Source organism: Sylvia atricapilla, chromosome 15 (assembly GCF_009819655.1).
Source record: "Sylvia atricapilla isolate bSylAtr1 chromosome 15, bSylAtr1.pri, whole genome shotgun sequence".
NCBI lineage: Eukaryota > Metazoa > Chordata > Aves > Passeriformes > Sylviidae > Sylvia > Sylvia atricapilla.
Window position 1 is genome coordinate 3,143,854 of NC_089154.1, and position 121,896 is coordinate 3,265,749.

General features: G+C 50.1%; 1 protein-coding gene across 2 annotated transcripts; it reads left to right on the top strand.

Annotated features, from left to right (window-relative positions):
• Positions 1-16,659: 16,659 nt before the first annotated feature.
• ELFN1 (extracellular leucine rich repeat and fibronectin type III domain containing 1) lies at positions 16,660-118,477 on the top strand. 2 transcript variants are annotated; one of them, XM_066329739.1, is made up of 4 exons: positions 16,660-16,750; positions 38,833-38,945; positions 73,644-73,772; positions 115,525-118,477. In XM_066329739.1, the coding sequence occupies exon 4, from the start codon at positions 115,965-115,967 to the stop codon at positions 118,353-118,355; it is 2,391 nt and encodes a 796-aa protein (XP_066185836.1). In that variant the 5' UTR covers positions 16,660-16,750; positions 38,833-38,945; positions 73,644-73,772; positions 115,525-115,964; the 3' UTR covers positions 118,356-118,477. The 2 variants fall into 2 exon arrangements, with proteins under 2 accessions (XP_066185836.1, XP_066185835.1); XM_066329738.1 differs by lacking the exon at positions 16,660-16,750 and adding an exon at positions 19,721-19,808.
• Positions 118,478-121,896: the final 3,419 nt, after the last annotated feature.

A 121,896-nucleotide genomic window follows, 5' to 3' on the forward strand; every position in this document is an offset into this window, starting at 1 on the left:
CTGCAGCAGGGGAAGTGCTGGGCAGTGGAGGAAGAATTTCAGTCCTGCTTATCTTGGGCAAATTGAGCATGTTTTGAAACGGTTTTCAATAACTGATGTCCTGATAGTGCAATGCTTCACCTTCTGCAGCCCCTGGAGCAGATGGAGCTGTGGGATGGGGGTCCCACATCCAGCCCCATCCCAGCAGTGGGGGAATGCTGGTCCCACCTTCAGCCAGGGAAAGACCTCCTGTGCTGGGAGGTGTTGAGCTGATGGAAGGATTTCCAGTTGTAGAGATGGCAGGAAATGTCACTCGGTTCTCCCTTGGCCCATGGGAGTGCCTGTGTGCATTGGTACAACCTTGCATTTGCATGGCCCAGAGAGTGCATCATGCTGGACCTAATCCAGCTCAACAAAACCATCCTTGTCCCACTCGGTGTTGTGGCTTCTGGTTTGACATCCCTGAGCTATGGAGATGGCAGAGCCTTGTAGTCTTTTAATTTACTTCTGTCTCATCAAATGGCTGTGATACTAAGACCCAAGTTTTGGAGAGGAGGGAGATGAAAATCCAGAGGAAATTGCTGGCTTCCTGCAGCGCTGACTCTGAGCTGTTTGATATTCTCTCTTTTTTAAGGTTTGCTTGTTTTAAAGCAACATTAATTGGAAAGATGCTGGAGTGTCAAATACAAACCACTCCCTGAATAACCTTGCTAATGAGCATGTTATTAAAGCAGGGTTAGGAGCTCCCTAGAGGGCTCTCTCTGGATAGGATTAAATTAAAAAAAAATCATCTAAACTAGAGAGAAAATCTCTGTTAGTCTGCAGTGATGAATATAGAAAAGTCCAATGAAAAATGGCTTTGAAAGATTTAAGTGTATGTCTTCCTATCTAGGACTAGACTTCTCCATCCCTCAGGGCTCAGTCAGGCAGGGAAGGAGTTTGTAATGAAGCAGAGGGTGGAGGAGTTGCAGCTGAGAGCCTGACGAGCCCACTTTCCATGTGGCCATTTCCCCATGGCCCTGGCACTTGCCCTTATGGTTCAACAAGGGCAGTCCCTGCAGGCCACCAGGGTGGACAGTGCTGCCTAAACAATGTGGCTGGTGGGAAAGGGCCAGCAGAGATGGGGATGCTGAGAGCCTGTGCCAGGAGAGGAGAGAGTGCCTGTCCTCTCTGCAAAGCGTAGCTTTTATCTGACTCCACTGGAGCGGTTTCCCAATGAGGCCTCGTGGTGCTGACCACTGTGATCCTTTGAAGTCTCCGACCCCCTCTGCCTCTCCCGTGGGTCTGGAGCCATCTCTGGGAGTAAGGACACTGCAGGAGCTCTGGAGCAGACGGGGCTGTGGATGGGGTACCACATCCCCCCTCTGACAGCAGCGTGGGCATGCTGGTCCCACCTTCAGGCAGGAGCACTGGTCCCTGGAGCAGTGACCTCCCTTTGGGCACGGATAGTGAAGGAGTGGCTTTGTGGTTCCCAGTCCCTTCCCTCCTGCCGGAAAGGATGTGGGAGGATTTAGGGCAGGAAAACTGTTCTCATACCGTCTGAAGACAGGCATGAAATGCTTTAGCAAAGCTTCCCTGCAGGCAACAGCCACTTCCAGAGCAATTCCAGCTTTTTTGTGGCTTGCCCTTGCCGTGAACGGTGGGCAGCCAGCCCTGCCCCAGCCGCAGTGGGGGGCTGCCTGGGGATTTACTGACTTACTGCACCTGCACACAAGGAGCTTCACAGCTTAAGGCCATCCTTGGCCTGCATTACCATGGAGCATTTTCAGGGAAGCTTTGGTGCCTGGGCTGCTCCTGCCCAGATGTTTGGGCCTTGCAGGCAGGAGCATCCCTTCGGAGAGGGTTTTGTCCGCGTGCAGAAGGAAATGTATTGCCTTTGCAAAGCACCGTCTGACAGGCTAATGCAAAACATGCCAGCACCAAGCTGTGACTCGAAACAAAGAGAGGGAAAACACAGTATTTTTATTTTCTCTGGTGCTGCACTCAGTTGGAGTTTTTTCTTTCTTCTTGTTCTTGGTTTTTTTTTTTTTTTTTTTTTGGGTTTTGTTGGTTTTTTTTTTTTTTTCCTGAGACAGGTATTTGGATTCTCTGTGCTCCCCAAACTCTTCCCCGGGCTGTCTCCAGCAATCAGACAGAGTGACAGCTCTGAAACTCTCCAAGTTAACAAGTTCAAGTGCTGATGATTAACTAGATTCACAAAGTTGATTGGAAAAAAATAGGGATATAAATAAATATTCCTGGAGATATTCCACCCCCTGTAGTCATGAACTTTGAATAATTGGAGGGAATTATGCTGAGTACTAATCAAAAGGGTTGTTTTTTTTTTTAATTTGCTAATTACTGCTGGGTTTCATCAGTGTCAGACTCTAATCATCTCAAGACATGTTAATTGACCCTTGGGAGTTGTTTATCTGATGCAGAAAGTTTTAGATGGGGTCATACAAAGAAATGCAATCACTGAGGTTACTTCTTGCCTGCCACTCAGCTGGAGAGGAGTTAAAAAGTCTTTGGGCCATGAGGACGTGTGCACTGACCTTCCCATCAGCTGAACTCTGGAATGGCTCCTTGTGGACACTGTGGCATCCTCCCTCCACATTCTCTGTCTTGTCCCTTGCACTTCAGTGTCCTCTCTGCAGGCCTCCTGGTTTTTCACTCACACACACAGAGTAACTTGGGTGATCCACATGCAGTGAGTGCTAACAGTGACGTCCTTCTGGGATGTGGGGATGCTGTAAGGCTGTTCTTTCCATGGCAAGTTCTGCTGGGACAGGTCTGTGGTGCTCCAGGGGTGGGCTGAGGTTCCTGCCAAGGAGTGCAGGCATCCCTGGGCAAGGATGTGTGCAATGAGGAAAGTTTTGGGGTGTTTCTGACTGAACTGAGATACAGACCTTTAAATCCCCACATTGCTTCCAGCTCCTGAGAAGGCAGTGACCAGCAGCAGGCTGTCACTGTGACTGCAGAGGGCCTCAGTCTGTCCCCCAGAGCACCTGTGTGGTCCCCTCCTCCCTCAGGGACAAGGCTGCTGAGGTGCACACTTCAGGGCTGGGTCACCTTTGCAAGCTGTATGAGTGCAGACCTGTCTCCTCCCTGTGCTGTGCCCTTTATTCCATCATTACCCCAAAACTGACTTCCTGGGCAGTTCCACAGCCTGGCTGCCTCACCTATCTCATGTCCTATTAATTAAACCAGAGGAGGTGGGAATTAGTGGGATAAAAGGTGGGGGCAGTGAGGAGCAGGGAAGCACTGCTGCAAAGGGCTGACCAAGTTTCTCAAGGGCAGGTTTCAGGAATGCCAATGTTTTCATCATTTAATGTTTTAATTAATGACCTTGGTATAAAAATTAGTCTTATGCTAATGAAATGCTCTAGAGATGCAATGCTGAGAAATATCCTCAATACAGAGGCACATAATGTCATACCAGCAGACCTGGGTGATCTTGACATGAGTAGAAGTGATTAAATCTAAGAGTGCCAGCAGTGCAAGGTCGCTCACATAAGGGCAGATGAGGAGAACTCCTGCTACCAGCTGGGAACTGAGCAGCAGCTCAGGAAAAATGCCTGAGTCACGTAGTTAATGGTGGGTGACCACACTGCAGAGATGCAACCCAGCCCCAGGACGGGCCTGGTGTGTCCATCTCAGCACCACAGCAAGATGTTGATGTAAGTCAAATGAAGGAGGACTATTCCCAGGTGGTGTGTGACCCCCCTGGCACACAGGGGCACCACCAGGAGCTGGACCAGGCTCTGTGCATCCACTGGCATCACAATTGATGGTGACAGTGATGGAAGGACCTGTGTTCCCATTACTGACTGATAATATTTCACCACCTCTTTTGTACCCATTTTCATTTTGATTCCAGGATAATTGGTATCAGTTTATGAAATGTGGTCTTTCTTTCATTGCAGAAGAACACAAACACAACTGCAATATCTAGATATTATTGACTTAAGGCATATATAGGCGTGTGTTTTTATTTGATCACCTTCATTTTTCTAATTTTCCCCTTCCTATATTCTTTTTCCTTTTTATTACATTGCTGGCTGTTGGAGGCCCTTAAATAGAAATAAAATTTCTAGGTAATATTTCTTCATAAAAAACATCATTTATTATTGTTATTCCCTACCAGTAAATACTCAGCTCCTTCTCTCATTTGTTATAAGTCCAGATTAACATCTTTTGTGGCAAGGCTGGAACAGATACCTGAATGTGACTGCAGCTGTACCCAGTTGTAGGTGTGCTAACAGAGGTCAGGTCTGAACCCCTGGCAGTGTGTCACCTGTGGCAGTTCCTTGCTGCCACAGCTGGACACTGAGTGTGGAAGAGATTCTGTTTCAGGCTCCTGCATTTACCCTGTAGTGCTGAGAGGTGAGAGGCTCCTGACACCAGTGCCTGATCCTGCATCACTGCTTGTCCTCAAGTCAAGGTGCTCATTGACTCTCAGCTCAGGCCCTTCCCCTCCTGTTTGCTTCAACAGTTCATCAGGAAGTAGGGGCAGAGATGTCTCTGGAAGACACCTGAGCTGTTGTTTACTGTATTGCCATTTCGAGGAAAAGCCTGTTGTGTAAAAGACACAAAAATAACTAATGGCATTAATATAAACATATACTTTAACTACCATTTAAGGCTGTCACTGGGTTAAAATAATCCCTGGTGCTGCATCCCAAGTGCACAATAATTATGTGGTGAATCTCTTTATTACAGGGTGTCAATCAAGCCACGACGTAGCTGCGAGTGAAATCTCTTTGTGTCTCCACTGATATTCCCAGCACGGAGCTGCTTGCTCCACGATGCTTCTGGAGCTCTGCGTGCCTCTGCCCAGGATGTCTCATTAAAACGAGGCTGTTTGAAGGAGAACTGGGCACAGCAATTGTGCTTGGCTTTCGGAGAAGGAAATGCTTCTGCAAAGTATCTGTCCAGCAGAAATCTGTTCCTGTGTCAAAGCAAAGCACACAGAAATACTTGTTCTAATGGTGTGCGTGGCCAGGTGATGCTCACAGGCCACTGCACTGCAGTTTCCAGCCTGGATGGCCAGAAGCTGGTCCTGCCTTTGCTGTCCTGTCCTGTACATGCAGCCCCCCTCAGCACAGCCCTGGGCAGAGCCTTGGTGGTGCTCCCAGGACGCTGCTGTGCCTTGGGCTGTGGTGTGCAGCCTCCTCCGTGCTTGCACAGGGGGTTCTGGGGCCATCTTTTGCCATTCCTCCTGCTGGGACAAATGCACAGTGGCTGGGGACAGTGGCATGGAACTGGAGGTCCACCAGACCTTTAGTGCAGCTGGCCAGTGGCATCTCCACACAAAGAGCAGGGCAGAGGTCAGGTCAGCCAGGTCAATCCTGCATCCAGGATCTCTGGACCCCAGTGGGTGTGGTGGATTTTTTGGTTTTGGCCTGGAGGATGTTCTCAGCTGCTGGGATCTCATCTGCAGCTTCTGCAGAGACCAAAGTCCTTGGGGAGAGACATGGCATGCTTGCTGTGGGCCTGCACAGCACCAGGGACTGTGTGGCTGCAACGAGTCTCTCCCTCTCCCACCTTTCCTGGCTTTTGCTCGTCAAGGATAGATCTTCCTTTTGCTTTTCCACTTCCAGTGGCATTCCTTATCTCCTCCCATTCCCCTGCCCCTCCACCTTTCATCTCTCCACCTTTCCTTCTAATGCTGCCTTCCCCTTGTCCATGCTCTAATCTTGGTAAGTTGGACAGTTTTTGAGCAGAGGTGACAGAAATAACCCCAGGTTTTGCTCTGTGAAGATCTATCCAAAAGGAGGGCAGGAGAAATGCCTTTCCATGTGTTTTGACTGAGGAGCAGGGCTGGTGGCTCAGGCCTGGCAGGTGAGGTGAGCACATAGGCTGTGTTCCCTGAGGGGAACTTGTGTCCAGTGTGGAGCAGCAAGGCTTGAGTTGGGTTGGGCTTGAGGCTGGAGCCACTGCTTTTCCCAGGAGCAGTGTCCCAGCCTGGCCAAGGTCAGAGGTGGCTCTGCCATCCCTGTCAATCCTCACATAGACAGAGTGGACTGTCTAGTACGCAGATCTTTTGGGTAGGATCAAAAATCCCACATCCTTGCTGGTTTGTGAGGGTCTGAGGAACCAAGGATGTGAAACCAAGGATGAAAACCAAGGTTTTTTTGGCCCAAATTCCTCCTTCCTCTCCCCTATAAGCGGAGTGGTGGCTGCTCTTGCTGCTGCTGCTTCCCACCACAGCCTGTGTTTCAGCAGCTCTCAGAGGACATGATAGAAAATCACTTTGGGGACTGTTTATGATAAAAAGTGCAATACAAACAGATAATATCATCATACTCCACTATTAACAGGCTTAAATCCCAAGGATGGGGAGAAGCTCCTGTGGAGAGCAGAGCTATCTGTCAAACACTTCTGCTGCAATTTTAAAGCACTCTCTAGCCTGGCAAGGCTAATTTCACATCTTTTTTCTCCAGGGAGTATATTTGGGGCTCTTCTCTGCTTGAGGCAGGAGCCCTCCATGCTGATTAGATTCAGACAGGGGTTTTGGTGATTGCTGTGCTTGAGTTCTGATGGAACATGATGGAGAAGAACATGTTAGATGGTTGTGTCACCCCCACTGAGGCCAAATCAGCTGTGAGCTGGGCAGGACGTGCTTACTCTGAGTTGTGTCCTGGTGAATGTGCCACCTGGGGTGGGCAGTGGGGACAGCTGGGCAAAACTCCCTTTTTTTATTGCTGCCACTCTGATCCTTGGCTGGTCTGTGTGGGAGAGTCTCAGAGGTGAGGCAGGAGAGTCAGTAAAAATAAAATAGAAAAAGAGAAGAGCATGAAAGGCAGAAATCCTTTTCATAATTAGGGCAGATGTCCCACCCTTTCAGTTTATACTGAGGGATGGAAATTGTTTTTTCAGATTATTTCTCTGTCTGGAAAGATATTTGTGTCCAAATGTTGCTGGCATGGTTGTTGTCTTGACTGGGCCTTTTCATTTCAATGGCCCTTCTGGAAGAGCCACGTTTTCATGCATTAGGTTTGGGGTCTGCTTTGAACAGTGACACTCTGAGCCTTAACCTGAGTCATCCCTGGTGATGCACACGAAGGCAGTGGGGATGCCAGGGATGAAGAGTGGGGATGCCAGGGATGAAGAGTGGGTGAAGGGATGTCCTCAGCAGGAGGAAAAGGGTTAGTAAAGATTGAGTTGTGCTACAGCTACAGCTCCACAGAGCCTTCAGGAGAGCATCTTCAGTTCCTGCAGCTCACCCTCCTGCCAACACCTGCTCAACGCATGACTGGCCCGCAGCTCAGTTCACCTCTTAGTTCTGACTGGTTTTAAATCACTGCGTTTCCCTTCTCGACTCCTTTTGCAGTGGGGGCTTTACCCCACTCAGCATCATTTCCCTGCTCATCTCCGGCTCAGACAAGGCAGGAAACGTATTTTCAATGTATTAATTAAAATGTCTTTGCAGCAGAACATCTGCATGGAGAGCGATAGATCACCGAAGTGTGCGTGTGCCTGTGCGTTGCAGCCTTCCAGATAACGCATTGCTTTGCATAATTTATTCCAGCCAGCACAGCAATAATTTTCATAGCCTGTGATCTTCAAGTGTGCGATTATCAATCTGCATCCCGGCTCCCTGTGACCCAGTGGTTAGATTATCCCCAGATAAAGGAGATGCAGGATGTTTGGTGCTCCATCACCTCTGGCCAAATGGTTGTATGGGATAAGATCAAGCGTTGTGTTGTTAGATCCCACCACGCTGAAGCGATGGATCTTCTCAGGTATTCATCACTGTCAGCTATTTTGGGAGAGGATGGTCTTTGCCAATGATGCTATTCAATTTCCTGATTGTTCAGCTCATATCAGTTTAGCTTGAAAGATAATAAGATAGAAACCAGAGACTTCCCAGTCAATAAAAGGAAACCTCAGAGGCTTTTTCAGTCTTGCATCTGTCATACTTTGTTGATATTTTAGCTGCCGAGCATTTGACAGCTGGTTGTAAAACTCTTATTTCCTCCTTTGAGAGAATTAAATGAAGAACATTTAATTTATTCCATGGAGGTTTCCCCAAGTGACCCATGGAACAGGTCTCTTTCTGGCAGCCGGACCAAATCTAGAGGGATTTGGAGCTTTCTTCACCTATGGGAGAAAAAAAGTGATTTCATTACCTTTTCCCTTCCTTTTTTATCATCAAACCAATTCTGTGTTTTCCAGCATTGGACCTACTTTCCATGAGTACCACAAACCATCACTGGCATCTGTGGTGCCAAGCTGGGCCAGCCAGTGGCAACCAGCATCTCCTGAGTGGAGATCTTGATGCAGGATTGCACTGGGGTCCAACCTCCAGGCACTGGTGCAACTGGGAATGGCAACTGGGAGCATTTCTCCTGCAAACAGGCACAGGGTGCCCCTGCATCAGCGTGGGCAGACACACAGGTGAGCACCCAGCCCCATGACTGGGACATCCCAGCCCCTTCAGCAGGTCAGCACTTTAATGGCTCATGGTTAATGTCACTAATCAGTGTCAGGGGAAAGCTCCCTTAACTGTGCCAAGGGCAGGCAGCTGCTCAAAGCAGCACAATAATTATGTATAGCCCAAGTAATTATTTTTGTCACATCTTCCTGGCAGGAGAAGACCATTTGTGGGCTGGGTTTAGCTACCTTCCACAACACGCCTGTGTCTTATTTATCCAGAACAATACGCTCAGTGTGATTTTTCTGCCGTCTTTTTCCTTTTAACGTCGTTTCCAACCCACACTGCTTTTAATTTGGTGAGGTAAATTGAGACTGGGAGGGGAAGCTGCAGAAAACCTCCAAACTCCCATTCTCTGAGCAAAACATTCCCCTGGGATCTGACAGCGCTGCCGAATAGCTGGTCCTTCCCTTCCCAAGGGGCTTGTGAGTCTCAGTGGAGACAAATGCTGTTTTTTTGGATGGCTGTAGTCACTGCACGGCCAGAGCTTGTCGTGGGATCTGCTCACAGCTTTGGAGCCTTCCCAGCAGCTCCTTCCTTACCTGGGGACCTCTGAGTCAGCAGCCCCAGCTGCCCCGTTTTGAATGTCATGTCAATAAAAGGGATGTTACCAGAGAGTTTGCCTTTAGAGTCGTGGCGCTGGGTTGGTGTGGATGGAGGGGAATTGCTCCCCACACTCTTATTTTCAAGGATGCACTCAGCCTGCCTGGGCCCAGCGAAAGAAAGTGATGGATTTGTAGGTCTCAGCTCCTGGAATCCTGGGGAAAGGAGATGCATCACATGACTCGTTCTCAGCCCGTTTTCATTCCCTTCCTGAAAGCTCATGTTCTCCTGGAGCTCCAGTCAGCCTTAAAATAGGAGAAGAAACTGAGATGGTGTCATTAATCCCAGATTTGGTGGATTGAATAGCTGGATTCCCATCTGAATTTCTAATTTGTCCACTGCTTTCAGCCATCTTAATTTTTTCTGCTTTTTGCAGCCAAAGAGTTTAAATGTCCACAGCTGAACCATAACTAGTCCTGTCTCGTCGCTTCACCTGCACATCTCAGCTGTTCTCTCTTTTCTCCCTGTCTCACTTTGGCCCAAAATACAAATGACCCTTAAATAACCTTAAATAGTGCAGGAACCAGTAGCCAGACTCCACATAGTCAGACATGGTACTGCCATTTCCCCTTGTGATGGACATCTTGAAAATGCAGCTTGAAGGTCCTGATGAGGTTTTCTTGTCTGGACTTTGCATCCCTCACTGTTGTATCCGCTGTGGAGTCACACAGCTTTGAAAGGTACATTCTGCTTTGCATGGGGACAACCTCCAAGTCTGCTTAATACATGAGTGCTCACTCAGAGGTGTCCTTTCATTTACTGCTTTCACCATCAGCAATCTGTAGAAGTTTAGGGTGCCTTAGGGAATTCCTGGCTTTAACATCTTTTCCTTGGTAACAGTGCAGCTGCTCCTGAAAATGAGCTTCTCCTGGCCCCCTCCCCACCACGTTGCAGCATCACCCATTCTCTCTTTCTTGGCTTTCTCCCTCCTCCTCCTTCTTCCTCTGGGTGTACTTGCAAAGTGTTTGCTATTACTATTGAAATGGATATAGTGGCAATTTGGGGAGAAGATGCTGTTTAAAGCTCTTTAATTTAAAGGATGCTAATTCACTCCACTCCATCCTCGGGTGAGTTATCCAGCTACGTGCAAACCTCCTTTTCTCCAGGTGTCAAATAGGAGGATGATTTTCTTCAGTCTATATTTAGTGACTTTGTTGAGCCCGTGGCCCACAGGGCATCCCACAAGGACAGCTGGGGGAGCAGGGAGCTCGCAGAAGACAGAGATGCTTTGGGATCCCATCCCCATGGAGCTGGGATGCTGCTGGGATGCTGTAGCCTCTGCTGGGGCTCCTGGGGCCGGCCCCTTCTGAAACTCTGCTTTGTCCCTCCTGCTTGGGACCACAGAAAGGGGGGAGCCTGAGGCAGGCTGTGTTTGGCAGCCAGGGATCAAGGGTGAAGGCAGTTTCTGGGAATAATAATAAGAAACTTGGCTACAGATCTCCATCCCAGGTCAGGTGCTCCAAGGGCTGTAGTTAACCCATGTGAAAAATTGGCTGGAGATCTCCTTGCAAACCAGGTTCTGCCTGCAAGGCAAGCTGGATAAATAACTCTTCAAGCCACGAGGGCAGGTCTAGAGAGAAACCACGGGGCAATTCCGTGTGTTTAAAAGATCCCTGCAGCTGCCATCCCAAAGGATTCCTGTCCTGGGCCCGTGTGTGCTCCATTATCTCCCAGGCTGATCCACGTGTCCCCACACAAGTGCTCTGCAATCTCCCCCCCGTGTGATATTGCGGGATATTCCACTGCATTAGCAAGTGGAACATGTTTTTACTGCCCACTGTCTCTCCATGCAATATTTCACTGTCTCCCTGGCTATTATCCTGGCGGCACAAAGTCCCATTGAAATTCATGGTGCAAGTCGCCCATTTGTTTCCTTTGAGCTTTGCAGGGTTGTTCTATGCAGCTTTATGCATATCATTTTTTGCTATGCAAAGTGAGGGTAATGACTTTACCTGCTCTCTTTCAAAGCACTGAACAAAGCCTGTCCCCATGCCGTGGACCGATTTTGGAATATTTGTTCTAGGGTTTGAGAGGGATGAATCAGAGCTCTTAGGGAATGTGCAATCTGATGCTCTGTAAATAAAAAGAAAGTCATGCTGCATCTACATGTCTCCAAGGCAGGCGTGTGCTCCCTGTCAACCTTTCTTGCTGGAATCAGCTTCGGGGATGGCTTTGGCAAAACTGAATAGCTTCATTTTAATGACAGCTCTGGAATAGCATCACTTGCTTTGGCCAATGCCACTGACAGGCCTTGAGCTGGCTCTGCCTTTTGAGGAACAGATGATGCCCCTCATGCATGACAAGGTGAGACTCCTCGAGCAAAGGGTCACTGGAGATATCCTCACGGACATCAGGAGTGTGGGAGAACCAAATGCACAGCCACAAAGGAAAGGTTTTGCTGTGAAGATCCTCAGACTCAGGCTGACTTTCCTCCACCGCCACCCCAAAGGAGACTGAACCTCGGGTACCCACGGCATGGTCTTGAATGCAGCCCCCAAATCAGTGACCACTCGTAAAACTGGGGTTCACAATATCTCTGTTTGGATCTGTGCAGTGCCAGGAGGGCAGAGACCAGACTTCCCTCTCCATACACTGGTGTTTGGACATGGAGCAGGCAGGGTGGATTTTGGACATTGCCCTGGCATTCATGGTTTGAAGGGTGTGTTTTGCTGGGCCATGACCCAGGCTGCAACTTGAAGATTTGGTGACAGACTCCCTGGCTTGAAAGCACCCACAAGTTGACAGTTCTTCTCTGAGTGAGCACTCATGTATTAAGCAGACTTGGAGGTGGTCCCCATGCAAAGCAGAATGTGCCTTTCAAAGCTGTGTAACTCCACTGTGGATACAACAGTGAGGGGTGCAAAATCCAGACAGGGAAACCTCATCAGGACCTTGTGAGTGGCACCTAAGAAGTGCACTGGACAATTTCTCATTTTCTTCATGGACAATGTGTGTATGACAGAGAAAACAAACAAACAGACAAAACCCCACGAACAACAACAACAACAAAAACCCCAAAAGACAAAATATCTTTAAAGATTTTCCTCATTTTGAATTATTTAGTCTGTCTACTTTCTTGGAGTCCCCAAGAGGAAGATGCTGTGCAATCTGCATTACAATAGCATGTCAGAATATCCAAAACAAACCATTAACAGTGGGATGAGTCCCCTGGGGCCTTGGTGAAGGACATCCAACCGTGCTGCACTGAATCCAGAGTTGCAGATGTAGGCTCCACAGGGATGCAAGGGAGACAGTGACCAGCATCGACAAGGATGAAGAGGACCAAATGAAACCCATTTTCAGACTTAGTGGTCAACAGAAGCAGCACACAGGATAGGGAAATGTCTCTGCTTTGGGAGGGGGGTGAGAAGAAATGTCTACACAGGAGCTGCACTGTCTTCATGGACATCCCCTCAGCTGCCAGACCCACCAAGTAAAGGCAGAACTAGAGACCAAGCCAGTCCTGGATGTCCCCACCAGCTCCAGGTGGTGAGCAGAGCAGCTCCTGATGCACAATCACTCTGCATCTGGGCTGTGGGCTGGCAGGAGTCCCCTGTTCCTACCGCTGTCACCTCTCACTGACTTTCACTGACTTCTGGAGAGTTTCAAAGTCAAAACTGAGAGAGAAACTCAGGACAAATGGGGACCTATAAAAACACATCCAAGCTGCCAAGTCTACAGCAGATGTGATTTGCAATGGATGAGGTATTAATGCCCTGAAAAATTGGAGTAATGATGTGCAGTAATATTTGTCATCACCAAGGCTGAGTATGTTAAACAGAAATGTTTTGAAATGCAGCTTCTGCCTGGGCCTGGTAACTTTCCCAGATGTAAATATTGCAGTTGTTTTCCAAACAATCTCTAAATACCATAAGGCCTTAGTCCACTTACAGCACTAACAGCCCATAAAATGTCATTTTTTGTTTTCTAATTAATCTGATGATTTTTAGATAGGATTTGACAACAACAGTGAAAAAGCATTCCAGGCTGACAAGAAATTATCCCTTGGATGTCAAGTCACCCACAGCCAAGCTGGTGCATCGCTGGGAACTGCAGATCAGCATCCCCTCATCCTACTGGATGGTGACTCATGGTTGGGCAGATCTACTCACCCTCCAAGCCAGGGGACAGCAGCCAGTCTTGTAGGGATGCAGAGGGGAAGATCACACCCTCCCTGCAAGCATCACCCTCCCTTTTTTCTGGTAAGAGCTCCCCGTTGTGGTGCATTTTTCAGATGCCCACGGCAGAGCCCCTGTAGGGGTCCCAGGTGGAGCGAGGGTGGTGGGGTTTTCACCCTCTGTGTAAGGTGGGTCATTGCTGTTAAGGGTCTCCCTGTGGGGCTTCAGGTGCTTGGGATTTTTAAGACACTTGAAGCCACTGTTTTTGGGGGGAGATGAACAGTATAACCAAGCAAAGTGCACCAGACCTCCATCCCTTGCCCACATGGGGCCCCGTGGAGGTGTGGGGGGCACTTGTGACTCTCCCCCAGGCTCTGCACAGAAGCCGTCCCACAGCTGTCATATCACCACCTTTCCCTCCAGAGCCTCGCTTTGGTGAGCACTCCCCTCTCTACAAGGACACCAGGTTGTCACACTCACTGTGACACAAGGAGAATCCAGAGTCAGGCCCTGCTGCTGTGGGCATTGCAGGGGAACAGCTCCGTCCCTGCCCTGAGCAAGGACAGAAGAGATATCTCCTACCCAAGGTCACACTTTGTTTCCTTATCTTACTCAACACCTCCCCGTTCTGCATGGGCAAATGGAGCAGTGCCCAGCCAACGCTCTGTCCCTTAGCCAGCGTTTCTTTCCAGGTGATTCTCAAAAAGGCAGCAGAAGAGCTCTCCTTCCCACATCCCCCCACATCATCGTGGGAAGCAGCCAGTGTTTTATTAACCACCTCTCCCTCCTGTACTGCTTGTTAAACTGGGTTAGGACTGCTTGAGCCTGCTGTGTTAGACATCTTCTGCTGGTGGAGGGGAAGGGCTCACAGGAGCTCTCCTGACCCCAGACACCTTTCTCACAGCACTCCTCCCGCCATCTCGCATAAATAGATCAGTCATCCCAGCACGGCTACGTCTTCTTTTACTCCTTCCTGTCTTTAATAATATTATCAATGTCTGGTTTAGATTTTTACTAAATATAGGGGCCAGAGTCTGCACTGGCGTCACTTCCTCCCAGAAGAACTGGAACAGCTTGCTCAGAAGTACTTACTCCTTTTATTAATTTATCTTGGTTTGCAAAGTTGTTTGATTGCCGCGAAGTCTTTCCACCCCCTGTTGACTTGGCAGCTGGAAGAAATGATGCTGCTTAAAGCCTGTCCTTGGTTGAGGCTTGAGGTTTTTGGGGCTGCCTCTCCCAAAGCAACCCTGAGGAGCAGGGACAATGTGTACCAGCAGGCAGCAAATTTGCAAAGAGCCTTTGGCAAACCTTTGCTCTCCCCACTGCAGATCTCCTTGGGTGAAGATCTCTAATGGAGTGCCAGTGGCATCCATGTCCCCCTGCCAGCTGCCAGGTGCCAGGTGTAGCTCCAGGGCTGGCAGGACCCCTCAGTGTTTGTGGCTGGCCCAGGGTTTTTGTGGCACAGATGTGGGGGCTGAACCCTAGAACACCATGCTCCTGGCATGGAGGGACCTGGCAGTGTCCATTCCCTGACCAGGGAAATCAGTCTGTTCAAAGGCAGAGGAGGGATGGGACCTCTTATCTGTCATCTCCCCAGGAAGACATCTGACCCCAGAGCCACCCTCATGGTGGGTCCTGCTATTTCATGTCATTGCCTGTGGATTTATTAGTCCAAAGCAATTCCAATGGGAATTCCTTGCCTTTAGGGCATCCCACGGGACATGGGAGATTGGGATATCCCTGCTCCAGGGAGGAAGGGGTCTTCCATGCTTCAAGGGCATGAGCACAGGTGGTGATGGTGAAGGGGAATGGAACAACCTGAGATCAACCTACTCACCCAGAGACCAGGATCCTGGGGACTGGGTCACAGCTGTGGAGGAGAGAATGCTGGATCCATTCTCCATGCCCATCCTCTCCATCGTGCAGGGTATCTCCTGCATTCCCATGGGCACTTTTCCTGGGACGTGTGTCTAATGCAGCTGAGTGCTGTGCCAGGTTGCCAGCTGCCACTTGGAGAGGGGCCATTGCTTGCCTGTTCCCAGGCTGTCTCCCAGCTCTATTACTCCACGCTTCAGGTTTTTTTGGCTGTGGTGCTTGTTGGTGTTGTTGCTATTAAATTGAAAGGAGTAAAATGTCTCTCTTGCACCCATCCTTTTCTCTCCCCCCTGCCACCTTCTTGCAGGGCTGCAAAAGGAAATCACTGGCTAGGAGGTGTTTTGTTTTTGGAGATGGTTTGAGAAATCTCAAACCATCACAAAAAAATACACGGGCCAGTCCTTACCTCAAATGACAGTGCCTGGGGAGAGAGAAGAGCACTTCTGTTCCAAGGGCCGGCTCAGTGCCAGCCACACTTTAATCATCCTGATTAAAGGTGTGTTGTGTTGCTAAAACAGCATAAAAAAACCTGCCCAGAATGGGGCGGCAGGATGGCAGTTCTCTGGGACAGGTGAAGGGAGCTCTGAGGCAGGAGGATGCCTGGGAAGGGCTGAGCACAGGGGCTGGGGGTTCCTGGGAGCTGTGGGCGGGGGTCGTGGTCCAGCCCCACCAGTGTCACCGCTAGTGCCAGTCCTTGTGCTCCCAGCAGCACCTGGCGCTGCCCAGCTGGGGTCAGTTTGGCCCACGGAGGTTCACATTTGGCGTGAGGGGTGGGGTGGCTGTCATGCACATATGGGGACACGCAGAGATGGTCACACAGGCTCACAGAGACACAGCCCCGTGTGTGTAAATACAGACACACAGACACAGCCCGGACTCTGCACCCTCCTGCTGCACAGACACACCCCAACACCCAGACCCCAACACCATCATCCCTGCACCCCCTCAGGGTGTCACCACACACATACAACAGACACAGCGGCACACACACACAAAGGCAGATGTCCCCGACACGGACACTCACACCTTCGCGAGCCCTGCACACTCACAACCCCACTCTGCCAAGGTGTCACACACACAGGCAGTGTCACACACATGCAAGTGTCACAAATACAGTGCGGTGTACACACGGTGCCGCGCGGTGTCATACACCCAGTGCCCCAGTGTCACACACCCTGTGTCCCACCGAGTGTCACCCACACACAGCCCCCCGGTGCCAGCTCCACTCTGCTGGCCGAGCCGTTCATCGCTCGGGGCTGTCACCGAGCCCCGGAGAGCTCTACCGAACCGTGCCGTGCCGAGCCGAGCCGAGCCGGTGCCGAGCCGAGGCGGCCGTGCCGGACCGTGCTAGGCCGTACCGAGCCGAACCGTGCCGTGCCCCATGGCACCCTCCAGCCGGCCCGCGGCGAGCAGAACCGCGCCGTGCCCATCCCGTGCCGGCCGAGCCGCGTCGAGCCGAGCCGTGCCGAGCCGTGCCGGTGGAGCCCCCCGGGCCTGGCAGCGCTGCCCGGCGCCGCCTGCACGGGCAGGGCTCTCCGCCTGACGCAGTGAGGAGCTGCAGCCCTTCTCTTCTCGGAGGCCGGGCTCCAGCGCTGGGATTTGCTCGGCTCCGGCTGCGTTTCCCTGCCCGCCTCCTGCCCCCGGCCCGCCCGCTCGGAAGGGCGCGGGGAGCCGCAGCCGCGGGTGCGTCCGCCGCCCATCACCGCGCTTCGGGGCCGGGCGCGCCGCCGAGCGCCGGGAGCCGCCTCCGGAGCAGGTAGGTGCGCCCGCATCCCCCGCTGCAGCCTGCCCGGGTCCCCCCCCCGCCGCCCCCGACCCCGAGCGGAGCCCCCCGCTCCGGCCCCGCGCCCGCTGTCGCCCCGCCGCGGCGCCCCGCGCTGCCCGCCAGCCCCGCGCAGCCCCCGGCGGCCGTTCCGTGCGGCCAAACTTTTGGCGGCTGCAGCCCAGGATGGGGCTCCGGCGGGAGGGGACCGCGGGGCCGGCGGCGCGGGGAGAGGGGCGCCCTGTCCTCCGCGGGCGGGGAGTCCCCGGACTCGGCCGGGGCTGCTCTCGCTGCCCTCAGCCCCCGTGCGAGCGGGAGGTCGGGACCGGAGCGGCTCCCCACGGCCGGGCCGGGGCCACGGAGCCGGGAACCCCTCCGGCCGCTCGGGCCGTGTTCCCTCCCCCGCCCATGGGGGATCCCCACTTGGGGGTCTCCCTCCGCCGGCGGGGCGCGCCCGAGCCGGAGCATCCCCCGCGGGAGCCCCTGCAACTGTTGCCTGCGGGAAGCTCCGGTGCTCCGGGGGAAGAGCCGGAGCCGCGGGCAGAAGCATCGCCCCGGGGGCAGGGGTCTTCCGTCCGGGTCGGAGCGCTCGGACAGGGGAGACCGTCGCCCTCACCCCAAATAACCCTGGAGGCTGCGAGCCTTGGGGTGGGTGCTGTGGCAGAGCCGCTCTCCGGCTCTGCTCCCCCCGCCCCCCAATCCCTTCTGCATTCCCACGCCGGCAGTTGGGACCTGCCTCCCCCCACACGCGCTCCTTCAGCGGCTATTTCTGTCCTCGCCAAACGCGCCGCACATTGAGCTTTAATTAAAGAAAATTAGTGGAGGAGGGCGGGGGGGTGGTGTCCGTGCTCCGGGGAGGGGGACGGTGCCCGGGACCTCGCCGGGTGCTGTCAGTGATGGCTCGGGGGAGGCGGGGGGCAGGTGCCCGCCCGAGAGTTTGAGCCTCTTGCGCTTGGTAGGTTTGATTTTTGGTTGGTTTTTGTTTTGGGTTTGTTTTTTATAGAAAAGGGCGGCGGTGAGGGGGGTGGAGTGGTGGTGGTACGGACACACGACGACGCGGGAACGTGTTCCTTCCCGGAGGGTGTGTTGCAGTTTTAATTATGACAGATGTTGCCGTAAAGTTCCGCCTCGGTTCCTGAATACAGGCAGAGCACGAAGCACCGGCAAACTCGCCCGTCGGACTGGGGTACCGCCGGGCGGAGCGGGCACTCGCCCGTCGGCGCGGCGGAGTTGCCAAAGAATTTTCTTGGTTGCGTTTGAAATGAGGCTCGGCCGGGTCTGGGGGTCCTCGGGGCGGTGCGTGGAACCCGGGGATGCCAGGGAGGTGGAGGCTGAAACCAGCCCAAAGCCCCGGCGGTTCCCAGTGCTCGTCCCGCTCCGTGTGGAGCGTGGCGGCTCGTCCCGTGCCCGGCGGGACCCGACGGGAGCCGCGCCCGGTGCTGGGGAGATGCCCGGTGGTCCCCCCGCAGCCTTTCCTCCTCCAGCTCTCCCTGGACAGAATCCTCCGCACCTCCGCTCATCCCTGGCTCGGGCAGCCCGGGGGACCGGCGGACCTGCCCACGTCTGGGCTGTGATTTGCAGCCCCGGGGAAGCCCCACGGAGGCGGGGGACGGGGGGACTGCCATCACCAGGCTCTCCCCCGGGGCACAGCCGCCGCTCCCGCCTCCCCGGCCGGGGATTCGCCTCCTCCCGTCAGCTTCGCGCGTTCCGCCGCCGGTTCGCGCTGGATTAAATATTTAGAAGTTTGCAGCGGTGAATAAAGCGATCGTTAATAGAAATTGATGGCACCGATGAAAAAGGGGTGGCACCGGCGGCGGGGACGGCGCGGCTCAACGGGAGCGGGCGGGGCGCTCCTGGGAGGGTTTTTAAGGGGTTTCGCCCCAAGTGAAGGGTTTATCGCTCCGAATGCTGTGGCAAGTGCCAGAGCCCCGGAGCTGCTCTTCGTATTTCCGACGGTGTCTTTAAAAAGCATGTCTTTTCCGCCCTGCCTGCCTGGAAAGAATAACCCCATGCCTTCGCAGAGACGAGGCAATCCGCTCGAATATAGCACCTAAAATCCCCCGCCAGCCCCTCCCGCCGTGCTGCCTCGACACCGTGCAGGGCCCCCACACTGCCCCAGCCCCTCCGGCTTTGCCACGGCAGCGGGGGGCAGTGGCCAGCGGGGTCTGTCTGTCGGTAGGGACCGGGAGCGTGTCCCCAGCGCCCCGGGATGGGGACCCCCGTCCTGGGGAAGGCTGGAGCAGAGATGAAGTTTGCCCGATGACCTGGAGGAGCGAGCGGCCCTCGGGGTGGGGAAGGTGGGGTGGGAAGCCCACAGGAGCGGCCGGGTGGCCGGGGAGCCCTGGCGCCTCACGGAGCCCCGCTCCGAGCTTGAGTCAGCGCTTTTGTCAGCGGCGGGGACGGGGCAGCGCTCGGCGGAGCGGGATGCGCTCCTGGCGCGGGTGCGGAGGCAGCGGGAGAGGGGGAGGAAAGACGAGCTGGAATAGGATGGAGAGGCGAGCAGAGAGGGGAAAATAAAAGGGCGAGGGTTGCCCGGGGAGCGGCCGGGGGTGCGGGCCCAGCCGTGCCCTCTCCGCAGAGGCGCTGCTCGGTGCGAGGCAGCGGCGCTGGGCAGCGGCTCGGCGTGTGCGGATGGGGAAAGCGGAGGGCAGAGCGGAAAGCCCCGGGGCCGAGCCGCCGCCCCTGTGCGGGTGCCAGAGGCGTTCTGTAGCCCCAGGGCGGGTCGGTGCCGTGCCCACGCCCGCCCACGCCCCTCGCCCCGCGCTGGGGGACGCTCCCCCGGCCCGGCGCTGCCCACGCGTGTCCCAGCCCGGCCGCCGCTCCGGGCTGGGGCAGCGCCGCTCTGTGACAACAGAAAGTGGCTGGAAAGGGGCGAGGCGTCACACGCTCTGCCTCCGGGAGGCAGGGAAAGGCTGAGGGACCGATGGGAAGGCATGAATGAATGAATCTCCATAAAGAGCCCCAAGCAGCAGGGAGAGGGAGAGAGGAGGAGGAAGGAGAGGAGGAGGAAGAGCCGGAGCAGGGCAGGCAGCAGCAGACGTGACGCCGGCAGGTAAGGGGGTGCCCTGCCGCACGGCCCCGCGGTGCCCGGGATGGCAGGTTGGGGGGCACAGCCAAAGGGGGACAGGAGCTACCGGGACCCTGCATGGGCTTGGGGGATTTTTTTAAGGGAGCCTGTTTTCCTCCTGACTCCTTGCAAAATGTGGAGTCCCTAAACTTCCCAGGACTCCTTTCCTCCCCCGGTACTGCCGGCCCGAGTCCGCCGGCTGAGCCCGGCGGCAGCTCCCGGCGGGGACCGGCCCCGGCGGCTGGACCTGCTCCGCACCGGGCAGCCCCGAGCCGGGCCAGCCTGCCCGGGGACAACGCCGCTCGGCCGGGCGTCTGGAGTTACATTGCCGGGGGGATCCAGCCTCTGCCGCGGCCCCTTTGCTTTCGGGGCTCAGTGGGGAGCTCCTCTCCCCACTCTCTCCATCCCCCTTCGGCGCTCCGTCCCTGCCGTGGTTACATAAGGCAGAGGAGCCCTGACGCGGGCCGGCTCACTGGGATCGCACTCGGGGGTGCCCAGGGCTGAGCTCAGCCTTGTCCGGCTGCTCCCCATCCTCGGTCTCCTCTGCCCCGCTGTCCGCCCTGAGCCTCCCGCTGCTTGTCCGTGCTTGCTGCGGGCGCTGTGCGGCACAGTGCCCCTACACACACGGCCCCCTGCCCTGCCCTGCCCTTGGCTCTCCTCCCGCGGAGCTGCCCCGCACTAACAGCTGCCGCTGGAATGCGCGTAGCCACGGAGCGCACAGCTCCCGTCCCGTGGAGCAGCCTGGGTTCCCGCAGACGGGCCCACGCCGAGGCGGTGCACACTGGAAATGTTTGCACACAAACACAGCGCTGCAGGCAGCACACGGGTCACGCTCGCACACACACGGGCTGGTGCTGTCCATGGGCTGGTGCTGTCCAGGGGCTGGTGCTGTCCATGGGCTGGTGCTGGCCGTGGGCTGGTGCTGGCCAGGGGCAGCACGGGGGTGCTGGATGCTCTCCCCGGGCCGGACGGGGCCGGCTCTGAGCCCGGACGGGCTCTGGGAGCTGTGCTGGGGACGCTGCAGGCCTGGCAGGGCAGCCCTGGCTGGCTGCGGTGGGCAGCTCTGCGGCTGCCCGCGGCTTCCCCCTCCCTGACCGAGGTGCTCCGAGCAGGGATCAATAATGCCTTTCTGATTGGCTTCGGTTCCCCATTCAAAGTAGTCACTGCATTAGGACTTGATTTTTCTCCTCTTTGACTCCTGGCCAGATTAGATTGTGAATTTGGCTGATTTCGAGCTACTGGGGGAGGGAAGAATCATACAGCGAGCGAGAGAAAACTGAAATATCCTACAGGATCCCCTGGAGGGGAGAGAAATCAGGTCTAGATAAGAGCTTGTTCTCCCTGTCTGGCTAACGCTTCCCTGTTTGATGATCAGAAAACACAAGATCTAACCTCTCACCAGGATGCTTAACTCTGAAAGGTCAGCCTTTTGGCTTGTTTTAGGTGCAAGGCTTGTTACTGGGAGCTGCGGATTACGTATTCCAGTTCTCCCGTTGGATGCTAAACACAGGAGTGCTCGATGCATGCAAACAGAAGGACGTGGTCAGTGCTTCTGAGGTTTATGAGCTGAGCACTGGATGTAACGCTGAGGTTGGAGGAACTGTGATGGGGACAGGACACGAGGTCTATGCCCTGGAGAGCCCAGAGCTGTCCCATCTGTTTGTCAAGTCTCAGCCCCATCCTTGGGCAATTTTTTCCAACACTTATTTCCCCACATATGTGCTGGGGGTAAGTGAGTGGGTTATGTCAGTGAAGCCTTGTGTTCCAGAAGGACACAGCAACACCAGGAGCATTCCCAGCCATGCTGGTCAGGGTGTTCCTCGCTGCTGGCTGCTCCAGGGCCAGGATTTCATGCTGAGAAAAGCCACAGCAGCACAGCATTGCCTGCAGCATCCTAGCTGCCAGCACTTGCTGTGAATTGGTGTTAGCTCCAGGTGAAGCAAAAGCCTGGGCTTAGGTGGTTTTTTCAGCAAAGGGCACTGGGAAGTCTGGTGGAGCAGAGGGACTTGTGAAGAAGCTGCTGCAGGGCAGTGAGGAGCCTGAGGAGGAGAGGATGTGGGGCTGGGGGCTTGCTGCAGGTAAGCTGTGCTGCTCTGGGCAGTGGGGAGGCAGCTGTGGGGTCACCAGCAAGGCTGTGAGGTGCAGGGTTGAGGAGATGGGAAGCTGCTGTGGAGGCTGTAAAGGAGCTTTGAGAAAGGAACACAGCCTGAAGTGGTGCTTGGCATGATTTTTGTGCAGCTGCTGGATTTTCTTGGTGTTGCAAACCTAGGGCTTGGGGAGGGTTGGAGTGAGCCCGATGTCAGGACAGTACTGGGGGTAGTATCTGGGGGTGAGGAGATGGAGATCTGATGGCCAGCAATGAACTGGGCCCAGATGAGGCTGGTGGGGAGGGGAGGAGCTGTGTGGAGCTCGATGGGACAGCTATGGGGTCATACAGTGCCCAAACTGTGGATAAGGAGGGAGGCAGTAGGTCTGTGAGGACCTTGGGGTGAAGGGACTGTAGACCCTGAGCCTTGGTCCCATGTCTACTGAGTGGGGAAAAAGAGGACAAAGAGCATGAAATGATTTGTATAGTGATATTTGGCTGCTGTTGTGGGGAGTGTATGTACCCAGCACAAGGCTTATCTCGGTCCCTGAGACATCCCTGTAATAGGAGCAAATAACAATAAATCCCAAAAAAGGAGTTGTGAGAGTTAGCTCCGGGTGAGGGGGACCTGGAGCCTCCGTGCAGCATGAGGAGCTGGGGCAGGAGGGTCTGGGGGAGGTGGACTGAGGGTGCAGGGCGTTTATGAGCCTGGGTAAGGAAGCTGGGGGAACAGAGCAGGGAGCTGGGGAGGTGGAGATGGGAGTTGATGAGGTTACAGCAGCAGCCCCTGAGAAAGCTGCGTGTGTTTAAAAAAAAACACCTCAAGAAACAACCTCAAAACACCTATCAGTCAGGGCAGGCTTAAATCTGCTGTTTGGGCTTGGTCTCTGCACTGCCTGGTGTGGTCCCCTGTGCAGTGTGAGGTTCGAGGTACAGTTAAAGATGGCCCAGTGGCTGTAGGACAACTGCTTATGAGGAAAGCCCTCTGCTAATGGAAGTGTGGACAGCTCCCTCAGGGAGCAGAGCATCCCACATCTGTGCCCTGAGAGCTCCTTGTCCTCTCTGGGGACTGATGAGGGAGAAGTGGGGTCCCAGAGCTGTGACCTCTGCCTGCTGGGTGGGGTCCTGCCTCTTTAGGGACCAAGCCATCAGGGGTTTGTTCTAACACACACATCATATGTGTTCAGGGCTCTCAGAAAAGCCAAATGACCACAACTCTGCTGGCTTCCCCTACCCCTCTCTCCTTTGTGCTTAAAGGGAATCATTGGGAAAATCTCCAAGATCTGGGTTTTTTTTTCTTTCCTATTTCAGCATTTCTTTATGAGCTGGACAAGGGCAATCTCTGAAGCTCATTCGTATTTTTAAATCTGCAGGAATAAGTGTATGGAAATGTATGTGTTCTACTGTATCAGCTCCTATCAGCTTTTAACTTTATTACAGTAAGTGCAGAGTTTTCGTGGGCCAAACTCATTCATTGGATTTAATGGAGTTAAACTGCAGGCAGATTTGGCTACTTGTTTGTGTATATCTTTGTGAAATGGACAGGCAGAGATCATAAAATTTTATACTCCCTATGGCATCTTTTAGGGAAAAGTCTTCCAATACGTTTTATAAACAGCATGCATGTTTTGCTACAGTGTATGCTCATACCTAACACAAGGCACTTTAGTGCTGCTTCTTTCCCTTTCCCAGAGCTAGATGTACGTATGTGAACTTGGATTTACCTGCATTGTTTTGTCCTGCTGCTTTCCTGAAAAGTGTCTTTAACAGTTCTAAACAATTTCACTGGATTTCTTTTTGTTGTATTTGTATCTCTTCCTAGAAATGGTAGTAAGAACCCTAAGCCTTGCAGTGGAGGGCTCAAAATGAGGGAAGAATAATACTTGTAAAGCTTCTTGCTAAATACCCAAAGCACTCCTAAACCATCCCAGCTGCCAATGCACGATCTCAGGACCTTTCACAGGTACAAACATCTGCTGTGATACCTTTGAGGGGCTGGCTTTCCCTCCTCCTTTTTCCTGAGATACTGTTTTTTTCTGTTTTCACGACGTGATGATATCGGTTTCTTGACCTGTTCTGGGCTGGGTTTAGATCCTGCTTGTGCAGGGCCTTTCCCAGGGTAACATGGAGCAAACCGACACTTGAAGCTGTAGAAAAAAAAGTATTTCTAGGAGACGGATTTAATTTCTAATGAGGTATTTGATGTTTTTCTAGGCTCTAAACAAATTAGACCCAGATCTGTGGCTGCAGGGCATTGGGAGGCGAAGTGGTTGATGAGCTGAGCTAATTAATTACACTTACTTATGACTTATCAAATGGTCATCACCACCCCATATGGAGCACTTGAGTGTGTGGAATTGAGGGGAGAGGATATTGATATGTGGGATCAATGTAAAGCAGTGGTCAATGGCAAGGGCATAAATAAATCTGGAGATTCTGGTGACATTAAGATAAATTGCAGGTCGTGAGGTATGAGAGAGACTTGATGTCAAAAGAACCCTCTAATGTATTTATATTCCCACTCAGGATTTGCTGGGGTTTCTAAATAATGCATTAATTCAATTACTCATTCTTAATTAGTGTTTTCTCAAATTGGAGCAACATCATTAATTTACTGCGTCATATTTTTATTTTGCTGGTGTGGTGAGTTTCATTTTTGACTCTTTCCCCTCTCTGCTTTGTGAGACTCGTAACACTCAGCTGCGATGCTCATGCCACAAGCTGCAGCTTCTTTGGGAATACCAGTTTTCTGTATTATGTTTTTTTCAATATTTTTTTTTATGCTGACAGGCTGCACAGCACTGACCTGACCCCGTAATAGGAGGAAGAGCGAGAAAAAGAGCCCAGATCTGAAGCTGCTCCTTTTGAATGCTGAGCAGCATCTGTTCTCCGTAGAGCAGGGCGATCTGCAGCATGCTGAGGCAGGATTAGGCCCTTTAGGCTCCCCCAGACGGGGTTATTTGATTTTTTTCCTCTCTGGAAACTCATGGTACTTGCAGGGATGGGTGCTCCCTGTCCCTCCGGGGCGAGTGCGACACACGGGGCTGCTGCTCCCAGCACCTGGCTCTGCACAGGGATGGCGAGGCACAGGGAGCTGTGTGTCACCCCGTGGGGCTTGTCTGCCTGCTTCTGCACGAGGAGGGTTGAGGGCCAACACCTCTGCTCCTGTGCCCTTCACTGCTCTGTCCGCAGGGAAGATGTGCTCCCAGAGCTGCTCTCGGGCATTTGTTCTTTGGCAGCTCCTGGAAAGCAGAGCTGGGTCACTGGCACATGTGGCTGCCGGTGCCAGGGCCACAAGCCAGGCTTGGGGTTAGCACTCTCTCGACACAAATGTGTTACCTGGTTCATTCAAGTTATAGGATGGTAACTGATCAGGGACACCAAGACACTCCAAAACTGCTCCCTCCAGGCGCCGCCTTCCAGACCGACACTTGTCCCAACTTCGCAGAGAGCAGTTTGGGCTTTTCTACCCCTCGCCCCAATTCTTCCTTTTGATTTTTTGTTCCTGGCTTTGGTTCTGTTCCCCACCCTCTGCCCACGCTCTGCTGTCGCTCGGAGGCGAGCGGTGCAGCCTCCAAAGCCCCATTCATCACCGCCTGCTCGCCAGGCTCCGGCAGCCGCCGCCGCTCCATTGATTGACTGCGGCACGGAGTGAATTTAAAATCATTACGCTCCCGAGACAGCTTTTAAATATGAGGGAAATCAAGTCTGTTAAGAAGCCTTGTGGAAAGGGTGTGGAATTCCAGCCAGGGAATTCCGTGTGGCACCGGGTGCTGTTTGGATCCGGAGGAGACTCCGCTGCTCTGGCCCTGTGTGAGCCTGGCCCGCTCCAGGCTGGTGTGATGAGAGTGGGCAGGCAGCTGCTGGTGGAGAATTAAGTAGAAATATTTCACTGTAGAAAACACTATTGTGCAAAGCCATCCATCTGCTGCCTGTCTAATGCTTTGCATGAATTAATGAGCTGATTGATTGGGAGAACCTTGCAGCAGCCGGGTGAGGGAAATGATTCTTGTCCTCATGTTACAGGTGGGGGGAACTCAGAGGAGCACAGGTTAAGGTTTCCAAGTTGGGTTGGGACATTTGTCTGTCATGTTTTACTGATCGGTCAGTCCGATTTTTTGGATGTGTTTTGCCTTCAAGAGCAGTTGTGAGAACTTGCTGTGGCTGTGACTTAGCCCCAGAGAGTTTCTCTCAGGATCTGATCTTCCAGCGTGTTTGTGGCAAAACAGCAAAGTCTGCTGCTGCTCTTGGCTGTGGTGTTTGCAACCAACAATCTCTTTTCTTTCTACTGAGAAAGACAGACTCACCATTTCTTGCCGTGCTGGCTGTTTAACACACCCTTCTCTCACCCCACAGCCTTTACCAGTCAAGGCTTTCTGTAGGCACCCCCAGTTCCTCACAGGGTCTCTCCTGGCCACCTGCAGCTGGCACAGGCAGGTTACTGATGGCTGGTGCATGGAGCAGCCCTCTCCTCCACGCTACGACGAGTGCAGCTTTTCAGGAATGGTGCATTGAGCAAATGTCACTCCACGGCCCCAAAAATCTATCAAAGGAAATGACAGTGGCTGTGAGCATTAATCATCCCCTATCATCAAAATAAAGTTGTTGCAAGGGAGTATTGTCAAAGGATAAATGTCTTAACTTCAGCTCAGTGCTGGTTCCTATAGTGCTGGTGGTTCACCAAGCAGGAGATGGGGGTTATGTGGCCCAGGGGCTCATCTTGTGACATTGTTAATTAACCCTTGCCTCTCCAGGCTAAACACTTGGTCAGTCTGGTTACCAGGAAAAGGCCTGGGACACTGGAGAAGTTGAAGTAGGTGTTTTTTCATCCATGTGCTGAAAAAATTGTGCCTGGCCTGGAGTAAAAGCAGGGGTGTGTGGAGCAGCACTGTGGGGGCACTTCCTACTCACCCTTCTGAGCTCTCACTGCCCACCCTCCCCCCGCCCCAAATAAAAGGGGTAGATTTGTTAAAGCAATGCAAAAAAGGCAATGATTAGAAAAAGGCATGGAGCATCTGCTTTGCAGTGTAAAAATACCTGTTTCTGCTTTACTCCTGCCAAAGGATGGGGCTGGAAAGCAAACCCTGTAACCCTCGTGGTGGTCTGCTCAGGGTGAAGCAGGTACAAAGGCTGATGTGGGCAGACCTCAGGAGTGTGACAGACACGGCATCCATCGGGAGCAGTGGGATGAGGGGTGGGACTGCTGGTGGCGCCGAGCTGATTGACTCCTGGGCTGGGCAAGGCACTGCTGCAATGACACTTCCAGCCGCCGTCTCCTGGGGAAGGTGGTGCTGAGCAGTGAATCGCAAAGTCTGGTGTGCGGCCCCGGGGGGATGGAGAGCTGCTGGAAATCTCTTGGTGTTTAAAATCTGGGTGTTCATGTCAGTCTCTTGTGTTTTCTGGCACCACTGAACTTCCACACTGCCCGGGTTTGAGCCTTGGTCCGTAGGGGCTGCAGGGACGTGGCCCGTGCTGGGGACAGGCTGTGCTTTGGCAGGAGAGCAGGACACTGAGGGGGGATGGAGAGCAGCTCTGCCTCTGCCCAGCCCTCCTGGCAGGCAGTGGGGCTGGAAGTGAGGGGTGCACACGGGCTGGATGGGGATTCACACCTCGCTGAGCCCCTCTGGTGTTGCTCACCTGTCCTGGCTCCTTTTTTACATCGTCCGTGGAAATGCTGAAGGCTGGCCTCAGGAATAATGGAACTGCTTCTGGAGAACATCTGCCACAGAGGAGTAAGGGGAAAACTCCAAAAAGTCAACACGTTTCACTGTCCCAGTTCACAAAGGAGCAGAAATCAGGCTGTGGGCTTTGTGTAACTGCTTCATGTATAAAATAAATAGGGGAGATAAATCTATGGGATGAGATTTTTAAAGCTTCGTTAGAAAATATAGTCATTTAGGTTGGAAAGTACCCTAAAAGACAAAGTCCAGCCATAATACTTCCAAGCAAAGTGAACATCATGGCTCCATCCAAGTTCAGAGAACTTTGTCTCATGGTTTTCTGTGTGGGTCAGTTTGTTAATCTTGAGCTTCACTAATGGCCTTGATGATCTTGGAGGTATTTTCCAATATAAATGATTCTATGATTCTCCAGCAGTTTTGCAGGAAAGTCCTCTTCTATATTAAAATCCTTTCCAGTTGTGAACTAGCTTGTAGGTTCTCTAATACCACATTGGTTTTCAGAAAAAGCCCCAAACTTTCTGCATGGCTTTTCTCCCTCTCTGTCAATAAGGAGTGGATGATTTGTGTTATGATTTTTTGTCCATTCCAGGCCCAGTCTTAACAAAACAGCCATAAAACAGCATCAGCTTGTACAGCCCTTAGGACAGCACACTCTTTTGCACTGGAACTCTTATTTGGAGGGGTGAACAGAATAACACACTTCGTTTTAATGAGACTGGCTTGAGATTTAAGTGTGTGTCACTTATTGATCTTGCTTTTTCTCCCTATTTATTTTGAAATGCTGTTGTCTTTATTTTCAGCAGGTGAAATCTGAAGTGTTGTTGCAAATGCTGGCTTACTTCTGTGGTTTAGATTGCAAGCAGCTCCTCGGAGCCGGGGCTGGTGGGGTCCTTGGAGGTGCTGAATTACAGGTAACCTGTCCTGCACACAGCCAGACCTGGGGATCAGATGGGAAATAATCTCCTGAGCTGGTCAGGTTTTCTGTGACCGTCTGAGGGCCCCTGATCTGTCCTCAGAATGATATCCAGAGAGCTGGCAGCTGCATTCAGGGGGTAAACCTGGAAGTGAAGTGACATGCCCAGGGTTATCTGAGGTGGCAGTACCAGAGCCTTGCTGGGACCAGGTCCTTCAACACCTGCTTCTGCACCACCCACAAGACTTCCTTGCTTTCTTTGTCCTTAGTCTTGCAGTGCAAGGAAATTTTCGTTTAATTTTAAATGTTCTCCTAAATCTTGGTGACGGCAGATTGACGTAAGCGTGTGCTGGATCAGGGCCTGCTCTCTTATGCATATGGATGCAGACACAGCTGTAAGCATCCTCCATCTCGAGGCTTCTGCAGGGAAGGCAGAGATCTTCCCTCCCTGCCCATGGGTGTGTCCCCTCTCTCCTTGCAGCACGGCTGAGTGGTGCCCTGGCCTCCAGCCTGAGGACATGGGATGAATTTGGGTAGAATCACTGGTTGCTTGGCTCAGTCACTGTCCATCAGGGTTCGTGGTGACGCCTGTGTGTGTGTGCAGCCTCCTGGGACACTTGGGAGCTGGGAGGAAAAGCCTCTGTGTTGTGGTTACATCCTCCTTGGACCACACAAGCTGGGAAGTTCCTTTAAGCCTGAAGCTCTTGAAGGTTTTGGGTGGTGTGTCAGCACACCAGCGGCAGCATTACATGTTGGCTGTGTCTTGTCTGCCAGCTTGCCCAGGGTTCTGCTTTTGCTCGTGTCACCAGCAGCCAAAATGCAGCTGCTGCCTTGGGGTGGGAGCAGCAGCTCCTGGAAAGGGTAGCACAAACAGGCTGGGTCAGATGGCAGGGCAGGTTGTGTTCATCCCAGCTGGTCAAACACAGGCTGCAGAGTCCAGGCTCTGCATCTCTCTTCATGTGTGACATCCCCTCAGTCATGCCATAGCCCATGTGCTTGCTCAAGAGAGCACAAACTGCTTCCTCATCCCTCTGCAATATCTGCGACATCCCAGGCATCTCCATCCATTTACCAGCAAGGATTGTGCCCATGAAGCTCCTCAATCAGCCTGATGAAACTGCAGGGAGGGAATATTAGAAGAGAAAAAAGGTGGTGGAGAGAGCAAATCAGCCCAAGTCTGTTTATGGTGATTCCGTCTTATTTAAACAGGATAGCAAAGTATAAACCATTTAAATATTTCATCTGCAGAAGAGCCCTGAAAGAGTTTGTACTGCATGTGCATGTGTGAGGAGTGAGTGGGGATGGCAGCAGGAGCAGCAGTGAGCACCAGCCCTGCTCAGGCCCATGTGCATGTGGGAGAAGTGGTTGTCTTGGTTCAAGTGTTTTATTTAAAAAGGGAATTCATATTTTATTCTTTTGTTGGTGAAAGTTATCGCTGTCTTAACAGGTTGGCTCTGAGTATCTGGAGACAAGGGCCTTATCCTGCTCCTCGGTGCTTTCTGCCTGCTGGGTGCCTGGTGACTCTGGAGGATGCTCAAAATAGCCCCAAATCAGAGCTGTGCCTGCCCAACCTTGTGGAGAGTCACGAGGTCACTGGTGTAACTGGGAGGAGGATTTGTCCTTCTGGCTTTAAAAATAGCTGTATTTTCTTTAATGGCATTTTCCTTGGGGCAGCCAGGAGCTTGCAGGAGTGCACAGCCCAGTTGAGGTGCTGCTGAGCAGGAAGGGCTGCCAGGATGCCCCAGTTAATCCCATTTCTAAACCACATTTGTCTCTAAAAATGATCCAAACTAAGCTGGATTTCTTCTTCCTTCCAAAATTTTTAATGTCACTGGCTTCCTAGAGCCAGGTTGATGATGTTTCCTCTGTGGAAAATGCTTTCTGGTAGAACTAAATAGGATTCTGTAATCTCCAGCAGTTGAAGTGTTTTGTTAGGGTCTAAGGGTGGGGGGTTTTTATCCCAACTCTGTCTGTCCTTACCAAATTTCGGGGTTTTTAGCGATGAGCGATTTGGGGCTTATCTCTGGGGAGTGCTGTGAATGCCAGACCCATGCTTACACAAGGAGAGAAATGCATGAATTTTTCCACATCAGTAGGAGCTGGAGATTTTGCTAAAGGTGTCTCCAGCTGCAAGGAGCGAGATACAGCTCTGCTGGAGAGCTCTGAAGAGGCAGAACTGAGTAGAAAATTTAAATGTGGATTTAATGCTTCAGACAGCCATCTGTAAGAAAAGGTACAAGTGCTGGCTGACTCTTGGCCATGCAACAGGTCACTCGGGCTGGCTGATTGTGAGGCTGCTGAAGCACAGGCGTGGTGTTTAATCTGACTTGGGAGATGTTCATTAGGGAGCCCTGGGCTGTGGCACAGGCCAGTGATGTCCCTACGAGTGCTCTCCATGCACAGGGTCCAGCTGGATCAGCTGCTCGTGTCCCCATTCTCAAGTGGAAAAGCTGCGCTGAAGGTTGTCAGGGCCTGGGATGCAGATGGACAGACTGACCACAGCCAGGGCAGGGTGGTTGGGATGCAGTTGCCTTCCAAATTCCAGCCTGTCCGTGCTGAAGGAAAAGGAAAAGCAGTAGGTAAAATCTGTTTGTTGCCCTGTTAGATGGTGAGGCAATGGCTGAACCTCTTAGATGATACCACACAGCACTTTTGTAGTTAGAGCTGGTTAAACCCCAGCTCTGTATGGACATGAGGGCTGAGAACTGCTCTCCTCCTGCTGCTCATTCCATTTGGGCACAGAGGCTGTGGCATCCTGGTGTCCAGGCAGCTCTGTGCTTCAGAGAGCTGTGCAGAGCAAACTCTGGGAGGGAGCATCACCTCTGCCCTGCTCAGTCTCTCAGTGCTGAGAGCCATCTGTGCTCACCCCAGCACAGCAGTGGTTGTGGTCAAACCTCTGCCGTGCCCCTCAGTGCAGCAGTGCCCTGTCTGTGGGTCCCTGCAGCCCCCTGTGTCCCCAGCCTTGCTGCTGCTGGCTGCTCCCCTGGGCATCTCATCAGCCCTGCCCCTGGTCGTGCCCCCTCCTCACACCCCACCCTGGGGCTTTGTTGCCCAGCACGTAGCTGATGTCAATTTGTAAAACAATACTTCAGCATTACCCAGTGAAAACACAGACGGCATTGTACAGCTGGGAGCAACATTGATTGAAGTGATATTTAATCCAAGGAAAATACATGATACATAGTCTAGGATTCCTCGCTTATCCATCATATAATGCAGTTCATGGGGATTAAATATCCCTCCTGTAAAGTTGGTGGAGATCGGTGCTGTTATTTGTTTTGCAAATGATCCTGACAGTGATGCTGAGAGCTATTGATTACCAATGGTTCTTTAAAAATTACTATTATACTGCAAATTACAAACCTTGGGGGTATCCAGTTATATGATAATGGAAAGGCATTGGTGTGTAATGACACATGCATCATAACAAATTTGCTCTGGCTACATAATGGAGATTGAAAGGGACATGATTTATGACCAACAGGATTAGCTGCCTGCCATGAGACATCTAAGGTAACATGACAACTGCCTAGTTGTTCATTGTGCCAAGAAGTTCTGATGATTTCAACAATTTAGAAATAAATGAAAGGGGGGAAAAAAAAGCAAAATCTCCTCTACCTTTTCATTTAGAATACGTAAACCACTCTTCTAATTATTAAATAGCAAAAATCCCTCTGTCTCTCTCCCAGGAGCCTCCACCAAGCACTGCACAGGTGCAAACCAAAGCTGCCAGTCCCAGTGGAACTCCTGGGTTTGCCTGGAAAGCCTTCAGAGCTTCTGGCCGTGGCTGTGATGGAAGTGCAAACAAGAGCCCTGAATCTGCTGGGAATTTCAATGCATGTGTGCCCTTGAAGCCAGTGGAGGACACTCGTGTTGAGTTGTGTGCTCTCATTCCCGATGATGAATGCCTGATAACACAACTGCTTGTCTTCCAGGCTCTCCTGGTGTTTCCCAGCTCCGTAGCTGAGGACTGAATACTTGATGTGTTGGAGTGGAGCCTGAGGGCTGCTTCAGCCTGTGGTGGCTTTTAGCAGTGTGACACTCTCACTGGGTGCTGTGACCTTGCCCTGCCATCCCGGGATGGCACAGAGGGCAGGTAGGAGGATTTTGCATTCAGGAATGTGTGCGGTGTGAAGGTCAACTCCTGTGGCCATCCTGTGCTCTGGGCATGCTGCAAACACCAAATGCCAGCAGTGCAAACAAACCTTTTCCTCGTCATCCAGCTGATCCACAGTGGAGCCCACAGACAGCAGTGCCTGGGTCTGGGCTTCTGTGTTAACATGCTCAGCTGGGCATGGGGAAATGCATGTCGAGGAGCCAGTGCCAGCAGAAGCACTTATAAAACAAAAGGGAAGGAAAACCAGTTTCCCTTCTTCACCAGCATCTTTTGTCCTGAAGTTGTGTATTGCACTGAGAGTCACCAGGCTGCCAGTGTGGAGAAACACCCAAATCCCCACGGACAGGGGTTCACCTCCACAGACACTGACTTACTTTTGCTCTGTGCTCATTTATTCTATAGTAGGGACTTTTGTCCAGTGATTTCTTTAAAGAATTTTAGCATTTGATTGCATGGCACTTCAGATGGGGGAAGAAAGAGGTGTGTGCTTGTTTAGGTGTTATTATGTACAACAACTGAACCTCCCATGAATCCCACTAGGTCACTTGGAAGTAGGATGGAGGAAGTTTGAAATAATAAATGGTAACTTGGGGCCTACATGCACTAGTGGTTGGTGGGAGGTGAGTGCATCCCTGATCATGAGCAGCACTGTGCTGTCACCCACCTTATCCAGAGGAATTATTCCCTCTGCCTGGAGTGTAAGCAGTGTCCTGGGATGAGGCTGCCAGGCTTCCTCCCAGCGTGAGGAGAAGCAAGGGCTCCTTGAGACCACACCATAGAAGCAGTTTGTGATATAAAAATCAGTGCAGAGTAAAATTCCCCTCCTTGTGGAAGTGCTGGCCCTTGACTTGCAGTAAAGCATTCATTGTGCTGTTTTCTCAGCCCAAGTCCTCTGCAGGTCACCATGTGCTGTGTACCCTGTCTCATGGCCTGTTCCTGTGTGTGCTGTGTTTCGGGGGTAATCAACAGCCGCAGAGATGCTCTTTGTTGTCAGCGAAGGGGCATGTGCAGAGGGGGCTTTGTTTTTCCAATACAAATGAAATCCCAGCATTTTGTCAGTGCTTCAGATAGGAGAGTTTCTGCTTGTGGAGGCAGAGAGATTTCCAGAGGAGCTGCAGTTTCAAGATTGTGGAGGAGGGTGAACCAGGAGGGGAGGTCACAAGGTGGGGCTCAGAAATGCTGGCACAAGGGACCTCTGGGACTCTGCAGCTCAGTTTCTTTTTTGAAGCAGGACTTTTACCACTGGTGATTCAGGTTGGAGCTGACTTTGCCTAGACAAGTCTTAGAACTCCTCCCAGGGTGGATATAGGTGGTGGGTTGACTGCTCAAGTTCCTGCCTTCCAGCCGGAGCAGAGCAGAGGTATGTGTGGGTACAGGTCATGGGTTTCATCCTGCGATTGTGCAGACCTCATGTGAGATCCTTTGGCAGTTCAGAAAGACAGGGGAGGACCTGAGCTGGAGAAGTTGTAGAGGGTGGAGGAAAAGGCTGGGTTTGGCTGTTTGTTCATCTTCTTTATCACTCCCAGCTGAAGCTGGGTCAGGGTACAGAACTGGACAGGACATGCCCTTACCCAGAGCACGCCTGACCTCTGCACAGATATGCACAGACATGAATATGCTTGGGAATGATGTTTTTCCCACCATTACCTTTGTAGATGACCTGACCTGATGTCTCTGATCCAGGCCCTCCCAGGTGAGAGAGCTCTCTTGCAGGAACTCTTTGACTAGCAAACACTTCACAGTGGCTCAGGGGAGGCTGGAGTGGGAGGAAGAGAGCCCTTGTTCCTCTCAGCTGCTCTGGGCTGGGTGGACCTAAAAGTAGCAGGTATGAATGCAACTGTCATTACCTTAATGCTTTGTATCACAGCTGGAGTGGGGCATTGTCACATGTAAAGATTCTGGGAGGTCTTTTGATCCGGCATTGTATCACATTTTATGACAAAAATCAGTGTAAAATGGTCGTGGTTGGAGCTGTGTCCCTCAGCCCATTATGGCACATCAGTGATAAATCAGTGTGCACAGCAGCCAAGCCAGGCATAACTCAGGAGGGACCTCGGGGTGACACAGGGGACAGAGGGGCCACACGGCTGTCGCTGCACTGTGGGAATCAAGCTGGTTTGGGTGCAGGTGGGGAGTCCTCCCTGTCCCCAGAACCCTCTGGGCAGAACCTGCTGTCCTCAGACCAGCATCCCCGGGGTTGTGTTGTGTGAGACACACACTGAGGCAGGATTTGCTTTTCCTTAGAAGAGTTCATCTGGAAAATGTGGGTGGAGAAGCATTTCTAGGTCCCCACCCTGTGCCATTGCCTGTCCTTATCTGTGTGTCAAGCAGCCCCTTCCTGCTCTGACAGCACCTCCCTTGCTGGGACAGAGTGGGGCAAAGGGGCCTCAGGGACTATGTGGCCATGGTTTAGGGAAGTTTGTGAGGGATTTGATCACAGCTTAGAAAAACTTCCTACCTCTCCCGTGTGCTAGTGATGACCTCCCATTTATTTCTCTGCCATTGTAATGGAGGTCCAAGTGCTACACAAGTGCAGAGATCCTGACACTGGAGCAACCAGCATGCACCATTTCTCTGGAAAAAAGGATCCATCCAAATGGTTCCTTTATGTCATGCTCTAATTTTGCTGCTGTTGGTTTATTTTTGTTTTTTTGGCTTCTTTTATTCACGGTATTCTTAAAACTTCCCTTTCAGGGCTTAACAGCTTAACCATTTCAAAATCATGCCAAGCGGAAATGTAGCATACGATTTTCTCACTAAACATTGTGCTGATCGCTCAAATGTATTCTGGATTTGTGGAAAAGCTGCAAAAAAAGGGGATGAAAGAGAGTGAGAATTAGTGCTCAAATGAAGAGCCAGGTCTTTGCATAATTGGGAAAGGTCTGTGGAAGCAAACAGAGTGCTCTTTGTCACCTTCTTGCTCTGCAGCATCCCACACTGGCGTGGCTCACAGTGGGACTGGTGGGCAGGCAGGTGGTGAAGCACAGGTCTCAGTCCTGAGGCTGCTGCAGTCTTTAAATGTGGATCTTAGTCCTGGGTGTTGGTCCCTGATATTTGAATTATGCCCTGGGCTCTGCTACCAGATTCCTCTATGGGTTTCAGCAGCTCCTTCAGTCTCTTGGGCCTCCCTCTCTTCTTCACAGGAAAGGGATTATAGTGCCAAAAATAGCCTATTTTCCTAGGTGGGCCTCTTTGTGACTCTCTTCTGTGAAATACGTCTTTCTCCCTGTTCCTCCGAGTGAAATACAAAGGAGATGTGATTCACCACCAGTGCTGATGTGCCAAGGCAGCAGGAAAGCTTCTGGTGTGCAAAGGATGCTTTGTACCTGCACATGTGCCCTTCTGACACACGGATTCCTTGCTGGGGCTGGTGGCTTCCTGCTCTGCCTGTCCTACTGAGTAGCTGGAGGATCCGGGGCAGAAGTGGCCCTGCTCCTGGTGCTGATGGAGCACCTCTGATGGGACCAAATGCCACTTTTGGGAGGTGGGGTGGGTGTTATGTGATCATAAGGACAGTCCTGTCCCGTGAGAACTGATTTGGGATGGGTCTGTTGTGACTTTTTTTGGCACTTGCTCCTACAAGGAGCTGCGTATTCCCAAGGAGGAGGAGGGCAAGGAACACATTTGGGAAATGCAGACTTTCTCCTGGAACTAAAATGGGTTTAGCATCTAATGACTGCTGCAACTGCTCCTGAGCAAACCTGGGCTCCTGGGATGATCACAGGGGTGCAGACTGGCACAAGAGAAGTCAGATTAGTGTTGCAGAGCTGGGAGGCTTGTTTTACTCCTGACTTTCAAAGATGAGGATAACAGAGTGACTTTTTTGCCATTTCTGGCTTTTTATGGTTGCTCACATTAGAAGATCTTTGAGGGCCCTCACTACTTGCAGAAAATGCCTGTGGGACCTTCAGCTGCAGAGCTGGGCTGCAGATCACAGCTTACAGATGCTCTGAGCTGGAATTTGCTCTTTCGTTACAGCTCTCAGGCTTGTGAGGTGAAGTGAGGGACAGCCGATGATTATTAGTAGCTTTTAAATTAATATTGCTCTTTAGAACATTTAATCTTTCATTAACAGTGAATACAATACACGCTGGGGTGGATGTAGCCTGAGAAATGGTCAGGTTCCTGCAGAGCTACAGCTCAGGCTGCTGTGAGTTCTGTGAGCCAGGGATTCTCCCATTCAGCAGAGGATGTGGGGAAGGGCTCAGTTTGATTTCCAGAAGTCTCATCTGTGTCAATCCTGGACAGGGGACAGGCAAGACCCTGTGCCCTGCCAGTGCCATGTGTCTCTGAAGCAGTTCCACATCCCTGCTTGCATCCCAGACCAAGAGCTGAACGCGGCCCCTGATTTATTTATAATATTCCTGGGAGAAGAGGGAGCACGTGGAGGTCTCTGGGCTGCAAGCAGAGGTGAAGAGCATGGCCTAGGCACAAATCACACTGAGGGTGCAGACTGTGGACATGAAGTGAGGAGGCTGAGTGAGCAAACGTGCCGTTTGAAAAACGTCAGGATGCAGGAGAAGGGAGCAGAGGGATTCCTCAATTTGTCTCCTTGCCTCTCCCAAGTAAATCCTTTCTGGCTGATGTGGTTGGCACGTGCAGAGCATTTGGCTTGGTGCTTCAGCAGATGGATGGTCTCCAGTTGGGGTGATAGCTCAGAGCTGGGAGCGGGGAAGCATTAGGGAGCCCAGGGGGCAAAATGTCTTGCCATGATCTTCAAAGAATGGGAAGGAAGAGCATTTTTTTCAGTTATTGTTCATATTACAGGAAATTTCCCCACTCTCTTTTCAGTTAATAACCACTGGGGCAAGAGACTTTCTTAGCTCATAGGGGAGCAAATCTGAATAAACCAGTAACAGTCATGTTGTTGGAGAGTGGCTCCACTTGAGTTGTTTTTCCACTGTTTGGATAAATAAGACAAGAAGAAGAGCTGCTGAGATATTTGGCAGAGAAATGAATCCCCCAGGAGATCGGGGCAATGTTGTTTATTTGTGGGAGCTGCCTTTGCATGAGGGGTCAGTCCTGCAGTTCTGTAGAGAGAAGGGAAACAAGCGTCCTCTGTTTTAGCACCGGATTCACTGCAAGGAGGTATGCCAGGGATCATTAGTGCCACAGCCACCATGATCTTTTGCTCAGATTAGTTTTCTCTTTTTAAAGGAAAAAAAAAATAATGGCAGGTTCCTGTTAGATCAGATATGGACAAAGTAATAGTGGTATCAGAGAGATTGAGGTCTGCAAGATTAAAATGTGAAAGGGAGGAGAAATGATAGCTTTGGCCCTGCTTGCTGTTACAGCAGCCGTGTGAATAAATGACTCTATGCAGATAAGCAGGGCAAAAATAAAAGGGATACTTAGGACGAGATGGCAAAAAAAAAAAAAGGGAACTAATCAGCAGATTCAACCACTGTAATAATGCAGTAAACATGGAAAATTACATTATATTAACTCCTCTGCTTCCCCTTGTGTACATTAGCCACAAAGTCATGGATAGGTGATTCCCTGTGAAGGTGGAGTGCTGCAGAATCCAGAGCTCCCTGCTCCTGGGGCAAGGCCTGAGTGGTGCTGAAGGGGAAAGTTGACTTTTGAACTGCCTGAGGAAGCAGTGGCTGGAGCAGAGCTGCGGAAAAGCTCGCAGCTCACCGAGTTAAAAATCTGCTCCCAGGAAAAGGACGGCCGGTCTGCTTGTCCTCAGTGCTCAGGCAGCAGTAGTGTTCGTGCTGAACCACAGCTTAATTGCAGTCCTGGGATGTTCCCCTGATGCGGGAGAAATTGGTCTGCTGCAGCTTTTTATTATATATATATATATATCTATATATATCTTTTTTAACTAGTGAACTGATTTCCATTCTGTTCAATTTCTCACAAAGAATGACAAGTAGCCACTGCAGCTTTTCCCTGAGTTCAAGCAAAACCAGCATGTAACATTATTTGCAAATTAGCTTCATCCCTCTGGCTCCCAGTTAAAGCAGGAACTGCTTGGTCCAGAGTTGCTCCCAAAATATCCATTTAAACCATGTAATGATTCTGACTCTCTCATGCATAGTAGATGAAAGACGATCCACGATTTATTTTTAAAGCTTTGAACCCCAAACATGGTCAATCATAGAAAAAAAGATTAAAAAAGGAGGAAGTCATGATAATGCAAAGCTGTGAGAAAAGCAGCCCTACACTTCACAGTAAAATCCGTTTTCTTTGCACTTTTTTATTAACAGCTTCAACTATGATCAGTGCATAAATCTACCTGCAACACAGGATGTTGGAAAATTACCGAGAGACAGCAACGTCCTCCCTGCTGCTTGGTGAGAAAAAAAGGATGCACCTTCAGGTATGGGCTGGAAAATTGTTTCATCCTCTGTTCTCTATTTGTGTTGCACTGAGCTTGCTCCTTGCATTGATTAGAGGGGGGAAATAAGGTGTTTGCAAGAGGGAAACTTCAGAAGGGATTCTTTAAACTTGTCTCGAGCCACAGATAAGTGTCAGCCTGGGACCTGCTGTGGCCCCAAGCAGTGCAAGGCTCTTTGGGCTGTCCTGGGGGTTAATGGTGCATTTTGTCTTGTGTTTGCTGTTCTTTCGCTGCTGGAGGTTTTTGATCCTGCTCCTCTTGGTGAGCACCAGATCAGCTCCGCTCTCGGTGCTCCTGCAGCATCGGGAAGCAGAGCACGGGCCCTGCCATTCCCTGCTCCCTGTTCAGGGAGCATCAGCTCCCCTCTGGGTGCTCCTGCAGCCTTGGGAAGCTGAGCACATTCCCTGCCATCCCCTGCTCCTGGATCACGTCGAACCGCGCATACGAAATCGCCACTTGCCCGGCCCTTGGAAGGGATCACACGAAGGGCTGAGCAGGATGAAGCTGCGTTGGCTGCTGCTGCTGAGCAGCCTTTTTAGAGCAGGAGCAGAGCTAAGCACTCCTCCTGGGTTTTCTTAATCCAGCCTCAATCCATGCACTTCAAACAGGAGCCTTGTTTTAGGGCTGTGCAGAGTCTCCCGGCAAGCTGCTCTCGTGCCTGGAAGGGGCACCAGAAGCCAAAAAGCCGGTTTTACTCTCTTTTGAAGAGGATGGAAATTGCTCCCCCTGAGCAGGGGAGTACAGAGGGGAGTCGTGCTTCCCAGGACAAGAAAAGGGAGGGTGTTGGTGACTTCCTGAACGTGGATTTTTCTGACAGTTGTCTGATGCTTTGGGCTCAACATGGACAAGCCACTGTCCCTGAAATCCAGCATAGCAACTGGATTATAGCTGTCACATCCATCTCCCTAGGGAGAAAAAAGGGGTTTCCAGCCACAGAGGCCAGTTTTAAACATGCCAGCCTTCTCCAGCACACTTTCCTAAATATGTGTTTTGTAGCAAACGAGGACCTAAGGGCTACTTTAATCTTGGCAGCTGGTCAGCACTGCCATGTTGCAGGTTGGGGTTTCTCATTTATCTGAGTGGGTTGGTTGCTTGTTTTGCCACCTGTGCAAGTGGTTTGGGGAAGTAATGGGCATTAGCTCATCTGTCATCTCAGTGTTTATAGATGCCTGCCCAGTGGGAGCCGTTGCTTCTAGTAAAGCTCTTTCTCTTCATGGTGTCCATCACTCCTGTTTGCATTTCCCTTACTGCCATGTTTACTCCCTGCAGGGACCACGGGGGACTTGAAGTGGACAAATTGCTGTTGCTGGGGCTGGCTTTCACCTAGGGCCTCTTGGGAGGTGGCAGTATTGTGAGCATTGGGGTCCCCAGCATGTGACATGCCCGTGGCGGGACCTGATGTCCTGACATTTCTGTTGGAGTGTGTCTGTGCTGGTGGGTCCATGGGGGTGGAGAGAGATGTGTCAGAAAGGAGCTGCAGATTTCGAGACTTGAGTACATCTTTGTTTTACTGATGGTTTCATGGATGTCTTGGCCAGCACCAAGGCTTCCTCATCTCTGGGAAATACCGGCACTCTTAGAGTGGGAGCTTAGATTGAGTGGTGACTGCTGAGGGCTCTTGGAATGTTGCTCCAAGCTGGATCTGGATTAGTTAAACAGGTAGTTCTGTATGTATTTTCCAAAGATGAGGAGACAAGAAAGGGGATAGGTGTTAGAAGGGGATGAGAGCTGCCCTCCTGGTGCAGGGTGACCACTGTGCTGAGTTTTCAGCTGGATTTCCAGCTTTCTGCCACTTCTGCCTTGGCTGTGGTGCTCCGTCAGTACATGGTACCGCACTGATCTTTCCCCAGTTCTTCCTTTAGCCTCCCCTGTGTGCCCACAATGCACAAAGGCCTGACACCATGTGCCAGGAGACACCATGAAGGTTGGGTTTGCTCCCTGCAATCCTCTGTTCCCACCCTGCATTTCTTGGGAGAACTCTGGCATGCTGTCAGGCCGTGAGGGAGATGTTTCCCATCCCTTCCCACATCCATACATGCCTTCCTCCCTGCAGGGAAACCCACGTTGGCACAGGACAATGTTGGATGATGCTGCACATTCAATATAAGGATGCTCCTCTAAAGCAGGATGGAGGCTGAGAGTAACGCCTTTTAATGTTCCTTCTCATAATTATCCTCTTAATTACTCAATGAAATGCCCAATAAAACAAATCACTATAATTTCTATTTTATTCCCTGCCTTTTGCGGGTTATTTAAGAGCTCAGGATACATTAAGGAGGCGCTTTGTCACGAGGGAATGCTTCCCAATAGATGATACTTGCAAAATGGTTTTATGTCCCTATCCTGTGTGTTTCATCCTCATTTTCCATGCCAGTTTGCTAATTACCAGAGGCACTGGTGGCTGGGAAGCACTGCCTCCCTTGCTGCCCATCTCTGCTGCGATGAAGTCACAGCTCTGAGTTTGTGACATCCCCATGGCAACAGCCCGTGATGTCACTAGCGGGGATTACAACTTTGCAAAGCATCCAGGCACAGGCAGCCGGGCTGGAACTCTTGGGCTCTCACACGTCTTTAAATAGCAAGGAACTAAAACGCAGGGAAGTCTTTAAGAAGGCTTTGGATTTCCCTTTTTTTACCCTGAAGGAGGGGAGGCTGTTGACTGCAGGGCTGTCAACAGCAGTCCCATCCTCTTGTCCTGCAGCAAGCCCAGCTCCCTCCTGCAAAATTGGGGTTTTCTTGGGGGGGCTGAGTCCTTCAGTGACCCTGGTGCAGGATTCTGTGGCCAAGAGTTGATGTGTTGGGCATCTCTCCAGTGTCCCTGAGGGCTGCAGATGTCCCCAACCCCATGCAGCTCCTTTTTGCTCTGTATTTCTTGCTGATAAAGTGAACATAAAGCAAACCTGGGGACCATAGATCCCCACAGCACCCCCCTGCCCATGCTTCACTCCATCTAAGCTGCTGGCTCCACTGGCTTTCTTCCGTGGTTTTTGGCTAATACTCATAGTGTTTGCATAATAAGACATTGTTCATGCACAGGCAGTGAGGAAGATTCATATCTCTAGCAACAGGAAAACCATGAAATAACCACACTTTATTTTGCACCTGGGAAGGAAATTCACCTCCCATGGCCAGTACCACAAACTGTGCAGGGTGTTTAAACACACAGCCCCAAAACTTACACAGAGCCGCCACCTGACTGATATTTATGTACCCTGTTTAATCAGCAGAAGCAAATCAAGCAGATGGAAGAGTCAATCTCTTTATTTTAGTTTTTCCAAGGTAGGGATGAAAATGATATTTGAAAGGCCAGTGTGTCTCAGCTGAGCGGTGGTGGGGAAAAGGCGGTGCCGCGGAACATACTGTCCTATCTCCTGCTTCCTCAGATCATAACTTCTAAGCTGCATTCAATAGGAATAAATGTTCAGTAGTTCCGGTGGTGGCCTTTGGAAATGGAGCTAATGGAACAAGACAAAAAAATAGTTACAACATTTTGACAAGCGCCTGAATGTTTAATGCTATGCGCGGCGGCAGCCCGACTGTGGGGAGGTGGTGGGTGCACCTGCAGGGAGCTGTGCCCCTCGTTAGCACGACAACGAGTCCTCCCACAGACACAGGAAATTAAGCAAATGCTGTCTGAGCCGTGCGGTAGTAAACAGGCCAAGGGCAGCCGTGGCTTTGGCAGCCCCACGCCGTGCAGCAGGTGAAGGGCTCGGTGGCCTCATGCTGGGGATCCCCGGAGGCAGAGGAGGGTGGCCAGTTCTTGGAGAAAACCGGTGGAGGAGAATGCATAACATTACCCTGAGCTGAGACAGGGGAGATGAAGAGGCTGCAGTGATTAAATTGGATCTACTGAAATCCTTCCAAAGCAGGCTTAGGAATTAAGAGCCATCAATGTCACATTGAGGGTCACTCGCTGCAGGACATCTCCGGCCGGTGCCCGGCCTCCCCCCGTGCCTCTGTTTAGCCCCAGCTGAGCCTGAGGAAACTCATCCTTTGTTTCAGAGCCCAGTTGGACATTCCCCTCTGCCACAGAGCAGTGAATCTCAGCGAGGAGGGCCTCTAAGAAGCCAGTTTGTCTGGAGAGGATGGATTAGATTGTGTATGGCCAGATTTGCTTTGAATTCGGGTGTCATCAGTGATTTAACAATGGGGGAAGGTGGTGGGGACAGAAGGCATTGAACGGGCTGGGCTGGCATTGTCTCCATGCAGAGATCTGCTGGCTGGTCCCCTGGCAGCAGCGGTGATGGAGACCAAGCTCAGGAGGTGTCAGCTGGTGTCCCCTGTGCATCAGGGACAGCGTGGTTTGCTCACTGAGACGATTCTTACCATGCTCTTGGGACTCAGCTGAAGCCACCGTGCTGTGCTGCAGGCTGGTCATGCCTGCCTGCCCCTGGGGCTGCATCCAGCTCACCACAGTCTCCTCCAGAGGAGTCACAGCTCAGAGCAGTGCTCCAGCAGCACAGCTGTGCCATGGCAGCCTGCACACACCAGCAGCACCCCAATGTCAGATAATACCACCCCAATGCCAGCACTGGAATATTGGTGGGACCAGCCGGAGCCAGGATGGAGCCCACCCATGAAACTCACAGGCATTCCTTACCTGGGAGTGAGCTTCCAGTGTGGCTCAGATGCTTTGGTCATGCTGACTTGCACTAGACCAGGTCCCCAGTTCATCTGCTGCCACCGGTGCCACGTTTACACACCATCAGTTCTGTGAAGCAGGGCCACCTCTCCCTGCCACATACAGGCACTGAGCAGAGTCCCAGAGGGGCTGTCCTGAGTGACAAACCTCTGTCTGATCTGGGACTCCCACTGAAGGGGTTTTTTATGCCCCTCCTCCGCCTTTCTCCTTATTTTCCACAGCTGGAACGACGGGTCACAGCAGGGAGATTTTCACACATCATTAGAGCCAAGTGTCCAATTCCACACAGCCGTCAACTCCAATCAGAGCGATTTAAAAGGCAGCGCTTCCTTTAATCATCCGGGGACGCTCAGATCTGTTGGTGTGAGCTGAGTGCTCCCATAAGCAGGGGAGAAGCAGAGGGATGGAGCAACGGGGAAATGATGCTGAGATGGGACTCGTGGTGTTCAAAAGCAGCGGCTCCTCACACGTAGATCAGCCCCAGGGCAGAGCTGGAGGGTGAGGTCCTTCCTCCCTGTCTGTCTCTTCTGGTTTTCCTCCATGGTGGTTGAGGTGGCCATGGATCCATGAGTACATGAGCAGGGCCCACGGAAGGGCTGCTGTCTGCAGCTGAGACCTGTGCCAGGGGTGATGTATCACAAGCTTCCTAAGCAGGAGAGAGCCTCAGCAGCAGCATTTCTGTCTCAGGAGGTGGAAGCATCCTGCTGTGTGAGGCCCTGAGCACTGGAGGTGTCCTGGAGACCTGCGGGCACTGCAGCAACCTGCAGCTCCACAAATCCGCACGGAGCAAAGGAGTCACCCGAAATCTCGGAGCTGTGCTTCACCTCTTGCTGTCCCAGCCAGCATCCCTGACTCTGGGCCACTGTGAAAATGTGTGCTGGGCTCTGTGAAATGGTGCAGCTCCATGTCTGTGCCAGCAGCAGGAGACACACAGGCACCAAGTCCCTCCTTTCCAAACAGCACCTGGAGCAGAGCGCTGCGTGCGCAGCCCTGCCAGGGGCACGCTGCATTCTCCCTGTGTGCAGCCACACGACCTTCTCTTGGCCTTCTCGCAGTGCTGCCACAGCCCCCATGCAATGCAGATTGCACGTGGATATGGGAAGGACAAACACATGAGCAACATCACGGAATTACCCCCACACCTGACTGCTGGAAGATGAATGTCCTTCCCAAACGCTCTGGCATGCGCACAGTCACTTTCCACAGTGTCCCTGTCTCAGAGATTTCTGCGCTCATGATTTGTCCAAGGGCAACTTTGCAAAATGTCAACGTTTTAATCAAAATTCCTAGTGACAGGCTTCAAGTTTTAATTAAAGGAACTTGGGGGTGTATGTTTGTTTGTTTGTTTGTTTCCATGAAATTAGGGTGTTTTTTTTTTTTCCTAAGAAAGCAAATGTTTTTCCAAGGAAAAAATGACAGCCCCTGGTTTTTTGCTACTCTGCCTTGTCTTTCTGGCTAACTTGCTTTCTAAAACAGCCTATGAGCCTCTCCAGCAGGAAGATCAGCAACCTGGTGATCCTGTGTCACAGGTTCCTCTGAGAGAGTAGCACTGCCACGACTGCCCACAACACCACTGGCCAGACCCACATGTGCCAAGACACCTACAGCCCTGAAAACACAACCAACTGATGCTGTAGATAAAATCAGCAACTTGCAGGCAGGGTTCTGCCTTAAAATCTCAGAGATCAGCAGCAGAACAGGCAAAGGCTAAGAGAAATTTTGCCATTAGCTTCTGAAAACCCGAGAATTTCTGCTAAAGAAGCAATCAGGTTGGTGTTTGTTCTGCCCTTGCTGCTGCAAATTGATTGGATTGATAGGAATGCAGGCAGTGGTGTAAGAGTCAGAGCAGCCTTCTGGACTTTGATTTGATCTCTGCCTTTCATGGTCTTCCCTTTTGTACTTGCTCATCGCTTTTAAAGGCAACTCTTTGATGAGAGGTGGCAAAATCTCACTTAGGCAGAGCTTTTTTGGCAACGAACATTTGACTCATGGAGCTGCCCTCATCTGTTGGGTAAACATGAAATGATCGTCTTTGACTGGAACTGATCCTCTAGAGCCTGTCCTTCGTCTGGGGAGAGGTATTTTCACCGATTTTCAATGTGGATTATTTTTGTAACTGACTGTAATAGTTTCTTTGGTGGTATTAGGGCTTATTATGTCAGGATTTAGTTTGGCGTGAGGTGATTCGACATGCTGTAGTCCTGTAATTTCCCTTTGCCCACTGAAATCCAGGGGCCCGTCTCCTGCTCCCACCACAGACACAACGGGGGCAGCTCTTTGCAGCTGGACCTGCCTCCCAAGGTCAGCTTTCCCTCAGCTGCTTCACAAACGCTGAAGGAGCAAGTTTAAGAGAACAAATTCCCTGTGAAGGACAGGTAAAAACTCACCTAGGTGAAACATCTATATGGAAAAGCCTCCTAGAAAGAGGAGGAGAGGGCAGCAGGGGAGGGATTGCTTTAGAGGAGCAGTGCAGGCACTGGGAGCTCCCTGGCATTAGCAGAGGGGTTAGCAACAGAAAACACAATTGAGGATTAAACGTGGATTACGCTGCAGCGATCCTGAAACATCGGCAGGGCTGAGGCAACTAACAAAGGACTTCATTTCCTTAGGAGAAGAACTGCTGGGCCCAAAGCAGTCGTAGATAAAACTCTTCAGGAGCTGCTCGTGATGAAGTGGTGAGGCGCTGAGCCAAGGCAGCATGTTTTGGTATCTGGTACCTCCTGGAGAACACGGCAGTGCAAACTGGTGGATCTGCTCCTCAAAACCCCATGCAATATGGGATTTTGGACATCCCTTCACCATCAAACACTGCCCAGGCTCCACCAAATATCAGAAGAAAAGGTTCTCATAAACCCCTTCAGTGCTGTTCAGTAGAAATGAGTAGGTAAGACTGGCTGCTGTTCTCCCTCTGTCAGCATCATTGAAACCCTTCAGGACCTTGGGTTTATGGTGCACCTCTCTTGCTAGGATTGGGAGAGGATTGGCCTCAGTATTTTTGGGCTCCCCTCTGACAAAACAAAGGCTGTGTGTAGGAACTCCTCTGGGCTGTGCAGTCAGCCAGGCTTGAGGCTTCCTTGGTTTGGCGATCCCAGCTGAGCCATCAGCTTGGTGGAACCCTGAGATGTGGAGATGGATGATTGGGATGGATGGACTAGGTCATGTTGAGGTGGCAGAGGACAGGAAATTGGGACTTCACTTGCCTGCAAACCCTGCCGTGCTCAGCAAATGACACTGGGCAACACTGACCTCCTCAAGCTGGAGTTTGGATCATGCTCTGCTTGGGCAAAAGGAGGCACTTTCAGCCTGCTGAGCAGACCCCTCAGGCTCCCTCCACAGCCCAGCAGGGCTGTGTGCAGGAAGGGGATGCACCCTCTGCTCCAGAACACAATGAACAAGGCAGTGCTTACACCTTGTCTCCAGCAGCAGGGCATTTGTAGGTCCCCTGGCATGACCTCGGGGCTGGGAGGAGCAGAGGGCTGTCTGTCTGTCCATCCTCTCCCACCACACGAGCAGGACTTAGCCACAGCTCCTTTTGGCAGCCCGATTCCCTGCTCCAGCAAGTGCTGGGCTAATGGGGAGGCGGCCGCAAGAGGAACACTCTGTTCAGCAGCTGCACATTCCATTAATTTAATGAGGATTTTTTTTTTTTTTTTTTTTTTTTACGAGGCAGATGGCAAAATAGCTATTTTCTGTTGTCTAATAAATACCATCAGCAAGGCAGAAAATGTGCAATCTCGCCAAGTCCTCTTCGATTCCTCGCCCTCCTGTCCCGATGCGTTTCCCCGTTCTCTGCTGGCAGCTGCTGGGGCTGGGAGGTGGGATGGGAGGGAGAGGTGGGACACCAAAGGCAAGTCCAAAATTGCTGGTGGGACCTGCACATTGAGACAGCAGCTTCCCCTGATTGGGCAGAGCCTCGGTGTCCTGCTGGGAGAGCTGTGCTCTGGCAGCCTCCGCCGATCCAATTCTCACTTCATCTGATTGCAGTAATAACAACTCACACAAATTTCCTGCCTCAACCTGAAATCTTCCAGCTCTGCAATGCAAATAATATAATGTGTGATGAGGAGCCCAGTGACGGGGATAATAATAATAATAGTGATGAAGCCTTTATTCAATGAATGAGTGAATCAAGCAAGCAAAAATAAATGGTATTCAGGGCTTGGAAATCAATAGGAAGAGAAATCAGGAGGAAATGCAGGGGGCCCTGCCTCTCTGGAGGAGCACTGTCCTTAGGAATGGCGTGAAGGAGAGAGGAGCAAAGCGCTCTGAGCTGGGCACTCCTCGTCTGCCCGTGTTGCTCCTGGGCTCGCTCCTCTCCTGTGGTTATATTGCCTCTGCTGAGCTCACTGCTGTGCCTGGTCCCAGCCTCCCTCCATCTCCTTGGCCCCCTTGATTTACAGCTCTCCTGGGCTCTCTGAATGTGTCTAGGCAGCTGGCAGGCTACAGACCTGACCTGGGGTTGGGTAATAACTTGTCTTTTGTCCCATGCCCAGGAGGCTGGCCATAAAAAAGCTCCAGACATCAATTTTCCTCTCCACCGGGGTGGAATTGCAAAATGATGAGTTGGTCTTTGCCCTCATTTATCTCTTTTTTCCTTCCTCCTCCTCTTTTTATCTATCTCTGTTCTTCCAACACTACTGCTCATTGCTCTCTTCTTCATCCCCTTTCCACTATCTCCTCCATCATTTGCCAGCCTCCCTCCCCTCTGCACATCTCTGCTTCTCCTCACTCCCCCTTTTGCCCTCTTCTGCCTCATTTTTTCTGTGTGTTTCCTTCGCATCTCAAAACTTTTATGATTTTTCTTGCTGTGCATAGCAGCTTGATATCTATACTTGTAATAGCCTGCTAATACAGTAATTCCACAAGAGACCCTTTAAAAACCCAAAGCCTTGGCAGGTAGTAAAACTCACCTTTTAACTTGGCTTCCTCTTTATCAGGGATTCATTTCAGACAGGATTTCTGTGTGCACAGCTCTGCCACTCTCTCTTAGTTAAAAAAAAAGGCTTAATTCCTGCAACAGGTGAATATTTTTCACAGCTCTGGTGAGCAGGATCTATTCTCCACTTCCTGCAGGTACATGGGGGATTTAATCATCCAACATGGTGCTTCTGTTTGTCCAGTGGGTGTTTAAACTGCGCCTTACCTGTAGCTGTGCAGAGACCTCCTGGGGGATGCACCAGTGGGGCATTCCCACGAAACCTTGGCAGTATCCAAGGGATTTTTCCACCTTCTGGAGAGATGCCATGTAGCAAATTCCCAGCTGACATCCCACTCTCTCAGGTGACACTGGCATGGGTTGAGGTTACTGAATGCTCTGTCCCAGCACCAGCAGTGCCACTCCCTGCCCTGAACACACCTGCTGAAGGCTCCTGCAGGTTTCTCCAAGCAGGTGAGGGGCTGGCACAGCTCCAGCCTGGCAATGCCCCTTCTCTGACCTCTGAGAACAGAATCTTCCATAAACCTAAAGAAAGAAGACAAGCTTCCCCTATCCTTTCCTCTCTAGCCTCTTTTGATGGTGTCTGCAGCTTTGTATTGTATTTAAATTTATGCAAATGTGTTGGTGGATAAAATATGCAGAAGACAAACCTGGGAAATTTCATCTGACTTGCAAATATGCTGGGAAGAGGCACTTGGTGAATTGAAACCAGATTTTTACTCCTTTTGCCCCAACACCTCCAGCAGGACCTGCCCTGGAGCAGGAGGGAAATAGCTGTGTCCTAACATCATCTCCACTGCTACATGGGCTTGGGGGTAATGAAGACACCAGGGTATTCTCCTGTATTGTAAATGTTGTAGCAGGACTGGCCTCTCCAGAGCCCCCCAGTGTCATCCAGTTTCCCTGGTCCCTAAGTGTGGGTGGAAAGGGCAGCATTTGGTTTCTCTGCAGTAGTGGCTGAGGTGGTGATGTCTTGGTGGGAACATTGAGAGTGATGGGAACAGGCAGGGAGCAGCTCTTGGAGCTGGCAGCAGGCAGGGAGAGCTGCCTGCCAGTTCCTGCTCTGGGACTGCCAGCCCTCTCCCAGGACGGAGAGCCCAAATTTCATCATCTCCAGTGGGTTCCCGAGCAGTGGGGCAGGAGATGGCACTGAGCAGGGAGATGTGACTTGCAAATCTTCCTGTCAAGATGTTTTCTGGACAGCACAAATCTGGAATAATTCCCCTGACCAGGCTGCCAGCTTTATACACAGGAGATGAGGTAGGAGATAATACAGCATGTCTTGTGCCAGATATTCAAGAATTTCTAAGTACACTGCAAACAGGGAGCTACAGGGCAGCATTGCTCTTTCCATTTCACATGCAGGAAGGCCCTTGAAAATGGTGAAATTTCCTGCCAAGTCACCCCAGGGACCATAATCTCTGTTTTATATTTACAAAACTTTGGAACAATGGTTCTCTGTGCTTCCCTGACAAGACAGGAGAAAGTATTCATCTTTTCTAAGATAAAAGAGCCTGATCTAAGAGAGGTTCTGCTCTGGACTAGTCAAACATGGTATTTTTCAATAGCAAAAGCTGTCTAGCTCCAAGCAAAATGGGATTTTCAGCAAGCAAGGTGACCAGAGTTTGGGGAGAGGGCCTGCAGGTAGAAAGACAGATACCAACAAACTGTGGTGAGTCATATTTCCTTGATAACAGAGTTGTCAGATGCCCCTCATGCATTGCTGAGCAGAGCTGTGGTTGCCATCAGGTCCTCCTTCCTCATCTTACTGACCCTCACCAAAACAGGAGCCCTGTTTGAGGCACAGACACCTGGGTGGACTGACCCAAGGAAGTCTGTGGCTTACTTGATATGGTTTGATGTGAACTGCTGGTTCCCTTCAGCAGCACTGTCAGATTTCAGGGCATCCAAAGACTCCTCATCCTAGCAGCCAGCAGGGTCCAGGTTGGAAAGGCAGCATTAAATAACTGCAGCTGCTTGGACAGAGCTTACAGAGGTGATAGAGGCAAACTCCTGCCAAGAGCAGCAGGCACCTCACAGGGGGGCAGAGGGCACACAGGCAGATTGGGAGGCTCAGACTGGGCACTTGGAAGGAGATGTGCACAAAGAATGGGGCACAGCTCCTCTACAGATGGCCAGAAAAGGCCCTGAGATCTCCATCCTTGGAGGTCTCCAGGATTCAACCACACCGAGCCATGGCTGGTCCAGCATTGAGGGTAATCTTGGGGATAACTCAGGATTCCTGCATCCAAAGGACAGCAGACTGTCACCTGCCCTTCTCCTCAGGGACAGGCCTGGAAGAGCCTTGCCACCCCAAACTGTTGTGTTCCTGCGTGCTGAGAGAAGAGCCAGGCTTGAAATGTCACCTCATTAGAGCTGATAGGTGAGATTTGTTACAGAAAAGGAGAGCTATCAGTCTTCTGGCTCCCGAGGGGATGAGCTCTTCAGCCAGAATGGCTGGGGGACTGTAATGGAGTTAAATGAGTTAACTGAGTTAACTCCACCAGGAAGCTCAGATGTTGGCATTTAGCTGAAGAGGAGAAAACATCTAGATTTCTTTGTGGAGAGAAATCCCTCAAACCCCAAGGAAACAGCATTTTCTCAACGCAGAAGGAGGGAGCTCCTGCCCCGTTGGATTCCTGCCTGGAGGCTGCATGTTTGGGGCAGTGAGTGTGGTCAGTCGAGGTCACTGCAGGTGCACAGCCCTTTCCTTTTGTGCAGGGTGCTCCAGTTGTCCAGGGTTACTCTGGGTCTGCCCAGGAGAGCTGATGAGTTCCCATGGAGCCAGGACTGGCATGCAGCCATCAGTCGTCCCCTTCTCTTGCCCGGGTGTGAAACCCTTCTCCTGTCAGCCTCTGTCATCTGGGCTGCAGTGGGAAGCTGATGGAGAGAAATCCTTTCCTGGGGGCAGATTCAGGTGCAGGGGAGGTTTCAGCAAACGGCTCTGAACTTCTGTGTTAAACAGCATCCCGCAGAGGTTTTTCTGCAGATGCTGCTGCAGAGGTGCCCACCTGAGCCCCGCCCCAGCCCTGGCCTGGCAGCTGCTCTGCCCTGACTGTTCCCTCTCCAGGGGCTTCGCTTCATTAACTTCCTGATAAGTTGAGAGTTCAGTGCTGAGTCTTAAGAAATTGGCAATAACACCAAGCCTTCATACAAGGGTAAAAATAGCCCCAATAATTTAGGCAATTAGTTAATTAGCCTCATTTACTTGAAAGCACAGAGTGGCGTGGGAAGATTTTTCTCTGCTGGGTTTGTTATGCTTTTCTCATTCACTTTGTTTGCTTTTCCCTTGCCATTTTCTCTGCTCCCTGACATGGATACAGGGACCCACAGCATTCCAAAGCAGTGGGATGCCAGCAGGAGAGTGAATGCCAGCCAGGACAAGGATGCAGGGCAGTGCTGCAGGGAAGTAGGACTGGATTTGGAACCCAGGTTTAATGTGTCCTATGGGGAAGTGATATCTTTGTGATAGGGTCTAGTGATCATGGTGGTCTTTTCCAGCCTTAATGATGCTGTGATTTCTTTCCATGCTGTTCCTTCCTCATCCCACTTTTGGCCTTTCATTGCAGGTAGAGGTTGTGGCACATTCAGGGTGTGGGGCAATACCCCACTGTTCACAGCATCGCTTGTTTGCTCCCAGCCAGAGAACTCCTGTCCAGTCCTTAGGCTAGAACTGACTGGCAAGTGCAAGGAGGCAAGATAAGACATTTATCTGCATTGATCAGGTGTTTACTGGGGGGAACTGGAGTGCTGGAGTAGCACAAAGGCTCAAGGCTGTGTTGGCAGAGCAGCCTCCACTGTTGGCCTGCACCCAGCATCCCCAGGGCTGCTGCATCCCTTGGTCCTCACTGCTCCCACCCAGCCCCTCTGGAGCACGTGTGGCCTCCAGTCCCAGCAGCTCAAAGCCTTCAGTGCCCCCTGCATGGCTGCACAAGCTCACCTGGTTTTGGAGAGCTGCTGGTCAGGTCCCCTCTTGTCCTCCTCTGACTCACACGAGTCCCATTCATTACTGACCTGGGGACCTGAATGAATCCTGTCTTCCTGAATTATTTCTGAAGACATTAGATCTTCTCAAATTGTTCATCTTCCCCAGAAATGACAGCTTGCAGGCACCTGGGAATAAATGGTGCCTTGGAACAATTTCATTGTTTCTATTCCAGGCAACAGGAATTCCTCAGATCTCAACATCAGTCCCCAAACCCCGGTGTGTTAGCATAACCTCCAGACAGCTACGAGTTTCTTGACCCAGAAAAAGGATAGGATTTATTATGAACCCTGGGAGACCAGTGTCCTTGCAGCTTGTGTACCCTAATGGTGTGCAGCATATTGTGTGCTCCTCTGGCTGCAGTTTTCTTGTCGAAGCAGCTCTCTGTCAGCAAATGCCACTTCCACAAAACAGGCTTATGTGTGTGAAATCAAATCAATGTTGATTAATTCTCAGTTTGGAAAAGAGGGGGGAAAAAAACCCCCGTTAAAAATGTCAAGATGCCTTCTCATTTCATTCTTGCGAGAAGAGCTTCAATTCTTTATCTCTTAATGACCTTTTGTTTAAAGCCTTTGTGCTTTGTAAGAAGTATTCCAAAAAGGACGAAGCAAAATGAAGTGTTAAATATCTTTTGAAGGAAAAATGTGTCCATTTCCACGAGCTCCTTTTTGTAAATATTATTTCAAGGGAGGCAGGAATCACACTTCTTTTCTCGCTGGTTTTTCGCCATTTTGTCCTAAACCAAGTGTACTTCCCAAGGCTCCCTGCTCTGCCCTGGCTGACACTGGCACAGTGAACAAATATTTTATCAGGCTCACTAGTGATAGGACGAGGGGTGATGGTTTTAAACTAAAAGAGGGTCAATTTGGATGAGACAAAGGGAAGGTTTTTAGAATGAGGGTGGTGAAACACTGGCACGGGGTGCCCAGAGCAGCTGTGGCTGCCCCATTGTTGGAAGTGTCCAAGGTCAGGTTGGATGGGGCATTGAGCACCCTGGGACAGTGGAAGGTGTCCCTGCCCATGACTGGGGCTTTGGACTAGGTGACCTTTAAAGGTCCCTTTCAACCCAAATTCTTCTATGATTTTATAATTCTGTGATTTTTTTGCACAGGCAGTTGTGGCAAAGCTTTTGTATCGAGCTGGTCCACATTGTTTCACCCACACTAAGGGGTTTTTGTTTAGGCTTTTTTTTTTTTTTTAATCCTGGGAAGAAGTTTTTTTGACCTACATAAAAAAGTTTGCTTAAAGCTCTTGCATCCTTCAAAATCGCTCATGAAGCTTAAAAAAATTTTTTTTCAAGTTATTTGAAACTCATGTAAAAAATTTCGTTCTGGTTTTGTTAGTTTTCCTTTCCTCATCTCTTTTTTTTTTTTTTTAAACTCCAAGTAAAAAGCAGAGTAGTGGGGGAGAAAGGAGTCATTAAAGAAAACTGAACATTTCTACTTGAAAGAACAAGAGTTGAACTGGAAAATGTTCTTTCAACTTAAAGAAAAAAAATCAGGAAAAAGTTGGGTTTTTTTTTTTTTTCTGAAGGGTAAATATAAACGTTTCCAGTGAAAATGTTCTGCGGGGAGAATGGTTATTTTGGAGCATGTCTTTTCCCCAGCCCCTTGGGATGCCCTTAGTTGTACACTTAAAAATCTGAGCTGCACAGATCAGAGCCAGCGAATGCCTGGGCTCCTCCTTGGGACTGGGACTTTCCTGCTGTTGCTTGGGGGGGACAAACTGGGTGGGGGGTCACAGTGAGCAGGGCTTTGCTCCCAGACTAAGGGGCATTTTTAACCTCTGGAGCTGGGATTTCACCCTTGAACAGGGCACGAGCACTCGCTCTTATGGTTGCTGACCCCTCCACTCTTTACTGATGCTGTGAGGGGCAGTTTCAAAGTCACGGAGCCTTTTATTCCATCTGCATCTCTTCCTGCTGCACAGAGCTGTGCTCTCCGCGTGTGCATCACTTTCCTCTTTCCTGGCACCACATCCCTCTCAGCCTCCTGACACATATGTCTCTTGCTGGAATTTTTTTTCTCCCAGCCTCCAGCACTCAAGCAGCCGAGCAGCATTCGTGTGTCTCCAACAAGTAGCCACTGAGCCTGAGAAATGCATTAGCTGCCTGACCTGGTTCCATCCAGGTGTGAAAAGATGCAGTGGCTCTGGCTCTGCTCCACCTTTTCTGACCATGTGAGGAGAGGCAGAAGGTTTCTCCTCTCTCCACCAGTTTGCATCATTCAAGTCTATTTAAAAAAAAAGAAAACCCAGAACAACAGGATAGGAGTGGTGAGCGGATAGACAGAGCCAATCATGGGGAAAGCTGGGCAGATTAAAAGGCATTTAGTGTGTTTTCTGTACTAGAAATGAAAGAAGACCCTTCAATTAGCTGTCTGCTCGAGGAGCTGAGCAGAAAGGGTTGAAAGCTGAGATGCTTTTGCAGGAGCAAGGGGAAATTGCCAGCCAGGAGATGGTCTGTGGGCTCTGAGTCAGGCATCATCGTCAGAGGGGTGTTCAGCAAGGTGGGGAGCCTCCCTCTGTCCAGCTTTTGTGCCTTCCCCTGCTTTCTTCCACAGCTCTCCTTCTTGGCAGTGTTTCTGCAATCCTCAGTTCATGCTCAGAGCGTTGGGAGCTTCACCTCTTCGAGTGCTGGTGCTCATGTCCAGAGCTTGTCCATGTGCCCAGGAGGGTGACCTGGGTGCTGAGCAGCAGGATCACAGCTCATGGTCCTCATCCTCCTCACCCCAGGGCCTCCTGCCCCATGCTCCACATATCAGCACATCCAGCCCCTGCCCGGCCAGTGCTTTGGGTCACTTGTCACCATTTTGTAAGGCAAACAGGTCACCTGGGAAGGGAAGCAGCAGCTGTTCTGCTCCCTGGGATTTCAGGCATCTGCTCCTTGCACACACACACACACAGACACACACACAGGCTGCCTTTACCTAACAAACAATTATTTAACAAAGTATGCAAATAGTATAATTACTGTTATTTGTTTAGCTGTTATAAGTGTTTGAAATGTAAATGTCAACTTTGGGATTTTTTTTGCAGGCTACGTGTGTGTTGTTGGCTTTCTCTCTCTCTCTTGTGTGTGCTCTCCCTGGATTGCAATTTGATGAATTTCTCCTCGTCCTAGAAAAAAAAAAAAAAAAAAAGCTAATGTGATTTCTGTGCGATTACAGCCGAAGATGCCGAAGTGGGGATTACTCACAGTAACTCCTCTTACTTAGCAGATCTGAGTGGGAGGCAGGATTCATTACACCGAGCAGAGAAACAAAGAGGAAATGTCTTTCAGCCGACTGCTGGTGTCTGCCGAGGCAGCATCCTCACCAGTGACAGGGCTTCCCTCCCTGGAAGGCAGAAGGTCAGGCAGGGCGGTGACAGAGATGTCAGGACTTTGGCAGCAGGCTCACAGGAGCCTGTTCTGGCCTGCCACAGCTCCTCTGTGCACAGGAGGAGCAGCAAGTCTGAACTCTGGATTTCTAGGCAACGTTTTTCCTTCTGGAGGAGACTGGAGAAAGTGAAAGAACATTTCAGCCACCAGCATTGCTCAAAGTAGAGCCCTGGTACTCAGTACAGGGACATTTTCCAAGGTGTGCCCCGCCATCAGCCATCCTGGCTGGCATTCAGTCCAGGAGGAACTCTGGGGAGGTGGTCAGCAGTAGCTCACATCAGTAGTTCAGGCAGTCAATCCAAGGCTTGTTCCCACTGCCTCAGAGTCAGTCTGTACTGTTGCTCTGCAGTCCAGTCTCAGCAGCTGGTCCATGCTGGGAAAGCTGAGCAGTGCTCCTGGGGCTCAGCACCCCCCTGATATTCCACAGCATCCCATACCTGCTGGGCAGAGCCCAGCCATGCTTTGGCTTTAGGGCTTTCTCAGATGCACAGAGCCAAGATGAATCCAGTTGGATTCATCAGCTGGCAGCAAGCCTGGCACCAGCTTTTCCTTCATTTGGCTCAAAAGCTGGCCCAGGAGATGGAGTGAAAGTGGAAAGGCTGCAGCGCTGCCATATCCCACCCTCCATCCTCTCTGTGACTCCTGTTCATGCAGAGTGCTGGGATGAGGAGCTCCTGGTTGTTATGGGAATCCCAGGGCTGTGAGAGGGTCAAGAGGTTTTCACCTCCAGGACGAAGCAGAGGGACTGGAAAGAACGAGGCAGTAAACACAACTAATGGCTCAGCTCCTGGAGGAGCAGAGAGAGCTTTATGGCCAGCCCAGCACCAAGGGGTGAGCCCCAGGACGTGGTGCACAGCCAGGGCACTCCCTGCTTGTGGCAGAAGATCAGGATTTCTCCATGTGTAGATGCTGCCACTGAACCAGCTGTGCCCGTGCCTAGCAGAGATCCACATCTGCTGGGATCAGTGGCTGAGGGTGTGTTGGGACCTCAGCCTGCACAGCGTGCTGGTGGAGCACAAGCTGGGCTCTGTGGCATGGCAAGAAGATGCTGAACCAGGCTTTGCTGCTGCCTCAGGTTTCCCCCTGCTCTCTGGCAGGGCTTGAGTTGCTGGCACAGGAGCACTTTGGCGTGCTGGCAAAGTGCTGGGAGTTGCTGCATGGCTCTGACACGTCCATCTCCTAACTGGGGCTGGCCCTGCTCTCTGGACCAGCTTGTTAGTGCTCTGCAGCCTGTGCAGATACCTTCAGCCATCAGCAAGGCTGCTGGTCCCTGGGCACCCCCACCAGACAGTCGGGCCGTGGGGTGGAACCAGCAAAGCCACTTGGTTTTTAGTTGCAAAAACAGGAATCCAGTGACCTTTGGCAGATTTCATAGCCCAGCAGGCTCGTGTAATTGAAGCTGGTGATGATTTGTCATGGCTCTAAGATTTCCCTATCTATTTCATTCCTCGCTCCCTCAGTCTCTCTTGTTCCCTCTTTCTCTTTGCTTCTTTGTGATCTCATTATCTCCATGCCTTTCTCTTTTTCTCCCTTCAGCCGTAGCATTTCCCAGCATGGAGAGCTACCTCAGGATCTGTTCGTCTTCAAGGGATTTAGCTTTTGCCTGTCACAGTATTTTCTCCACTTCACATCCATTATCCAAGAAAGCCTCTTTCTATCCATGACCAGGAGACCTGCACCTGCCAAAAAAATCCAGCCCATTCCATCATAAATAATGCATTGCTGTGGTCAGTACCCCCAAGCAGCCATGAGCTCCAAATCCCAACTTTCCTCCCCCTGTCAGGTGAAGGTTGAAGTGACATTATCACTTTTATTGAAATTCCCTGGTAGAAGGCAGGTTCAATGCTATTAACATATTTCAATTCAAGCCATTCTTATTTTAATTAGCCTTAAGTAATTAGTTCTAATTCATTGCCATTTTTTGCTCTGCATATTTTGGGTTATTTACTTCCCTTGCTAAGTAACAATTTGATGTAATTATGTGCTACTCATTCTTTCTATTTACATATGCTCACTCACTCAGATTTCCTCGTTGAAATTTCAACAGATCCTTTGAATTCCCTCTTGAATTGTTTTCTGAGTTGTCAGCGGTGTGGAAATTGTGGGGTGGGGAGAGAATTGATCCTCTGCTTTGGACATCCCTGGTGCCAAAGGCAGTGATGGTGTGTGAGCACCTGGGCTGGCAACGGGCTGCTCTTGGAAGGAAAGGTCCAGGCTTTGTTCCCGGGAATCTGGATTCCCATATGAAAGGAGTTTGGGGACTGTATCCAACTCTCTCTGTCTTTCTCTTGGGTTGCTTTTGCCCAGGTGCCAAAGGGACCAGTCAGTGTTGCCTCTTCCTTTCATTTTCTTTGTGCAGCCAGAAATGCTTTGGCTTTCCAGAATGGAAATACCCTGGCTTTCCAGAATGGAAGTGCACTGGCTTTCCAGAAGTGCAGTGCCTCCATTGCTCAAAAATCCTGCACCCTTTCAAGTCCTGTATTTTTTTTAGAGATTTTGAGTACTTTGAGCAATTTGACACATTTACATATGTCATTTTCTTATCTGGAATATACTTTTATCTCAGCAACCATTTTTCTAATTCCTCTGAAGGACCTTATTGTTGTCTTCTTCTTTCGTCAAGGGTTGCCCTTTTCTTAGCACCTTCTCCATAGCTGAGATTCTCAGAGGGTTGTGGTTCATCCAGCTGAGGCTGTTTGCTCTTCAACTGCTCTGCACCCATCCTTTTCATTGCCTCAAAACTTGATTCTGAGCAGTCTTAACAACTGCCTTCCTGCAGATCCTGCAGAAACGTGGATTTCATGCTCACATGGAGGGTGTTTATACCTGCATGTATATGCCTCACAACTTTTAAGTGCATTATCCAACTCCAGCTGAATTTGATAGAGGGTAGCAGTCTCAAAAATAGCAAGTTCCCTCAAGGTTTGAGCAGACAGGCAGAGGTAGAAGAGAGATGCCCTACTTCTACTGAGGAAAAAGCTGCCATGTTGTGCTGAGCCTTTATTTGATGCCGGTGAATCCATTTGGGAGAGAGCACAAATCTCAGCACCCCACCCACAGGAAGGACTTCAATCAGCACATGCCTCTTCTCGGTGCCCAAGTCAATCAAGCTCAAAGAAAGCAGGATTTCATAGTTCTGATGCTCATGGAACTACTTGGGATTTTTTTTTTTTTTCAAGTAGCTTTTTCACTTAAAATCTTATCAGCCCTTTGAATCCATGTTCCATTAGCAAATCCTACTTGCTTCATGAATATGCACGTTCACAATGTGTAGCATTGGCTTAACTGCTCCCATTGAAGTTGGTAATAAAACTCCTGCTGACTTCAAAGAGAATCGAGTCAGGCCGATGCTGAGTGCTTTGGAAAATCCCACCCCTTGTTGTTATTTTATTCTTAACACATCTACTCAGGAGCTGTGGGATGAGACTAAATACTCCGGAATGAGTAAAGGGGGGGGGGAAAAACCCAACAGCAACAAAAACAAAAAAAAGAAAAGATCAAAGAGCCAAAAATGAAAATCCACATTCTGAGGTAAATATTTAAGGACCTGTCTTTCAAGACTGGAAGTGAGAGCAGTTCTGCTTTTGTTTGGTGAAGGGTCACAAACTGTAGCCTTGAGGCAGGAGAGGCTCTTCACGCCTCGCACTGAGACAGAGACAGTGGGTGCAAGTTCAGATCTCAGTGACACAAAGCGTGGCACAAGTGTGGTCTTGTGACACAAACCTCCAGACTGTGTCAAGGCTACACATGACCATGAGTTGGAGTAGAACTGATTCCTTAAATTCTGTCCTTACACTTCAGTTTTCCACGTCTGGGAGGGTCCAGAGAGGTTCTGGTCGCCTCTGCTGGCACCAGGACAAGGCAAAACCCCAAAACATCCCATGGGTTACCAACATCTGCAAGTGAGCAGATCCATCTTAAATGATCTGTTCCTCTGCTCCTCTCTTGCTGTGAACTGTGCAGGGAAAAGGTGAGGCAGAGCTTTACAACTCTTCACTTTGGTGGTTTTTTTCCAGATGAACGAAGTTCTGAGGTCTTTGTGTTCCCAGTACTTGATGCCCCAAACTGCCCCAAAGTAGGGGAAGGTTCGGTTCCCTACTCTACCACCCAATTTAGTGGAGCATTACACATCCAGCTGACTTCAAGGGGACATTAACATACTTCAAATTGCCATACACAAGTGATTTCCACTGGGCAGAACTCCCTTGGCATCAACACATTCTTACCTGTTTTGCTGAATCAGGGCACGTTCTTCTTGTGGGGACTTTGTGTTTTAGTGTGGGCTATTTTGGTCTTTTCTTCTCCTAAGATTATTTCCACTGGAAAAAAACACAGTATTTTTCATTCCAGCAGTATTTTTGGTAACAGTTACTATTTCCTGACAATATGTCTGTATTTTAGGACAGAACCAAATTACATGTTGGAAGTGCCTTTCCCCACTGCAGTTTCTCCAACACTACTCACAAGCCAGTTACATCAGGAGCATAATCTGGAAGAGGCACAATAGAGGCTATATTAAGTTTTATACAGACTTGCCATCAAATTACATGCAATAGCTACTTGATCATGTTCTATCATTCCATTTTTGCCTGGCCATTTGGAAAGCAATTGTTTTTATCTTGATGGCTTATTTTTTAATTCAGACTTTGCAAGGATTTTACCAAGAGTTTTTGTCAAATGGCTGCAGAATTCTCCTGCTCACGTGGTGTAGTACAATATGACTGTTAGTGCACAATTGCATGATAAGGGGTATTGGCAAAAAGAACCCTCTCATTGTAGTTCATTTTCATAATTTTTCTGATTTTTTTGTCTTTTACTATCTGTTGCTTGACGTCAATAAAAATTTTGACAGCTGTTAGAACTCAGTGCTGTAAAACAGGCTAGGAGCTGTGACAATTTTTTTTTTAATTTTTTTTTTTGCTCTCCTGCTTGCCACCGTGCTCCAGAAGACTGTGAATTTACCATCAAACTTCTGCAGAGTTAGAACCACTCTTTAAAGCTTGGTAATAGTAGGTAAAATCATACTCCCTGGCTGCACTGTATAATCATTATTATCTCACAAATCCTGAGTGCTTTGTGTAATCTTCAAGGCTGTGTCTCTAGTACTGTGCTTTAGGAGAAAATAGATGGATCATAATTATGAAAAATTGCATTTTGTTGCATCTTTTGCCAATTCCCTGAGAATAAAAGGGTTAATTTTTCAATGCCTTGTACAAACTTTTGTATCAGTACAATTAACTCTGGTGGGCCAGGACAGGGCTGCAGATTTATACTGCACATTTTTCTTGTTGGTTGATTCCTTTAGCTTGGACGTGGAAAGACCTAGAGAGTTTGAAAGAGTCCCCAGTTTGGATTAGATACAAATTATTCCTAATTTATTTCCCAAATATCTGTTGTTCTTCTGGTTAGTAGTTCAACTTGAAGCTTAATATTAGTTTTCTCTAAAGAGTTTTGAGGATGATTTTTGACTCAGCAAGTTTTAGTATTAAAAAAGGCCTGTATAGCTGTGGTTGCAATTATTTTTGAAGTGCCAAAGAAATCTTGGAAAACTGCAGAAGTTGCCCTAAGAATGAGGGGAAATGATGAAGGAGGAAGTTCATACAAATGCTGCCTGGTTGGAACCTGTGTGCACTTTGTTCTACATTGCAGTCTCATTCTGAAGCTTATGTAAAAAAGCGCCGTATGGGATGAAACTTTCAGGTGTATTAAACCCATCCCATAGTGTTTATTTTTGTACATGGACAGGAGATTACAGCTTTTCCATTGAACTTCCAAAGTCATCATCAAAAGGGATCGTTACTTTGTGAGCACTTTGTAGTCTGGTGTCTGTCCTACACTAGTTAATTCATGTAAATCTAAAGAAGTGGTTGCATGCAGGATGGCATCAGAAATATGGAAATAGAGCATCTGGGTAGAAAGGGTAGGTTTTTGCAATGTTTCCACTGAAATTATTTTTTCCTGCCAAGTGAACAGATGCAGTGAAAACAGACAGTCTTATCGGCAGCCTTTCTTTTGGGGAGAATAAATGAGTGAGTGATCTATCAAAATATTTTTTTTCCATTTGATTAAACAGACTCTATTTATAGCATTTCTAAATATAAACCAAACTGAGGTGAAAAAGAGGAAGGTTCACAAAGAATGGCCACTCTTACAAAGTCAGGTGCTGTTCCTGTACCCAAAAGTATTTTTAAATTCCTGTTTCTTTCAGCTAAGCTGAGTGAATGCAGTTCACTGCGCTCCAAGGGTGTTTAGCAGACTCACAGTCCTGATGCTCATATTTTGGTCTGATGCTGTGGGCTGCAGATATATTTGCTTATAGATTTCCTTTTGTTTCACATTAGAATAACAACAATATACCTAAGGGTTTCAAGAGTCTGCCTTTTTCTTATGTTACAGTACAGGTTCTGGAATAAATAGATGAAAATTAAACGATGAGATAATAGAAAAATTTGTACCTTGCAGGAAAAATACAAGATTTTGACACTTGGTTGCATTCTGAATAAAATGTTAAGTTATTATGAAAATCTACTTCAGGTTAATGTCATTTAGATATGAATGTTTAAAGATTTTGTTATGCGATAAAAATAGAAATGAAAAATTCTCCTGAAGTCCTGCAAATGAAATGTTGGATTTATCAAAACATTCCTAATTCTTTTAAAATGTGATTTTTCCAGAACTAATTCATGTCAGGAGAAATTTCAGCTTTGTTGAAATGCAGCTTTCTGCTGGGAAATTGAATGAACACCTGGCTGGGGCTGCCTGGCTGTAGAGCCTGCTGGTCCCATTTAATTCCTTTGGCAGAAATTACACGGTTATTAACCCTTTGACCATTGGTATGATACTGTAATGTTGGGCTTTTTTGGTTTTGCCTTTTCCCAAACTGAGCTACATCTTCTTATTAAAATAATTTTGCATTTGTTCTGAAAAATTTCCATATTTTTGTACTTTATATAAACTCCCTTGTAATAAGGCAAGGCAAACCCTTTTATCTTGCTGCCCCTTTCATGGAAGTCTCCTTTGGCCACTTTTATTTGTGTTTTTGCCTTCTCCCTTGATTATGTGTTGAGATTTCGTTAGACTCTTTAGCATTCTGTCCTGCTTTTGGGTTACAGTGTTCAATCTTTGGAGCTGGTTGTCTCTGTGTTTCTTTATCAAGGGAGGCAGCTTTTTCATAAATGCATTATTTTTTTTTTTTACACTGTTAGCTATCAAAAAATTGTCCTGAAATAAGAGTTTTTGCTGCTTAATGTAAAATTTCATCATGAGTAATCCTGAGTCATTTTATTTCATATCTTTTAAAATGTCTTTCCTAAGATGGTCAAACTGACATTTGTGTTCTCTGTCAACATAGTATTGAGACTAATACTGTGTGTTCCGTTCTTTCCAGTGAACAATCTGAACCCAAAAGATATCATTATTTGAGTGTTTTTGCTCAGATATTTAAATGCTGGTATGTAAGATGATTATTGACTTTTCCCTGAAATGATGTAGTCTTCTGCAAAAATCAATTTTCCTTATATATTCACCAGCTGTATTTAAGAACCAGCATTTGGCTAGCACTTCTCACAATTTAAAATAGAAAAATCTCTCATGCGGTGGCTTTCCTTGAGAGATCTCCAACAATTCCCTGTCACATTAATCTCTTTTTAAATAGAGGAAAATTGAGGCAGAGATGTAGAAATCTGTCCCAGGAAACTCAGTGGTTGAAGCAGGAAGGAGAAGAGAAAACAAGTCAGACAGGAGAAACCAAGCCTTGGTATCTGTCCCGCTGGACTGTTACATTGTTAGGTGAATCTGTTCTGCTCACAGTAATTTATATCACTTAGGCTCTAGGAATCCTGTGTGTTCCATGTTTCTGGATAGACAGATGGATGCTCCCTTCACCTGTCTGTTACTTTTGGTGTCACACTGTGAGCTGAAGGTCTTGCTCTGCCTTGTCTTGAGCATGTTCTTCCCATGGGCGCTGTGAATGGCCTGTTAAATATGGATGATACTCTTGATTTTCCAGATGAGTCAGGAAAAAATACTGGGAATTTTTTTTTTTACAAGTGTAAGCCAGTTGGTGTGGAGAACTGAAGTCTCCAAGGCATTTCCCTGGCCCCCACGGAACTCTTTGGCTTCCAGCCAGGGGCTTTTTGTCATCAGCTGCATCCTGTACTGGCAGTGGCACGCCCCAGGAAAGAGCACAAATCTCTCTCCTGGTGAATTACTGCTCACAACTCTTCGCCTCATTAATTTTATCCCCACTCCTCCTCCACGTTTGTTGGCTTTGGAGAAGGGTCCTGACATTTTGCAATTAGTGTGCCCTGCTCAGAACCAGTTGCAAACATTCCCCTTGGAAAGCTGTATATGGCTGGCAGCCTGACCTTCCTCTGGTGGCTTCTCCTGCCATTTAGTTCCCTATCTGACTGTCTCATGTTGATCTTTGAAATGGCAATGTCTGGTTTTCCTGTACAGTTCCCAAATCCTGGGTTTTACACAAGTAACTGTCCTGTGTTATATAGCAGGAGTGGAATCTGGAGAGGTTTTGGCTTAGATGCCTCTAAGATCTAAAACCTGAGTTGGCACTAAGAACTTGGTCTTCTGAGAGGACTAGAACGGGCTCCCACTGAAGTCATGGAAGGTAATAATCTCATTTATTTATGGAAGACTTGTAGCAAGAAGCTTCCTAGAACACAGTAGGATTATTTTTGCAGTGTGGATTATTAGCATTGACTGTGGACTATGGCAAAACAGAGACATGAAAGCTTCTGTCTGCAAAATAGCTCTTAAGGATGTAACCAAACCCTTAAAATTACACGACATGGCTGTTCAAGACTGGGAAGATGGGTAGAAGAATACAAGTAGTGTCTCAGAAATAAATTGGTGGTTTATAGAAGTTTGGAATTGCTAATCTCAGAAAAACCCAAGCTCTGTGAAAGGCTTGGTCTTCTAGGAATGCTGCACTCAATTGAGAGACCAGTCCTTGCTTTCCTCCTAGGACTGCAAAATTACAACTTTCGGGTCGCACTTAGAGAGCAATTGGATGTAATCTGTACCTTTTGCATGACATAAAAGAACTAGATGAGATAATCAGGCACCAGCGTGTCCTCAGGTCTTTTTTAAAATACTGAGATCACTCCAGGGTGTGCTTATGATGATTTTCCTTCCTCCATCTCCTGTCTGCTGAGGGAACTGCTGCTCTTGTGTCTGTTCACTCCAGGTGTTGGCCAAGTGCTCCCAACCCATCACCATTATTGGCACAACTTGAGTTGTCTCCTCTGGTGGAGCACTCCCTGTTTCAGCACTGGAAAGGTGAAGTGTCTAGGCCAAGTTCATCATCCAGACTCCACAGCCAGTGGAGAAAGTTTAACACCTCCAGAGAGTAATTCATCCCATCCAAAAATAGATGTTTAAGACAGGAAGAATGAATCACTCTCTGGGGGTTGGTGCGCGTCTCTCTGTTCACTGATGATAAAAGAAGTCTAGACAATTACCTTAACCTAGACATCCAGCTGGAAGACACCTTCAGCTGCGTGAGATCGAGCTGTGCTTTCAGGTCCCTAAGGACCCATTTCCACCCCCCTGTTCAAATGGGAAGTAGTTTTCTGATTTCACAGCAGCTTTCAAGCTGAAGTCACTGACAATCAGAATCTCAGTGAGCCACATATGGCAGTTTTACCATAACTGAATAGCTTTTTAATGAAAGGGTTTTTTACCCTCAGTCCCATCTGGGAGTTATCCATGAGAAGTTGATGGTGTTTTGAGGAAAATTCCTTTATTTTACTTGCTGAACCATTGCCACCATTAAATATTGCTGCATAATTTCCTCCCAAGGAGTCTGTTGTGTGTAGATAATATTCAAAATATGGTCCCCATTGATTACTTTGATTGAACACATGCCACACATGATGTTCTCCATGAGCAGGAGTACAGCTCTTCAGATGGTGCTTGCAGACACTCTCATTTGTGAGTTCATTACTTGTGGTCTGAAATTCATCTCTCATCTTCTCTCTTGCCTTCCTCTGAGCTCATTTGTTAAAGTATTTGGGGAAAGGCGGACAGGGAAAGGCAATGGATGACTGCAGAAGGCAACAGAGCACCAATATGAGGAGCATCCACAGAGCCCTGGAGAAGGAAACCCCAGTGGAGGCAGCTGAGAGGAGGGAAAGACTCCAGCATTGGACAAGCAAAGAGCTGGAGTTGCCAGTTCCCAGTCCACCACTGCAGTTCCTCACTGCCCACCTGGCCCCATGGAGCTGACCAGTGCAGGAGCAAAGCTGGAGAGCAGTCCAGGCTTCTTGGATGTTGGCTGCTCCCCTTTGCAGCCCACCACTTAGGGCAAAGCCACCTTCAGCTGATGTTCCCATGGAGAGTCCAGGGACAGCCAGCACAGCCCAGCTCCAGCCCTACAGGGTTGTCCCTGCTTCCAGGACAGTGGTTCCTGTTCCCGTGGATTGCGGAACAGAAGGGTGAGGATGATGATGTCTCCAAGGGGACAGAGGGTTCCCTGGCAGAGGTGGGCAGATGTGTTACTCCATGGGCAGGGTGGAGAGGAGACTTCAGGGTGCCAGTCTGTGATCCTAAAGCTTCCATTCCAGACAGGTTGAAAGGTTTGGAATGGAAGATTCACGATCACTACACAGCTTTGGCATCTCTGCAGAGAAGAACATTTTAGCTTGCCTTGAAATACATGAAGATTTAATTACTTTGATTTGCACTTTTAGATTATTTTTTGCCCTTGCGGTTTTAAAAGTTCAGTTCAACATGGAAGTGCAGTCTTCAAGGAAAATATTTGGAAAACATATTGACCAATTTGGTGAATGGAAAACATTCTCTTTTTCAAGATGTCTTTTGTCTCTCTCTTTTGGGAGATGGAAGGAAGTTTGGATGCAGCTTGGAATGTTGGGGAGTTCACGTTTGTTTGGTTTGGTTTTTTTGTTTATTTGTTTTGTTTTGGGTTTTTTTGTTGTTGTTGTTTACATGTGTATGTGAGTTTTCTAGTTGCCAAAAAAAAAAAAATTCACCCAGTGATATTACAGGTGCCTCTTTGCTTCCCCTGCCAAGACATCTGCCCACTGCTGCCTGCAGGAGCCCTCAGCAGAGTCTGAGCCGAAGGAAGGGAGGTGTTTCTCTCAGGGAGTTCCCTGCTTCATCCCTCGCTGTGTCAGAGCTGAACACATCCTGCCAAGATCCAAGCGAAATATCCCAGGAAAAGGTGGAGATATTCACCGAGCTCAAACTATTGTACAAGAAGTACCCTGGAGCAAAAACAGAGCTGCGAGACACCATCACACCGAGCGGCTTCCCCCGCCCCGGCAGGCACCACGCCGTACCAGACAAACTCCTCCAGATAGGATCCAGGCAGGGATGTTTGCTTAACACAGCAGCTCTTTGAAAAGGCAAATAAATGGACAGTGAAGCTACACAGACGTGTCACTGTGCAGCGATTTCCGTTTAGCATTTACGTTTAGTGCCAGGAAACCCTGACTCATGAATATGAAATCAGAAGGAAAGGAAGAAAGCAGTTGTTCATTATTAGAGCTTCGAATTGGGCATGTGGTGGAAATCAGCATTAGAAAACATGCAGGTTAAAGAGAGAGGGGCTGGCTCTGATGGCCCAGGAGGCTTGGAGAGCCTGGCTTCTCAACCAGGGGATGGATCTCTGTGGGGGCCTCTCTGCTCTCAGGCTCTGCCCAGAGGAGTTGCTGCCAGAGAAGAGCCCTGGAGCTCAGGGTTACCACGATGAGGCTCTTGCTTATCTTGAAATGGGGGAAAGCAGGTCCTGAATATTCTTGGAAATCCTCCAAATTTACCTTGAGGTAAGGGTGAGGAAAGGTGGGGAAGGAGAGATGCTTAATTACCAGAAATAAGAGAAATAACTGAGAAGAACCTCCAAGAAAACAGATCCACCTCCGATAGAAATCCTGAGGTCCCTAAAGGAAGCTTACCTTTAATTGAGACTCAGTGGGGTAAAAATGAAGGAGCCCACAGCCCTGATGCTCTGCAGGTGGGATGCCTATCCCTGCTCCTCAGCTCCAGTGCTGAGAAAAGGCTCTGTGAGTCTGAGGTGAACCAGGCTCCCTTCCACACAACTGTCTTCCTTCCAGCCATGAGTGTGGGACACTCCTTTCTGCATGTATGTCACCTGGAGAGAGCTGAGCTTGTTCTGCCGAGGGACGTGGGTCAGAATCACAGAATCATAGAATATCCTGAGTTGGAAGGGGTTCAGAAGGGTCACTGGGCCCAGCTCCTGGCCCCGCACAGGACAACCAGCCCCAAGAATCACGCCAGGCTCCTGAGAGTTGTCCAGACTTTTCTTGACCTCTGGTCGGCTTGGTGCTGCAACCACTTGCCTGGGGAGCCTGTTCCAGTTCCCAAACACCCTCTGGGTAAAGATCCTTCTCCTAATGTCCCTAAGAAGAGTGATGCTGTTGCAGCAAATATTTTTGATGGTACTGGGAAGGAAGAAGCAAATAAATACATTGCTGCAGGGTGGCAAGGGCTTGTTTTCCAAAGCAGCTCCTTGCATCAAACCCTGGGAGCAGCTCAAGGCAGCAAGGAAGTGTGTCATCCCCTCCAGTGCCTTCATCTGAAGCCGCCCAGCTGTTCTGGATAAGTACCCCTCTGTTTCCTTGCATTTTGGTAATTCCAGTGCTCTTAAAATATGACAAGAGCTCATCTGTCAGTGTGTGGGGCACAGCAGCTCGCAGTTAATGGCAAAGCATTTGGCTGATACCCCTGGCCTGGAGGGTGCAAGGTGCCAGGCAGGAGGCTGGGCAATGGGCTGGCTGGGCAAGCGCCCATGGGACTGGACAGCTCTGCCAGGGTGCTCCTCACCCAAATGTCCCTGCGCCACCTCTGCCCTCAGTGACAGCACTGGGTCGTGGTTGTTTTGCAGAGCCAGGCTTTGCCCCAAGGCCAGGCCATGGGAAGCTGCTGGCAGGGCTCTGCTCCACCCCATGCAGCTATGACAGCTTCAGAGAGTCGTTAGCAAGCAAGACGCGCTTGATGTGAATAATTAAAATACCTGCTGTGCTTTTAAATAGTTCAGAGCCAGCCTTGGAGCTGCGTGTGTGAGCGATGGCTGCTGTCTTTGGAGGAGGCCAGAGGAAAGAGGAGGGCTGATATCCAGTGGAAAATTCAGGGCTTGATGCTGCTTCTGGCAGGAGGAGGGATGATGCTGGCAGCTTCCAGAGGGATGCAGGCAGTCCCTACTCCTGAGGGAGACTGGAGGCTGACACAGCTCTCCTTGCTGATCAGCAGACATCATGGCACACAGCTCTCCAAAGTCGCCTCTCTGCCAAAAATTTGAGCGGCAATGGAGCTCAGCACCCACCCTTCCAGCTGCCCCAGGGCTCTCATGCTGGTTCAGCTCTCCAAACCTGTGGGATGAGGATGTGGAGCAGGGGAACAGGGACAGCCCCACAGCCCTGAGGCTCCATCAGCACTGGCAGCGTGGGGCCCCTCAACTGAGCACACACAGGTGGGGTCTGGGGAGGATGCGCTGTCTTTTGTGAAGATTTCCCCAAGATATCAATTAGACGCTGAAATCAAAACAGTTTCTGCATGAACAACTAACAAAGAGTTCCCTGCAGTCTCTCAGCAGCCGGACTCCCTCTGTTCCTACCCCCAGCTGCCTCAGAGTCTGTATCAGAACAGCTCTGAAGGGGCCCGTGCCCCAGCACGGAGGAGCTTCATGGAACAGGGGAAGATATCAAACACTGTGCCTGTGTCAGTGCTGCTGGAGCGTGGAGCTGTAAATCATCTCTTCTTGTGAAAAAAATGGGTTTCTGGGCAGGGGATGGAGGGAAAAATGACATTCCCCATGAGTTAGTTTCAGATTGAATTAAACTGTTGTTTGACCACAGATATATATCTTTTATATATATATATATATTTATATATTGCTGTGGAGAGCCTGGACAATTCCAATTTGGGGTCACTGTGCTGTGATTTTTTCCCTCTTTTTTTTTTTTTTTTTTTTTTTTTTTTTTTTTTTTTTTTTTTTTTTTAAGTTCAGCCAATGAACCAAAAAAATTGGTTATTTTCACAGCTTTGCTATTATTACCTCCAGGGCAGGCAAAAGCAAAGCTTTTAGTAGAGATGGGGAAAAAAAGTCTTTTTGGGGATTGGCACGGTGAGGAGAGAGAGAGAGAGGAGAGTGCTGTGTGCTGACAGCTTTGCAACAGTGTGTGAACATCATCCTGATGTTTGGTCCATTCCCTGGTCCCACGTGGGGAGTGGGAGCTGCCCCCTGTGCCCCTTTCCTGTGGCCCTTTGCCCATAACAGGCCAGGGCTCTTGAGCTGAAGATCAACAAATTAGTCTTCTTCTCCCCCACTGCAGAACATTATCCATCTAAATATTTCCTTTAATTTCGAGCCATGTAGAGTTTGAAAAGCCCTTCAAGTTCACTTGGGCTGATGAATTGGTAATTGAGTGTACCTGGATGTTGGTGCCGGCTCTGCCTCTCTCTGCATTTGTATCAGTCCGTGTTTGTTTTCTCCAGCTGTAAATCACTCAGAACTTGGAGAGGCTTTTATCAAATCCTGCTAGGAGCCAGTCGTTTTCCCTTTCACAAACACATTGCTAATGCCACGTGGAACCCACTGGCTTTGCTGTTCACTTAAAGACAATGAGGATGGCATTAAATGGGAAGAAAAAATCCTTAGCAACGAGGGAGAAGGAGGAGGAAAAAAATTGCTCCTGTCTCTCTGGAGTTTGCTCCTTTGGTATAATATCTGTCCCACTGATCTCCTAATCTGCTCTGCTTTGAGAGCCTGATTTATTGCCCCACACTCCCTTTTCCCCTGGGTGTTTCAGCATATGTTGTTCTCAGCTTCTTCAGCCACCAGCAGGTTGTCTTCCAGCCTTGGTCCCACCTCACCAGTGCTTCCACTCCTGGGCTGCTCACCTGTGCCCCTTTCCCCACAGCCCTGGCCAGCACTGGGCATGGAGAGTTAAGCAGGTGGTTTTAAGGGTTTAAGGGAGTCAGGGTAATCATCTTAAGGTCTCCAGGTTCTCCAGTGTGCCCTTGGTGTTGACCTTTCCAGTGGCTTTGACAATATCTGGCCCTCTCCATCAGTTACAGAGGGACCACAGTTGGCTCCCTTCCCACATTGCCCATACCCAGGCTCAGTCCAGTCAGTGTGCCCCAGCACTGGCAGATTTGGCAGAAAGGAATTTCAAACAAGGGAGGTAACAGCCCTGATTAGCATTTCTTGGAGCTGCTCTGATCCCTCTCCCAATGGAAGAACTGGAGAAACAGCACCACGTGTCTGGCATAACCCATCCACCCAGCCTGTGCTTGAATGTCGATTTTTCAATGAACTGTTACGTTGCTATTTGCTCAGTGGAAAAAAACCAGCAAGTTCTATCCATTGACAAAGAAATGTGAGGAGTTTACAGTCTGTGTGTGAATGTTTTCGTGAGCGTAAAATGAAGTGAAGTTTGCCAAACGATTATTCATTAGGAATTGTTCATTCAGCTCTAATTGCTTGGGTCTAACTGTTCTTAGAAGGGCTGTGTGACATCTTTGTAATAAGCAGTTAAGGTCAGAAAAGTGTTAGTAGAAATTGCTTCATGTTAAGTCAAACTTTTCTTTGGGTGTAACGGGGCCGTTCCTGCTTAGCTTAGAAAGAGCAGTAAATGATGCCTGGTTTCTTGTTGGGCCTGTGCAGTCCAGTTAGCTAATGGAGGGTGAGTGGTGCCTTATTGACTCCCACTTTCTCTGTGGAAGGAGTAATTAAATTCACCTGCAGAATCCCCATCTTCTCATGCGTGGCAGTGTGCAACTTCCCTGCATCTCAGCTAACTAGATTAGAGATTACTCATGCTGATGAGAAAGCACCAGCTAGAAAGGGTCTGGCTTGGCTTTCAGATCCCAGCTGTTATTTGCAGGACTTATGCTTAGGAAAAGCATTGCTTTTTTGTTTTGTTTTGTTTTGCTTCTAACCTGACAAACTTTGTCTGGAAGCCCAGAGGAACAAGCACCAGGGAGCCCCGCCGTCTGTCTTCCAGCAACATTTTCTGAAATGGAGCAACACTTTAAAGTCTCACCAGCTCAGCCTTTCACTTCACAGAACAAGTGCCTGTCTCTAAAATACCAGGTTATTTTTCCTTACCCCCGTAATATTCCCATCCAACATTCACTCTCCTGGAAATCACCAATCCAACGTCCACCTGCCTGCATTCAAACACCTGTCTTGTGCTACTGCCCTTCTCCTTCCAGATTAGAGATTATATTTCATTACTGACCTCCAACTACCTATTGCCTCCCCGTGACACTTCACCCTTGTCTGCCTGATTGATTAGTCTATTATGCTCTGCACTCCTCCTGATGACTTGCAGATTGCCCGGTATCTGTCACAGGCTTCCTTTTGTTCTCTAATATTCTTGGAGTTTTGGAACACCCTCCGGCTGCCATTCTCTCTCCACATTCCCTGGCCACCACCTGCCTCTCTTATGAATGTCTGGTTTGGAAAAAGGGGAAGAAATCTTTTGCGAAATAAACCCCTACCTGCTGTGAGTTCACACATATGCTGGTAAAACACACTTCTAAGGCACTGTCATTTTCAATGAGGCTCTTTATTTCCTTTGCACCGTTTGGAGGTATAAAAATGTCACTAGATCAGGCTGTGATCAGTGACGTGGCTTGGAAGGCAGCTTTCCCCAGGAAATTTCCTCACCTGCATAAGTCAATGGAGCAGTGACAGAGAGGGAGCAATGTTGTGTTTAAAGATGTGTGGGGGTAGGAGGGCTCTGTGTCTGCTGGGGGAGAGGTCTGGGACGTGTCCCAGATCCATCCATCTCCCTGTGCTTGTCAGAGGTTGTCCAGCTCTCTGATATTGTTCCAGGCTTGTCCCAGCTCTGTCCATCACTCTGACATTTAATTAACTGCCCCATTCTCCTGGATCTTGCACTGGATTTGTGTTGTCTTTCTGAAATACCTCTTAGGTCATGTCTGAATATTACTAACGGGAGGAGTAACCAAATGGTTGTCACTAATATTGCTATTACTGTTACTGTGTAGATGATAATAAACCAAGACATTGAATATCACAAAGATGAGTACTGTACACTCAGTGTCACTTCTTCCTGCTGTACTGGTTGTTTGGCATCATAGGTGGGCAGGAACTGACAGCAGTGGGAAGCAGAGAGAGCTCTGGCCAGCCAAGCATCCAAAAGTCATAGAGAAAAACAATGAAGGTGTGGGAACTGACCACTGAGAGCAATAAAAAATCCCACTTAGGATTTAAAAAGACATTTATGGGACCAATCTTCAGGTGTAACAAGGATTGTTAAACTTATTAAAACCTGCACATGCTGTGTGGCTGGTGCTGGTGGTGGCAGTGGCTCCTCACTCCTCCAGGAGCTCTGCATTGATGTTTTGTACCATCTGCCCTGGGCATGCCCAGAGCTATCCATCTTCCTTGCATCTTTTTCCATCTTTGTCTGGCATTTGTCCCATTCTTTTGACTTCAGACCCAGGTCCCCTTCCAGCATTCCTCACAGTCCCAAATCCACTGGCAAGTGGATTTCTTTTCCCTTTTAGTTACTCTGTTGAGCAGCTGCTCTCATTTGGACCTCCCTGTGGTCTTCTTTCCCTTCACCTCTGCTTCCTGTGTCTCTGTGTTTGATCCATGGCTTAAGCAGCTGTTCTGTCCCTGGGATGGCTTGGTATTAATCAAGCCATCAATCAGTCTTTTATCCCCTTTGTTGAAAGTCCCTCTTATGCTTTCTCTTTTATCCTTGCAGTTTAAACACTGGCCTTGGTGACCACCTTGTGGGATCCCGAATGCCGTGTCCAGTGTCCCTCCCAGCCCCTGAGGACAACAACTAGGAGACCTGCAGGACTGGAGCCAGCAGTGACACACAGGCTCAGAGGTGAGGGGTGGCCTTGGTGGCATCTCTGGAGTGAGAGGAGTGGCTGGTGTGAGACAGCTGCCTGTGGGAGAGAGCCAGCAGGGATGGAGCAGGTCTCTCCGGAGAGGGCTGCAGCGCTGGGAAATCCTCCCCAGGAGCGGATGGTGGAGGGGAGGCTCCTGGCATTCCTTCCCATAAGGAAGAGTGTGATGCAGACACGGAGAGGGAGCCAGGGGTGTGTTTCTCACATTGCTGATCACGGGGTGGCTCCTGGTGGGATTCCTGTCCAAGTGCTGACCTTCCTGGGGAATCCCTGAGTGGCTGAGCTGAGGCTGCTGCACTCCTGAAAGCGTGGCAGCAGTGCAAGTTATCATGGTTGCCTGGTTTTTTTTATTTTTTTAAAGATGGAATTCACATTCTTCTTTTGAGATTTAGGGAATAAAGGAAAACCACATTATTTCTCCCCTGCAGATGAGAAGTGCAGTGCATGCCTCCATACCACCTTCTACAAAATCCTGTTTTACAAAGCAGAAAAATAACATTGGGTTTGTGTTGAAGCCGTGGCTCAGTTTTCTAAGACCAGATTTTGCTCCATGTTCCCTGTTCAAATGACTAGCTGTGCTGGGCACTTTGAAATATTCTCCCTCTTCCTCATCTCCACCTTGACATTATGAAAAGGGGTTTTCATCAATCCATTGTAAGAAGGAGATAACTTTTGTATAAAAGTGCACGGTTGACAGGGTTGAGTTTTTTGGGTAGTGTGTAATTTTTTTTTTTACACTGTTATTATTTAAAATATGCTTTCTAAGAGGACAAAGGGGAATAGCTTAATGGAAACAAATTTCTGTAGCAAAATGTGCAGCTGGATAAAAAAAAGATTATTTCTGTTATTGCTTGGTTAGACAGGTGAATTTCGAATTTGAGTACAAAAGGTGCTAAAAAGTGTGCCTTAACTTCTCTTCAGTGTGCCGTTGAGATTGAAAAGAATAATTTTTGGAGAAAAACTTTTCTCTGAGCCTCTATTTCCAGCATTGTCAAATCTTTAGCGGCGGCCTTCTCCCACAGCTATTATCATGTTTTCACCTTTTCTTCTTCCACCTCATTTGTTCTTTTTTGAAGAAAAGGTAGTGCTGGTGAAAGGCAGGCAGGTCTGTGGGCTGGCACTGATCTGGAAGGGAGGGACAGCAGAGCTGGAGGGCCACGGGCATCTCTGGAAGCCAGACCAGACCAGGGATGCAGTCCCAGGGAAAGATGGACAGCCTGGCCTGGGGGAAATCATTTTGAAAGCATCTACAGCCCATAAGACCACCTTTCCAAAGTGACTTTTAACCAATTAGGAGCCTAAGCATCAATGAAGATAAGCAGAGCTTAGGTGCTCAGGTCCCTTGGGGCAGATACAAATATCTCAGCAATGCAGACAGATAGACAGTTTGCCCGTCCAGATGGATCCAGACCCAGAGCCAGGCAATAAATTACAAATATAAGTGCCAAAACAGCAGGCTTGGGACACAAAGGATAGAAGACAGTTGTGTTATTTGAGCTGATAAGCTCTGCATCCTCGTCTGGAAGATGCTGGCATCAAAGGCTCCTGCAGGGATTTCACAGTGGAGTGTTACACCATCCAGCACTGAGTTACCTAAGATGTAAAATGGGCCTTGCAGAGAGAGCTTCATGCCTGCCACAAAGGAGCGGAATAAGAGTTTGTTTTGAGAACTATTAGGCTGAATAATTTGCGATTGATCTCCATGGACACTGTGAGATATTGCTCCCAACAGAGCAATGATTGCCATTAGTGTCTCAGCTCCCTGCCTTCTTCCTCCTTTTTCTCCCCAGCCTTTGCAAGGGCTGGGTCAAATGCTAGCCAGGCAGCATGAACAATATTTCCTCCTTTTTTGGTAATCATTGTCCCTTCTATTCATTCCTCAGAAGCCTTTTCACAAGCAAGAGGTATTTTCAAGGATTGTAAGCATTCATCTCAGTGTACATTTTTATGCCTATTCTCCTTGGAAGAGCTGGAGAACTAATTTACTTTATTAGACCAAATGAAAGGAGCTTATGGAGGTAGCCTTGTGCAGGAGGTCAGGGAGCTAGAGAGGAGAGACCCCCTGAGACTGCTATGGAATTTCTTGCAGGAGCTGAAAAATAGCTTTTGCTGTTTAGATTGGTGCTGTTCTCCCTTGCATTGTGCTGGCTCAGTTTCCAGCACTGAGTGCTGAGATCTGCATGGTCCCAGCACTGGTCGAAGGCTTAGGAGCAGTAACAACTCTAAGTACCTTGGATTGGCAAGGCTGGAGGTAGCCAGGCCCGCAGCACTGGTTGCTCTGCCAGGGAGGAGGTGCCCAGGGGGTTCTGGTGAAGGTTCCCACCACGGGCAGCCCCAGCCAGCCCATCCCAGGCGACACCCGACTGTGCAAACCCTTCTCCAGGCAGCTTCATGCAGTGAGCAGATGTCTAAAACCCGTCTCCTGGGCAATTCACTTCATTCATCAATTAACTTGTTTGCTGTGAACGGTTTGGCCCCATCCGGCTCCAGGATTTCAGCCTTGTAATTTTGCTGGCAGAGGACAGCGGTGCCATGTCCGTGAAATCTGCCTGCCAACTGCTTCCCCTGCTAAGCATTTTCTAGGCTAACGATCCCGAAAACCTTGCCAGCAGCCCCAGCTCTGTCCCTTTCAGGGCAAGCCACTCATTTAAACGTGAGCACATCTAAATGACTCCATCTGCTAAGTGACGTCGGTAAAGAAAAGATTATAGCAGGAGTTAGTGCTGTGTCCTGGGGTTGTAACCCTGTTATAAAATGGGCTGGGAGAACAAGGGGACTGTGAGGAACTGAGGCTCCAAACCACCTGGGTGACTGTCAGCTTGATTTATTTTCTTGCTCATTAGATAAATTAGAAAACTGGCAAAAGAGATCATCTCCTGCTCTCAGCTGCTTGGTAACCTGCCACGTGGCACGAGATGCCAGCTGCAGGGAGATGGAACTCCTTCCCACCCCCCTGCCCCCTCTCCCCAGGGACACAGGATGGGACTTGGGTCTGCTGGTGCCACACATCTCGATCATCCTGCCACCCTAAAACACCTCATTGACCCATCTGGCCCATTGCTGGCAACCACTAGAGTTTCACTTTTCTCTAATAGTGTTGATTTTTGACTAGTAGCTATTTTCTAGGTGAAAACAAGCAGCACCAAATATTTTGAACACTGGATTTGACCTCAGAACTGCTTGTTACCCTCATTTCACAAATCAGACAAGCTAAAGCAGAATAACCTGGTTTGTGGCTGTATCATCAGGCAGGACCTGCTGCCCGTCAGAGATGTTGTTCAGCACTTGGATCTTGTGACTTGTGACTAGTCTGCCTTCAGCAGCTGTACCCCTTACTTATGAACCAGACTAATTTTTGTCTGTCAGAAGGATGAAGCTTAATGGTCAGACTTGATTTAAAATCCCTGGGTAAAATTCACTGTCTAGGAGGTCAGGCTTCATTTACAGCGCCTTCTAACCTAAAAACTCACTGAAATATTCAGCCTACATGACCAAATGTTAAATTTGGATTGTTTAAGCCATCCTCAGTACCTTTAGCTGCGTCTGATGCACTCCCATAGTGCGAAATGAGGCCACTGGTATACACATTGTATTTACACACGAGGAAAAGCTCCCAGACAGGATGAGCTGCTAGAGACTGCAATGCATTTCTCAGCCAACGTGGAGGAATCCCCACTGCAAACAGACGCTGAAACCGGGGGAGAAACAGGGCAGGACCTCCTGGGAAGGAGATCTGGGGGCTCGCAGCACCGCTGTGCCAGTGCAAGGATGTGGAGGGGCAGCACCTGCCCTGTGAATGATGGTTGGGGCAGATTTCTTCTGCTGTCCGTGCTCCTTCTTCTGCCCGTGGGACTTGTGCAGTGCCTGCACAGGATCCTTGTCACGCTGTCGCTGGCAGGCATGGGGACACACGTGTCCCGCTGGCTCAGCCCCGGCCAGGTGTGTGCCCATGTGTACAAACGCTGCCGGGAGGCACGGGGCGGAGAGACGGCGCTAATTCCCTCCTGTCATATGCAAGGAATCGGCTTACGGCCCCGAGCTCCGATTACTCTTATCTTAGCCTGCATGGTGCTAGCCACATCCTGAAATTACCCGGATTTTTTTCAAAATCCAGGGGATGGCTTGGACTCACCCGACCGACGTGAGCAAACTCTAGCCCTGCTTTCAGCCCCAGCAGGTTTGGTGGGCTGCGAGTCAGTGCAGAAGTTGGGGCATGTGGTTTGAACCTCCAAATGCACCTGATGGGAAATGCCTGGGGGTGATGCCCAATCCACCTGAAGTACCTGATGGAGTCCCACATGGAGCAGCAGCAACAACCCCTCAGCCTCTGTGCAGAGCTGATTGCTCAGGCAGACTCACTGCTGGGATCCTGGCAGATAACATGCCTCTGAAATGGTCAGCCAGGGAGAGATGCTGTCAAGCAAAACGTCAAGTGAAATGTTTGGCTGTCAGGACTAAACCACAAGTCCCACCTGTCTGCTGTGGGACATGTGGCACTGTACCCTTCACCCTCCACCACTCCCCATTCCCCCCCTCTGCCTGCCAAGCCCACCCTGCTTGGAAATTAGAGTGGGGAAATCAGAGCCCTTCTCCACCCACTCCTGCTGTGCCTCTCCGCCACTGCCATTAACACCGAACTGGCTGACATTAGCTTTGAATGGATTTTAATAACCCCCTTGGGAGCCTGAATTACCCACACAGCGTGAGGGCCACTGAGAGTCTGGAGATCTGGTGATGAGCAGGGCATTGGGGCCAGACCAGCTTCCCAGGCTGTGGACACGGGGCCAGACCCACTCCAGGAGCTGCAGTGGCTTCTGCAGCTGCTAGTGTGGAGCCCTGGCTGCTGCCTGGCCCCTGGAGAGCTGCTGCTCTGGCACCTGCTGCCCACAAATGTCCTGCCACCAGCAGCTCTTGCAAGGGGCTGATGTCCTTCCCAGCACTGGGGATGCTGGTCCAGGTGTCTACCACCAAGGGACGTTCTCCCCTCTGGGGTAAGGTTTGGCTGCTGCAGGTGGTGAGAACCCCCAGCACCATCAGTGAGAGCATCCCCAGCCCCTACCAGTGCATGGCATGAAAGAGCAGCCTTGGTTTAGCCACCTCTGTGCATGGGATGCTGAGATCATTGGCTCAGCTGAGAGTCTGGACTAGAGTATGAAAATCTAGCAAGAAGATTAAAAGGTGTCCCCAGGCAGAGGAGGGTATTTATCCCTCTCTTTGTGGCTGAGATGCACATGGTGTGGGAGTCACAGGGACGGTGACCTCCCCTGAGCACCTGCACGTGGGCAGCACCGTGTCCCCACAGGGACTCATCCTGGGGACAATTCACTGGCCAGCAAAGCTCCTTCTGAGATACAGGTGGACACGTCCAATCTCCTCTCCTGCACCAGGAAAGGGCTTCCCGCCCTGCAGCTTCACTGCCAGCCCTGCAGCTCCTCCACAAAGGGAAAACTCCTCATTTTCCCCTTCTTTTACAAGAGGGAAAGCTAAAAGACATGGTCAGGTGGTTCTCACTTCTTCTGGAATATGCAGGGCCTGGAAACATGCTCTGACGTTACTTTTCCTCAGTTAAAGCTTACAAGATCTGAGCAAGTGATGGCCAGTCACAAAGGCACATCACCATTTGGTTGGAGAGTGATGACTTCTAGGTGCCATTGAAATCCGCAGGTGTTTCCAGCACAGAAACAGGAACATCCACAAGAATATGGTCAGGAGATCCCAACTGGAGTGGGCCAGCAGCTTCTCCAAGTCAGGCTCTACAGGGGCTGTGAAATCACCAGTCACTTGCTAGAACTGAGTACTGTTAAGAGGCCCTGCAAAAAAGGTCCATGATAATGATTGAGTTATATTTAAGAGGCTCGTTCATACTAAGTAAATGCAAATAGTTTACTCAAAAAATATTTCCCACTAAGATCTTTTCTACATAAAATGCTAACAGATTGAGATTATGACTCTAATGATTATTTTTATTGCTGGTTTACATTTAAATGGCATATATTTCCCCCTACTGTTCTCTCTCTTTGGGTTAAATCAATAAAACCTATTAAGAAGATTCTTCTTCCTCTAAGATTCCTCCCTCTCTTCTTTCTGTCTCATCTCCACTGGTGCCCTTTTTATCCACCCACCACCAGAGATTTTTCAGAACTGCCTCCACGATATTGGTGCCAAGGATTTGAACATCCCCTTTGACAGAGTGGAGTGAATCCGGTCTTTGCTGAGACGAAGGACTGCACAAGAAATTCCAGTGCTGTTCCTTTTTCCTCATCCTGGGCTGTATTGCAAGGACATGAAGTTGGAGCCTCTTCCCACCCCCTTTTAACATAGAAGCTCCTGTCTGTATTCCTGCACCTCCTCAGCCATGGATGCTCTTGTGCTCCTTCAAACAGTGGCTGTGGCTCACCAAGGAGGTGCAGGATTTCTGTTTGGAGAGGAATTATCCTGCTATATACGCAGTGAAAACCATTAAGACGCTGACCTTTAAATTGGGCTTCTTCCTGCTCATGTAGGGAGGAGGTGGGTTGAGTGCCCAAATCTTATTCATTTTAATGACAAATCCCTCACACAGAGGCTTTGAAATGCTCGGCATTAATGCAATTCGCCTCCCTCTGCTGCAGCTTGGCTTTGCTGTGCAGGGGATGTCTCTGCTTCCCTCTCACAGTGACAGACCCTATAGATTTGTTCTGTAACTACTGTGCCCAGGTACCATTGTGTATGGATTTGTCAGCTTTAGGCAATGCTAACACAGGGATCTCCATGCTCCTTAATCAGTATCACTGACCTTTCTTTCCTCCATTACTCTCAGCATCACTTTTTTTTTTTTTCCCCCAGCTTAATTTGCATAGGTCTCATGTTATCCATGTTTTTGCTTTGTCCCTGTTATCCCATTACCCTGGATAATCAAAGTTGGCTGTAATGGAAACAGCAGAAACAATTTGCTTACCCTTCTATTACAAGATATTCCCTCTACTAAGTCTGAGAATACCTGCAGTTCTGTGGTGATGCTAATTAACTGTGCATGCATAGAGAAAGTAAAGCAAACGGCACCAGGATCCTTTGGGATGGTGGGGATTTAAGAAAGATGAGATATTATGCTCCTCTTTCTCTGTGCTTCACTGTCCCTACCCTCAATGGAAATTGCTTTGCAGTTACAGAATAAAATGTAATGCATGGTGGAGGAGTCATTGACTCTGCAGAGAGATGGAGTTAGAAGGAGCAGAGTTCTCTCTGCTGCTAAACCCACTATGGTTTAGTAACAGTGATCCTCCCTGATGTCCTGCTTCTTGTCTATTCCCAGAGTGGGGTCTTTCCCCCTTCCAGGTCCCCCTGCCTTGGACCCCAGAGCAGAGCTCCAGCAGAATATGGATGAAAACTCCTGGCCAGCCTCAAGGATTGTCTGTCAATGAATGCCCGTGGCAGTGCAGGGTACCTGCTGTTGGAAGTGGCTGTTGTGCCCATCGGGATGCTCAAGTATCCTTCCCTCATCTTGGATGGCTGAGGCAGCAGCAGCTTCAGGGCAGGTGAAAGGCCTGGGGAGAATAGGAAAGATGGCAATGAAAAACAAAAGAGAGGCTGGGAGACTGTCCCAGCCACCCCTGTTCATTCTGCACTGTGCAGTGCCTCGGGTTCTGCCCATCCATGAAGGCACGTGGGGCAATTACCACATCAGTGTGCAGCATCCTCTGAAAGTCTCACATGAGGCTCTCCTGCGTGTCAGCTAAACCAAGAGTGACTGACACAGCCAGGCATGCGTGGAGGACTGCTGAGCTCTCCATGCAGGAGAAATCCCACTCAAGTCCACCCACCGGCTCCTTGCTGATTTCCCTGGCTCCTCTGCCAGCAGCATGGACAGACCACCTCACTGCAGCCCCGTGGAGCACCTCAGACTGGCCCTGACACACTGGCCCCTGGGTATGGACCCTGTGCTCCAGGAGGGTGGTTAGACAGCCCCTGCACCACTCCTGCCCCTGAAATTGTGAGGGAGATGTTATTTGTGCTCTGATAACCACAGAACCTTTGATGCAATACTCATGTTTGGGATTTTACCACATCTCTCATCCTCCAGGTCTGTCAGGGAGCTTTACGCAGCCGTGACTCAGAGAGAGGCATCAGTGGAGAGAGTCTGTAGATACAGGCAGCAGCTGTCATGTGGAGGGCATTAATAATGTATAGGCAGGTATATATGCATGACCTACGAGCTCAGGACCCTCCCTGCCTCATGGTACCAGCTCCTTTAAAAGATCCCTGCACCATGCCCTGGCTCTGGCTGGGATTACACAGGCATCACACCTATCTCTCTGAGGTAAATGGGCAGTAAAAGGGCTGATAGGGGTGAGGGCTTGGTGCTGCAAGTCTCTCCTGTTCTGCTTGAGCAATGTAATAACTCCTTCCCTGTCACTGAGACCTTCAGAGCTTGCTGCTCACCATCACCCTGTGGGCAGTTTTGGGACCGTGGGTACAGCAGTGTCTTGCTCTGCTCACAAACCTGATGATGTTCAAGATGCTTTGGAACTGCCCCCATGGTATTCATATATCATTTAAAGCAACCCATGTGCAGGTAGTTGGTACAAAGGGCTTTTGAGGTGCTTGGGTGAGGCCAAAGGGATTTTCAGGAGCAGTCAGGGCCCAGCCAGCTGCACACCAAGGGCCTGAACAGAGCCATGCTGTGCCTTGCAGGTGCATTATCCCAGCAGAGAGCTCAGTCCTGAAACACTTGAACCTCAGCAGGAGTGAGGAGACTCAGATTTGAGTGCTGCCTGAGGTCAGTCCCAAAATCCAGCCCAGCCATCTGAGACATTTTGGTGCTGATCAGGCAGCACAAGCCCTAAGAATGGGTTTAAAAATGAAAATGTGACTTTGACTTATAGGAAGGGATGCTTGGGATAGGAGATGGGGCCATGTATCACTATGATCAGTTGGGAATTTCTTGTTGATTTTACATAGTCAAAGGTAAACTTCCTATTAATTTCCCTGAGTGAACTTCCCTGAGTCTATAAGGATTTGACCCTTAAAATGAAAGATTTGCAGTTGCCAAGTCCAGCACAGCTGTGTTGGTGGAGTTCAAGAAGCACACAGAAACAGCCAGCAGCTCTCAACAGCAATTGCACTCAGCACTGTTCTGTCTTCTCAACTCCTGACATCATTTGGGGGAAAAAAAAGGCAAAGTTCGAATTCACGGGTTTTGTTTCTCTGCAGTTCAAAGGATGCAAGAGTCTGGTTTTTAATTGGCACTGAGATCTTCCAGCTGGTACACAGGGCAGTCCTGAGACTGACACCCAGCCAGGCAGGAGGAGCAGCAGCTGAGGGGAAGAGGCTGTTTGAAGTCCTGGGTGCCTGCCACCCATCTGCAGGGACTCAGAACTCTCCTCCAGATCTGGGGGCAGAGGAGCATTGCTTCATTTCTGATCATTAATGCATTGGTCTCTTTTCTGTTTTCTTTCCACTAATCTTCCCTCTGTACAGTCCAGGGAGAGACACATGTTGGGTGGTTTGTGCTGGAGATCACAGTGCAGAGATAATGAAGCTGTTTCCTTACCCTTTATGTTTCCTCACAGTGTGGCTCAGTCTGGTCCCATGTCTGTGCAGATGCCCTGCAAGGGTGGGCTGCATGTCCCTGCAAAGAGAAGCAGGAGTATCTCAGGCTGTGCACACTCTCACCTTAGCCCCAACACCTTGGAATTCAGAGCCTGTGGAGTGCAGGAGGATGAAGGGGGTGGAATTCAGCCAGGAATGGAGGGGTTGACTTCGTTAGAGAAGCCCGGGGATGCCAGGTCTCAGTGAGAGTCACAAGGCCTCTGACAAGGGTCACAGTGTGTCTGTGGCACTGTGCACATGGAGCAGATTAACTTCAGTCACAGCTGGGATGGGGAGCAGAGTGACCTGCTTCAAACAGGCATTGTTATCTTCCACCCCAATGGGACTTGAAATTCCTTGTTGACTGAGATCTAACCAAAGCATCTCTACAGATTTTTTTCTCCTCTGTCCAGGAGCAGGAACACCCTGTGGCTTCTACAAGCCCTCTGAGCAGCGCAGGTCCCATTGATGATTTCCTTAATGCTCAGAATGGGGTCCCATCTGCTTCTCTCTGCAGGTTCAGCATCACTTCCACCTTTCTGGTTGCCTGACCTCACCTCTCCTTGGCGAGCTGGCTCATGGCTTTGCATCCTGCAGGCTTCCTCACCCCTCTGTCTTTTCTGCTCATTTGTGATCTGACCTCAGGAAAGCACCATTACAGGTGCCCTCTGCTCTGTGCCCATTGTGCTCCATGTCCATACCTGCTTTGCCCCAGGTGCCTTTATCATTTCCACCAGCACAGTCTCAGTAAATCCTGTGCAAGACAAAAAACCTCAGCAAAGCATTGTCACTCTGCCTGGCCCACGCCAAGCTGGAGCTGTCAGTCCCAAAAGCTCAGCGGGGTGGATATACTTATTGCTAGAAAGCTTTATATTTACCATGGCCTTTCTGACATTACAGTAAATGCATTTCAGAGCCCAAGAAGTATAAAAATAAACTGCAAGAAAATCAAGACAGCTAATTAGCCAAAGGTTACTGCTGGGCTCTGTGACTGTCAGCCCTTTTGAAGTTCTCCTTTACACAGGCAGATGTGTGTGCAATGCTGCTGCTCCTTTGAATAAATGTCTTGGTTTCCAGAGTGGCTTCATATCTGGATGAGACTGAACACATGTGAGGCCTGTCACAGCGAGCCTGGGCAGGGTAATCAGAATCCTTTAACCCTGCACTTCTCCAGTCCTGAAGAGCACCTCATCTTGTGGAGTGGCTGATCAGTGCTGCGCTGCCTCCCAGCCCCTTGTGAGCAGGAGTCAGCTGGGAGGCGAGGAGGGGCAGGAGAGCTGCCTGTCTGCACTGCCAACCCTCTGTCCTGGAGATGCTCCTTCTCTTCTGTGTCCCTGCCCTCTGCACTGTGGTCACAGGCTGCTGAGGCTTGCACTGCTCACCCAGGGTTTGGATGGCGCAGCTCTGTGGGGATGAGGAGCCTGGGAAGTGCTGGAGCACACGCCCCAGCGTGTCATGGTCCCACCCCACATGTCCCTCATTCCTCAGTATCCAATCTTTTCCTGAGGATGGGCATCTTGTGGTGCACCAGAAGGGACAAGAGGAAGGGGAGTGAGGGTCCTGATTGAGCTGAGAGCTGAGGGAGGGATGTGATTGTCACACCAGAGGAGAGGGGCTCAGCTGGTTATGACTTGGTGGACTTGGATACTGCGTCCAGAGGAGTGTTTTGCTCATATTTGGGCAGGAGATCCCTGGAGCAGTGATGGAGTTTGAGCCATGTCCCTTGAGCCCAGCCATCCCCTGGGCACAAGCTGTGTGAGCTTTCTCTCCCTGTGCTCTGAACTGCTCCACACAGGGATCAGTGAGAGTTTGGACACAGTGACCTCAGCAGCCACCAGCATTATCTGGTGCTGTCCTGTCACTTCTCCTCTCAGGTTTTCCCTTGTTCTGCTTTCTTTGGGCTCCATTTCCCCATGGAAAATCCTTTTTGCAGCTCCCTCTCTGCCAGTTTCTCCTGTCTCCTCCTTGCCTGGCTCCTGCTCGTGCGGCTGTCATGTGTTTGCTCAGCATCACTCCTCCTGGAACGTTAATTTGCTGCTCATTTCCTCACAGACTTTACACCACGAGTCGGGGCTTTATGTGCATGTGTGTGTGTGATTCAATTAAACAAAACACAATAAAATCAGGGAAAACAGAGGGAGACACAGACAGATAGCAATTCCCTGCTCTCTGAGGGCTAAGCTTGTCTGCCTGTGAGCTCGGCCCCAGCATGGCTTTCTGATGTTGCCACACGGATTTGCTTGTAGCAGCTCTCTGGATCTCCTGCTTGGGGTTTCCATCCCTCTGCCGGGACCCCGGGAGAGCAGCTGCTTCTCCTCTGCTGTCAGAAGTTGGGGCTGCTTCGTCACACGAGGTGAACCTTGAAGGAGCTGAGTGTTCATTAGAAGTAAGCCCTGAAATGCTGAGGCATCTCCAAATACTCAGCCTCCTCCATCCCTCCTTTCCCTCTCTACAGCTCAGTGCCAGCAGCCCTCAACATCTCCCCAGCAGCTTTCCTACCCTCATCCTGCTCTGCCCCTCTGGGGTGGCACATTCCCCCTGTGCTAGGGCCAAGCTTTCTCCATGTCTCACCTTTCCCGTGCAGTGCAACTCGAAAGGTGTGCAGGGCTTTGCCTGGCTGGTGAGCTCCCCTTCCACTGCTCTGTGCCCCTCTCTGTCATGCTCTTCCCTCACTCACCTCCTTCCTGCTCTGTTTTCTCTCCCCCTTTCCCCTCTAATCCATTCATACTGTGAACGTGTGCTTGCTTAGCATCCTTTGCTCCCAGGCTTCTCCCTGGCAGCTTTCTCACCTCTCCACGTGCACGTGGGTGTCTCTGTCTCCTGGAGAGCCTGTTCCTGCTCACCCAGCCCTGGCTGCCTCCCTGGCTCTGTGAATTTATTCTGTGAATCCAGCCTCTTCCCCCGGCTGCGCCGCTGGGCTGCAAATCTGACACCTGAAGTGGGTCATTGTGAGTGGAAGGAGGTGGCCGGGGAAGGGCAGAGACAGAGCAGGCGTCGGATAACAGGGTGGGTGGGAGAGGAGCAGGTGCTCTTCAAAAGTGAAGACTTCAGGGATTTTTTTTTTTAATGCATACAAATTGTGATGGATGAAATCCTGGCACACAACAGCCTCCCCTAAGGAAAAGACACTGAGAGCAGAAGGGACCCTCCTTTTCCTGATAGCAGCCCCCACCACACAGAGCCCTCCTGGGGATGTGAAAGGTCCCACTGTGCCATCATCCCGGGGTTTAACGCCCCTCTGAAGTCCTGGGAGGGGCCCTGTGCTGCTGGAAGGGAAAGATCCCAAGGAGGTCATCCCTGATCAATGCATTAAGGGCTTGTGCTTATTGAACAGAGTAATTGCATCTTGCCCAGACACCCTCCAGCCACCCTCAGGGTGGGCTCCAGAAACATTGCAGCAAGATTCTCCATGCTTGGAGCCTCTGCCCTCTGTCCCTTCCATGTCACCTCAGAGCTCCTTTCACAACAGAGGACTCCTTCTAGCCCCAAGGGGTGATCCTTATCTCTGCTTGATCCAACGCTTCATGGAACAGCAGGAGAGGTGCTACTCCCATCCTCTGTGTCTTGGATGGCTGATGGTGGTGGCTGTGAGGTGGCATTGTCCCTGTCTCCAGTCTCTGGTGACTGCATGCCCAGCAGAGGCAGGATGGATGCAATGGCACATCTCACTTCAGTTTTGGCTCCTGGCCTCCACAGGCTGAGGCTGTCCCATCACTTAGACTGTGTGGACCTCCTTGCTGAGCAGTCAAAGGATGGAGCTGGCGTTCCTGGTGACCCAGAGAACGGAAACAGCTGCCTTGTGGAGCAGAATGTCCACTTTCCTGCTGAGTTTGATCAACACCTCCCCATGGGGACCTGTGGTTGCCAAGCTATTGTCCTCACGGACCACGCGTGTCCACAGCACAGGAATAATTTTTAGCTGACAGCAGTACTGCAGCATTTCCTGTGCATGCAGCCAATGCACCTGGAGCCATTCCCAGATGTCTGTCCTCATTAATGCCCCCTTAGCAATTTTCTGAGGACCAGCATCCATCTCCAGCATTAAAAACAGTTCCTTCCCCTTTGATTTATGGACATTAATCCATGCCAGCAGGCAAGAGGCATGACATGTCTACATAATATATTCATTACTAAATTGTTCCTTTGCTTTCTCCTCCACCTTCCAAGGCTACACCTTCCTCATTTCTCTGTAACATTTGAACCTGCACGCTGCACTCAGAGACAACTTGCAACATGGAGCAGTAATCATCTCTTGGGAGATCAGCCTTACAGGTCTGTGCTTCCTCACCAGTGGCCACAGCCAGGCTCCAGCAGAGAGAAAACCCATCTCCCAGGGCATGGCTGCTCCAGAGCTGTGCTCAGGGTGACTGCTGCTGTGGGCAGGGCTGTGGAGGGCTGTCAGTCCCACATCCCTTGTGCTGATCATGGCACGGGACAGGCCAACTGCATGAGCCCGCTGGCAGCTGTGCCTGAAACAGTGCCCAGGCAGGGCTCCAGCCAGGGTCAGTTTCTTCTGCAGCCATTCAGACGCTGGCTCCAGATCAGTGGTGGCTCATGCTGTCCAGCCCTCTGATTCAGGGCCCAAAACCCAGATGAAAGAGTGTGACCCCCACCAGCTCCAGTGCTCCAGCTGCTCGAGCCCTGCTCCTGGCTCTGGGTTGGCAGCCACCTTTGCAGCTCCTTGATGACTTCTGTGGTGCCTTGCTGTTCCCAAAGGACAGCACAGATCAGATTTAGCAGCCAGCTTCTGGTGATCTCACTGTACTATGGCCTGGGAAGAGAGGAAAGGAAGATCTCAGGACCTTGGCATGGGGCTGCTTTAATTTTCCTTTCCCATGTCTGTGCTGCGTGAGAACTCAGCACCCTCAGGACAGCCTGAGGCCTGAGCAATGCCCTTCTCCCACTGAGATGCACCCTGCTCCCCAGGGCAGTTTCTGCAGACCCATCTCCTGCCCTGCTCCCTTGTTCTGGTAAAGAAGTAGAGGACAGCAGATTTGGGGATCCCATCCCTGCACTTCCCTCGGTGCATTTATTGCCTGTGTCCTGACCTTGCTATCAGCACTGTGACAGCTGTGATGGGAAAGTGAGGGAGTTATCTCTATTACTCCCCTTGATAATCCAAATCCAAGAAGTCCCTGCAGCTCATACATCTGCCTACCCAGCTGCCCTGGACCATTCCTCACCTCTCAGCAGTGCCTTCACAGGGGCAGCTGCCCACTGTGTGCTGGGGGGCTCTGTGCACACCATGTCCTCTAATAAAAGTCGTGTTTTTCTCTGTTCATTAAAGGAATGGAAGGACAGGCTTGCCTCAATGGCTGTGCCCCTTGAAACACAGCCTGTCCCATGGCTGCCCCTCATCTCCACCCACATTTCTCCAGGCCTCCTGTCTCCCTAACCATAAAACAGCAGTTAGAGGAAAAGACTGCAGCTAAAAAAAAAACCCCAAACACTGATGGCATCTCTCTTTGCAGCCTGGAATAGCTGAGCCTGCTCCAAATCACCTTCCCCTCTCCTGAGAAGCGGGAAGGATTGCCCCCACTCTGCACTGCCCACACGTCCCTGCTGTGGCTGTGTCACCACTCCCAGGGACCTCCGTCAGGGGAAGCAGCAAGACATTAGCAACTTAGGGAGCTCAAGTGCAGCTTAAAAAATACTTGTGTTCTTTTGGTAAATATGAATTTGTCCCAGTGGTAATAAGGCTGGTTTTGTTCAGCAGGCTCTTAGCAGTGATTATTGCTGTTTTTCAATTTAAAAACCAGACGGTCTATTTATAATGTATAGTGTGTGGACTGAGATTTTTTCTTTTCCCTTCTCTTTAACCCAGCCTTTAAAATGTGCTGTCATTTCCACTACTACAGTCCAAGGAAGCAGAGGGAGATCTGTCACCTGCAGACCCCATGGGTGGAATGATAAGTAGCACATAGTTAAAAGAGCAAGGCTGCAGCGATGCTTTGGGGAAGTGGTTAAAGGTGCCAGGAGGGAAAGGTCTGTGACGTGGTTTTGGTGGGGTTGGAAGGGCTCTGGACACAGGTGCTGAGTATTTGGACTGTCCATGGCCACACTGCTGTCCATCTTTGTCTCTGTTGCCTAGAGCAGAGGGTGACCAGTGCTCACATCAGCACCACCCACAGCCCAAAGACAGGGGAAAAGCCAAGCTCCAGTTTTGGCCTGGCACTGGCTCCAAGCTGGCAAAGAGCCCTGAAAGGCAGGCAGTGCCCATGGGTGCTGGGGTGGTGCTGAGAAGGATGGTGCTCCCAGGGCTGCATTAAGGGATCCACTGGGCTGACAAGCTCCTGCAGACATTATATGAACATCTCCACTTGCTTTGGGCATTGGCCCAGCGCTGGGCTGGCGTGGCCCTTTCCAGGCTAGCAGCTCTCCAGCCCAGTGTGCTACTGAGCTGCAGGGCTGGCTTGGATTTGCCAGTGCCAGACATGAGACACTGGGCACAGAAATGCTGGAGGGCAGTTTTGTTGTGGCAGTGTTGAAGGTTGTTTTGGATGCTCCCGTGCAGGATGTGGGGGCTGCTTTGGCTCCTCTGTGCACAGTCCAGCATCACTGAACAGCAGGGAATCTCACATTTGCATGTGAAGGACTGAGTCCCTCATGGCAAACTGCAGCTCACCTGTTGATCCAAGAAGCTTCTTTGACAGACTTTGCTGGAAACAGGTGTTCTGAAGGCCAGGTTACCTTGTGTCTGCAGCCAAGCTGGAGGCCACAGCCCTGCTGCCTCTGCCATGCTGAGGCTGCTGTTTGTTGCCTTTCTTACTGCAGCTTGTCTGACAGCGTTCCTCTCTCCATTTCCCCACACAGCCCCTTTTACTGCCACCGTTTAGTTATTTTCTTAATTAAATATAGATTATGGCTCTGGGAATATGGGATTATTACTTATTCATAAGCTACTTAGATTTTAAAGTGTGTGCAGAGCAGGGCTTATCACATGTCTGTGTCTGCATCATTACCATAGCAAGAGCCAAGGTGAGCTCCTGTGGCTGCCAGGGCTTCACCCAAACCTTGCTCCTCTTCTCTCCTCGTGACCTCTGCACTCAGAGGAGCTCTGCTTTCTCTTCCTTGCTATCCTTTTCCCAGTCGAGGCTTGCCAGCCTTTTCCCAAGGAAACCATTTCCCCTGCCCTCTCCAAGCTGTTCCAGCCCCTCCATTACGCCTCTGCCTTGCCCCTTCCCCAGGGCTGTTGGCAGCTCTCTCCCGATGCTTTCCCAGCCTTCCCGCTGTGCCAGCAGCTGCTTCACCTGCCCTCCGCAGGAGAACGGGGACCTGGCAGGAAGCAGCTCTGCAGGAGGTGCTTTTCTGCAAAGTTTTCTAGGAAATTCCTCCCAGTGTGTGGGTAATTGTTGGCTGAACTGCAGCCCTCCTGAGGGGCAGGAGGAGGAGGAAGGGGCTGTTGGCAAGCTGGTGGGAGAAGCAGAGGGAGGAGAGTGTGGTGGGAAGGTGGATGCTGTTGTGTACCCATAATGTTTGTCCAAAGCCTTGTGCTCCTGCAGTGTGCCCAAGAAGAAGGGTTGGGAGCTGCTCCTTCCACCCCAGGACAAGCAGCAGCTTCCCAAGACTCTTTCTCTGCCTTAGAGAGTGGAGCACTCTAACCTCTAAGTAATAATAATAATAATAATAATAATAATAATAAATAATAATAACAACAACAACAATAAAACCATCTGACTTGGTTTGTGCACACCAGGGTGGACTTCTGTCTCCACCTTACTGCAGTATTTCTGTCCCCAGATAGTGCCATTAATGCCTGGTGCTGCAGGGCTTCTCCCAGTCTGCTGGCAAGCCCTCAGGAGGGAACAGGGCAGCTCATCACACGCTGACCTGAAAGGAAAGAGGGACCATTAAAGCCCGGTGCTCATGTCCCCTCCATCCTCCTGCTCCAGGGCTGTCCCCAGGGCTGCAGCAGGGCCCAGCCTCTCTCAGCAGGTATCCCTGCTCTCACCCTTGGGGACCCATTAGCATTTCCATCTTGCTCCTTCTGTCTCCTCCTCTTGCTTCTGCTCCTTGCCTGGCTGAGATGGCAGCGTGGGGCTGTGTCTGTGTGAGCCAGCCTGTCACTTCCACCTGCACTGTCCCCATGCCTCCCATGTGGTTCCTCCTGACTGTTTTCAGGACTAATGCAAAGCTCTGGCTTGATAGCCCTGAGGTCTAAAGACCTTTTGTCAACAGAGCAGATATAAGACAAGCTGCTGCCAGATTCCTCAGAGCAAAATGATCTTGATAAATTGGAGAAATGGCCTGAAATCAATACACTGAAATTCAATAAAGTCAAGTGCAAAGTGTTGCACTTAGGAAGGCAATATCAAAATCGCAGATATGAGATCTGGAAGGGGGGAAGGACTGGTAAGGCAGCAGGAGAGTGGCTCAAGCAATGGAGTAGCCCTCAAACTGAGCAGCAGACAATAACCTGGTGCTTGAGAAAGGGAGAGCAAAGGCACGTCTTGCCCACAGATGTATTAATAGTTTCGGATAGAAGGCAGCGAGGTAATTTATTTGGCTCTATTTAGTGCTAGTGGTGCATCAGCTGGAGACATATATCTCCAGGCTTTGGCATCACAACTCTAAGAAAGATTCAGACAAATTGAGTGAGTTCACCAGAGTTTTGAAAACATGCCCCGGGGAAGATGGACTGAGAGAGTTGGTTTGTGCTCCAGGACTGAGACAACTGGAGGTAGGATGTGTAACATTCATCAGTGCGGAAAAAAGCAGTTATAAAAATGATGCTGATCAATTGGTCAAGGGTTGGACAAGCTGTAATAGGCTTAAACTGCAGCCAAGAGGTCTTGGGTTAGATGCTCAGGAAAAGCTTCCTAAGGACAAGGCTGGCTGGGAGCCTGTGCAGGCTGTAAAGGGGGGGTCTGGGACTCCTGTCCCCAGGAGAGCTTCAACAACCAACTGAGGAAGCATCTGCATGGAGGTCACCTCCATGGCAGGGATGGAGCTTCACCCCGAGCAGGATTAGCCATGTCCTTGGGATTACCAGGTTGAGACAAGCAATTTGCTTTCTTTTGTCCCATGTCCTCTTAGCAGCCCTATGAGGGGCACCTGGATAGATCTACAAACGCATTCCATTTAGCCACTTCTCAGTTTGCCTTATGCCACAAACCGGAGGAGCCAATAAAAGAAACCAGAGACTGGGATGGTCAAGCCAAATGTCACTAATGATGCTTTGCTGTCTGGACCAACCCCACTGATTTGGTATTTAGTAATTTGGTGGCTAGCTGCCACCCTCCTCCAGATCAATCCCTCTCAGTTGCATTTTCTGATCATAATTAATGTTTGCTGTGTAATTACATTGATTTTTTTTTTAATGTGCTCTGAGAGATGAGGGGAATTCTTAGCCTGAACACAAGAGGGAGGAGGGGGCATGACGCCGATGCTGAAGGGGAGAGCAGCGGGGGGCTGCTCCCAGGATGTGCAGGGGGGAATCTGCTCAAAAAGCCCGTGTTACACGGGGGTGTTGCCGAGCTGCAGTGACAAGGGGCAGGACATGGAAATGTTTCACTGCTGCTCCTTTTTTCCCTGCCCAAACCGCTCAGCTGGCCCCTGCTTTCTACCTGCCAGCCCTGGTTGTCTGCTGCCCTGGCAGCCCTGTTGCCATTACCGAGCTCAGCAGGGAACAGGGTTTTATTTATTTACCAAGTCACAGTGGGAAGAGGGATTTCAGGGCAGCCTGAGCTTCCCAGAGCCGTGAGTAGTGGATAAAACCTCCTCCAGCTTTGTACAGGGAGGCTCCTGCAAGGAAGAAACCTCAGCCTGTGCACAGCCGGAGCTGTGTCCCTGCTGCTCCTTGCTCACTCGTGCTACAAGCAGCTTTGTCATGAGCATGTCGAAATGTAAGAGGCACCTGTAAGCCTCCCAGGCTGCTCTGTGCTTCCTGAACAGCCAAACTGTTACAGCCAGCACCTGCACAGCAAGCCCTGCTTGGGAGATGCTGCAAGGAGGCAGCTTTCGGTAGGCAGCACTCAAGGCTGTCAAAATCGTGAGGATTTGGTTGTCACCAGCAGTGGCTTCAGGATCATTTGACTCATGATAAAAACTACCTGGGCAGTGCTGGGCCTCCAGGCCTAACAGTGAAGGAGGATTCTGAGCTTTCAGCCATCTGGGGGTGTCTGCTGCCTTCTGGGTTCACTGTCCACAGCTGGCAGGGCCAGGGCTGCAGCAGCTCCTCGTGCCTCCACAGCATCAGTGGTGGCATTTCCCAGCCACATCTGGGGTGCTGCAAATGTGCAAATGTTTGTCAGAGCAGGAATGAGCAGGGCACGTCCCCACAGCAGCTGTGCAAATGGCAGAAGGGCAGTTTGTATTCCTGCTGCCAGCAGCCCCCTTGGGCTCAGCAAATCCCAGAGCAGTGGTCACTGCTGGGGCACACACTGCTGCCGTCAAGGGCTGCTGCCAGAGGAGGGGCCCAGCCCTGCCTGCTATCCCCTCAGGGAGCAGGCAGCTCCTGGGCTACAGCTGGGGGAAACCACAAGGTGGATGCCCAGCAAGAACTGGGGTGCAAACACTGCCCCAAATGCTGATGGAAAGGCCAAGTCCCCTCTGCTGCCTGCCCTTACCGTAGCCCCTGGAGCAGCCCAGCTCTCCATCTGAGTGCCAGCAGCTTTTGTTCAGGTGAACCATGGCAAACTCACCACCTGGTGAGTAGTGACTTTGCCATGGTTCACCTGAACAAATACTTTCCCCTTTTAAAAGGGATGTCTTTCATATTTTTTCTTTCATATTTTTTCCTCGGCACCTTGTTTTCCATCACATGTTAATTATGTGCCCTCCAAGGGTCGTTCTTGCCTGAGCAGTTCAGAGGAGGCCACACAGCACTGACTCAGCATTGCCCAGATGAGGATGCTGTGACAATCACCGCTGAAAATCAGCCTTGTTGTGCACAGGTGTTATGAAGCAGCCACAGATGTTACACAATTTTTTCAATTAAAGCCCCATAAATGAAAAAAAAAAATAATAATGAGGCAGGCACTGTGCTCAGCAGAGACAAGGGAACAAGCTGTCAGTGGCGTTGTGCTGGGCACACTTGCCACTCTGGGCAAAGAATGCTTAGCTGGTCACACAGTGCAGTGGCCAAACACCCGGGGGAGGTTGTGTTACAGAGGTGGTGCAGGGAACATTTGATTTTTCCACTGGCAAAGGCTGTCCAGCCCTGCTGCTCCCTCCTCTTCCTGGCTGGAGTTGTGGAGAGGCAGGACCAGTCCTGGAGCTGCAGTCATTGGTGACCATTCCTAGCTTTAAGTGGATATGGAAGGAACTGGGAATTAGCCTTTAAATAAGGCTGAGAGCCCGTTGGTACAACAAAAGTTTTCTCTTTGGGGTTTGAGAGCCGTGGTGAATGGAGGTGGCTCTCCCTTTTGTGTTGTGTGCGTGCCCTAAATGCAATTATTTGGCTCCTACCATGTCTGATATTATTGTTCTTGCTATCTTTGGTACTTTTATGGCCCCATCACCATAGTAACTGAGCATCTCAAAACCCTGTGAGGAGGGAATAATATTATTCCCCTTGTAGAGCTGAAGGAAGAGAACAGCAGCAAGGCTCAGAGCTGGAGGCACAGGAGGACTTGAGGCCATCCATGGCTGGGGACTTTGGTGTCATACTCCTGCTTTACTCCTTAAAACTTCCAGATTTAAGCAGTTACACTAAGTTTTCCTAGTCAGCCCCAGGCCATGTTTCCATCCCACTTCTCCTCCTTTCTTGAGCTAGTCCAATCCCAGCCTCCCAGCTGGAGCTGCTCCCTCCTGCTGCCCCCTTGCCCCGTGCACCACCAGCTGTGGGCACTGCCCAAGGCAGGGGAGGTGTTGGTTTGTTCTGCTGAGGGCCTTTCCTTGGCACAGACTATTTGAATGCATCTCAGGCCAACCCCTGCTCAAACCCATCTTTAAATATTGAATGAAAACCAGAGTAATGTCAGAGCCAGACATGTCAGTTTTTCTTCATTTCTGACCTATTCCAGACTAATTTCCACCCTGGGGGTTTAGCTGTTTCTCTTGAGAGACAGCTGACAGAGAGTCAGAAAGAGGGATTTGAAACCAACTCCTCAGCAGCACAAACTAAAGATTCAACAGGTAAGGGCAGGCCAATGTGGTGGCCAAAAGATTGATGTGGATCTCCAGCTACCTGCCTCTGGCTGTTCTCCCCTGGGTACCTTCTCCCAGTGTGACGAGACTTCTCCCCTCTGGCTTCCTCTGCCACCAGTTCATGGCTTGTGGTGCTGCCATCACACTCCCCAACATGTCATCTCTTTACTGCCTTCCCTGCCTCAGGTTGTTCTGGAATAAAACAATCTTCAATTATTCCTCTCCTTTTTTTTCTCCCCCTTTTGTGCAATATATCATTTTTTAATTAAAAAAATGCCTTGTGGAAGTGAAACGGGCTATTAAATGTTTTGGTCCATAATTAACATCAAGCCCTTGACTTAAAATCTTTATGAGTTGAGTGATCTTCATTAGCTGTTGCATGGATAACACTGCACAACTCTTGGTGGCCCAGGGGCTTCAGATCACCCGTGTTCCCCTTCAAAGGGATGAAACCCAGAAAGTCCTTACCAGGGACTCTGTTCCACTCCCAGCATTGTGACCCACCCCTGCTCCCAGCAATTCCCCAGGGGAAGGGTATCAAAAGTGACAGTGGGAGTGCCACCCCTTTGCCCAGGAGAAGGCAGGATGTGCTCCTGGAGGGAAGTTATCTCCCTGCACAAATCGCTGCCTGGCAAATCCCGCGGTGGCGGTGCAGATAACACCGCGCTCACTCCCTGGGCTTGTCACGGCGGTGGCAAACCCCATCGTGGTGACAGGCAGCTCAGGGGGAGCAGGCAGGAGTGGGCATGACTGACTGGGGTCTTGCAGCACGTTTCTCACCCTCCTTCCCAGCTCCCAGGGGAAGGGTGTCAGCTGGCAGGCTGCCGTGGGCTTTGTGCTCCTGTTGCGGCTTGGAGACAGCAGGGAGGGGACAGCAGGGTCCTGTGTGTTGTCCCTGCAGCACAAGCTCAGCAGGCACATTTTCAGCTTGTGCTGGAGGTGTCTCCAAATCTGTGCCCAGGGCAGGCTGCTCCCCACCTCCAGCCCAGGTGTTGGGTGCTCAGCTTCAGCAGGCCATTGATGCACGTCCCGGGCACGCGCTCGCCACCTTCTCCAAAGGACTTGGGGGTTGAGTTTTGAATCCCCTGGTGATTCTCAGCATTTGCTGTAATAAATTAATAGCATTTCACAGCCTGGATCACCATCCAGCATTGGCTCTCAGCAGAAGTGACACATCTGTTGGGGCTGCTGGCAAATTTCAAGCGTATTTCCACCCACACTCTAAAGGTGGAAATAACATTGGAGTTGAAGAACTGGTCTTTGATCCTGCCCGGATTTTATGGATGACCAGCTCTTGTTTGAGCTGATGAATGCAGCTGCCACCTTGCCAATTTATGGTATTATTCTTTCTGGGCACCTCCACTGGCACATTTGTTATGGCCATTGGACACTAAGTGACAACTTCCATATTCTTGGCTTTCTGAATGGAGCTGGAGTTAGGAGATACCAGTGTTCTCATTAGGTCTCTGCTGTGTACTTAGCTATTAGCCTGCTCTTGCTAAGCAGCTCTGGACTGTCTTTCAGGCTTTGCTTGTACAAGGAATGAGCTGTCAATTCAAAAACCCTTGGCTGTATTTCATAGCCTGGCTGTCACTCAGGCACCTCATAACAGCGAGGACATCAGAAGCAAGCACTCTCCAAGGTGGTGAGAAGATGGTCGACTTTCAGCATTTCTTTCTTTTTCTCTTGAGCCTAAAATGAGTTTTTCCTTGAAGGAATCTTGGTTCACCTGGGACAGGATCCAGCTGCAGTCCCCAGTGCTTCATTGGCATGGCAGCTTGGCCATCCTCTGTAATCCATCTTCTTTTTCCAGCTCTTGAATGAGGATAAGCTGAGAAAAGGGCCAGGCTGTGGAGGGGACACTCATCTCCCAAGCAAGACCGGCTTGGGACAGCTCTGCCCCGTCAACATTAACAAGCAAGGTGTGCTGCCATTGTGTCCATAAGTCAGACTGTGCTCCAAGTTTGCTGCTGTTGTAGTGTGGAAAAGAACTGGCTCCATGTTCCCCATGGCAGGGCTTGCCTATACCAGAGAATCCTGGGGGGAACTGGAGAGGTATTTTAATAATATAAGTATTAGTTGCATCCCCAGTCCTCTCCTTGAGACTGATGCTGGGCAGTGAGGCTGAAAATTAATTGCTTACAGGGTTTTAATTTTTTTCATTATTTCTTGCTTTTTCTTCTTTTTATTTGATTCTCATCTCAACTGTATTAAACTTTAAATCAATAGAATATGGAATATACAACAGGGATTTTGCCAGCTCTCTTCTGCTCTCCTCCATTTCAGTCCCAGCCCTGTGGGTCAGCAACAACATTTGCCGCATACAGCCAAGAGCCTGTGGAGAAAACAAAGCTGGGAAGAGTCCATTTTCTGCTTTGTTTCCAATCCTGCCCAGGAATGGAATGAACTCAAACAGGCACTGTTTCAATCAAGTTAGCTTCTGCTGAGTCAGCTCCATTTAAATCTTGGCCTTTCCAAAAACCCGCAACTCTCAGAAACCCTGGCCAAGATTCTATGGGTAAATATAAAATGAATTAGGAGGCAGGTTTTTAAAATAAAGGATTGCTCTTGGAAGCCAGGGGTGATCATAATTCCTCGGGAGAACACAGAATCTCTTCATCAGTAGCCCCAAGGTGCATGCTCAGCAGCACAGTGGAGGAGCTACTGAGTGGAAGAGGATGGAGCTGCTCTTGGGCACCGTGGTGGATCCCCCATCCCGGCCACTGGCACAGTGGGGGCACAGCTGGGTTGGAAGGGGTCCTGGGTTTGTTTTCCTTTTGTCTCTGGTAGCAACAATCCTGTGAGCTGGCTGAAAAACATCTCCAGGCAAGTCTGTGCACTCGGAACTGGTGATTCAACCCCACCCGGCTGTCTGGAGGAGAGAGATTGGTTTCATTGTTGTTTTCAGCGAGGACATTATCAAACAGGTTTCATTTGGATGGTGTCATTTCAGCTTGACTGTGCGGCAGGGCTGGGCTGCTCCGCTTCGTTTGTGTTACAATTGAGTGACTGAAAGAGATGAGAGGGGGAAAAGGAAAATCAATTTTGAAGTATTTCTTTACTGCAAGAAACATAACCCAAAACGTTGACTTGTGCCCCCAGTCTGCTACCAGATCAAGTTTTGCTATCTGGAACCTTCTCACAAGCCCAAATGTCTGGGATTTGTCCAGGCAGCTGAAGGGATTGCTGCAGGATGATCTCACCTCGGACAATGCAGGAGCTCCAGGCTCGTGTTGAAGGCACCACAGGGGCATGGAGAGGGTGCAGCCCTGCCCTAGGACAGCCCCCTCTCTCCATGGATGTTTGCCAGCCTGTCCCCAGACAGCATTTTGTGTTTGTAGTGACAGAGCCCCTCCACCTCCCAGGTAACCACTGCCTTACTCCTCGAGCCTTTTTTGTTCCCCAAGTCTAACCTGATTTCTCTTGCTGTAATTTAAGCTGATTATTTCTTGTCCTGTCCACCATGGTCATAAAGAACAGATTATTCTCTTCCCCTTAGAAGCAGCCTTCTAAGCACTTGAAAACTGTTATCACATCTCTTCTTCCATCATCTCTTTTAGGCAAAATAACCCAGTTCTTTCAATCTTTCTTTGTAGGTCATGTCTCACAGACCTCTGATCATCCTGTTTGCTCTGTGCTGCCTACAGCAGCGCCACCTCCTTTCTGATCTGAGCTGCCAATACCAGAATCTACTCCAGTGTAGACCTCAGCAGCCCTGAACAGATAAGAAAGATGATTTTGTGAGACTCCTAGGCCACTCTGCAGTAGTATATCCCAGGGCTCTGTCTGCCTCTTGATGTGACACGGATACTTTGTGTTCAGCTCCTGACCCACGATAATTCGGAGACCTTTTTCTGGGGAGCTATTGCTTGTGGGCTTGATGCTTCCCAGGAGGTTTTGAGGTGAATAGCAAAAGGCAGGAATGGAGCATCTTGAACGAATGTTGTGTTCTCTTGCGTCTGTCAGTCTCCTGCAGGTGCTGTTGTTGGTGCGTTCGTGCATTCAAAGCACACTTTTGGCCAGGCTTTTGACTAGGCTGTGTGTTACCTGGGTTAGATGTAACTCTGTCCACGCTGAAGAAGCTTTATTGATGATCCTTTCAGCTGCTGACTTTCATTACCTCATAATTTCTAGTGTTTTATCTCTTTTGTGCATGTTCTTTTACTATCTAAGACATGCTTGTGTTTAGCACTGGTTAATCAGCATTTTATGCAAAAAAATAGGAGATTTTCAATTTTCTGTAGCCAACAGAGCATTGAAAATCCTGTCTCCATCCCTCGGGAGCTGTTTTTAGAGCGAGCCGAGCCTTTTTCCATGCCTTAACTTTTTTCCTGGGAAACTGGAGCTTTCTGTTCAGAAGGATGGTGGAAAGCTGAAGGCTGCTCCCTGGGGCCTAAACCTAAAGGGACTCAGAGCAAGGACTCCAGACGATCCCAGGAGAAGCACTTCCAGCACCCAGGCACGGAGTCAGTCTCCAATGAGTATTTAAATGGGTTTTGCCGTGTGGAAAAGCCGCGGAGGTGCGGCAGCAGCCCTGCTCAGTGAGGCAAGGGGGTGATGGAGGGGAAGGAACCTGCGGAGCTGCAGGTGAGCTGGACCAGGGCCAACCTGTCAGCAGGGCTGCCTGGTGGCCTGTGCTCCTCCCCGGGGGCTGTCCCAGCAGGCAGCAGCTGTGTCCTCCCGCAGGAGGCAGCGCTGGCACTGCCGGCCATGCGGAAGGTCCCGAGGGGAGGGAAATGCAGGTCACTGCCGGGACAGCTCGAGGAGCCATGCCAAGGGACTTGGGGTGTGATAGTGATTACTGTGGACACCGCTGGAAATGGCAGAGCTGCTGCTTCCAGTAAGTGCACGGAGGCAGGAAATGAGCCCCGTCGGGTTTTTTAAGGTGTCAGCTGTTTCATGGGGCAGCTGCAGAGAATGACTGCACCTCCTTTGTTGGGCAGGTCCTGGCCACAGCTGGATGCAAACACACTCCTCCCGTGGGCCTTGGGGTGCACCTGCCTCGCTGCCTGCAGGGAGATGGCCCTGGGAAGGTGGGAATGGTCCCAGTTCAGAGAGTGTATTAGTGTGTATTAGAGTGTATTGGTGATTTAGATGAAGGTCTCTCTGTTGCTGTCTGCAGCAGTTCAGTCCATGCTTCCAACAGGTCCCAACTGAGCAAAGCATGTTTGACTGCAGCTGAGGGCATTTCCACACCAGACCCTTCTCCTGCTGTGGAAGAACCGCTTTTTCCCCAGGACCTGAGTGGTATTTCTAGCATTTGGGAAATCACCCTGTTCCCACTGAAAACCAGGTGCCTCTTGTCCCCAGTTCCCACAGAATCAGTACAGAGGTTGTCGCAGAGTGGGTGTTTTATGGACTGGCTGCTCTCTCCCTTCACAGTTCTAATTAAGTTGTATATTTTGGAAGTAAAAACGTCCTTTTTGATGATATTGGTCAGGAAAGCTCTTCAGCAACTCCAAGTAAAGAGCAGGGGAGAGGCAAGTGATCAAAGGCAGGCTGTAACGAGCTATCAGAGGCATGCCCAAGGTCAGTGGGGGCAAAAGGGCCATTGTCACTCTGGCTCACGATGCTCAGCTGGTTCCCTGCTCTTGCACTCTCCCATCCCCGTCACTGTAGCTGAGGATTTGGGTCTGCACTCCCTAAACACAGTGTGCTGTGGAGAGACAGTCCTTGCCACGTGGGCAACGGGCTTTAGATGCACACGGTGGAGAGATGCTCATCTCCCTTTAGGGAGGGGACAGACACACGCCAAGACCAACGCCCTTCTCCCCACAGGGGGAAGAGTATCGGGCTGCTCTGGAAGAGCTGGAAGCACTGCAGGAGAGACAGTGCTGGGAGAGGCACGGTCTTGGCAGCAGGCAGAGATCTGGGGCACTGATGAGAGGAAATCTAGGGCATCAAAGAGCAGAGATCGGGATAATCAAGGAGAAGAGATCTAGGGCATGGAGGAGCAGAGATGTAGGTAATGAAAGAGCAGAGATCTGGGGCATCAAAGAACAGAGATGTGGATAATCAAGGAGCTGTGATCTAGGGCAGGGAGGAGAAGGGGTCTAGGTAATCAAGGAGTAACCACCTCAGGCATCAAGTGGGGTTGTTGTAGGACACGAAGGAGAGGGGATCTGAGGCACTGAGGAGGGCTGTGCAGGAAGGTAGAGACAGGGCTGATGTCCAGCTCTGACCAGCATTTCATAGTCCAGGGTAGAGGGGAACAAACTGCCCCAAGAAACACTATGCAGCATAGAAAGCTGCCAGGGTGGTTCAGGACAGCTGAGCCTGGCAGCCCCAGGCTCCTCCAAGGAGGAACCCTGGAGTTGCCTCAGCCAGCAGGAGGGAGCCTGTCCCCCCATCAGCAGGCAGCAGCAAACATGATCCGTCTGAAAAACAGAGCCATGTTAACAGTTATTGATCTATAACTTTTAACCAATTTCTTTTTTACAATATTGGATTGCGTGCTAATATTAGCTTTTTATGGTTGGCACTAGGCAAACTCCACTCCATCAGCGAAAAACAGCTCCTGTGGGCCAATCTGCACCTCCCATTGAGCTGAATGATAGAGGACTGGAACAATATTTTTTGACAGATCAGTTCCTGTTCAGGGTAGCGGTGGCCATTATGCAAATTGAGCTATAAGAAGTTTAAAAGTCTGGAACCATTATATTTCTTTATTTCATTAACATCAATGCAAGCAGGCGAGTTAATACAACAGAGTGATCCCATTCCAGGGCTTGCACAGAATGGTCCCCCCATCATTTAACAGGACTGGTGATTTGCCCTACAGGTGCTCCCAGCAGCTGTACTGGGGCACTGAGGCGTTTTTTGGCATCATGCAGCTGGGTGAGGGGTGGGTGACAAATGGCTGTGAGCAGCTTAGTGCCCAGGAATCCTCTGCCCGAGCTGGCAGATGGCTGGGAGGGCCCTGCTCCTGGCAGCAGGCAGACATCCAGGGGCATGGGGGATCCATTACAAGGGCCTGATTTCCCACTGGTCTTTGTAATTTCACCAGTGATTCACCAGTGATTTCCCACTGGTCCTTGGGGATCTGCTCCCCCACCTCGGAGCACAAAATCTCCTGTGTGGTTTCTCCACCCCTCGTTCTCTGCATGGGCCATGAGAAGCTGCTTGGGCAGAGCTGCCCTGGAGTCACAGAGTGCACTGAGGCATCAGCACTCAGGATTCAGGTTTACGGGGCAAGGCAGCCTGAGAGCACGGTGTTAAGCCCATTTCCTGCAGCTCTGGTGCTCGACACACACATTTTCCCAGCACATCAGCAATGTGAGGAGCGAAGCATTGATATAATACAGGCACGATGCTATGAAGAGCAGAGATTAGTGCTCCAGCACATGTCCTGACACCCAGGTGGTGGTCACCCTCCTCCTTCTCCATCATACCAGCATCCTATCAGCCAGCCACATGCACACTCACACTTACTTCTTTGCATAAATCTGGAAAATAAAGATTATTGCGTGTCACACTGATGGATCCCAGCACTCCAATAGCTCCATTTTAAGTGGCAATGTCTTGGAGAATTACTTCTAAAGACTCTACCTTTTAGTGTTGAAACTTTTAATTGATTTTAAAATACACAATCAATCACAGTTAATCAAGGAATCATGAAGAAGCTATCGTACCCAAATACACAAAGACAGCACATAAACTACAATTAATGACCACTTAAACAAGGGGGGGAATGAAAATAGGATTATTTATTAGTGTTTATGGACTGTAATGGATAAAGTAATGAAGCAGTAGCACGCTGGTGTGTTAGAAGCCAAAGTTGGTGATACTTAACACCAAGTGGTCATAAGTGACTTTTCAGTGGATGGGTCAATGGCACAATTTAGACCAATCTTTTTTAAGGAGGGAGATGCCTTTTCCCCCTCCTCTAAACACTACCACAGCCCTGCAGCTGCTGGTGGAGGTCATACATCCTGAGGGAAGGGTGTAAAGCATAATTCCTAGGTTCTCACAACCCCATCCCTGTCTTAGGGCCAGTCAAACCTATCAGGAACAGCTTTGCTCTGTGGCAGGGGGACTTGTGGCCCCCCAACAAAACCACATCTGGGCTGCCTTCAGCCAAATGCCCATCCATCACCTGCCAGGGAGGGGTCTGCCCTTAGTGTTAGGTGGAGTGGTTAAAACCCAGCTGAGTGCCCTGTCCTATGCTCAGAGAGCCGGTTCTGTGTGTCTCAGGGTGGCAAGCAGCCTGCTGGGCCAGAGAAGGGTGAGCCAAGCAAGGGCTGGGGGTTATTTAAGCCTGAGCCGAGGAAAGTGAACTGGGGCAGGGCAAAGGAGGTAATTCCACGGAGGCATCTTGAGGCCCCTGAGGTCTGTCCTTGTCCACAGCTCCAGGTGGTCTGTCCAGGATTTAGTACAAAAGACTATTTTGTCTAAGCTGGCTTTATTCCCACCCACGTAGGCAGGAGCCTTGCAAACCCAGAGCCAGGTGCTGCTGAGGCACACACTGACACAATCCCACCTGGGCTGCCTGCACACCCCGTTTGCTCTTTGCTGTGCTGGATCAAGACCTTTCATGCCTCCAGGCAATGCCTCCAGTCCCCAGGGACAGGCACAGGCACAGGGGTGTGGCATTCACACAGGGAGCAGTGGAAAACCCCATATTACAGCCCCTGCCTTCCTGCTGTGCAGTTTGCGGCTTTGCAACCACAGCTATTGAATTCTCTGTATCATTGAGCAGCACCCAGATCCCCCCACTCCTCCCTGCCTGGCATAAGGCAGTGATGAAACAACTCCTCGTAGGGAGAAGGGGAGAGTCCAGAGGAAAGTTTGTCCTGTTGCATCATTCCCTGGAAGGCCAGTGCCCCTTAACTCCAAAAGACACTACCAGCACAATCCACGTGCTGGTGCCCCTGTAGAAAGGTGGGGACTGTCCCCCCTTCCCTCCTGGGGCAGGGGTGTGGGGATATTCTTGTGCTCAGATCTTTCTGCACTGGGATGGAAGTCTCATGCTTGACCAAGGGCTGCTTTTAACACTGGACTTAAACTGCTATTAGTCATCTCAGATGTCTGAACAGGAGCTGACAGCAAGTCAGCCCCCGTAACCACATCTTCCCTGGGGCTTTGGTGGGGGCTGAGGATGCTGCAGCCCCTCTGTTCCTGCCTGCCAGCAGCCTCCCTTCCCACAGTGCTTGTGCTCGCTCGCATGGATCAATGTCTTCCTCTCCTCCACCGTCTCTTTTATTGCCTTGCAAGTTGGCCCCAGGATGTTTTATCACACCACAGCACATAATACAAATGAAAAACAAAGGGGAAAAGTTTGAATCATTTTTTTAATATATTCATCCCTGTGCCGGGGAACAATGATCCATCTGATTAAATCCGCATGCTGGAGTTTATTAAACCAGGTTGGCCTCTCGCTTTCTCTCTCCTTTAGGCAGGGACAGGCTCATTAAAATGAACATGCTCTGCTCCCTCCCCAGTGCAATCCTGCTTCACACAGTCCCTGTGCTGCTGCTCTCCTGGAGACATCACCAGGAGCTGATGAATAGGGCTCTGCAGCTCGGTTTTCCCTGGCAGCAGCACACAGCCCAGCCCTGGTGTGGCTTTTTTGGCAAAGGCAGGAGATCCTTCAGCCTCACAGCTGATGGGAACAACACACATCCAAGGAAAGGCCCCTTAAAATTGGAGAGAAGTGTGTGGGGAGGAAGGGTCTGGCCACCTCACTCCAGCCCTGCCCCAGCACCTCATGGGTCATTTACCTCCTCCTGGGCTGTTTCCCATCTCTAAAACGGGTTTCACGGGCACTGCTTCCCCATTAGGATAATTAATAGCTACAAAGCACTTTGGATCCTGGACTAAGAATAAACCCATCAGCAACGACAAGGTGACAAGTGGACATCTAAGACACTCTCTCCCTGGGACCAGATGCTTGTGTGGGCTCCTAAGTCTGCCAGCAGCTGCCGTCCCTGCAGCTCCAGCTCCCCTTGGGCTGCCCCAGGAGGGTCCCCAGCCCACCCAGTCACCCTCAGCAGGAGGGATTGCCAGCAGGCTGGAATTTGCTGCAGCTCCTCTTCTTCCTCGGGAGCCTTTCAGAGGCAATCTAAGTCTGTTCCACCCCAGCAATAACAGTGGCTTAGGCCCTGTAATCCCTCCTTTACTTGACTTTGAGTTATTTTGAGCAGGAGATTAAAGGAGATTATCTGCATCACCTGAGATGCTGCACTTTCTGTCTCTACCCCCTTTCCTCCATCCCCAGGGGCTCACCCAGGCCCAGGCAAATAAACCCCTCCCTTCTTGCCCTGTCCTCTGTCGCACTCTTGTCTCCAGACAGCTGTCTGTCCACAGGGTGCTGCCATGGGGTGCTCCTTCATCAGCCTTGCTTGCTAGATGCAGCTCTCACCTGGCTGCCCATGTGTCCTGCCTCCTGAGCCAAGTCCAGAGATGCTCCACAGGAGGGGAAGACAAAGGAGGGCACCCCAGCACGCTGGAGCACTAATTGGGATTAGTTCTGTAGGCTTCTTGAGGAGGAGGTGGTGGCAGAGAGGATAAAGAAAGTCCTCCTTTGGGCGCTAGGAGCTTGGCTGGCTGGGCTGGGTTCAACAGCAGACATTTACTGCCACAGCCAGAGGATGGAGAGGGATTGTCTGTTTGGGACATCCCATACTATTAAAAAAAAATCCAATTAACACAGGAAAAGCTCTGGAAAATGTCTGTTTCATGCCCAAGGAGGAATCCCCATCACCTGGCAGCATCCAGCCATGGGCAGGGAGCTCCTTTCCATGTTCTGGGGGTCACATGCTGCTCTCCAGCTCATTCCAGCTTGGATTCAGCAAAGCCCTTGGTGCTGGTTCGAATTCCTCCCCAATCCTTGCTGAAATCAGCAGCATTATTAAATGAAGGTCTAAACAGGCAGAACTACAAGCAGCCACCAGAAATGTTAACTTACCTTCCTTTTTGACTGAGAGATGCTCCAACATCCCAGTGGGGAGGAGCAGGTACCCAGAAGCAATTGTTCTCCTGGGAAGCAAACTCCCACACGAGGCATCACACCAGCATGTGTGACCTGTGCACACATTCCCGGCGAGCTCACACCTTCACGGGCTGTTTTTCCTCATTTCAGACTACACCAGCCTGGAATCCATCTGCCACCCTGGAAATTAATAGCAATCATTAAACAAAAAAGAGCTGGCAAAAAAAAAGCCTGAGGTGAAAAGCAGCTATTTCTGCCAGAAAAAAAATTAAAACTATTTAGACATACAGAAAGTCATTTATTACTGTGAAGTCCTCCCTCCACCTGGGGTTTCAATCTCATTACAGTTTGTCCAAAACAGATGTTACCCTTTTAGCAGTAGATTATTAACAATAAACTCCAATCCTCCAAAGAGGGTAGGTGTTTGGGGTTCACTTGCTTTTTCAGCTTGGGTAACCTCCACAGGAGATGTTGATGAAAAGGACGGGCAATCCAAACAGTGGCATAGCTCCCTGCTTTTATTGTCTTGGGCTCCAAAGTTTCTTCCCACTCTCCATATCTTCTGGACAAGCAGCAAAACAGGCCCAGAGAGTGGCCTCAGACCTGGCTGGGGAGCAGACAGGACGCTGAGGAAAGGCTCTGTGTGCTGCAAGCCCACACCAGCACACCAGCAACTCCTACTGCTGCTTTTCCACCATCAGTTTGGCTCTGACCATGTGCCCAGAAAAAAAAAAAAACAACAGTTTCTTTTGGAGTCTAGCATGGGAACAACCCATTTTTAACAAGCTTCTCTGCCTCTGGTCACACACTTTTAGGTAGAAGGCTGTTTGGTTGAGCTTTAAGCATGCTGGCAGCAAAAAGGAAAGCCAGTGGTCCCTCAAACCTGTAGCTGAGTATCCTCTATGGGCAAAGATGGGCTTTGCTTGTTCCCACGAGTGCATGGGCAACTCCAGTGGGAAATGAGGTAGTCCTGAGAGAACCATTGTCTGGCACCATGTTTAACCAGCCAAGCCCACAGTGGATCTTTTTTTCTTTGTTCTGTTCAGGTTTAGCATAATAAAGATACCTGCTCAGGAATCTAGGAGCCTTTTAATCATGTTGTAAACATAATCAAATGAGACATTAATATCAGCTCCAAGCACATATGGCCATCTGGCTGCCCAGCCATCTCCCTGACCATCTCAGGTAGCAGGAAGCACATTCCCAGTGTTCTCCAGGGACACTGCTAAGTAGATGTTCTCAGAGTGCCTCTCAGCATGCCTGGGAAGGCAGTGAGAACCAGCTATTTTGGGACTGTTGAGGGTGAAGCCAGTTCCAGCATCTCAGGGCTGCCTCAGAAAACACTTTTTGCTATCAGTACAATTTTTCCTGCACCCCGAGGGAAGCATCAAGAGCTCTCCTGAGCCATGTATGCCTGTGAGAACTTACTGCTGGGAGAGAATCTTTCCCTCAGCACAGCACATCTCAGGCCTTCAGGCTTTCCAGGTTATACCCAATCCCTCCATGGAGCCTGAGGGGCCCAAGGGGAGCCCCAGGAAAGCAGTGTGCTCACCTCCCTACAGGTGCAGGGTGTTCTTGGGATGAATCTGTTGCACATCCTTTCACGTTGTGTCAAAGGCACGATGGAGTAACTGCACGGGCTGTGCTGGTGGGAAGAAAAGGCTGTAATTCATGGCTGAAATTAGGCTATTAAAGAGCAGCTGAGGTGAATAAATGCACACAGCCATCTTGGGGACTCTGCCTTCTGCCATAGGGTACAGTCACTGCTGTCTCACGGCCCTGTGCCTCCTTATGTGCCAGTCTGCACCAGCCCTTTCTCCTCTCACTTCTGTCTCAGACCCAGCTGGAGCACAGACCTGCCACATCCAGGCCACCACCAGCACCAGGCTGAGACCACTGACCCACCTCCCAAATATCCAAATAAATGGATATTTGTTTGTAGCCTGGGCATCTGACCCATGAGGAGTGTCCTAAAAAAAAAAAAAAAAAAAAAAAAAATGGTGAGTGGGTATTTCCACTGCTGAAACAACAGACCCACAGCCTGGTAAACTGTTTTTCTGTAGAAACACAGCATCTCTTTGGGTTAAGAGGGCAGGGTTGGAAATGTTGATGAGGACCTGAGCTGACCTAGGGTAGGGTCTCCTGCAAGAGTGGGCAGGGGTGAGCTGCTCCAGCAGAGGCACCTGCAGGAGCAGGGCTGGGATGGGTGAGCTGTACGGGGAAGGTGGTCACGCTCGGTTTCCTCTGCAATGCTGTTATCCTGAATAAACATTAGATTGGTTTTGGAGGGCTGCCCAGATGATCATTAACCTTCTCCTGGCCCGTGACAAGAAGCCAGCCTGCAGCACTGAGCTAAAATTAGGCTTGTAGGGCACTGGGGCTTGCCAGATATAGCAGGATCTGGGCAGAAACCCCTTCAGAAAGTGGATAGCCAGGGGCTTCAGCCTTAAGCTGGGCTCCCCAGCTCCAGAGGACAAGAACTGCATCGTTAAAATCACAAGATAACCTGGATTGGAAGAGACACCTGGAGGTCTCCAATCAGAAAAGCAGGACCAGATTTCAAGGCAAGTCAGGGAGAGGTTAGCAGAGGTATTTGCTTACAGCACAGACATAACAATTCCTGTGTGCATGACACATGCTGATGGAAAGGTGAATTCTGCTCTGCTTACCCAGAGATCACAGATGATTACCATGAAGTCCTTCATGAGCTGTGTGTTTGCTTGTCCATCTCTCAACACTCAGCATTTCAGCCCACCCAGAAACTGTGATGTTGCTCTGGCCAGAGACCCCTTCACAGGGGAAGGGCAGGACAGAGGAGAAAGTGTTCTTCTGCAAATAAAAAACATAAAAAGAATCAGAGTGAAAAAGACACACCTCTAAAAATAATTTCTAACATCTCACCATTTCACAGATCCATCACCACATTTTCCCCTGTGTAAAAATGGGTTTTCCCATCTGGGAGGCAAAGGGTTATGAAGGCATCCTGCAAAAATAAATTAATGAATGGAAACAGCAAAGCCCTTTTCCAAACAGCAGCAAAGAACTGAGAGAAGATGACAATGCAGGGGAGACAAATCTCAGCTCAGATTGTCACTGCTGAGGAACACCAGCAGCTCCACTTCCCAGCGTGGGGCTGGCTCCCTCCATTGCATCGGTGCTGGAAAAACATCCTTTGATCTTCAGCACTATTTACAGGGGAAAGCGGACTCTTGCTTCCACAGCAGACCTCTGCTTTTCCCCAGCCTGCCATCAGCATAACCATCCCATAAGAAAGCTGTGATTCAGGGTGATTATTTCTAAGGAAAAATCCCATCAAGGAAGTATTAGAGCCTTTCTTATTGCTGGAGTCGTACCTGATCAGGGCTCTTACTTCTCTATATCCGCTAAAACCTTTTTTCCTTTTCACCCTCCCCTAACTCGGTCCCTCTCGTGACATTTCTCAGCTCCTTGAGGGCTCAGCTGCACTGTCAGGGGCTGGAGCTGATGTTCCACTGCCGCTCGTGCCGACGTTTTGGAAGGCTGGTTTAATGCACAGGTACCCCAGCTGGGCTTAAGAGGTTGCTCACTAAGAAGATCATTTATGCATTTACTTAAACTCAGCAGAGGCTTCTGCTCAGCAGCCCACAGCAGCATGAGATTGGGTTGTCATCTCAACAGACCCTGGAAACCAAGCAGCATGAGATGGATGTAAATGACTTCAGACTACAGCTGAGTAACAGCAGAATAGTCTTATTTTCTGAAATCCCAACAGTTTGTCTTAAAAATATTGTCATTTTGAACCAGAATTCGTCTTGCCATAGAAAGAAGGTTTCTAAAAACATTTGTGCAAACAGGTCTGTTCTGACCATTCCCAGGCTGCAGCTCTGGCCTCATCCTGGCTTTTGGAGGAGCAGTGGCTTTGAACTAGGGCTCCCCTCAGACACTACAGCACTCAAGTTTACTGCTAAATTAAATGGGATTGAATATCAGCTTCCAGTAAAGACAATAACTTTTTCAATCAAGGTTAAAATAGGAATAAGCCAAGGAGAGATTGGCCTCAGCTCCATACAGAGCCCATGAATGTTGGTAATGTTTGTAATATTGATTGCCATATTGGTAATATTACTGTCCCTGTATAGAGACCAAGTGTGTCATTTCTCTTTGTTTCTCCCAGTGTCTCCCAGGAAAGTTATCTCTTTGCCATCCCTCCCACCTGGGTACTTGTCATACAGTCTGTGACCTCCCGGAGTCCCAGTAACAGCTATCCTAAATGCAATGCTGGGCACTTCTCTCTCAGCCTCCCCTTCACCTCTCTGCTTCATTCCTTCTTAATCACTCCTCAAACCTCAGTGGAAAATATATCTCTTCTCTCTTGCCTGTTTTTCTTAAATAATAAATAATTGCAGGAGAGAGAGTAGAATTGACTGGAGAACTCTATTATCTAACACTGTGGGGCATTTGGGAATAAGGTTGGGATGCACAAAATGCTGCCTAAAGCCTGTCAGAGAAGGATATTAGGATTAGGATGTCTGGATATAAAAGGAACTTGAATTTTACAGGCGTGAGCATCTTTATTATCCAGGGAGGTTGTGATTCTGACCAGCATCACCCAGCAGGAGTCATGGAGCAAAGGCCAGGAGTATGAATGAGGGAGAAAACCTGCCTGGAAGCCTCCTTTCCCCACCTGACATATACAGGATGGACATTAGCTATTTACAGGTGATTTCATCACTGTTAAAGGTTTTATCTGCCATCTTGGAGCTGCCCCTCCAGATTATCTTACACATAATGAAGAAACAAGGTTTACTTTAAAATCTAGTTCCTGTTAGCCAAACTTTCCCTCCCCTCCTGTTTGAGTGACCAAACACTCACATTTGTAATGTACCACTCCCATTTTCCTCTGGCTCTCTTTGCATTTGGGGATAATATTTTTATAAAACAGCCAAAGTGGCTGTGAAAGGGGGTCTAAAAGAAGCTGGAGATGGAGCAGCTAGGGAAAAGGAAGTTATGGAGATGCAGAAATGCCAAGGAGAGGAGCACTGCTGTGTGTGTACACACGCACACCCCTGCGTAATCTTGCTTTCCCTCAGTAAATGTAATCCACAGTTTGAAATAACTCATTCAGTAGAATAACAAAATTAGGAACTGAGTGCCAGCTCCCTTCCCAGCCCCCATGGCTGCTTTGTTTGCTTCCTTGCAGCTGCTGCTCTGGTTCAATTTTCCAAAATGCCGTTAGTTGGGAAATGGAAGCAAAAACTTCCCAGCCAGCTTGCACCGGTTTTGGAAGCTCCAGCTTTGCCTTTTCCTTTCCACTTGCTATGGGTTTTCAGCGAGGATAAAGGATGCTGCTGCTCATCCAGTGCAGGCTGCAGCCTTGAAATTCCAGCCATCCCTCTTTGCTGCTGGGTTGTTGACAGGGACCAGGGCTGGAGAAGTAGAGATGGGTAGGAAGGGAGCATATCCCAGTCAGGGCTGAGGATTAACAGGGAGAAGCATGGATCTGGGCTTCAGCAGAGATCCTGGATATCAGAGGCAATGTGCAGGAGGAGCAAGGAGGGAGGGAGTTGTCGTTGCCCCTTTCACTGGCCCGTTAGCCACAAAAACCCAACATGATCTCAGCTGGTCAAACCATTCTGCCTCCTGAGAGCAGAAGGAAAGGGAATTACAGCAGTGTCTGCAGGGCCCAGGTAACTGTGCAGAAATGGTATTTTCTGGGTGGATACCATGACTTTGTTGTGGATGTGGCCTGTTGTCATTGTCACCATGGTGCCACGCTTCAGCATATCTCTGACTGAGATTAGACCCATCATTCCAAAACATTTCTATTGTTATTCCACACTGTCTTCATTTCCTACTTTTTGCTTGATTCTTCAACAGCAAAAGAGACCTCCAGATTGCCCCTTTCCTGGTTATTTTTCATGTGAGAGTTTTGCTGGTTTATTCCCAGGTTTTCTCAGCTCTTTGGGGGTTCAGAGGACTGGAAAAAGCTATGTGCAATTGTATTACAAGGAGAATAAACTCAGGACAACTGGGCAAAGATGAATCAGGCTTGCAGGAGAGTTAAACCACTAGATCCTTGCAGTTTGCTCAGCACTGGTGTTGCTTGGGCACACACCACACCCACCACGGGCTGGGATGGAGGCTCTCAGAAGCCAACAAGATGAACAATTACATCTTTTGTGCAAAGAAACAAGACTCACTTCTCCACTCACCAGTCGTGTCCCAAGAATCTAATAAAAAGGGAGATTAGCCCCTCTTTCCTCTCTCACATCTCCTTAATGCTGTCATTTTATTCACACTTTGTAAAGCAAATAAACCAGCAAATTGGTTGCTTTAATGAGCTGAAATTAAACTCGGGCTGCTGATAAAATGCCGTTTCTCCTTTCTGTTGTTAGGAAGGACTTGGCTGATAGGCAATGTAAGGGAAAGAAGAGAAAACATACAGCGGGAGCCTTGCTGAATGTGTTTGAGTAATTTACTGCTGCTCTTCTTCATCCCCAACACCTCCAGTTAAATGGGGGAAGCACGAGGGTGCTGTAGGGGAAGGCTGTAGGGGATCAGCCTGGCAAGATCTGTGGGGAGTCTGTCTCTGCTCTTTGCTCATGGATGGTCCCACTCCACTCATTCCCTCTGCCCACAGCTTTTCCCCAGGGAGGAGTGACAAGAACATTCCTCTGTGAGGAAAAGGCTGGTTTGGCTCCACAGAGCCCTCCCAAACACAGGCTTGCCCAGACAGGGTGGTTGGGTCACAGTGGGACATAGAGGAGACAGAATAAGTGCTTGCTGAAGAGAAGATGCCAAGTGCATCCCTTCCTGCTGCCTGTGCTCAGTTTGGGCTTCCCTTGCCTGCAGGAATCCACAAGTCCATGGAGGAGGAGAGGGAGATGCTGGAAGTGCCACCCTGAAGGGACAACTGGGGCAAGTCATTGCTTATGGCTCTGCAGACCAGGAATACCCTCATCCTACTCCCTTAGGGGCAATTCCCATCCCCACAGGATGCAGGAGGAGCTGGACACCAGGCTGCTCCCTGACAGAGGAGAGATGGCACACCTAGAGGGGAAGTCTCCACCTGCAACACAGTATGTGTGCTGGGATTTTCACCCCAAGAAGAGCTCAGGGCACTTCGCTTCAGTCTCCCACCACCCCATGAAGTTCTGTCATTATCTCGTGGTACCAGAGAGGAGGCTGGAGTGCAGAGAGGTTAATTGAGTTGTCTCACACCAGAGGGAAGCAGCAGCAGACGTGTTTCAGTCTGGCACTGCAGCCCGTGTCTCGCTGTGGGGGTGGCAAGGAGGGGACACTCACCTGCAATCTCCCAGGGAGCACAGTCCCTCTTCCCTTTCTCGCTGCCTCCAAGGACTCAGCTGTGTTCAAATGGACTTCCAGGGACTGGCAGAGCATCCCAGGGCAGTGACAGCACACAGAGGACAAGGTGGCTGGAAAGTCTCATATGCAGAGAGCTGATGTGAGAGAAGGTCTTGTTATTGATGTAATGGAAACCTGTCACCAGGGAACAGACTCGCTGTTCACCATCCAACCAAATAAACTGTTTTACTGCTTATTATTACTGCCCTGCTTACCAAGGTACAAACTGAATGGTAAACAGGGATCTCTGCAGTGAAATATTGTCTCCTTCCCTGGCTGGAAAGGAACCTGGTTTCTTTGGGACAAGGGTCAGAGTGGCATCTGCCTCTAAACAATCAGCCCCACATGATTTTCAGGTATGTAGTACCAAGAACAGTCCAACCTGGGCACTGTGAAATGGTTTAGAGAACTGTTTCTGGGTTTATACTACTTTTCAGATTTAATGAAAGCTAATTTGGGTGTAAGATGTGGCCCCGTCTCCTTCACAACTTCTTTAGAAACCTCCAGTTCTTACCAGCTGTGTTTCCAAGGAGTATTGGTCGTGTCTTCCATGGATTCTACAGTCTGCCCTTGGACAAGGAAGAGAAACAATGTTCCCATTCCCAAAAAAAATTTAAAGAACGATTTTTGTAGATAGGCCATGATGATTTCTGTCCATTTATGAGCAGCTCTTTCTCTGTCACACCGTCTCAGTGCATCCATCCTACCAGCCCAGAGTTCTGTTTGGCAGTAGAGATACCCACAGATGATGTTTTCAATATCTCGTGGAAAAGCATGACCCAGGAGATGTTGGTGCTCATGCATTTCCCACCTCTCCACTTTTGCTTTCCTGTTTCCCTAAAAAATCATAAAAAGAAGAGCTGTCCATCGAAATATATGCTTAGTCAAAAATTAAGGGGGGAAAAAATGGAAAATGTGAGCCAGAAATGAGTTTTTTCGTGGAGAGTGAGGCTGCTGGCAGCCCCACAAGTTTGTGTCTAGTGAAGACTTTTCCTAGTCTTCAAAAAGCTGTTTCTGGCTGGGGAGGGAAGATCTTATCCCATCCTCTGCAACGGCTCTTGTTATGCCACTGAATGTTTGCTGGTTTTCCACACCTCTGCATCATTTCACCTGGGAGGGAGAGGCTTTGGTGAAAGTTGGGTGAAAGCCCCAACATCAAACCCCCAGCAGGGCCAAGGACACTGGGTGGTTCACAATCTCACCAGTGGGTTTTGCAAAGAGAGCCCTGAAACGACTGCTCAGGTTCCCAGAAACAGGACAAGTGTTTGATTCTGGGCTGTATCCCAGATGCCACATGGCAGTGCAAGCAGAGAGACACGGTGTCCTCAACCAGCACCCCTTGTGTGGGCACTGCTGCTGCGCACACCAGCACATGAGACAGTCAGGATTCCCCTCAGCAAAACACTGCAGCATCAAATCTACATCAGAGCGAGTTGTCTAGACTTCATCTGCTCTCAGCGGAGAGGAACAGACACTTCTGGGGCATCATTCCTCTCCTCCTCAGGTAGACACCTAAATAGGTCACACAAACGGTGCACTGGATGTGCGTTGGTCTCTCAACTGCCAAACAAGTGATGCTGGACAAGGGCTCAGAGGGTGGTCAGTGGTCAGTGGTCAGTGACCACCTCCCCTTGTGCTGCCAAACAGTGCTGGTGGCAGCCAAATAAACCAAAAGGCGGTTGCCAGAATGAGAAGGCGAGTGCCTAACTAAGAGGGGAGTTGGATGGATCTCCAACACCTCTGGCTGCTGCCTGTCTTTCCTTTGTGCTTAGTTTGTGCTTGTGTTTTGTTTTGAGCAGGTGAGCTGAGGGACTGAGCGGGGACAGCCGAACACACGGAGGCACGGGGAGATGGGGACCAGCACCACGATGTGCAGCAAAAAGAGAACGAGGAGAAGTACTATAAAAAACGAGAGGAAGGCTTGTCTCTGAGCCTGAACAACTCCTCCGCACAGGCGCTTAACTTCATGACTCCCTCCTCGAGATGCCAGAGGCCTGGTGATGTGGGACCAGCCTCAGCCACCAAGACCTTGGTAGCAGCCCCTGGCTGCTGGCTGCCGAGTACCGTGGGCACCGAGGTCCGCTTTCTCCACGGACGCTTCCCTCCCGTCTCCGAGCCATGAGGAGAAGGGAGAGGCAAGCAAAGCTGCCGAAGGAGCACTAGCCCACACCTTCCCAGCCCCTGTCCTGTTCCCCACTTCCAGCAGACCAGGAAGCCCTTCTCTGTGCTGCCCTTCCAGATGGCAGGTCGCCGGTGGGCCGCGACGTCAGCCCTCTGCATGTGCGTGGCGGCCGTGTCTCTCCTGCACGCCGGCGGGGTGCGGGCAGACTGCTGGCTCATCGAGGGGGACAAGGGCTTCGTCTGGTTGGCCATCTGCAGCCAAAACCAGCCCCCCTACGAGTCCATCCCCCAGCAGATCAACAGCACCATCGTGGACTTGCGGCTGAACGACAACAAGATCAAGAGCGTGCAGTACGCCTCGCTCAGCCGCTTCGGCAACCTGACATACCTCAACCTGACGAAGAACGAGATCTCCTACATCGAGGACGGTGCCTTTTCAGGACAGTTCAACCTCCAGGTGCTGCAGCTGGGTTACAACCGACTGAGGAACCTCACCGAGGGCATCCTCCGGGGCCTGGGGAAGCTGGAGTACCTCTATCTCCAGGCCAACCTCATCGAGACCGTCACCCCCAATGCCTTCTGGGAGTGCCCCAACATAGTGAACATTGACCTGTCCATGAACAGGATCCAGAGACTGGACAGCAACACTTTTCGGGGCCTAAGCAAGCTCTCTGTCTGTGAACTCTACAGTAACCCCTTCTACTGCTCCTGCGAGCTGCTCGGCTTCCTGCAGTGGCTGGAGGCTTTCACCAACATGACGCGCACCTACGACCGGATGCAGTGCGACTCCCCGCCCGACTACATGGGCTACTACTTGTTAGGCCAAGGCCGGACTGGCTACCGCAATGCTTTGAGCATGCTCTCTTCCCTTTGCACTGGTGGCCCCTACACTGTGATCCCTCGTTTTATCCCTCCCAGGTACCAGGTGACCACGGTGCCCTCCGAAAGCCCCTGCTCCGAGGAGGAGTGCTCCTCCGGTGACGGCACGACGCCGCAGTTCTCCCTGTTCACGCCCATCGGCGAGACGGAGGTGCGCCCCAACATCCAGGTGAAGCACCTCAACCACAACTCGGCCGTCCTCACCGTGCAGATCCCCTACCCCTTCAGCAAGATGTACATCCTCTCCCAGTTCGAAAACGGCTTCTCCTCCATGATCACCAAGCTCAGGAAGAAGGAGGAGAACATCACCGTGAGCAACCTAGTAGCACAAAGAGATTACACCTACTGTGTAGTCTCTGTTCACCAGTACTCCAAGTACAACCACACCTGCGTCACCATCACCCCCACCAGACCCAACCGCAAGGAGCCAGTGCCCACCCCTTCCACTGCCACCCATTACATCATGACAATCCTGGGCTGTCTCTTTGGCATGGTGATTGTCCTGGGCGTGGTGTATTACTGCCTCCGGAAGAGGCGCCAGCAGGAGGAGAAGCACAAAAAGGCTGCCGGCAGCATGAAGAAGACCATCATCGAGCTGAAGTATGGGCCAGAAATGGAGACCACCAGCATCACCCAGCTGTCCCAGGGACAGATACTGGGTGGGGAGACAGTGACCCGCATCCCCTACCTACCTTCTGCTGGTGAGGTTGAGCAGTACAAGCTGATTGAGAGCAGCGAGACCCCCAAGGCCACCAAGGGCAACTACATGGAGGTGAGGACGGGTGAGCAGCCTGAGAGGCGAGACTGTGAGCTGTCCCTGCCGCCAGACAGCCAGGGCTCCGTGGCTGAGATCTCCACCATTGCCAAGGAGGTGGACAAGGTGAACCAGATCATCAACAACTGCATCGATGCCTTGAAATCTGAGTCCACCTCCTTCCAAGGGGTGAAGTCGGGGGCGGTCTCCACGGTGGAGCCTCAGCTGGTGCTCTTATCAGAGCAGATCCCCAGCAAGCACGGATTCCTTTCCCCCGTCTACAAGGAAAGCTACAACCACCCTCTCCAGCGACACCACAGCATGGAGGCGGCCCCCAAACGCTCCAGCACCTCTTCCAGCGGCTCCATACGGAGCCCCAGGTCCTACCGCTCCGAGGGATCGGGCCACAAATCCGAAGCCAAATACATTGAGAAGACATCCCCCACCACCGACACCATCCTCACTGTGACACCGGCCGCGGCCATCCTGCGGGCAGAGGCGGAGAAGATCCGCCAGTACAGCGAACACCGGCACTCGTACCCCAGCTCGCACCCAGGGGAGCAGCACGACAGCATGGGCGGGAGGAAACCCTCCATCCTGGAGCCTCTGACCCGTCCTCGCCCCAGAGACCTGGCCTACTCCCAGCTCTCTCCTCAGTACCACAACCTGAGCTACACCTCCAGCCCGGAGTACACCTGCAAACCGTCGCACAGCATCTGGGAGCGCTTCAAACTCAACCGCAAGCGGCACAAAGACGAGGAGGAGTACATGGCAGCCGGCCATGCCCTACGCAAAAAGGTCCAGTTTGCCAAAGACGAGGATCTCCACGACATCTTAGACTACTGGAAGGGCGTCTCTGCCCAGCAAAAGTCCTGAGTCCTCACACAACTCGTGACTTAACACACTAACTGGACCAAAAAGAAATCCGCAGCAGCTATTTTTATTCAGACTGTCTTTGAAACAAAATAAAAGTTAAAAAAAAAAAAAAAAAAAAAAAAAAAAAAGAGGGAATCAATTTAAAAAAATAAAAGAGAGAACAAATAATGAAAAAATCTATAAATATTCTATATAATATATGAAGTGAGATATTAAAATGTCCTCACGTTGGTGAGACATGCACCAAATTTGAACACAAACTTTGCAGAACAAACGAACTGTGGAGTGGGAAAAAAAAAAAAAGTTTTGTTTCATTTTGATTTTTTTAAAAAATATAAGAAAAAAGAAAAAAATGAATATAAAATGAAAATGAAAGAGTGGGTAGAGAGCTGAGGTCTGGCGTTTTCCAATATTGCATTGCATGAGTCCCTATTCCGTGATTTTGTGGATTCTTTGTGAACAGTTTGTGTTCTTCCTTCCTTCCCTTCCAAAATCAACAGCGACAAAAACAGCAACAAAAACCAAAAAGAGACCAGAAGGAGCTCCATCTTTTGGGCTGTTTTTGCAAACGGAGTCTTCCAGTTTAGACTTTTACTCGGTTGAAGGCCCGTTCACATTTTCACTCACTAAGAGGTTTTACCACACATTGCATTGTAAACCGAAGTCGTTAATTGTACAGAGAAAATTTCTATATTTGCAATGTTTGCTGTATAATGAGAAAGAGAGAGGAGAAAAAAAAATACTACATCTACTAAAAAAAATACATATATATATATATATATATTCACCTGTTTGTACCAGGTTTTAATCATGGATTTTAGAGAAAGAGATGGAGTTTTATTTGAAGGACTTTTTTGTTGGTTGGCTGGTTGATGGGATATCTTTTGGAGGGGGGAGTGTTTGGATTTCTAAGTGTTTTGTTTCAATTTCTTCCACCAATTGTCCGTGTCCCAAGTTCTCATCACTTCCAAGTGCATTGAAGAAAAAAGGCTCATACCCAGGAAAACAGAATCCCTCACCTTATTCCAGGTGGGAGACCATCACCACCAGGAACTGGGAAGGGGATGAGAAGTGAAGGGCTCTTGGCTGAGCAGGTGCCGCCATGCAGTGGGATTTCTCCTGCAAATCAAAAAGTATTGGTCTCTGCCCCTAAACAGATGTGTCTGGGCAGTGGTGGCCCTTGGGACCAGCCACCAAGGGGTGGATTTTCTCCCACTTTCAAGGTGGGGAGCCAGTGATGAGTTAGAGCACAAATCCTCTTGCTGCTCTGCAGAGAAGGAAAGAATGGAGGGGTGGTTTTGCTTTTGAGGTAAAAGACAGCCAGCATTTACAGCTGAGACCCTCTGGGGAGCCCCTGACCAGCCCTTGGCACTCAGAGACTGGGAGGGAAAGTGAAGGCTCTGTGTCCATGGGTCCCCACAAGCAGCCGTGTGCCCCACAACCATTGCTGTCCAACACTGTTCCAAGACTCCAGAGCTTTTTGCCCCATCTCTGAAATACTCACATGAGGTGAGAACAGAGGTGTGGAGGCCATGAAGGCACTCCCAGGCCACGCTGGTGGCCAAAGGAGACTATTTTGTCCTGACCAACTCCAGCTGAGTCACAAGCCCCTATGTCTCACCCACCCCAGGACCAACCAAAAGTGAGGGCTTCATGAGGGTCTGAGAGCTGCCCTGCTCCCAGGTGAGTGTGTGGGCTGCAGGGAGCCAGCACACTGAGGTGAGGTGCTAAGCTCCCCAAGTGCAGCCCTGTGAGGCCCTGCTGCTTGCCAGAGCTTTTTCCCTTTCATCCTGCTCACAAGTCTCTTTGGATGGACATCCCGAGTCCTGATGGATGAGCACTAGGGCCCAGGAGCAAGCCATATCCCATCCTGTTATTTCAATATTTCAAAGCGATTTTGACAGGTATTCTTGCGAAAGGTTATGTTTGTTCAGAAAGGAGCTGAGCCAGGAAGACACAGAGCAGGCTGGGAAGTGCACGAGTTCATTCCCCTTGGTTATTTGTGTAGACAACAAACCATTAGCAGGATTTCATAATAAGAGGCAGGTAATTTCTCCAGGAATGCGTTCAGTCTGCCTGAGCAAAGGCACATTCCTCCACCTCCTCCAGGTGCCCCAGATCCTGCCCACAGCACACAGCTTCCCAGGGCTGTGTCTTGCTCACCACGCAGTGAACAGGACCTGGAGGGGGGGTTGAGGGTCACCCCTCTTTTGTTTAGTGCCCTCATGGCAGGTCCCTCCCTAGATCTCAGCTCTAGCACCTGGACCAAAGCAAATCCTTCAGCTGAAACAGCCTTTCCTTGCAAACCCCGAGTGCCTCCTTGTTGGAGTGGTTTGGCTTGGAAGGGACCTTAAAAATCATCTAGGATTATGAAATAAAAAGTCATCAGCATTTAGTTCCAACTCCCTGGCTGTGGGCAGGGATGCCACCCACTAAATCAGATTGCTCAAGGTCCCATCCAGGAGAAATAAGAGTTTGTCAGCGGAGATGGATGATGGAAACAGTAGTGGGGCCTCCAGACACTGTTTCATGATCTCACAGGATTCCTTATCAAGAGGCTGGGGCGGTCCAAAGTGATGGCAGCTCATGAGTTAATTTGGGCTCAGATGCTCCAGCATTGATGGTCACTGATAAGACACCCCAAGAACTTCCTCAGCTGATCTCTGCATTGAGACCATTCCCACACCAGTCTGGAAATGGCATCAGGACCATCCATGGAACTGGGAGCAATGGCCCAGCCAGTGCAGTGTGGATCCTCCTTGCTGAGGAGGCTGCAGCCAGCTCAGCTCTTTGGCTGGGACCACTCATTTTGTTCCTCTGCCTCTGTTTCCTCCTCTGCAAATGCTTCCTTGTGGCACTGAGGGCACAGGCTGGCTGGGGAGGTTCAATTAATTAATTGGCTGTCTGTGAAGCCCATTTAGCTCCTAGAATAAAAGCTGCTATCGAAATGCAAAGCTGTTAGTGGCGTAAAACAGCAGGGGCAGATGAAATCAAAGCCCGATTCTGTTTTCACACCAGGATTTCACTGGTCATAAACCAACAGAGACTGACACAGGAATGTGATACAGCAGTGCTGGCCTTTCTAAATTAAACACTTCCCACATGCAAGCTGACTGCAACTGAAAAAAAAAAGGAGAATTAGGAAAAGTCTAGGCCCCTCTATCTCCAAGGTATGTCTAAGGCATCACCCAGTACCCCACTGTTGGTGGGGCCTCACCACAGGTCTCCAGATGCCTCCTGGGGCACCTTCCAGCCCCTTGCCCTCTCTTCAGAACAAGGTGCAGTCCTGGCAGCCATGGTCCACATCCCTTGGCAGGAGATGCCATAAAGTGAGCTGTGCAAAAAGCCAGACAAGAAAAGGGAAGAGGTCCCACTGTCCCCAGGGCCCCCACTCCATGGATGAGCTCCAGGGCTGGCTCTGCACAGGGCCTGCAGAGCTCTGTTCACAGCATCTTCCATCCCTCCAAGGCAGCTGGTTTACAGACCCCTCTGAGGATGGAGTGGGGATTTCATCACCTGTGACCTGCTGGGTGATTTTGTT

What these genes read in the sequence shown, in the direction of transcription:
- ELFN1 (XM_066329739.1), top strand. Translation starts at nt 115,965, where the DNA reads ATGGCAGGTCGCCGGTGGGCCGCGACGTCAGCCCTCTGCATGTGCGTG.